The sequence below is a fragment of the Mus caroli genome, unplaced genomic scaffold, assembly GCF_978045245.1.
Source record: "Mus caroli unplaced genomic scaffold, Mus_caroli_1 scaffold_6, whole genome shotgun sequence".
NCBI classification, from domain to species: domain Eukaryota; kingdom Metazoa; phylum Chordata; class Mammalia; order Rodentia; family Muridae; genus Mus; species Mus caroli.
Window position 1 is genome coordinate 68,722,718 of NW_028227261.1, and position 144,179 is coordinate 68,866,896.

The 144,179-nt window shown below is 41.4% G+C and overlaps 1 protein-coding gene and 1 pseudogene across 6 annotated transcripts; one reads left to right on the top strand and one right to left on the bottom strand.

Annotated features, from left to right (window-relative positions):
- Positions 1-291: 291 nt before the first annotated feature.
- Dennd4c (DENN domain containing 4C) lies at positions 292-95,501 on the bottom strand. Of its 6 annotated transcripts, none has more exons than XM_029475926.2 (33): positions 95,101-95,501; positions 74,332-74,653; positions 71,188-71,440; positions 69,245-69,314; positions 67,462-67,631; positions 62,946-63,184; positions 60,585-60,651; positions 59,517-59,575; positions 58,013-58,157; positions 54,203-54,378; positions 51,537-51,637; positions 49,980-50,198; positions 46,663-46,808; positions 44,575-44,610; positions 44,355-44,485; positions 42,186-42,318; positions 38,461-38,667; positions 37,619-37,747; positions 36,510-36,654; positions 36,120-36,266; positions 29,890-30,009; positions 28,211-28,354; positions 23,711-24,876; positions 22,488-22,668; positions 21,551-21,660; positions 20,909-21,084; positions 15,550-15,732; positions 14,535-14,730; positions 12,233-12,478; positions 11,000-11,117; positions 6,129-6,279; positions 3,082-3,146; positions 293-2,197 (listed from the first exon to the last, which is right to left on the bottom strand). In XM_029475926.2, the coding sequence occupies exons 2-33, from the start codon at positions 74,634-74,636 to the stop codon at positions 2,061-2,063; spliced, it is 5,871 nt and encodes a 1,956-aa protein (XP_029331786.1). In that variant the 5' UTR covers positions 74,637-74,653; positions 95,101-95,501; the 3' UTR covers positions 293-2,060. The 6 variants fall into 6 exon arrangements, with proteins under 6 accessions (XP_085695319.1, XP_029331788.1, XP_029331789.1 ...); XM_021159971.3 differs by having other exon boundaries at positions 294-2,197; positions 95,155-95,501; XM_085839193.1 differs by lacking the exon at positions 74,332-74,653 and having other exon boundaries at positions 292-2,197; positions 95,155-95,501.
- LOC147004265 (large ribosomal subunit protein eL8 pseudogene) lies at positions 31,785-32,150 on the top strand (annotated as a pseudogene).
- Positions 95,502-144,179: the final 48,678 nt, after the last annotated feature.

A 144,179-nucleotide genomic window follows, 5' to 3' on the forward strand; every position in this document is an offset into this window, starting at 1 on the left:
AGCCTGAGTAAGCAGGCTGATCTCTGTGAGCTCAACGTCAGCCTAATCTACAGAGCAAGTTCCAGGACAGCCAGGGCCACACAGAAATCAAAGAACAAAACAAAACAAAACAAAAAATGACCACCAGGCAGAAACTGGTTCCCATGAATCTAAATGGTAGCAAAAACTAAAGTTTCTAAAAAGATAACAAAAGGTGTAACTTCCTATTTTAAGTATGTAACTATCTCCTAAGTTTGGTAAATAAAGTACTTCAACAAATAACACAGACCAGAAAGGAAAAAAAAAAAAAAAGATCCCCAAACAGAAATAAAATAGTCAACCCTAGAGACTGGAGCAGCTTTAGAAATTCAACAGACAACAAATTTGAGATTTTTCTTTTTATTCAACTTTAATTTTATATATGTAAGATAATTTCAAAATCTGTTGGGTCAATAAATGTTAAGGTATAAGCTGTAAAAATATATATATTTGAAACTGTAAAAGATCCAATTTGAATGTAAGAAAGCCTTTACAAAATTTCTGGTAAAACTTTTAACATTCAAATTCAGACTAGAATTCTGCAAAGTCAGATTAACAACCTTTAACGTTGAAATGTTGGTACATGATTTTAAAAAATGCCCACCACATTGAAGAGATTCATGCTATTACTGTGTAACACACTGAGGTAAGTTTGTCAACCGGTTTAGTCATCTGCACTATTACTGTAAGTGCACACATAGCCACTGGGTTTCTAAACCACACAGACAGCTAAGGCAAATTTGCTCTTAAATGGACATTTTTAAACAAGAAGTACAATTTATGTCAAGGTGGGTGGGGCAAGAGGTCATGATTTTTAAACCTGGCAATGAGCTCAATAAGCTTTAAAGTTTTTAGACTTAATTGATTCAACCTAAAAAAACAGTATTTACAAATACACACTTTTATTCACAAGCATATAAATCAAAATATTGTACAAGAATAAAACTTTTATGTGCAGTGCAAATTCTCCATCCCACAGGTTTTATCTATCTATCTATCTAGTTATTTATTTACTTACTTATTTTGTGGTACTAGGAACTGAACCTAGAGCCTCATGTATGCTAGGCAAGTGCTCTACACTGAACTACATTCCCAGATCTCCTTTCAAGTTACTGAAACAGGGCTCACTAAAAGCTGTTCAGGCGGGCCTCAAACTTGAGATCCTCCTGCCTCTGCCTCCCATGAAACCAGGATTATAAAAAAGTAATCAATACCAACAAGTGGCCTGCCTGAATAAAGATTTCGGGGTCAAAGACTATTTTTTCATTAGTATTTTAAAAGCATGTGCTGCATAATTTTGTTAGGTTACAAAGATTAATTTCATTTTACCTACTGGATTCCAATGAAAGCATTGCAGATTAACTTAGTATTGGAAGAAGACGGAAAGAACACCTGGATATCTAAGATATAACCTATTAAGCAAGATATTACATCATTTAAAAGGCAAAGATATAAGATTTTAAGTTAGAGGGAAGGCTGTTAAGAAAGACTTGGATGTTTTTGGAACTGCTGACTACAAACAAGTAGAGTAGTCACTGACTGGGCAATGAGGCCTACTTCAGAAAACTGCTGCCACATGCAACTTTAGCATGTTAATAAATAGACACCTATACACACACTGACTACATAGCCTCATACATACAATCATACACAGTTAGTCTTATTATTCAACTATTTCATGTCTTTTGGTTAGGCGAATTTAATCTGCCATTCCCTCGCTGGACAGCTTCAATAAAAGCAAGTTTTCTAGGAAGATGAAAACCTCCATTATTTCTTTTACTGTGTAAGATGCAAAAATAGTTGCATTGATTTTCAGCAGAGGCGGGGAAATAGGTCAGGAGTCTTCATCATCAATGAACCTCTAGGAACTGAGTGCTGTTGTACATCCTGAGATGATTCCGTATGAATTACAGTCATTTGTATTTCATCCCTAGAGTTACTTCATTTCAGCTTTCACCAAGTTAGGATTTGGGAAGAACATAGAAAGTTTTCAGACAGGATCCATTTCCCCAGTACTCAACCAAACTTTGAAAGAATCTTGTTTAAATGAGAGGCGCTCCAAAACACTTCCTGCACCACTCCACACTGACACTGGGTGGGACATCGATTTTCTGTAACCTTTCAAGAATCTCTGAAGGCAGACTTCTGTATGCGAGTCCATATTCATTGTCAAAAGCCTCTGAAAGACATTTTCAAAAATGCAATTGTAATTTGTTAGTGAAACAAAAGCTATGTACTTTAAAAAAATATACTGGGTCATGTGACACAGATTACATTGCTTATTTAAGTTGTGATTATTTAATATCTTGTTAGAAGTTTTTAGGGTAGAGTGGAATAGGCAATACAGGGCCGCAGCATTTGTGTGGAGATTAGAGGACAATCTGAGGGACTCAGTTCTCTAGTTCCATCATGTGGGTACTGGGGATGGAACTCCACTAAGCCATCTCACCTGCTGTCTTATTTTAAGACAGCCTTACTAGTGTAGAGCCCCGCCCCACACACTGCCCTCCAACTTGTGGTCCTCCAGTCTTCCCCAGGTGCTGAGAAAACAGGCTTGTGCACTGGGCCCAGCTGAAGCAGTACTTGGTTTTACTTTCCTTCTCAAAGAAAGGTTTTATTTTAGCTTACAGTTCCAGCGGGACAGTCTGCAATGGTGCGGAAGGCACGGCATGACATGACAGCAGGTGTAGAAAGCTGTCTAGTCACACTACAACCTTTTTAAAGGCAACTACTAATGCCAGCTACATTTTCTTTCCTTTTTTTTTTTTTTTTGGTTTTTCGAGACAGGGTTTCTCTGTGTAGCCCTGGCTGTCCTGGAACTCACTTTGTAGACCAGGCTGGCCTCGAACTCAGAAATCCGCCTGCCTCTGCCTCCTGAGTGTTGGGATTAAAGGCGTGCGCCACCACGCCCGGCTCTTCCCTTTTTTTTTTTTATGCTGATGAATGAACCCAGGTCCCTGTATGATGGGCCAGTGATCTAACACTCCCATCAACTCCATTTAAAAAACAAACTTTAACTTCAAAAATAAAACTAAAATTTTTATTGATTCTCCATTAACTTACCAATATCAATGTTTTCTCTTCCAAGAGACACTAATGATAAGAAAAGGATTTCTCTGTATAAACTCCTATTAAAAGAAAAAAAGAAAAGATTCTGAAGTAGTCAGCAAAACAACCAAACGCACACAGACTGAATGTTGATTGGGGGTTTCTTTGTGACAGAGGTCACTGTAGTCCAGGGTGGTCAGGACCTTACCGCGTGGATAAGACTAGCCTCAAGCTCTTGGCCATCTTCCTGTCTTGCCTAAGTGCTGAGACTACAGATATGAACCATCACAGCTGGCAGTGCACAGTGAAAACACATCCAACTCTATACTTAGCTAATAGCTATATAATTATTTCCTGCTTTCATGTTAACACCTCAGGTATGTGAGATATCTATGAGGAAACTAGTTGAATGATACACTAAACTTTATAGTATAAAAAATATCCTGTGAGCCTCTAATTCAAATCTTAAACTTTTAAAAAAAGTTAAGGGTGTTGGGCAGTGTGGCTCTATCACAGCCCTGGCTGACCATGTACAAGGCCATCTCTGGGTCTGAATACCAGTATTATGGCTCTAGGGCTGCAACACAGTGGCACTGTGTTTGTCTACCATGCACAAGGGCCAGAGTAACCCTTATCTACCAAGACAAACATTAAAAAATAACGATGAGGTGGACTTGCAAAATGAATCTACTGTCCTGGTGGCGCATGCCTGCAATCCCAGCACTTGGGTGATAAAGAGAGGAAGATAAGGAGTTCAATTCCAGCCTGTATCAAAAAATAAATTAGGAAGCAATGCAAATTGTTTAGGAGCTTCAGAAACAGTAAAGGACATTCAAGCCCTTTTTAGCATACAAACTACAGGCGCAAGTTACTCCTGAGCCTTCCAAGTCATCTCAACTTCAACATTAGATGCTAAGTACAGGATCAGTGTCAGTGTGGATTCTTGTTCTATCACTTCCGAGGTCATCAACAGGGCTGTGAGGAAGAAACTCCAAAAAGGACTCTGGGAATTGCTGTGTGGTGGCACATACCACTCATCTCAGCACTTTGGAGGCAGCTGCAGGTAGATCTCTGTGAGCACAAGGACAACCTGGTCTACATAATGAGTTCCAGACCAGTCAAAGCTACACTGTGAGAGACCTTATCTCCAAAAAAGAAAAAAGAATAGGACTCCGGGAAAATTCATAATGTTTGATATAATTATGCTCCATTTCCAAAGCTTGCACAGTAAAATTCACTTAGTCAGGATGGGAATGTGTACTGATACCAACAAAAGGATAAATAAATAAGAAAGAGACTCACATCTGAGTTCTTCATTACTTTTATCTCTTTCCTAAACCAATTCTACTTCTAATCTCATAATCTTTTTATTTAACAAGAAAAAACTGTGTCGCCATCACAGGATGGCACATACATACTTATGTATATCAAAATTTGGAAATTAACAGACCTCCAGTGAAGAGGAGAAACATTTCTAAAATATATACCATGTACCTTCATTATCTATGACTTACCTTACTACAAGATTTAACCTATACTCTTTGGCTCATTGTACATCTGTGATGAGATATGACTGTATATATTTGAGTAGCACTTATTTCTTTTATAATCGGAGGTATTACATATAACATACATGCTCATGTGGCCTGGGCGGGCAAAGCAAGCCCCAGAGAACCCCTTCCCGGTGCCTGTTGGGATAATCTCTTGTGCACTGTATATGAAGCATCACCTATCTCAGTGTTTTGCAAACATCTCCAACACCTTCTGATTGATTTAATAAAGAGTTGATGGCGTCCAGCAAGGCAGGAAAAGATATTCTAGGTAGGAGAAAGGAACTCTGGGAAAGAATAGGGTGAGAGATTCACCAGATAAACTCAAAGGAAGAAGCAAGTCGTGGTATTCACGAGCTAACCAGCTATGTAATAGAACATAGATTAGTACAAATGGGTTCAATGTAAGTATAAGAGCTAGTTGGGAACAAGCCCAAGCTAAAGCCAAGCTTTCTTTCTTTTTTTTTCTTTTTTTAAAGATTTACTTATTTATTATATGTAAGTACACCGTAGCTGTCTTCAGACACTCCAGAAGAGGACATCAGATCCCATTACAGATGGTTGTGAGCCACATGTGGTTGCTGGGAATTGAACTCAGGACCTCTGGAAGAGCAGTTGGTGCTGAGTCATCTCTCCAGCCCCAAGCTTTCATAATTAACAAAAAGTCTCTGTGTTATTACCTGGGCAGCTAGCAGGCAGACACATTCAGGTGACAGGCAATAGGCTGGCCCTGGTTGTGGAGGTTGCAGGTGAGTGGGACCCAATTGTGTGAGCAAGGGACAGCTGGCCCTGATACCTGTATGCCATAAGGTGGAGATGAGACGCCACCCCACCTTGTCCTTTGCCACCTTACAGCAGGCAGAAGAGATGGCCCTATCAGTATGGGCATGGATGAGCCAGCCCCAAGAGCATGAGAGCCAGTTCTCTGGCTCTGCCCCTTGTTGGCTGTTGCCTTGGGTGAGCTAGCCAAGGACAGTGCTTGGGAGCTTGCCCTATGGTGTGGGTGCTAGAGAGCTAGCCAGCTGATCATCTCAGCTATCACCCAGGTCCAAATCTAGGACATTGAGTTGGCCTCAATGAACTGCAGGACACATGAAGGGGCCAGTCCTGAAGATCCAAAGCTGCAGGACCTCGATGATACAGGGCAGCAACAGGATAGCTGAATGGAGTTCTGATGAGGCTTTAGCACTGATAGAGGAGTAGCAGCCAGAGGCTTGGAACCAGACCAATTATTCATTGTAATGATCATTTGCAAGTAAAGAAATGTGGATACTGTAGGATACATTGTCACACAGTACAGCTTCTACAGTGAGATATTTTTTTCCCTTCTGGCAGGGAGATTACAAGGGTGGAAGGCAAGTTAGAAGGGACAGGGAGATGAGTGGGATTGGGTGTATGATGTAAAATTCATACACACACACACACACACACACACAAAATCAATAAAATGTTAAAAAAAATCATAAAATGCTAACTCAAGTGGAATCAAGTGAAAGATAGAGAAATCGTTACCTCTGCCTTTTCGTGCCTGGCTTCATTTGCTGGGAAAGCAGGTTGATGGGCTTGAGAACATCATTCTGCTGAATACTCTGCCTGATCGTCTCCACTAAAGCGCCGGCTGCCTGCTGCTGCTCTGACAGAAGTGACGGCTTCTTCTCAGAATCTAAAGGACGATACATGGAGAGTAAGTTTTCCAAGCAGTAACAAGTTTCCAGAGCTGTGTCACCTCCCCTTGTCTACTCAGTATCATCTCCCACTTGCCAGTAAAATCATGTGACAGTGTGCTTCCTAAAACATATTCCCTGTTCTTTTTAAATAGGATAACCTTCTTCCCTTTTCTCCAATTTACAGTTTCTTCCCAGAGGCTAGGGTGTGATACTAAATTCCAGAAACTGTAGTAAGACCAAGGAAAAACTTTTACTTATCATAAAAGTGAATATACCAGAAGGAACCAGAACCCTGATGAAAAAGGAATTGCTTAGAAACTATTCAATTCATAGTTAAAAGTTTTATTAGAAAATAAAAATCATAGGTTGGGTGGTGGCTTTAATCTCAGCACTTGGGAGGCAGAGGCAGGTGGATCTCTATGTTGAGGCTAGCCTGATTTACAGAGTCAGTTCCAGGACAACTAGGGAAAGACAGAGAAATCCCGTCTCAACCTCCCTGCCTCCCAAAAAGAAAAATGGTTATGTGCTTACATACAATATAATTTCTAAAACATAACCATGAGAAAGAACTCCTTACTACCTGTTTATGCCACTGTACTTTTCATATTAATTATTAGAGCGCTTAACCTTATATTTACAGACTTCATAGGTTAAAACAGTGTGATGTAGTGCTGTTGAGTCATATGCAAACATTAAACATGCATAAATGTATAAAGTGAGGGATCTGCAACCCTATAGGGGGAACAACAATATGAACTAACCAGTACCCCGGAGCTCTTGACTCTAGCTGCACATGTATCAAAAGATGGCCTAGTCGGCCATCACTGCAAAGAGAGGCCCATTGGACTTGCAAACTTTATATGCCTCAGTACAGGGGAATGCCAGGGCCAAAAAGTGGGAGTGGGTGGGTAGGGGAGTTGGGGGGAGGGTATGGGGGACTTTTGGGATAGCATTGGAAATGTAAATGAGGAAAATACCTAATAAAAATATTTTTAAAATGTATAAAGTGTGTGCTTCGGCTGGAAGAAAAGGATGCTTTGATGCAGGTAATTTCAGGACTTTTACCCACTATTAGCAAGAGATGACAATACGATCTAATAGGTTCTCGGCTAGCCTACTCTCACGTCTAGTACTTGTTATAGAATAATGTATTTCTCAAATAACATAGCTGCCAACTAAACTAGTAAACTCCTCATTTTCAACCAATCTAACAGCACAGCTCTCTACCATCATTGGCTCTTTCCTACTGGTTAATCTCAGACAACAGTGACTTTAGAGGGAAGTACAAATATGCAACACCATGAATTTCCATTCATTCAGGCACCCCTTTTGAGATAGGATCTAGCTATGTAGTCCAAACTGACCAGAAACTAGCAATGTCTAGGCTGATCTTGAATTTGTCATTTATCTTCCTGCCTCAGCTTTCTGGATGCTTGAATTATGGGCATACACACCACCACACCTAGCTAAGGAATTTCTGTGCTAACACAAAGCTGCTGCTTGCTTGCTTGCTTGGTTTCTTCCCTTCTTTCTTTCTTTGCTAACACAAAGCTGCTCCTGCTTCTTTCTTCCTTTCTTCCTTCCTTCCTTCCTTTTTTAAAAAATTTATTTATGTATATGAGTACACTGTAGCTGTCTTCAGACACACCAGAAGAGGGCATCAGATCCCATTACATATGGTTGTGAGCTACCATGTGGTTGCTGGGAATTGAACCTAGGACCTCTGGAAGAATAGCCAGTGTGTGCTCTTAACCACTGAGCCATCTCTCCAGTCCCTACCAGTCATCTCTTAGAAGCTATGGACACAAAGATACCAGGGGAAACAGCAGATGAGAAGCAGCCTCTTTGCAATGCCATGGATGCCAAAAGTCAAAGGAGAGCCTCTACTGCCGACAGAGGAGGGCAGAACATCAGAAATCTGAGCATAGTAGACAGGATAGCCGAGAAGGAAAGACTAAAGTGGCAGGGAGGAACAGGCTGCCAGGAGGGGGGGGGGGAGGAGTCTCACCCAAAATGTTATTTATCTCCTTTCTCCTAAAAAAAACTCCTTTTCTCTTGTCTTTTCTGTCCCCTTGCTTTTCACCCTCCCTGCCTCATTCTTCTCACTCATTACCTGTACAGTTGGTAACTTCTTTTTGCTGTTTTCTTTGCGAAGGTTATCAGTGGTATAGTAGCTGGCTTCAATTCAGTTTAAGTGTATTTCTTTTTTTTTTTTTTTTTTAAGGTTGATTTATTTTATTTATAGTACACTATAGGTGTCTTCAGACACACCAGAAGAGGGCATCAGATCTCATTAACAGATGGTTGTGAGCCACCATGTGGTTGCTGAGAATTGAACTTGGGAACTCAATGCTCTTAACCCCTGAGCCATCTCTCTAGCCCCGTAAGTGTATTTCTATGTTTGATTTGGTCTGATGGCTTTGTTATTATGGTTTATTTTCCCACCAGAGTGGTACTAAAGATTGAGCCCTGAAGGGAACACTGCTCACTAAAACACATAAATAATACCTACCTACTATACTGATAGATGTGCAAATTTCAAGACATAAAAACAAGAAAGGAAAAGATGGCAAAAACAAGTTATGCCGCCACTGAGAAGTCTGACTCAGAAGGATCTAGGAAGACACAGATCAAAACTTGCAAAAAGTTGTCCCCAAATAAAGACAACAGAAACACCATACAACAAAACAAAACAAAAGGTTCCCAAAGTACTGTGAATCCTCCAAAAGACCTTAAATTCTCAATTACCAAATTCAGATATACTGAGGTGGTAAAATGCTGGATAAAGAAAATTTAAAAGCTTATCTCTGAAAAGGATCAATGTTTTCAAGGAGAATACAAACAAGCAGATGAGCCGGGTAGTGGTGGCCCTCGCCTTTAGTCCTAGCACTTAGAAGGCTGAGGCAGTCAGATCTCTATGAATACAAGGTCAGTCTGATCTACAGAGCAATTTACAGCACAGCCATGGCCATACAGAAAAGTCATGTCTCAAAAACAAAGACAAAATAAAACAAACAAACAAACAAACAAAAAGCAGAAAATAATTCTAATACATAAATTTTAAAAAGTCAGCAATATAGATGAAAATGGATTAGAAATTAAGATTAAAAAACCAAAACAAAACCAGCTGATAGAGATGAACTCGGTCAGATAACAAACGCAAAAGAAAATACCCTGTCAGCAGAGAAGGATACAATAGAAGAAAGAAGATTGAGAATATGGAATGGGGGACAAGTTGAAGAAAGGTTATATTCAGATACCGATAAAGGATGGATAGATGAGATAACAATGAAGGATGGATGGATGGGTGGATGGATGGATGGATGGATGGATGGGTGGATGGGTGGATGGGTGGATGGATAGATGGATGGGAGGGTGGGTAGGTAGGTAGGTAGGTAGGTAGGTAGGTAGGTAGAGAAAGCCATCAATATGGCTCAGCAAAACAAAGTCCTTGCTGAGTACTTCCTAAAATGTAGGGAAATAGATGTCCAAGAACAAGAGGCATTTAAAACCCAAACAGACATGGCTATCAAAATAATCCTCCATGACATTTTTTTACTTAAAATGCTAACTACAGGGAAAAAAGTAAAATACACACACACACACACACAAAGACAGACAGGCATGCAAGCAGACACGCGAAACTGAAGTGAAAACAAGAAGTCTATATACACATCTGAGAAAGAAGACTTAAAGCCAAAGGTAGCATAAAGGTCACTATTTATTTATTTACTTAGTGATTGTGTATGTGTGGGGACCATGTACGTTTGGAGGTCAGAAGTCAACTTTTGGGAGTCCATCTCTAGACTAAACTTTGATGGCCAGGCTTGATGGCAAGAGCTTTAGCTGTTGAGTCACCCTGCCAGCACGTTTTGTCTTGGTCTGTTCATTCATTCATTTGTTCCATTCACTCATTTATTTGGTTCTCTGAGATAGAGTTTCTCTGTGTAGCACTGGCTGTCCAGGAACTTGCTCTGTAGACTAGGCTGGCCTAGAACTTGCCTCTGCCTCCAGAGTGCTGGGATTAAAGGCACTGTTTTGTCTTTTTTAAAGATAGTGTCTCAGGATGGAGAGATGGCTCAGAGGTGAAGAGCACTGACTGCTCTACCAGAGGTTTTGAGTTCAATTCCCAGCAACCACATGGTGGCTCACAACCTTTATCTGTAATCTGACACTCTCTTCTGGTGTGTCTGAAGACAGCTACAGTTTATTCACATACATAAAATAAATAAATCTTTAAAATAGAAAATAAACTTCTTTTAAAGACAGCATCTTACCATGTAGTAAATCCTGGCTAGCTTAGAACTCATAAAGATCCACCTCTGGAATTCCAGGATTTAAGGAATGTCCTGCCAAGCCCAAATCTTTTTTTTTTTTTTTTGGTTTTTTCGAGACAGGGTTTCTCTGTATAGCCCTGGCTGTCCTGGAACTCACTTTGTAGACCAGGCTGGCCTCGAACTCAGAAATCCACCTGCCTCTGCCTCCCAAGTGCTGGGATTAAAGGCGTGCGCCACCACCGCCCGGCTCCAAGCCCAAATCTATTGTTTCTTTTTTTTTTTGGTTTCATTTTTCAAGACAGGCTTTCTCTGTATAGCCCTGGCTGTCCTCAAACTCAGAAATCCACCTGCCTCTGCCTCCCAAGTGCTGGGATTATGGGATTAAAGGCGTGTGCCACCACCACCCGGCCTATTGTTTCTCTAATTCTCTTTTACTTACTCAAGTTCCTCCAAGAGACATACAGAGGTTCTCCTGGTTCCTGATGAAGGTTGATATTATCCCACAGCAGTTGAATATACACCAGTTTGCTGTCCTGAGACAAAGATGATAGAGGAAGCTAAAAGAGATTAACAAAATTAATTTTCCAAATAAAATGTTATGAGCAATAAATTATAGACTCAAAATTAATTTTTATTAATGCCTGATGACAAACTTATTATTTTCTGGCGCATATGTTTTGCTTTTTTGACATGAAAAGACTGGATGGATAATCTGGTAAATGGTACAAAGGCACAATGATGTAACCATCATTACAGCCAAGTCTGTTACTTTTATGAGGTATCTTTTTTTTTTAACTCATTACTTGTTAAAATAAACAAGTCAAACAGGGGCCGGGTGTCTCCCAAAGTTCAGTATTATAAAATAGAGGCAATGCCAGCATCTCTTGGTCTGCAATCAGTGACCCTAGCATGGGCTCTGGAAGGCAGGCAGCTGGAGTGATCTTAGTGTAATCACTAATTAGAAAGTTACCTTACACAAACACTTCCCTAAGTTTTAATTATATTATCTGAAAATTATGAATAAGATCTTTCCAATAAGATAGCTGTGCATTTTTCAGGAGAAAATATAGCTAATGAGGGTTGGAGGGATGGCTCAGTGGTTAAGAGCACTGACTGCTCTTCCAGAGGTCCTGAGTTCAAATCCCAGCAACCACATGGTGGCTCACAACCATCTATAATGAGATCTGACGCCCTCTTCTGGTGTGTCTGAAGACAGCTACAGTGTACTGACATATAATAAATAAATAAATCTTTAAAAAAAAATATATATATATATATAGCTAAAAGCTTCCTTTTCTAGCCACCAGCACAGCTAGACAGAGCAACCTAAATCCAGGCTATATTGACACACACATGTGGAATCACTATGTACAATTCCAAGAGCTCTAAGAGAGAAGACACTCTCTTGCTACCAAGTTTTTCCTCACTGCTGGCTGGGATGTGACTCTGATAGCCTGAAGACAGAAGTCAGTTATCTTAGACCAGAAAACCTTAAAATGGAGAGCACACACACCTAAGAAAAAACAAAACCAAACCAGAAGACTCTCAGCACAAACACTGCCATGCCATCCAAAGTTTCTGCTCCTCTGTAAAGCTCCTGCTATCTAGTTCAGTAGCTTGAGGCTCAGCCTACTCAACTACAGCAGTGCAGTCCCAGTGCAGACGTACTCACCTGCACACCTTCATTACAATGCTCAGAGGTGAGAATAAGTCCTGGCAAGTTGCTAGGGAGGTCCAAACGTCTGAAATACCAAACCAGGTTCCAGAAAATGATTGGGTGTTGATTGATGAATGAGGATGTATGAATGACCTGATCACCTTCATTTTCTAGCAAAGATTCAAGTTCCTTCCGAAGCACTAGAGGACTCAAATAGGGCACAGACACAGGAGGAGGATTGGGTCGCTTGCCTAGATGGTCCTTTAAAAATAGACAAAAAGTGGAAATTATCTAACTCTGTATGCTTGCCAGTATAACCTCTGCCGTGAGATTCTACTTCTTTATCCTGTTAAGACTGTTATTTCAGGGCTATTATTATATGTAGTAAAACATGCTAATGAGCCAAAGCAGAGAAAGCCACTAGATTATACTTAAGCTAAATTTTATAGGAGAAAATTGATAATCTATACTTCAATAGACTCTTTCACAATGCTAAAAGGTGGAATAATTTTTTGTTTTCTTTGTTAGCTAGGAGTTGTGGCTGGCAGAGACAGACTGCTCTACGTGTGAGGCCAAAGTGACCTGTTGAATTCAAGGTCAGTTAGGACTATAAAGAAAGATGTCTCAAAAAGGCAAAAAATTAAAAAATTTAAAATTTAAATTCATGTGGGTTTTTTGTGTTGTTTTGTTTTGTTTTGTTTTTGTTTTTTCAGACAGGGTTTCTCTGTATAGCCCTGGCTGTCCTGGAACTCACTTTGTAGACCAGGCTGGCCTCGAACTCAGAAATCTGCCTGCCTCTTAAATTCATGTTTTAAACAAAAAATTGTGAAAGTGTAAAATCCAACATGAAGGCTCACAACCTCAAAGCAGCAGCTATTCCAGACGCATACAAGATAAATAGACTTTGGATCTGGCTAATTTTGGCATCTAATATTTTCTATATCCAAGTTAATTTTAGAATTAAATTTAAAATTAAAAAAGTTAAATTTAGAATAAAATTAAAACAAACAAACCCTGAAGCTAACTATGTTTCTAGATTCAATTGCCAATTTGTAAGGTTGCAATCAACCAAATCAGGACTGTGGAAACCTCTCCTACCTAACTGGGAGAAAAAATGGTACCTGCAATTTAAAGACTAAAGTGCCCCAACCAAGCAAGGCTGACTTTACTTTAACCTTGATGCCTAAGACCACGTCGTGCCCCAGAAATACTTCTGACACAACTTTCATGATTAAAACCCTGAACAAAGACTGAATATCCTAATGATTCCCTAGTTTAGGGTATAATATTGTGATTATATTTGTTAAAGTCATCATTTACAGATACCTGCTGAAATATTTATATGTGGGATAGACACTGCTTGAAATTGCTTTCAAAGTAATTTAGGTATAGAAAAGTTAATAAGGATTTTCATAAAACAATAACCAAAAATACTGGCCATAAACTAAAAATTACTAAAGGTGGCTGTTGGGTCAAGAGACTTAGTAAGCTGGGTACGTAAGTACACACTACTTGGATGGCAGAGGCAGGAGAATATCTATGAATTTGAGGCCAGCCTAGTCTATATTGTGAGACCTTGTCCATTTTTGAAAATTTCAATACTGAAGTCTAAGCTGGGTGTGGTGGCACATGCTTGGAATCCAGCACTTGGGAGATAGAGGCATGAGGATCCCCACAAGTTTGAAGTTAGTCTCATTTACATACAAAGTTCCTGAACAGTCACAGCTACAGAACAAGATCATGACTCAAAAGCCAAAACACATGCACACAGGTACATTTTCTGTTTGAAAATCTTTCAGTTTCTTTATAGATTTTTTTGGGACAGGCACACACCATCATACCTGGCAGTTTTCTATGTTCCTATGTGTTTGAGTATGTGCAGCACAGGACACTGTCTCCCTCAACATTCTCTACCTTATTTTGTGAGACAAAATCTCTCAGTGAACCTGGAGCTCAACAATTCAGCCTGGCTGACTGACTAGCAAGTCCAGTAACCTTCCTGTCTCCATGCCCACAGTGTTTGGATTATTGGCCCGGGCCATCCCATGTGGCTTCAACACTGGTGCAGGAGATCTGAGCTCCTGAGTGTTCACGCTTATGCAGCAGCATTTTAATGGCTGAGTCATCTTCCCAGCACGACAGGACCTTGCCATGTAGTTCTACCAGGCTTAAAATTCACAAAGATGAATTCAATCCTCCTGTCTCGGCCTTAAGTGCCACCAAAAAAAATTGTACTTTTCACATGATACCATGAAATTGTGGGATGTTCCAAGCTATGTATTACACAAGTGTATAGTGTGGCTGCAACAGTACATACCACATCTTCCTGCAGACTACTTGGAAGACTGACTGTTGAGACGCCATGAAATGGTCGCTGGGAGAAGTCGATATTCTGCAGAGGGCCTCCAACACTGTGACTTCGAGTCAAAGATACATTTCGCTTAGATAAACTGTTAGGCACAGATGACATTTTCACACTCTGGATATCACCATTGGTTTTCTTTATTTCATCACTGAAATAAAATGAAGCAATGCTAATCATGAAAAACAATCTAAATTCTAGAGAGGTACAGTACTTTCTACAGTGGATTTAAATGGTCTGAATCCCCCGAGAAGGACTGGCATCTGTAAAAGATTAAATGTGGGGCTAGAGAGATGGCTCAGCAGGAGCTCTTCCCGAGGTCCTGAGTTCAATTCCTAGCAACCACATGGTGGCTCACAACCATCTATAATGGGATCCAGTGCCCTCTTCTGGTGTACTTACTACACAAAGTAAGTAAAATTGTTAAAACAAAAACAAAGCACGCACTTCTGATAACACGGAACAATTTTATATCTACAAATAAAAGACTTAAATGCGAAGCTGGAGGTGTGGCTCAGTGGTGGGGCACTTGTCTCCTGAGGCCTGCTCAATCTCTACCATCTCTCTCCCCATGGAAGCCTTAAACATTCCCCAAGCATTCTCCTAATCCTGGTCAGATGGTGACGGGTATACAAGGACATGATATTAACAAAACTGTCTATTCAGCTGTTTTATTTAACCATAACTTAATCTTTATTAAACACAATCTCTAAGAAGTACTTGTCCATGTAAGTAAATACAGATTTGCTGGGAGGCTTTTAATTTATACCAGGCTACGATCTAACTAGAAACAGATAGAATACTATTTATACTGGCAAGGGGCAGGGATGGGACAGACTGGACTTGAATTTATAATCTTCCTCATTCAGTCATGTACCACCAAGCCCAAGCAGGCTGTCTTTAGATGCAGAATGTTCACAGGAATACTGCATTTCTCTTCTTACAGTGAACTCTACGAACTCTTCAATACCTTGATTCGACTGTATAACTTGCTTCTTCTGTTATGGTCTCACTGTGTTTTGAGAAATCCATAAAGCTGATCAGGTCAGGTTCTGCTGAACTGGACATGGGTTTATGTTCAGAGGGCTCATTGGCTGATGGAATGCTGCCGCTTTGTAAACTGTCACCAGATGTGCTTGGTTTCAAGAAAAAGCTAAGAAAGAAACAGAAAGGGGAAAAATGCTTAAAACAAATAAATCTTCAAGTCTAGGTTAGCTCAGTGAGTAAACATGTTTGCCATGCAAGACTGAGAACCTGACTTGGATCCCTGAAACCCACAGTGGAAGGAGAGAAACAAAAAACTCTGGAGAAGTTAGTCTGTGACCTCCACACACACTCCTGTTTCTGCATATATACAAACACACACTCATATCTACAATATATATGTTTTATTTTATTTTTTATTTTGAGACACGGTTTCTTTGTGTAGCCCTGGCTATTCTTGAACTCACTCTAGAGTATACCAGGCTGGCCTCCAATTCAGAGATCTATCTGCCTCTGCCTTAAAGATGTGAGCCGCCACCACCAGGCTTACAATATATATATTTAAAGCAGGGTCTTCTTGTGTATAGCCTTTATTGGCCTGGAATACAATATGTAGACCAGGTTGGCCTCCAATCTCTGATCTCTGTGACACCAAGTGCCTCTGCGCATGTGCGACCAATTCTCTCCGCTTAAATTCCCATGTCCTCAAATAATCATATTTAGAATCACTGCTTTATAGTAAAACATCATTGGCTGGGAATCCCCAGGGACATGTTCCCTCCTCAGATGCACACCTCTGCTCTCCTCCCACTTTCCGTCCTAAGATCTGCAAATAAGAGGGCTATGGTGCTGACTGCTGACACTATGAAAGAAAACGATGAAAAGGGAAAACAAGACATTCCCTAATTTAAAAACGTCACGGAGGCTGGAGCGACGGCTCAGCACTTAGGAGCACTTGCTGCTCTGCAGAGGACCTGAGTTTGGTTCCAAGAATCCACATGGTGCCTTACTCACCATAAAACTCCAGGCCCAGGGATATACCAGTGCTCCCTGGGCACCAGGCAGACACACAGTGCATATACATATGTGCAGACAACAAAATACTCATACATATAAAGTAACTAGAGGCTGAAGCAGGAAAACCTTGAGTTCAAATTCAACTTGTGCTGCCTGACAAGATCCCGTCTCAACCACCCCAAAGCAAACACAGGACTGGGTAGGGAGGCAGGCTTGAGGGCTGGCTCCAGCAGTGTTTTAGGTTGGCCTTCCTGGGCACTGTGTAACCTATAAACTCAGTTGTTAATTTATGTTGCTCTTTAATTGCTCATAATGACACGTTTACAGACCTCCATGTTGTGTTCTTATTATTTTTGTCTTCTCTTTGCTTCTTTCTTTGTGTAGGACTGGATGACAATAGGGCCATGAACAGGACATTGTCTGAGGTAATGATAAATGTTTTATTCTTGATAAGGGCTGGAATTCCACTAATGTATACATTTATTCTTCAAATGATATATTTTAAATTTGCCTATTTTACTGAATGTAATGCTAGCTTGTAGTTAATGACATCTCATCTTTAAATTAAAAAGTACATTAACATATTTATCTTGTATTTATTTAATTCAAACTAAAAACACTCCACCATTCATACTCAGGGGCTCATTGTGAGCCAGGCACCACTGTACTGACCTATCACCTTTCTTAGCCCAGGGAAGCAGCCAGGCTTACAGCTGTCCCAGTTCTTGCTTCATCTTGTCCTTCAGCATCTCCATATCCTAATACGGATGTATACATAGTTATGGCAAAGGACACCAGCTCTCAGCAAGCTACTACACCATGGAGGCTGAAGGAGGTCAAATGTAGATTCTAGATTGGTTTTGTTTGTTTGTTTGAACTATCTTTAGCAAACTACACATCAAATGAGAACCAAAAGGTAAAAGAACATGTGGAAACAATTGCCAAACAGTTTGCCCATCATTTGATGAATTGCAGTGTGCACAGCATTTGAGTATTTATGGGAGTCGATGGTCTTTGCATGGCCCACATAGCCATGGTAGACAGCCTCAAGATGCCCCTGCTCCTGTACTTGCCCAGCTGCTGCTCCTTGGTTTCACCCCTCCTGAGTAGCTCTTTTCCCACTGTACCTAATCTGAGTAGATAAACATGAACACAGCAGAAGTGATGGGTTATCACTTCCAAGTCAGGTTACCGTGTACCATCATCTCTCTTCTCTCCATCTCTTCTGAGATCACTTGATCCAGGTGAAAACCAGCTGCTATGTCAAAAGTAGCCCATAAAGAAGTCTAAGTGATGGGATTGGGGATATATATATATATATATATATATATATATATATATATATATATATATATATAGAGAGAGAGAGAGAGAGAAGTCTAAGTGGTGAGAAAAATGTTCAGATTCTCAAGATGCAAGAGGGGGGAGAAGAATATTCAAATCAGATCTACAAAAAGAAAAACTCATTAGAAAAAACAAGAGATGACTTAAGATGACTGCCTCAGTATAAGACAAGGGAGGGGAGAAAGGAAGATAGGCCACTTGTTAAAAGGAACTCAGTGGTGACAGAAAAAGAACTCTGGAGCTAGCCCAGTTCAGCAGCCAAGCACTCTGCTGGGAACCCAAACCAGAGGCCAAGAGAGATTCCTAACATCCAAAGTTCATCCTACTCTCTTTCCCAAACACAGCAGGCCAGAGTTCTGCAGGATCTCATCTCAACCTCTGGGGTTTCACCTACAAGTCCTATCTTCAGAAACAAACAAAATGAAACAAACAAACAAACATGAGGGAAGCAGGAGACCCCAAGGCACATGCTGTGAATACAGAAGTTTGGTAAGACGGTCTGAAGCTGAGCAGTCCTCAGCACTGTGAACCCCAACATTAGCAGGGAGGAACTAAGTGGATCACAGGTAAAAATGGGTGGGAGCACCCTCTAACTCAGGAAGAAACACTGAATGAGAATGTAATCCCTATTTCAGTTTATTGAACATAATACCTGCTTCAGTTTACTGCTCATTTGTATTTGAATATTTTAATATCCATTGTGATCTCTATTTTTATATATATTCTTTAATTTTTTTCTCCTCTTAGTATGAACACTTTTGTATTTTAGGTGTTCAACTGATACGTTATACTCGTATTCTTGTATCATTTTGGAAAAGCTTTTATGTCTGGCAAAGTTACCAAAAGGATAAGAGAATCGTTACCCTGAAAAAAAGACTAAAATATATAAAGAAAAATTCAGCAAGGAAGCATAGACACTAAAAAGAAATCAAGCACAAATATTATATATGACAGAATAAATCAAACACCACCAGACAACACTAAGCATGAAAAAATCAGGAAGAGGACAAAGTTGAGGCAATACATATATAGAGAAAGACAAAAACTAATGAACAAAACTTCCAGAAAGTTGGGTACACATAAGACACCAATCTTAAGAATTCATAAAATAGAGGGCTGGAGGGATGGCTCAGTAGTTGAGAGTCCTGAGTGTTCTTCTAGAGGTCCTGAGCTCAATTCCCAGTGGCCACATGGTGGCTCCACAACCATCTGTGGTGGGATGCCCTCTTCTGGTGTGTGAAGGGAGCAACATACATAAAATAAATAAATCTTAAAAAAAAAAAAAAAAAAAAAACCTCATAAAATAAAAAGGAGCTTGATAAAAATCTAAGGACTTAAGACCAGATATTCGATGAAATTACACCTGTGAATTTCCAAAACCCAGAAAAAAAGAATAGACATACAATCAATCATACATGTAGCCAGACACACTTTTCCACGTATATCACAGTGATGTCAAAACAAAAATCTGGGTGCTGGAGAGATAGCATGGAGTTAAAAGAGGCACCTGTTACACGCACAAAATAATCGAGTCTGGTTCCTAGCGCTCACACGGAGTCAGGAAAGCATAGAATAATTTATTACAAATCTTGGAAGTTAAATACTTGTCAAGCAAAATTTCTTTTTGCAGACCCAAACTTAACCAATTAAACAAGAACAAAACCAACAACAACATGGAGAAGTAAGACTACTGCAAGACAGATCTGGCTTAGCAGTTAAGAGCAGACAAATTTGTCTGAACAGACAAATGTGTAATCCCACTCCTAAGGCAAGGTGGAAGGTGGAAAAATAGGAAGGACCTTGCCTCAACAAGGGAGAAGGTGTAAGTTGTCCTCTGACCTCTCCATATGCATCAGTGGCACATATGTATCTGTAATCACACTCACATGTAATAATATTAATAAATAAAACATTTTAAAAACCACTTTAATTGAGGATGAAACAAACAGCATCAGCAACAATAAAAACCCCTAGGGGAGCTAAGAGTGTAGCTCACAGTACGTGCTTATATTCCATGCATCAAGTGCTGGGCTTGAGTCTCAACAATCAAAACTAAACAACAAAGCAAATAAAGTATTAGTGGCACTGATCAGGTCAGCACACTTCTCAATTACTTAGCTATTTCACCAACTTTCAGTTGATCACAGACTGATTCGTCTCCTTTCTTTTGTTTCCAGAGCTAGGACCTGATGCATGCTAGGCCAAAAAATCTACTGTGGAGCCATATCCCAGCCTCTAATTCATGGCATTTCTATTACCTAGGATTTGTTCATCTCACAGTATCTGACAGTGGCAATGAAGATTTAATTTAAGTCTCTAAGGCAGAAGTTTTGTGTGTATATATGTTCGTATAGCTGTATGCACATGTATATATATATTGAGTGTATATGTAGGATGTGGAAGTCAGAGATCAATGTCCTATGTCTACTTCAATCACTTTCCACTGTTTAATTAAGTTTTGTTTTCAAGACTCTCCTTATATAGCCCAGGCTGGCCTTGAAGTCATAGACATCTACCTGCCTCTGCCTTCTGAGTAAAGATGTCAGACCTGGCTTCCCTGTATTTTGTTGCTGTTGCTGTTGTTTGTTTTCTGACACAGTGTCTGTCACTGAACCTGGAGCTCATTGATGTAGCTAGGCTAGCTGGCCAGTGAGCTTCAGAGACCTAGCGGTCTCCATCTCCCCAGTGCTGGCATTTCAGGTGGTGCTCAGGATCCAAACGCAGGCTCAGGAAGCACTTTCAAAACCAAGCCGTCTCCCTAGCCCAGAGAGTGCTGACATAACACTAAAACATTAGTTTCCAATCAGGTATAAACAGAGTTTAATTGCAAGAATCTACTCCTGGTATTCACACATTAAGCAGAACAGAAAAGCAGTCTAGAGAGAAAGCAGAGGCCACCCTTACAGCCCGCTGTGTGCGCACCTTTCCTCAAGAGCCATGTCTTCAGGGCACTCACCTCCCAAGGGAGCTTGTACGATACTAACCTGGCAGAGCCTCGCAGGTCTTTAAATTCTACATTGAGAAGAGGCAAGAAGTTGCTTTTACAGAACGGGCAGGTTGTATTCAAATTTGAGTCATCTGCTGTCCATCCAGCCATGATCTCCTCATCATAAACCAGAGCGCCACAAGCTCTGCACTGTGAGCAACTTGACATCAAAACCTAAAGGGAAAGCAGGAAGACACAGTCTCTACGGCAGAAGTGGATCTCAGTGCTCTAGTCTACTGGGAAAAATTACAACTTTTAGTTATTTTATTGGTTTCAACTAGGGTTAACAGCTCTTTTATGAGTCTATTGCCTCAAAGATATTAAACACTCCTCTGACTATCCACATAGATTCCATCGAATCCTATTAAGTGCTATTATGAGATAAGAATATGTTTATAAGGCTGGTGAGATGGCTCAGTGGGTAAGAGCACCCGACTGCTCTTCTAAAGGTCCCGAGTTCAAGTCCCAGCAACCACATGGTGGCTCACAACAATCCATAAGGAGATCTGACTCCCTCTTCTGGAGTGTCTGAAGACAGCTACAATGTACTTACATATAATAAATAAATACACCTTAAAAAAAAAAAAAGAATATGTTTACAGCCACTTTACCACAGGTACAAGAACTATAGAATCTTTACCTCCATCGAACAATTCTGATAGATGCTAGACATACTGGTATTCTGAGAAGAACCATGGTCTGATTTTTCAAAGTCCTGCCCTTTGATATTTCTTGAAAATGGAACTTCACCTAAAGACAAGTAAGTAAGAAATAGAACATATAATGTAGGAGAGTGTTCTCAATGCTTTGGAAATATACTAAGGAGGTAAGTACCATGAAATCTTGTATTTATAGATAAATATTTACTATATAAATGTGCGTGCATATAGCTATAAACTGATAGAATTAATAAACGTTAACTAAATGTAGGTAGAGGATATATAAATGTTTATTAAATGATTTTCTCAACTTTTCTTAACAACAACTTAAGACGACTGCAGGTGTGTATCTGACTACCAGTACTTGGAAGGAGGGAAAAGGAGAATGGGGGGTGGGAATGGGGGGCAGGCAGCAAGTCTGTGCTATGTGATGAGACTTTGTCTTAAAGAATCAGAAAAAAAAGTAGATAAAAGTTTTTAATAATAGGGGTAATAATTCTCTCTGTCTTGAAATTGCAGTTGTATTCCCCAGAGGTCCTTAAAAATCTATTTCAATCACTGAAAAAACAAAAAAACAAAAAAACATACTCCCAAGGACCCATTCCACAAACTCAGTTTCAGAGGAGGAAGGGAAGAAGTGGGGATGGGGAGGGTGAGTAGAGAGGAGGGGGATTGGTTCCTTAACTGGTCTGGTTGACAATACGTGAATACTTGTTGTTGACAATAGCTGGCTACCATATAAATCAGAGTAAAACAGATATATGTGGTGATGGGTTATAGGCATAAGGAAAACCTTATGGGTTTTTTTTTTTTTTTTATGCGTAGCTAAGTGGTAGCACTGCTGCCCACATGCATAGATCCTAATTCAATCTCAGCACTACGGATAAGGAAAAATCAAGCAAAAACAGAAGAACAAACCTGCTGGACACTGCAGTTTTCCAACGTCTCCACTGCTGCTACTACTGCCGAGGCTTGTGTTGCTCTGGGTCAGTTCACTGGGAACCAACCCTGAGACACTTGTGTTAGGCGACAGAGTCTCCCCCACTATATGATGATCTTCTAGGCCAGCTGGGAAACTATAATCTTTATTAGTTTCCTCCTATAATTAAAAAGAATAAAGCCCCACATACATAAGTAATAGCTTCTGCAGTGGAAATGGTTTCACTTTATTCCTTTCACATTGAAACGTTGTGTCTTAAAGCAAATAACCCCTAAGTCTTTTCAAAACTGTCAAGTTATCTCACTGACTTATGAAATTTCAAGTCTAAGACATTCAAGATGTGACATACCTCGATGGGGTGCTCAAAAACTGACCTCTCACAAAGTCACCTGCTTCAAAAAAGGCTGGGCTGTGCCCTAGGTGAACTAATCATTCACTTACATACTATTGTATAATTAGTAACCCCTATTGCTTAATAAGCGCCCTAAATACATTGATACTTTACAAGACTCTATATGGTCACAGAGTTCATGGCCAAAAGGCCATGAAAAAAATCCTTTCTAAATGCCAGAAGACATTTCAGAAGTAAAATGGTTCATTCTGCTCTTTATTATAATGCTAAGCTACCTCCCCATCTCTACCCCCATCCACAACACACACTCATGGAGGGAAAACCCAAGGGCCTTCTATGAGAGGCTGGCACTCTACCAAGTAAATCAAATCTCAGGCCTTAGATGAACACTTTTAAAGTTAATCTGTGTTGTGTGGATTGATCTTGTAAAGCTCTTTAAACACAAAGGCTAAGTAAGAATGCGGGAGATGGTTTAAAGCTAGCCTAGCATGTCCAAAGAAAGGCCTTAGGACCACACAGATGAAAGTCGGCTTCTTGTCATAGCCCTGTACTGTTTAGTCACTTAGCACTTTTCCTAGAAGCTTCCTGCAAGAAGCCTTACTCAGCAAGTTTATCTCCCAGCCTCTTTACTTTGTCAGTTTTGTTTTGCCTGACTTGACACCTGAGAGCTTTAGCAATCTGGAATTATATTATCTTAAATTACTCATGTACTATAGAATTCTGTGAACATGAAGGAAAAGTACCCTTAGCAGAAACCTCTAGATTATAGAAACACAAACATATACATATACATTAAAGCACTACAAAGCATTCCTACACCAGACAGACTACATAGTATAATTTTCTTACCTCGTCATCTGAGTAGCTATAGGCAGATGCTACAGCCACCCACATCTTACTGGCTACCGTTGCTGCTTGTTTCATACTAGATTTTAGGACATCTATCTTGGGCCCTGAGAGTATATTGTCCAACTTTAGCCCCGATAGAGAATTTACTACAGAACCCAGAGAGCTGTTTGGTGAAGAGCGTACTAATGCTGATAAGGAAGTGGACCGGTCTTTGTAAGCGCGGTAAGGACTTTGTGGCTTGAAACGCCCAGTCAGAGTTTTAGACCTGGACACAGCAGGGGAGCTCTTCTCAGTCTCAGTGCTGTCTTGTGCTGGCGGGCCATGGTCTGAAGGCAGACTCGAGCTCCTTTCTAAAGGGTGAGCAAACATAGCAGGAGAGCCAGGCTCCTGGTTCCCCTCTCCATGCAATTCCATACTACAAGATTTACTACCTAGCGGGCTTTTTAGGTTCATGTAACTTTCAATTTCATCAGCCAGATTACGTGAAATTACTGGAGAAAATAACTTATCTTCAGAATCAGAAGATTTTTCTACACATTCAGTGGCTAAAAGAGACAAAGGATCTAGTCCAGTTTCCACATCTTCCCTCTCAATGACTTTCCTCGTAGCGTATGAACTGCTCCTCTTATTCACTGGATCTTGGGATCCTGCTTTTGTGTCTCTGGACTGGTTACTGTGACTGTTACTTTGTAGACTGTTACTTTGTAGACACTCTACCGCAGTGTCTGCCACATTGTCACCAACCACAGGTTCCAGGAGCTCCTGGCTTTCCTCCAGCATCTCCAGCACAGGAGATGATCTGCGCTCAGAATCCCAGGTGCCTTCTGACATGCGAGTCCTACTGTCAGCTAGATGACAGTTAACATTCTCAAAGCTGTGAGTTCTTGTGACATGAAGCGGAGAAGTCTTAGGACATGTCAGTGCTGCTGTGAGGATCTTGGCATCTGCTCCCATCATGATGGCCATTTCGCTTGAATTCAGGTCCAAACTGCTCTTCTTAAGCAGCATTCCCGCTCGACTTTCAGAACTAAAGCTACAGCTCCTCTCAGGGAAATGCTTCTGTTTTTTTTCTCCTCTATCAGCATTCTTCTTGAAATTAGTAACCTCACCGAAGACTGCATCCTCGACTGGAGCTTGAGTAGAAAATAGCACAGTTGACGTACTACCTAAAGGGGACAGCAATATGTTAAAGTGAAACATCATGATTTTCCAAAGTAGCAAAGTAATTATTCTGATTATGCTGAGAGCAAAACTACAGAGAATCTGGAGGGTATAGAAATAGCATCTCCCAAGGGGTTTAGCAGTTAAAATGCCTGATTTTCATCTAGAAGCTACATAAAGTGTATGCAGAAAAAGTACAGCCCAAATCTATCCAAGCCTGCCTCTTACAGGGAACATGTACCCTCCTCCTCTGGCCATATCATGTGTATGAAAACACAGCATGCAGTCCATACTGGATATGCCTGCACTGCTTACCTTTGTCAACAAACATGTAACTATGCTTCTATATGTTAAGAGTCAATTTAAGGGCTGGAGAGATGGCTCAGCAGTTAAGAGCACTGACTGCTCTTCTGAAGGTCCTGAGTTCAAATCCCAGCAACCAAATGGTAGCTCACAACTAGCCATAATGAGATCTGATGCTCCCTTTTGGTGAGTCTGAAGACAGCTACAGTTTACTTACATATAATAATCAATAAATCTTTGGGCCAGAGCATGCATGGCCGGAGCAAGTGGGGCCTGAGTGAGCAGAGGTCCTGAGTTCAATTCCCAGCAACCACATGATGGCTCACAACCATCTATCTGTACAGCTACAGTGTACTCATATACATAAATATAAATAAATAAATAAAATTTTAAAAACTTTGAAAAAGCAAACAAGAGTCAATTTAGGAAAATACTCTAAGTTAAATAACAGACTCAAAAAGAAACATTCTCTTCTAATTTAACTCTCATATATCCAGTTCTTCAAACACTTGCCAGAAAGCTGGGGATATAGCTAAGTGGTAAAGCACTTACTTGGCACAAAAAAAAAAGAAGAAAAGATTTGGGTTTAATAACTCTGCACATAGACGTGTGGGGAGGAGACTTACTCTATACAAAACAAGTTGGTAATTACAGAGAAATGGCACAGTTGTTACAGCCAACGCATTACTATACCGAAGTAAAAGAATTGCTTCAGAGTTTTAAAAATAAAAATAAAAAGAAAAAATCCTAGATGGCTGATGAAATCTTGAGTGAATTTTATATTTGATCTCTAGTTATTAACTTTATAAGGTGCTACAAAAACAATGGCAACTAAAACAGACTGAACCATTAGATCAGGTAAACAAAAGCATGGAACAGTCTGAAGACCCAACAACTGCTTTAGGAAACCAGTGGTCTTTTTTGTTTGCTTGCTTTTGTTTCTTGAGACAGGGTGGGTGTGTGTGGTCCTGGCTGTCTTAGAACTCACTCTATAGACCAGGCTGGCCTCAAACTCAAGAAATCTGTCTGCTTCTGCTTCCTGAGTGCTGGAGTTAATAAACTCACGCACCACCACAGCCCTGCTGGTTTGTCTGTTTTTCTTTTGTTTTAATTAAAAACTTTGTTAGGTTCACTTTATGAGTATGAATTAATATTCTGCCTATGACTAAGTGCAAAACATGTATGCAGTACCCATGGAGGCCAGAAGAGGGTGTCAGACCTCCTGGAATTGAAGTTCTGGATGGTTGTGGAATTACAGTCTTAAGCCACACCACATAGGTGCTAGAAATTGAAACCAGGTTCTCTCTGAAAGAATAAATAGTAAATGCTCTTAGCCACTGAGCCATATTTCCAGAATGCAAGTTTTTTTTAACTCTTTGTTACCATATAATTTTATTTCCATTCCTCTATTTAAGTGAACTGTATGTGTATGTATGTGTGTGTGTATATATAATGCATATATGTATAGATGTAAGTTTGTGTTTATATGTATGTATATGTATGCACACATATATGTATATATACATATACACACATATATATAAACAAACCTATTTTATATATATGGGTGTTTTATATGCATGATATGTAAGTCTGTACAACATGTGTGCCTGGTACCTCAGGATGTCTAAAGAGGATGCTCTGGAACTGAAGCCAGTGCTCTAAATGGCAAAGCATCTCTCCAGTTCCATGTTACTATCATTTAACATTTAGGTCTAACATGGTTGCATATCTGTAATTTCAGACTTTAAATTTAGCCACATAGGTGGCTGAAGCAGGAGGATCAGGAGTTCCAGTATATCTTCTGTGATACACAGCAAGTTTAAGGCCCTATCTCTAATAACCAGAGGGCTGTTGAGATGGCTTAAAAGGTGGAAGCACTTGCCACACAAGTCTGCCAACCTGAGTGTGATCCTCAAACCCTATACAAAGGTGAAGGAGAGCATCAACCCCACAAAGTTGTCCTCGAACCTCCACACATGCACTATGGCACATTCAACCACTCAAAAATAATGAATGAAATAAAGTTTAAAAGTTTAACATTGGGAAAACAAGGCAGGAAGATCTTGAGTTCAAGGTTAGTCTAAGCTGCTTCAGGAGTCAAAGCTCACTATACAGTGCAACTATCTCAAACCAACCAACCAAAGAAACAAGCACAAAACCCAAATCTAAAACCTGAAAAAATAAAGGCCTATGTCTAAGATCTGAATACTGGAGATAATTAGGGCATAACGGTAGCACTCTTATGAATGGATTAAGGTCTTTGCGAAGGAAAATCCAAGTTCTAGGATTACAAACATGTTCTACTACACCCAGGTCTTTACAATCCAAGGACACAAAGAGAAGTAGGCAATCTGCAATCTCAGAGGACCCTCAGTCAAACTCATCATGTGGCAACACCAGGCTTAGACATTTCTGCTGTCATATATAAGCTGCAATCTGTAGTATATCCTCTCATAGCTACTCAACTAGAATATCAGTCATTCACATCTGACTTTGTTGTTTTTATTACTACTTTATTTATTGGAGTGCATGGTGGCTCACATACGCATTTACTGTGCCAGCCACAGTGCACGTGTGGATCAGGAGACAGCTGCAAGCGCAGGCTCTCCTCCCACGACATGGATCCAGAAAGTTGGACTGGAGTTGTCGTCACGGCAGCGAGCACCTTTACCTGCATTCTCTTCAGAAAGTTTTATCAGGTGACTACCAAACACACCAATGTTCACTTCCCTTACATAAAATGGTATGGTATTTTCATATAACTTACATATTTCCTCACATCTGCTTTTAATTACTCCATATTACTTTTTTTTGGTATGTTCCAAATGCAAGGCTCTCAAACTATTCCTTTAAGTTACAAACTTTAACTTTAGCCCACTTATAGAATTCAGTCTCAATCATGGCTTCCTAGCATGTCCACTATAAGTCAAGGGAAATAATATTAAACATACTCTAACTGAGCATGAAGGAGTCAAGGTCATCTTGACTACAGATTAGTGTCCCCAAAGGAGGCAGAGGTCCCTTTCTACTCACTAGTACTTGTCCTATTGTTGGTATCAAATAACCCAGATGGAACTTTCACAATACTGCTGCCCCATGCAGGAGGCTCCGTAGGACTCTGAGGTTCAGGAGTAGGCTGCAAGTGTTTTGAGACAACGGCAGATACATCACACTCCTCTGAAAGAAAAACATTTGGATGTTATTGTTCTGACTTTTAACAATAATGAGCAGAAAGCAGAGATTTTTACAGATGGGTGTGGTCTTTCATCAGGCAGGGGATGTGTCGATGATTACTCACTGACTTAAGTAGCTGGTTTACTGTATGCCGGAAATACCAAGATTACTAAGTGGCTTTTTTCCCCTTAGATTTATTTATTATGTATACAGTTCTGTCTGCATGTATGTCTACAGGCCAGAAGAGGGCACCAGATCTCGTTGTGAACCAGGATGTGGTTGCTGGGAATTGAACTCAGGACCTTTGGAAGAGCAGCTAGTGCTCTCAACCTCTGAGCCATCTTTCCATCCCTGACTAATAGTGTTTTATTCTAACATTCAATAATCTAGACCTGAGCATTTCTTAGTGAGTCAATTAAATCCTTGGCCTCGACTTCTACTTCTTGCCATGTCAAATAGCTTATTTATAACTCTAGAGCATAAGGTTAGGTGTTATAATCAAGGAAAATATACATTTGAGTAGAGAACAGGAAAAATCTATTGCCATAAACCAGACTCCTTACAGATCAATAAAAGGATTACAACAGATCTCTCTCTACCTCAACCTGTAAAAGGCAGGAAAACCATTTTTTTTATTTATTTATTTATTTATTTATTTATTTATTTATTTATTTTGGTTTTTCGAGACAGGGTTTCTCTGTGTAGCCCTGGCTGTCCTGGCACTCACTTTGTAGACCAGGCTGGCCTCGAACTCAGAAATCCACCTGCCTCTGCCTCCCGAGTGCTGGGATTAAAGGCGTGCGCCACCACGCCCGGCTTTATATTTATTTTTAACCTACCATGCAAACTATGTACTTAGAAACACTCAAAATTGTTCTAATAAAAAACCTTTTAAAAATCAAAGGCCCCTCAGGACCTGGAGATGTGCCTTTATGACCCTGGGAATAATCCTCAGGTTCAGAGCTGGGAAATGAGAAGAACACAAAGTATCAATTTGACAGATCAAGTTTGGTCTTATGGGCTTGGTGACTGCCATATGCCCGCTGTCCCAGGACTCTAACGAGAGAGGGAGGAGGAACTGGAGTTCAAGGTCAAACTAGAACAAAGTTTAGTCCTAGTTTTGTCAAAAAATTATCCATGTAATTTTGCCAATGGATGGCATTTTTTTTTTTTCAAAATAAAGGATGATCTATAAACTTTCTAAAGTTGATAAAATTTCAACTGTAAAGACTATCACAGTTGGGCTGGAGAGATGGCTCAGCGATTAAGAGCACTGACTGTTCTTCTAGAGGTCCTGAGTTCAAATCCCAGCAACCACATGGTGGCTCACAACCATCTGTAATGAGATTTGATGCCCTCTTCTGGTGTGTCTGAAGACACCTACAGTGTACTTATATATAATATATAAATAAATCTTAAAAAAAAAGACTATCACAGTCAATCTATGAAACAGGCCTTAAATTCCTGAGAATTACCGCTGTAATCACTACATAAAATAAAATGATCTGAACATTCCTGTCCACAAACATCACATTCACCTTCAATGTGTAGCTCTGTGGTCGTCAGCTCTGGTGGCGTGTGTTCTTCAGGGGCGTGACCATCTGCAGCCTCCTTTACCAGCTCATCCTTGGACCCGTAGCCCTGGTCAGACTGACCGCCTGTTTAAAAGATGCAGGCTTGTAAATACTTTCATGTGTTTAAAAAACAGTTACAAACAGAAAACACCACACATCTATACAATCAAAACTATACAATCAAAAAGAAAAAATTAACTCTCACAAGACACATTCCAGAAATAGCAAGCAAAACCAGGAGAGCAGAACAGAACAGAGTGAAGGTGGTTCTATATTTGAAAGCCCCAAACTTAAATCTGCACACCTACAACTTAAAGGTAATTTGGGCAAAGCATTTTTGAAACTGTTTATGAAGAGGGTCTATATCTATAGCATCTTTAGCTTTTTATTTTTGGTAAGAACAAAAAGGACTGAAACACATACCTGCTACTTTTGCAAAAGAAATATAGGAAGAACAATAAGATTTTTATTGTTAGAAAATAATAAAAATAGTTTACCTACAAAGGGTGGAGAAAAAGAGATTTGTGAAAAGGAAGAAACTTCCTAAAGTATGGTTTACTGTGTTATTTTATTTTTAGTACATTTCTACATACTCAAAAAATTAAGTCAACAAAATTAGGGTGTTGGCTAAAATTGATGCAAATAGAAACAGGTATGGCCAACTAATACTATACATGAAACAACATAAGCCTTTAAAGGCAAAAGAAGGGTAAAAGGATAATCTATGTAACTTTTTAACTGAACATTTTAAAAGTTACATTTCTTTCACATACATAGGCGGAGATCAGAGGACAAGGATTGGGAAATTGATTTTTTTCTACCTGGTCCCAAAGACTGAACTCATGTCATAAGACTTAGCTGCAAGTATCTCTTCACCCAATGAGCCATCGTGCCATCCCTTATATAAACTTTGTTTCTTTTGAGACAATGTCTTATGTAGTTCAGGTTAGCCTTAAATTCGATATGTAGCTAATAGCTTTGCTTGAACTCCTGATCCTCCTGCCCCACCTCCCAAATACTGGGTCTATGTGCATGCTATCACACCCAACTCTTGAGTTTAAGCTTTAAAAACTTTACTTGGAGTCCATACTCCATGGATGGAAGTGAGTGTCAAATTTATAAAAGGTAAGTAGGTTTGGTTCCTATGGGTGGGTGGGGGTGGAGTGAATTTGAAAAATACTAGACATTTTAAAATTTATTCTTTAACAAATTCATCCTTGCAAACAATGAATCTTTATCACATCCAGTCCCCGCTCCCAGCCCTGCTTTATGCACACTGAGTAAACAACCACATATAATGTTATCAGGAGACAAGGGTTTCACTATGGGAGAACACAGGAGGTTTTATATGTATGATATTGAGAACTAAGTAAGAGCATTTGTGTGCTCTCTCCATCAGCCAAGCAAGATGCCCAAAGGGAAGAAGTCCAAGGGGAAGAAGGTGGCCCCGGCCCCTGCCGTCGTCAAGAAGCAGGAGGCCAAGAAGGTGGTCAACCCTCTGTTCAAGAAGAGGCCCAAGAACTTCGGCATTGGACAGGACATCCAGCCCAAACGAGATTTAATGCGCTTTGTCAAATGGCCCCACTACATCAGGCTGCAGTGGCAAAGAGCCATCCTTTCTCTACAAGCGGCTCAAAGTCCTTCCTGCCATTAACCAGTTCACCCAGGCGCTGGATAGGCAGACAGCTACTCAGCTGCTTAAGCTTGCCCACAAGTACAGACCAGAGACAAAGCAAGAGAAGAAGCAAAGGCTACTGGCCCGTGCTGAGAAGAAAGCTGCTGGTAAAGGCGACGTCCCAACTAAGAGACCGCCTGTCCTCTGAGCAAGAGTCAATACAGTCACCACCTTGGTGAAGAACAAGAAGGCTCAGCCGGTGTTGATTGCCCATGACGTAGACCCCATTGAGCTGGTGGTTTTCCTACCTGCCCTGTGTCGAAAGATGGGGGTGCCCTACTGTATCATCAAGGGAAAGGCCAGGCTGGGGCACCTGGTCCACAGGAAGACATGCACCACTGTTGCCTTCACACAGGTTAACTCGGAAGACAAGGGCGCTCTGGTTAAGCTGCTGGAAGCTATTAGGACCAATTACAATGACAGATATGACGAGATCCGTCGCCACTGGGGAGGCAACGTCCTGGGTCTTAAGTCTGTGGCTCACACTGCCAAGGTGGAAAAAGCAAAGGCTAAAGAACTTGCCACTAAATTGGGTTAAATGTACACTAAATTTTCTGTACCTAAATATAATTACAAAATTAAAAAAAAAAAAAAAAAGAGCATTTGTGTGTTAGGCAAGCATTCTACCATGCCCCCAATTAGAAAAAAGAAAAAAACAGTTCGAGGCCAGCCTGGTCTACAGAGTGAGTTCCAGGACAGCCAGGGCTATACAGAGAAACCCTGTCTCGAAAAACAAAAACAAAACAAAAAAACAAAAAAAAGAAAAAGAAAAAAACAAAACTGAAGAAAGGTAAAAAAAGAATCCTGTGGAGTTGATTTGAAACTAGAGGTATTTCTACAACACTACATATAATTAGTTTCTCATCCTGTTTGTTAAAAATCTAAAAGCAGGACTTTAACACCTTGATGTAACAGTGGGCGTACCAAGACCCAGACTTGGACTTCTAAAATCTAGTCTTCATTAAATGAGCCCTATAGCTGTTGGGAGGAAAAAAAAAAAAAAAACAACCAAAAACTTGTTCCTAAGCTCAGGGGAGAAATGCACAAAAGTAGAAAAGCAGTAGGGTTTGGCCCCAGAAAAGAACCATAACCACACATCTAAAAGGCACTAATTAATAACCAAGTTTAAAGGAGGATGCTCTGGGCCCACACTGAGGTAATCTGAGAATGGGTAAAGACTAATACATTATAATTTACTGACTAATACAACAACCCATAAACTCCCACTTTATCAGAGAAGAGAAGCGAAAAGAGCTTCCTGGCTATATTAGAATGTCATCACTAAATACAGCAGTGAAATCACCACTGTGTGACCACCACAGGGAAGATCCATTCAGGCAAGCTTCATCAATGGATGCTAATTCTTAAAAGTGTTATGAAAAACGGGTATCACTGCACAGTCTCATAGCTTCCCCAGCCCTAAAGATAGCTTATGATCTAGAAGAGGTAAAAGATGTACACACAGAGAAACCAGACCACATTAACACCAAGTGCTAAATTAACACTACTTACAAAGCACAGATAGGTAAATGACAATCTGAGGAGGACACATAACATATGCAGTACATAGAACCTAAGCTAACGCCAAGGAAATATTCAAACACAAGTTAAAGAACATTCTATAAAACAAGTTGAATCTCCCAACAAGGCTAAAGCCGTAACAAAGACATGCTGAGAGGCAGGGACAGAGATCTCTCTGAGTTCCAAACCAGCCAGAGCTACATAGTGCTCTCAATAAATAGATAATTGAATAAATACTAAAGAACTATGTATCAGCTTAAAGGTGACTACGGAGGACTGAGTTATTAGATTCCTTAATCACTAAGATTTAGAATCACTAACTTCAGAGCTGACAAAAGGGCTCAGCAGATAATGAATGGCATATGCTCTCAAATTTGACAACCCTGGGATTCACTTGGTAGAAGAACAGAACCAACTCACACAAATTGTCTTCTGAGCTGCACGAGTGTCATGGAACACTGTTCAACCCCACACCCACACCCCTAAACCCACCCCCACATCCTACACAGACCAAATAAAGTTTTTTGGGTTTGTTCTTTTGGTTGGTTTCCTCAGAAAGTCAGCTGTTAAAATATAGTGCCATGAATTGAACACAGACTAGGAAAGAGATAAGGTAATTCAGGAGTCCCTGAGAAGGATCTCTGTATTAGGCACCAAGTGGAAAGATTTCACAAGAGAAACAAAATGAGCACAATCAGCACCAGGCCAAAGACCCCAAGTGTCACACAGCTCCACTAGAAACTCTAAGAACGCACGATCACTGGGACTTAGTATCTACTGTTTAGCCATTAGAAATTCAGCTGAGCTGCTGAGAGTCAGCTTGGCAGGAAAGAACACTCTAGCTGTTCTTCCAGAGGACTGAGGTTTAGTTCACAGTACCCACACGACCTCTCTCAACCAACCAGTCTCAGGGGATTTGATGCCATCTGTAGGCCTCTGAGAGTACCAGGCATATATGTAATATGCAGACAAACATGCAGATAACCCCTATATACATAAAAGAAAGTTAAAACGAAGCTGAAAACCTTAAAAAGGTCTCAAAAGTGCCATCCTAACCACTGAAATTGTTACATCAATTATTAGAATAGTAAAATATTAGATTATTTTTGTAAGACAAACTTTAAAAACTTGAGGAATCAGGAAGAAAGATGAGGAGGTATAAGTTTATATCAAAATTACATACTTAACTTTTAAAAATAAAGCTAATTTAGATGACTTTAAATATATTCAAATGAAAATATAATAAGAAACATTATTTTGTCCAAATAATATACAATAAAATACCAAAACAGAAATTTAATATAAAAGTAGCAAGAAAGATCAACAGAGAAAACAAATAAAAGTCCTGAGGCAGGAGAGAGGGTGATCAGTTGGTCAAGAGCACTTCCTGCTCTTGCAGGGGACCCAGCACCCACATGGTAGCTCAGTTACTTCCAGTCCAGGGGATATGAATGCCCTCTTCTGACCTCCTCAAGATACCAGGCATGCACATGATGCACACACATAACATATAGGCAAAACAAAAAACAAAAAAAACCCATACACATAAAGATAAATAACATCTTAAAAAATGAAAGTCCCTCAAAAGTTTCTTTTTAAGTAACAAATAGTTGGTTTAAAAGGCTAATTACTACAAGATGGCAAACTACAGGCTCATGTTGTCTTGGTTTACATACACTCCTGTAATTGTAGCAAGGCAGTTCTAGACACAAAAAATAAGCAGACTTATCTTAAGGAAAGCAGAGAGTACCTCAACAACTGGATTCTTTCATACCCATGATACTATTTCATGCAATGATACTATAAACAAATCTTAAAATTATAATTGCAGAAAAACATACTTTATTTCTAAATAAAATAATAAATGTTTGTAAACTGGTCATAAATTGTCACATGAAAATCTTTGAGAGCCTATATACAATTATTATCTAAAGAATAATTCAGCCAAGAAACTGAAAATTGCTCCTTAAAATATAACACTTAAAATACAACCAAGTATATTGCCCCCACCCTTGAATGTCAGCAAATTTAACCTAGTAAATGGGAAATTACCTGAAGTGGTTAACATTCAAAGGTAGAATTAAAGCACCCGTGCATCCATAGCTTCAGTTCACACAAGTCTGTTTGCCCCACACTTGAGAGCCCAGGACAAATGCAGCACCAAGACACAGCACAGAGTAAAGAGCAGAGCAACAGAGAGCAGAGAAAAGGAGACTTCAGTCATTGAGACAAGGCGACCAGAGGAAGCACAGGAACTAGACTGTGTGTGAGCTCTTTAAAGGAAGTCTGGTACCAGCAACCAGACAACACACAGAGGACACATGTGAGCTTCATATACTGGCCAGGGCTTTCAATACAGTTGCTCTAAATTCAAGACAGAGGTTATGCCTGTGGCTACATACACATACGCAGCTTCTACAATCAGACGTCTTAAACAGAAACATCCTTTTTCACTCTAAATTCAAGACACAGGTTATGCCTGTGGCTACATACGCATACGCAGCTTTTACAATCAGACGTCTTAAACAGAAACATCCTTTTTCACTCTAAATTCAAGACACAGGTTATGCCTGTGGCTACATACACATACGCAGCTTCTACAATCAGACGTCTTAAACAGAAACATCCTTTTTCAAACTGACTTATTTTCTCTCCTTTACAGGAATTCATGATTTGAAAGTTCTAAGTTAAATTTTCAACTTAATGAAAAAAGGATTTATAAATCGTGTCAGTAACATTCAAGTTCATTAGGTCATGGCCTAACAACTGTCTCAGACACGTTCATAAATTGAAGATGAACAAATTATAAAGACATACACGCTAGCACACTGTTTCACACTACAGGAAGTAGAGAGACGTGCAGAAACATCATCCTCTCAGTGATATACACTACTCTCAGAGGACTCCCTTTAGGAAAATTCAGGAAATGTCATTTTTTGGAAAAAGAAACATCTAAGTGGTGGTAACTGAAAGGTTAGTAAAATACATATTTTAGTACCTGTGCTAGAGTGATTATCAATGGAATCAAGGCTGATTAAGTCTCTGACGAAGACTGTGTGCTCCCCATTGTTAGCATCGTTAGAACTATCCACACTACCATGGCTCACTGTGTCCCCATCACTTCCACATGCAGCATTCTGAGGAGCTAAAGATAAGGACAATGTTGTTCAGTAATCCATGTACGATATTTCTCAAACTAAACATGAATGGCCCAGAGTTAATTGATAATTACACAACAATTTGTAGATTTCTATGGAAAAAAAAGTAAGAAAATATATCTTTATTTTAAAATAAAAATATCAAACAGAATTAAGTTCTCTATTTCATATGATTAAAATCATGTTTATAAACCTTTGGTTTAAAACATCTTTCCAATCACATATATTACCTGATATTGAAAAGACCTGTGATTTTTGCTCAGTCTTTTTAAGTGGTTGCCTAAACTGGGCCAAACCATGTACAACATTCCGTACTTTCGTCCACAAGAAAATACCACTGCGAGTACTGCTGGGCCATGGGCTCTCCAAAACTACCTAAGGTTTAAAAAATAAATAAAAGTTATTTAGGGCTGGGGCTACCTCAGTGGGTAAAAAAACTCTCTGTATATGCTTGATACCCCAAAACCCTAAGCTAAAGAAAAGAACCAAAAATTGTCTTCTGACCACCACACAAATAAATTTTAAAATAAAAAATTTAAATTCAAAAAAGAAATATATGACAAATATGTGAAGAGGACTTTTCACCATTGATGGGAGTATAAATTAGTAAACTCATAGTGGCAAACAATATGAAAGGTTCTTAAAAGATAAAAAGTACTGAATAAATATCCACAGGAAGTGAAATCACTATTTCACACAGGCATCTGTACACCCAAGTTCACTACAGCATTATTCACAGTAATTGAGAAATAGGACCAACCTAAATATCCATGAATGGATACAGAGAAGGTGGCATCTATACACAATGAAATACTAGCTAAAAACAAAACAAAACAAACAAGCAAACAAACAAATAAAAAAACCCCAAAACCAAAAACCTTGCCAGAATAATCCAGGGAACCTTGAGGACATTACGGTAGGTAGAGCAGGTAGATCACATGATCTTGCCTTTCACATGGAATTCAAGAGGTGAATGAACCAGAAGTAGTCATTCACACAGACAGGGGCAGGCGGGGGAGCAGTAAAGAGCTGTTGGTCGACAGTCAGGCAGAAGAAATAAATTTAAGAGATCTACTGATTAACATGGCAACTATAGTTAATAACATATTTATTTTGAAAATTGGTAAATTTTATGTTCTCACCACAAAAATCCATAAATGAGTATGTTAATTAGCTTGATGAAGCCATTTCAAAATATATCCACATTTCAAAACATGTTGTTTATAATTTATACAATTCTGTTAATGAAGATCGGAGACCAACCTTTTAACTTAAATTTAACAAATAATAAAACATTTTTAGCAAATATGCTACCCTGCCTAGCATTAATCCAACTCACCTTATTGTAATAGCCATAAGTGATAGCATTTGGTTTTATTCTAGCAGTTTTCATCTCGAATAAGACTCTCACTGCTAAAACAGGATTAACCCAAAGTCCACAAAGCTGCATGACTACTCGATAGCACACCTGACAAGAGGAACAACAACGCATAAATCCTTAGCATATTCATTTACTTGAGACTTACAGAGATTTAAAAAGATTCTACTCAATCAGGGTGGTTAGGAGGAGGCAGAGGCAGGAGGATCAGGAATTCAAGGCCATCTATACACAGTGACTTCCAGATTAGAATAGTTACAAAATACTCTTGTCTAAGAAAACAAATAAATACAACAATAAACTCTGTTCAACCTAACAGAAATAATCAATTGTATTATTTCATGCGCATGTCTCATCTGTTTTAAGAAAATAAATCTATATAAGGAAAATCATTGTTTTCCATAACATGAAGTAGTGTTCTCCATAATGTGAAAAAGAATTCATTTCTAAAATCAAACATGGTTAAAATACCTTTCACCCCAACCAGTATACTTGGCAGACTAAGAGCCTAATTAACTAACTTTCCTACTTATTTTTGCTTTTTACTTCATTTTGTTTTATTATGTTTACGACTGGTTGTTGCTCTGTAGGGTCAGGTTATGCTAGCCTGAAACTTGGGGCAATCTCCTGCCTCAGCCTCAAAATGTGCTAGGATTATAATCATGAGTCACCAAGACCCGAACACTTAAAATTACAAAACCATATGTATCAGTTAGGGCTACGGCTACAGCTCACTTGTCAAACACAAACATCCACTGCAACAACAGCAAGAACTGAAAAATATCTCAGTGCCTTGTACTTGCCTCATCTAGTGGATCCACGTCTGTCTTCCGCATCTTAACAAGCACATCATGTGCCTGCTGGAGTGCTCGGGCCTTAGGGTGAGAAACTCTAACATAGGCTGGGAGACAAATAAACCACAGGCTGTAACAATGGCTGAATAGATACTTGGCCCATTGTGGTGGATTCGTATAACATCTCTTCGCCAACTTATGAGCTGTTTTTATCTCCTATAAAGAAAATAAATATCGCTGTATTCATTAAAATCCATTATAGTAAATGAAGAAATAAAGGGAAAATTAATGTAATCTTAGACTTTAAAAATGAAGGATTTTTAGTCTTAATTTTGTGTCACATGGTTCCAAGAACTTTGGCCCAGCTTCTGTCTTAATACAGTCACTTCTTTTATTCTTTTCTCACACATTACACCCCAACTGCAGTCCCCCCTTGCTTTACTCCTCTCAGCCCCTCCCCAACCTCCCCAACCTCCCAGATCCACTTCTCAATTTCCCTTAAAACAAACAAAACAAAACACAACAAAACAAATAAAACAGCAGTCCTCCCAGGGCTATCCACCAAACAAGATTTAACAAGTTACAATAAGACCAGGCACAAAACCTGCTATCAAGGCTGGAGGAGGCAATCCAGAAGGAGTCCTTCAAGAACCCTAAGCTATACAACCATAAGGTTTATACAGAGAACCTAAACCTAGCTCAAACCAATACAGGCTCCTGATTGTTGTTTCAGTCTCTGTGAGCCCCTATGAGTCCTGCTTAGTTGGTTCTGTGGGTCATGTTCTCCTGGTATCTTCTATTCCTTTGGCCCCCCCAATCATTCCTCCCCCTCTTCTGTGGGATTTTCCTGGCTCCACGTAGTGTTGGACGCAGGTCACTGCATCTGCTCCAAATATACAATAGCCAAAAACTACTTCAAAATCAGACAGGCAAAGATTCCAAGATATGTGAGTGCTCACTATGCTCAAACACACGCTTGCACTGGACCCCAATCACATCACAAATGCCAAGCTTAGACACTGCTGAAAATGCTTTAACTGTTATTCAATACAACCAAACATTAGGTACCCAGTGTTTTTGTTTTGTTTTGTTTTTGTTTTTTGAGACAGGGTTTCTCTGTGTAGCCCTGACTGTCCTGGAACTCACTTTGTAGACCAGGCTGTCCTCGAACTCAGAAATCCACTGGCCTCTGCCTCCCGAGTGCTGGGATTAAAGGCATGCGCTACTATGCCCGGCTGGTACCCAGTGTTTTTACAACACATACAATTCCTTGCTCTTTCAGAAACATGATGACTTACTTGTAGAAGAGAAAACACACTTAATAGTTCCCTATCCCTATTCCTCAGTGTGTAAACATCAAAAAAGAATTTTTGTGACACTTTGTTCATATTTGTATGTGTGCACAGACATGTGGAGAGCGGAGGGCAACCTTAGCTCTTCCTCGTGTGTTTATCCATTCTGGGTTTTCTGTTCTGTTCTGTTCTGTTCTGTTCTGTTCTGTTTTTGGTAGGCTCTCCCATTGGTCTGGACCTCTCTGGTTAGATAAGGCTGGTTGACCAGCATGCCCAGCGGATCCTCTTGAGTCTTTGCCTCCTTGAGCCTTTACTGAGATTACAAGTGTTCACCACCTCACCTGACTCTTGTGTGGATTCCGAGGCCAGAACTCAGGTCCACATACTTGTGGATTGAGCATATTACTGACTGAGCTATATCTAGTTTTACATTTGGACTGTATTGTATCACAATGTTTTACTTTAAAAAGTGTTGAATGGGCTGCTAACTTGAGTTTCATTTAAAAAAAAATCATTAACCAACTTTTTTGGCTCAGGATAGGACAGAATTTCCAATAACTTCTGAACTGGTCCTAAACATACTTCTGCTTTTTTGTACTATATATTTATGCAAAGTGGCATTTTCAGCACTAAAATATAAAATCCAAGAATCGATGAACTCTGAAAAACACTGAATAAGCTGTATATCGATCAACATGTGCATGGCTCATTTGCAGGGGTCAGAGAACAACTTTGTGGACTCGCTCTTTCCATTCAGATGGGCTCTGGGGACGAGCTCAGGTCACCAGGCTTGCAGAGGCACCTACCTCCCTTTCTCCAGGCTGCCTCTAATCTTAAAAAAGTATTTTCTCATTCTTCTCTCTATTAACAATTAAGATGCCCTAAGTTCTTTTTTGCCAAGATATCCACTTAATTCTCCTTTCTGAGTTTATTGTTTACATAGATTCTCTCACTGAGTAGTTCTTTAAAAATAACTGCTCCAAGGCTAGACAATGTGGTTTATAACTGCAATCCAAATACCCAGGAGGCTGAAGCAGCAGAACTGTTACAATTCCAGTTCATTCTAAGGACCTCCAAATATCAGCGTATAAAGGATGTTATTTTAATGCATCTCAGCATAGCTTGCACCCCTTTCTCCCTAAATTAGATGCTGCAGTACTGTAAGACAGCAAGGCTGTCCTGAGCTAACTCCCTTTGGTGTAGTATTTGTAATACTGTTTTGTACGTAAGACCCAAAGAAAATACAAATCAATGCTGAAGTGAAGTATCTATCACTTCATATTCATCAGATGGCAGTAATTTTAAAAAAGGAAGATAATACCTGAAAAGGATATTGTAATTATCAGGACTCTAAACTGTTAATAGAAATGTAAAATGATGTAGCCATTCTGAACAATAGCGTTATCATTTCCTCAGAAACAGAAACATAGAATTACCATATAATAAATATAACAGCTCTATCCCTAGATATCCTGGAAAGACATAAAAATATCTACTTGGCAACTGCACACAAATGTTTATACCAACATTATTTATAGCAGCCAAAAATAAGAACTGTTGCGTGCCTATGAACACATAAGCTGCTATGTGCATGCCTTTCAGTCAAAATTAAGTACTAATGCATGCTAGAGAATGGATAGATCTTGAAAAGACTATGCTAAGCTAAAAAAGATAATCACAAAATAATACTACTACAATATCCTATTTACATGCAATGCCTAGAATAATGCACCTTGGGGACAGAAAACAGAGTAGTGGCTGCAGAGAGTTATGGGAGAAAGGGTGTGAAGCAGGATATGGGTTTTGCTTCTAGAGTTATTTTCATCTCTATAATTAACTGAGGTGATGGATGCACAATCCTGAGAACACACTGAAAGTACCAGAGTGGAACACAAGCTACTGAGTTATATAGCTACTTTAAGTGGATAAATTATGTGGTATATGAATTTTCTCACAATAAGGTTTCATTCACACACATACATATACATATGACCTCGAACTCAGAGATCCACCTACCCCTGCCTCCTCTCAAGTTCAAGGATTAAAGGTATGCACCACCACTGCCCAGCTAAATTACATACTTTCTATTTTATTTCTTTTAATTTTTGAGGCAGGGTCTCACTAGATAGTGCTGACTGGCTTGGAATTCACTATATAGGCCAGAGTGGCCTCAAACACACAGAAATCCTCTCGTCTTTGCTTCCTGAATGCTGGGATTAAGTGTGCCACCACAAGTCCCGAAAAGTTAAGGTTTGTTTGAATCTCAAGACTTCCCTTAAATATAAATGGGTGCTTTAAACTTCACTTTTAATTTCAAGTTGGGTACAAGAAATACAGTTACACACATGACAACCATAACAGGCCTTCAAATGGCTGCTAAGGATTCTGTACATATATATTTTACATATTCAATGAACAGGGGTTATAGAAAGAACATCTGACCTGTTTAGTCCTTTTAGCCATGAGGGCAGGGCTGTTTGTAATGCTGCTCCCAGGAGGATGTCTACTGAAGCACAGTTTCAGCTTCTGTGGGCTGTCAAAAAGCTTAAGATCCAACCTTGGAAAGTAGGTGTAACTAAAATAGGAAGCAAAATAGAACTGCTGGGTTACAATCCATCAAATTCTTACTCAGTACTTAGGTAAAAATGTCTAAACTTTCTAAATATTTAAATACATTTTATATTAATTTTAAATTAAATAAATTTCTAAATCTTATTCTATAATATTCTTTAAAACTCCTCACAATTTGTTTCAAAGTATGAGAAAACATTGCTAGTGTTACAGCATGTCCTGTCAGGAGCTTTAGCCGCTCCCAGCTATTGTTATTTTCACCCAGTCTGCAAAAAAAGAAAAATCCCTAAAGTCTGTCTTACTCAGGAATTCATAACTCTTTCCATAAAATCTGTATGTTCAAGGATAATTATATTTAAAATACCAGTATATTTAATAATCAACTTTTTCTTTAAGACATTGCATCAGTATTTAAAAGGAAAAAAAATGCAGTCTTTTTAATTTAGAAATTATAGTTTAACAACTTCTTTACACTTCTGAATATTATTCAGTTTCTTCAGAATATCATCAATTAATTGTCTATATGTGTGTTTCTTTGTAAATACTCTTGCTTAATTTATTAAAATACTAAGGTAAAGCAGTGTTTCTCAAGAAGAACCAGACATTCTAATCAACAGCAGGTGACTTTAAGCATGGGCATACTAACACACACTGCCAGCATAGCTCAGCCTCAACAGGTAAACTGCTGCTCAACAGTTGAGTGTGCATTTTTTAAATGTTAGAAAGGCTGAGGTTTTTTCCTATTGCTGGATTTTTCTCTTTGGAAACTGACTACTGATTTGACAAATTTTCCCTATAGAAAGCCTGCATCCCCCTGATTGTGATTTATATGTCAATACCGAAAGCCCCAACCACACAAGTTAAGACAAAGTAAAAATTAATTACACAGCATGAAATCGAACTAGCATTTAAGACACTCAGTTGCAGTATAACTCCAGTCTCATTCAGCCCTGTTGAGAGTTGTCTCTTTACAAAGGTCCTTGACTTTTCCTTAGAGAATTGTTTGTGCGTATATATGTGTGTATATATCTATGTATGCAAAGATACAAAAAACTATGAACAAATCCACAAGAAAAAAGGTAAATAAATTACAGTAACTGTACACAAGGTGGTCACTAAAATTATAAGCTATGAAAATTTTCAGTGGCATCAAAGAATGTTCAGACCATTAAAAGTAAACACAGGTTACAAAGAAAATGTTTAAGATGAACTTGTCTACACACTGTACATACCTAAAGTTATTAATAAATTTAAAATTAGTACTAAAATTGTGTGTAATATTTCTTATTTCATTAAAGCTTATTAAACTATGTACCATGATGATTATAGTAAGGAAAACATATTTACTGTAATTTCTGAAAAGATTCTCATCTAATTCCTACTTGCTAGGTTCCTAGTCTTTAAACAGACTGATTCCTCTACTTTCACATTTTCTCTATCTCACTAACTGAAGAATTTCACAGGATTAAAACTCCTAAAGGTAGTTGGTAGGGAATCTCAAAACAACAACAACAACAACAACAACAAATAACCCCAAACCCAAATCTTTTTTTTTTTTTTTTTTTTTTTTTTTAAGAAACAAAATTGTGGGCTGGTGAGATGGCTCAGTGGGTAAGAGCACCCGACTGCTCTTCCGAAGGTCCGGAGTTCAAATCCCAGCAACCACATGGTGGCTCACAACCATCTGTAACAAGATCTGACTCCCTCTTCTGGAGTGTCTGAAGACAGCTACAGTGTACTTACATATAATAAATAAATAAATCTAAAAAAAAAAAAAAAAAAAGAAACAAAATTGTGCAGATTAAACTATAGTGTAGCTCCTAGGTAAATATTCCTGTCTGAGCTCCCTTCTAGTAAGGCCACTCACCCTTACACAGTAGCACCTGGTGGTAACTCCACGGAATAGTTATCTCAGGTCACTGAATTTACACTGACAATTACCTACACATACTACAGACATTTACCTCTCTTAATCATGGCAAAAACTGAAATAAACTATCTACACAATGCCCAAGTAGCTCTTTAAAAATTTCATTCTACCTGTACTGAGGTGACAAGTTATTTCCATCATCAGGAGGCGGCTCAGGTGGCATTATAAATACAGTGTGTTCACTTCTCTGTGAATCATCTAGCTCTATCAATCTGGTGTCTTCTGCTGAATCCAAGTCAACCTGAAAATAAGTATTTCTCCAATTAATGTGCATATAAGTAAAATTCTAATTCTCAAAGGCAACATTTAAACATAAGAAAAAAATCATACCTTTTCTGTTTTCTCTACACCTTTATCTGGAAACAACTAAGAAGAGAAAGAGAGAAATTCTAAGTGAAAACCTGTATCGAGTTGAATAATTTTTAAAAATTTTAAATCTTGATTTAAAAAGAAGAAACTTGAAGAAGAGGAGGAGGAGAGGAAGAGGAGGAGGAAGAGGAAGAGAAACAACTCAGGGCTGGAGAAATGGCTCAGTGACTAAGAGAACTCCATAGACAAACATACGGATCTGAGTTCCATCTCAGCACCCACATAAAAAGCAGGGCAGCTGCACATGCCTGTTTAAGCCCAGTAGAATGGGGAAGACGTAGGCAGAGACAACCAGCCCAGCACCAGGTTCAGTGACAGACTCTATCTCCAAAACATGGTGGAGAATGGTACAGCATGACACAGGGCAGCCTCCTCCTCTGTCCTCTGCACATGTCCATCACCACACATGTGTGCATGCACCTCACACACACAAAAATAAACTTTTTCTTCAATACCAGGTGTACACAATTAGGTTTTCTATGCTTACATTAAAACATATTCCTTTCCTTCCTCCCTCTCACTCTTTGAGACAGGTCTTACTATATAGCCACAGCTGGCCTAGAACTTGCTGTATAGTCTAGGCTGGCCCTAAACTTCCCATCTTTCTGCCTTTGCCTCTCAAGTAGAGGGATTACAGGCATGTTATCATACTTGGCTTTGATTAGTTGTTTTATAAATCTTATTCAAACATGGTTTCTAAGGCACATGAATCACTGAAGGTCGATAAAAATTAAAACATAATACTAAACCATTCATGGATATATAATTTCAAGCCTTATATAATATGATTTGTGAAAAGAAAAAGTGGCTCCTAGATTTAGAAAAACCATAAAACCTATAAAAAATTAAAAAGACATATGAACTTAATTCCTCACTATTCAAAGTTAAGGGCTGGGCATAGGGGTACATGGCTCTAATCACCCCAGTATTTGAGAAGCAGAGGTAGAATTTCAAGTTCCAGGCCAGACTAGTCTTAGTCTACACAGCAAATTCCAGGCCAGCCAGGGTAACATATCAAGACCCTATCAGAAGGAAAAAAAAGGTGATATGGTGTGGGGAGGTGACACATGGAAGCACTTGGAAGGTAGAACTCAGTCATCCTTAGTTAAGTAGCAAACTCAAAGCTAGCCTGGGTCACATAAGTCTCTAGCTCAAAAGAAAACTTGAACAATAACAAAAAAAGCTTTGCAGATATTTATCAAACTATTCTGAAAGACATTAAAGCAAGAAAACAGCAGACCACTACCCAAAAATCCATAGCTTTTTAAAAAAAGATTTATTTATTTATTATATGTAAGTACACTGTAGCTGTAAGTACACTCCAGAAGAGGGCATCAGATCTTGTTACGGATGGTTGTTAGCCATCATGTGGTTGCTGGGATTTGAACTCAGGACCTTTGGAAGAGCAGTCAGTGCTGCTCTTTTTTTTTTCTTTAAGATTTTTATTTGTTATTATAAATAAGTACACTGTAGCTGTCTTCAGATACACTAGAAGAGGGCGTCAGATCTCATTACTGATGGTTGTGAGCCACCATGTGGTTGCTGGGATTTGAACTCAGGACCTTAGGTCAGTGCTCTTAACCGCTGAGCCATCTCTCCAGTACCCATAGCTTTTAAATAAGAAAACTAATCATATCCTGTTCACTTAGATTAAACCAACAACAACAAACACTAAGACTTAGGCAAGGAAACTTTTTTTTTTTTTTGGTTTTTCGAGACAGGGTTTCTCTGTGTAGCCCTGGCTGTCCTGGAGCTCACTTTGTAGACCAGGCTGGACTCGAACTCAGAAATCTGCCTGCCTCTGCCCCCCAAGTGCTGGGATTAAAGGCGTGTGCCAACACGCCCAGCTAGGAAACACTTTTAACATTCAACAGGCTCATAGAGAAAAGCAAATCAAGTCAGGCTCTCTCTCTCTCTCTCTCTCTCTCTCTCTCTCTCTCTCTCTCTCTCTCTCTCTTTCCCCCTCCCTCCCTCCCAACATCCCTTCTGCTCTCTCTTAAACACACACACAGGTTTTTTTTTAAGTTGGCACATAAAACAAAATATTACCTTCTCAATGCAATCATCAAAAAATGCCAATCCAGTATCTTTATCACTTACAAAACTGCATTCTTCAATGAAACGAATAAAAATCTGTGTTTTGGATAAAAGAGTATAGAATTTTGTATAGGCACGATCCCGACTTTTCAAAAAACCTGAAGAAAACAAAATCATAATAAATTTTTAAAAAGGAACTAATGTCATATCAAACATTATCATCCCTTCATGCACACTCACATTTATGGGAATTTCTAACAATCACATAAAGTTCTTTCTGCCTGACTTAACTATGAAAAACCCTGACACCAATCTCTTCACTGAATTATGAATCCTCTAAGGAACCTCGGCCCTATGTCCCGAGCAAACAGGGACTCTTCTCTGGGAGGGCATGGTGCTGCATGCCTTGAGTCCCAGCACTCAGAAGCAGAGACAAGTGGATCTCAATTCTGAGTTCAGGTCTTGCACGGTCTACAGAACAAGCTCCTGGACAGCCAGGTCTACACAGAGAAGCCCTGTCTCAAAAAACAAAACAAGAACTTCCCTCTGAGACTCGGAGACTCTTAAGCCAATGGCTGATATAATTCAATGGGTCCGTTTTCTTCCTCTACTATCAGCCCATCATTCCTGCATGTGATGAGGATTTCTATGTGGTTCAAATTAAGCACTTGGTTAGTAATCCCGTTTCACGGAGGCCAGGGCCTCTCCTTCAGTGACCACACATCAGCCCCTCATCCCTACCATCGTCATTCTTCACTGCTGGGGTCTGGCTATGAGGCATCACATGAAGTGGCTCATGTCCACAGCTGAGGGCACTAGTGAGAGGTGACCAGATCATTCACCAATGGGTTAACCCACTTAGTTCAAATTAAAGGAGGAATTAGCAGGAAGGTCCAGAGGAAGAAGCAGGTGAGTAGGGACACTTCTGGAAAGGGAATGTCTTGCCCCAAGAGCCCTGTCTCTCCCTATGTTTCCTTAGCCACGCTTTTCCATGGAAGTTCTGCTTTATCAAAGGGTGTTTTCCTCCCGCATGTTGTCACAGTGATTAAAAGGTAACTACCATGCACAAAGCATGAAAGATTTGGGGCTTTAAAGACCATGGGATCTCAATGAGTCTTTACAGAGGCATACTCATCATTCGTTCCCTGCTAGTTTTCAATATAACTACTAATCTTTAATTCCCATATCACTCTCAGATCAGTAGCTCTGTTTGGTTTGCCTCTATAAAGCTGAATTACTACTACCAGTTCTTTTTGCTTGTTTTTCTGTTTTGGTGAAGCTAGCAGACAAAGAAGGTGAGGAAGTAGGCTTACTGAAACTACCAGTATACCAACCCTTGCCCACGTGTGTGTGTACATGCACCATGTGTGCAGGAATCTTAGGAGGCCATTAGAAGACACTGGATCCCCTGAAAACTGGAGTTAAAGGCAGTTGTGAGCTGTTCAACACTGGATTCTGGGAACCAAACTCAGGTTTTCTATAAGAGCAGTTTACTCTCTTAACTGCTAGTCATCTCTTTAGTTTTAAGGCAGAGTCTTACCATACAGCACTGGCTGGCCTATAGCTTCCTATATAGACCAGGCTGCCCTTCAAGTCAAGAGATTTGTCTCCCTCTGCCTCTTGAATGTTGGCATTAAAGGCATGTAAGTTCTTAAAGACTGAAAACTTAACTATCTCAAATAGTCCTCCACACGCTAACACCATTGCAAATATGGTTTTTAGGCTACTTTTTCTGTCTTCCTTTTTTGATGCCTTAGGGCATTTGGCATGCTGTATTACTCATTCATTCCCACCCTCTTGAACAACAGGAAAATTATTAAATAAAATAGGAGCAAATTATGAGGGAAAGTGAGGAGACCGGGAGGAGGTGAGGAGGGAAGGAGAGAAAGGGTCAGAGAGGGAAGGAAGGAATTAGAGGGAAAGGGGAAACCGTGAGAAAGAGGAAGGAGAGAGAGAGAGAGAGAGAGAGAGAGAGAGAGAGAGAGAGAGAGAGAATGGGCAGCGTTTTGCTGCCATGTGCCAAAACTACTGAACTTAAGGCTTTAGTCATCAAGCTTCCAGAGCCGTGTTATTCATCTCAGTAGCCACAGGTGCTAATCCAGCATCTTAAGTATAACTAATGGAGCTACACTGTAAGTTACACAATACATACTGCATTTATAGACAGTATAAACATAAGAAATGTAAGGCTATTTAATAACTTTTTAATAACTAAAAATTTTTGATAGGGGGATGGAGAGATGACTCAACTCACTGCTCTTCTAGAGGTTCTGAGTTCAATTCCCAGCAACCACATGGTGGCTCACAACCATCTGTAATGGGATTCAATACCTTCTTCTAGTGTGTCTGAAGGCAGTTATAGTGTACTCACATACATAAAATAAATAAATAAATCTTTAAAAAATTTGATTGTATGTTGAAATGATACTGTTTCAAACATGAGAGAGGAAATACAATTACAATTAGTTTTTCTTAGTTGTTAAACTTTTTCGTGGCTACTACAAATACCATGTATAGCTCACATGGTATTTCTACTAGGCAGAGTGGATCTTGATGCAATCAAATTTCCAATAGGAGATGAAATGTTGAACAACACAATGCTATAGCAGCTCATACACGTAAATCTATAATAACAGTTACTGAAGAAATGATGGCCTGTCTGCACTGTACTTTAAATGAAACGGAGGGGAAGGGAACGGACGAGGCAGACAAAACCACTGAAGCTAGATGACAACTGTGTGAGGACTGCGTATGTGTTTTGTTTGCATAAAAGTTAAGTCAAAGTCACTATTCAATTCCTATCCATTCTTCACTGTGTTATGTCTTCAGGAAAAACCTCTTACCAAGTTAGGCCTCTCATGGAATCAACACTGCACTTGGTTATTTACAGTACTTTGTTGTCTAATGTCTTCATTCCCTAGAACAAATGCTATACTCTTTACATAAAACTTCAGACCATGTCATAGAAACTGGTGGTTTCAGTCTGTAAAATAATTTTTGAGGCACAAATTACAAAACTGAGGAAAGAAAAACAGCCAAAAACCCTGTCAAGTCCCAGATGTGTCTTCTTGAAATAACTGATCATATGGGATTGTACACAACACATTGGACTCTTCAAACTAAACACAGTCAGTTTCACATTTTTCATAAAAAACAGTGGAGTATAAAAATAGTAAGGTATCTACCAATAGAGGTAGGTTACAGGAAATGCAAATTCCTTACATTTGAACATGAACTTGTATGGCTATAGTAAATGCATCTATGTAGCAACCCTAAATAGAACTACCTTTAACTTTAGTGAAGGCAACTGTCATCTCACTGACACTCACCCTGTCGATCAAACAATGAATCCGCAGCTGTGGCTTTATTAGAAGGAGCTTCTGTGATTGGTCTGAGATATGACCTGTACCCTTTTAAAACAGACGCCATAAATCGCAAAAATGTCTCCTGAATTTCCATCTCCAATTGTGTCATCTTTTTTTGCCAAGAGTAATCTGCTTCAATTGGAGTCATCTCAATTGCTGAACTTTCTTGAGGTTTTCGGTGAACTGACAAAGTAAGGAAAAGCAAAATAAGATATTAATATATAATATTTACTATATCATGATTGAATGATAAAGTAGTCAAGCTGAGCATGGTGGCGCACGCCTTTAATCCCAGCACTTGGGAGGCAGAAGCAGGCGGATTTCTGAGTTTGAGGCCAGCCTGGTCTACAAAGTGAGTTCCAGGACAGCCAGGGCTATATGGAGAAACCCTGTCTCAAAAAACAAAAAAAAAAAAAAAAGAAAGAAAATAGTAAAATAAAGTCCACAACCTCACCCCCTCCTCTCTCTCTCTGTCTCTCTCTCTCTCTCTGTCTGTCTCTCTCTCTCTCTCTCTGTCTCTCTGTCTCTCTGTCTCTCTCTCTCTCTCTCTCTCTCTCTCTCTCTATATATATATATATATATATATATATATATATATATATATATATATATATATTCTAACCAAGTAATCAGGCTGGCTTCTCTTTCACCATCTTGTTGTCTCGGCCTCCCTAAGTGCTGGGGTTCCTCAGCTACACAGCAAGTTGGAACTAGCCCTAGGACAAACATGAGCGTAAAATATCCTAAACAAACAAGTAAAAACTCTCAAAACCAACGAAACAAAACATTGGACTCAGGTTGTAGCTCAGATGGCGTGCGTCCCCATCCCGGGTCTAGTCCCCAGCACTATATAAGCTGGCCTCGGACTCTACACCTGCAACACTAACATTTGGGAGGTAGGGACAAAAGGATCATGAGTGTGAAGTCATCTTTAGCTCTCAAAGGGTAGCAAAGAGGAAAGGGTACAAAGAATATGTTAAAAAACAAAAAATAACTAACCACATATTGTTTAGGTCTGATATAAAATAACTCATTAAACAGAACCAAATGTTTAATTAACAATTACCTTTATTTTAATTATCTTATCTTGTTCTGACATTTAAAACACTTTCAAAGGGGAGAGGCAGAAAGAAAAGGATCACAAGTTCCAGGTCAACTTGAGCAAAGACAGTGTCTCAAAATATAAAAAGGGGCGAGAAAGACGGGTCAGTGGTTAAGAATGCATGCGTGCACACTGTTTTTGCATAAGACTAACCAACCACACCAGGCAGCTTACAGCTCCTTGGGATCTGACGCTCTCTTTTGGGCTCCACGGGTACCTTACACATGCATGCACATGTCACACACAGAGAGAAACACACAGACATACACATATACACAGACACACACACACACACACAGACACACACACAATTAGAAATAAAATACTAAAAAGAAAGGATGAGATAGACAGAGCAAGAGACAACTCCCATTTGGGTTTGTGGCAAGTGCGGCCCCACCCCCACCCTGCCTCACACTCACCTGAGCAGAGCTGCTCATACAGTCTCCTCAGGGTGCCAAGCAGACTCTTGCATGGCTTTTTGGGAAGCTGCTTCCAGTTTATGTTCTTTTTTTCATCAGCTCTATTAAATGAGAGTTAGGAAAATCTGCTATATAATTCATTTGTACTAAACAAAATTCTTCTGTCAAAGCTAAAAGGGACATTTTTCATGCACTGAGGACTAACACAGACACACGGAATGGGAGGTGCTTTAGGGTGCTTCTCCTTCCTTGTCAATAGACCTTAGACAATGTGACTGTCCCCAACAGCAAGTTGTACAATACGGACCACAAGTCTGATTTTAAAAGTTAAACACTATAACGTTTTTAAGAGTTAAATTAACTGACTTGAAACGTTAACCTATTGGCAGAACTCTAAAATACTATATGCCCAAACCAAGAACTGGATGAAATTTAACAAAGAATCAAAAAAATATAGCTCATTGGATTCCTCACAGAGGTAAGAAGAAATCAAATACAGCATTATTTAACATAATCTATGACCATAAAAGCACTTAAAAAAAAAAAACCCTAAAGACATAGATAAAATAAAAATAAAAGCTAAATAAAGGTTAAAATTTTCAAAATTTTATAATCCAGAAATATAAAACAGAGCAGAGACAATGGCTTTGAAAAATGTTCCACAAGTCAGCATGTACCAGTCTTTCTTTTAATAGTTTAGTCTCCAGTCTTCAGTGATTAGAAACCTAGAGAAACGCCAAAGCCCCATCTGACCGAAGGATTAATAAACAGGCCCCTATTTTGGTCACAACCAAGTATGGTGCTGAATGAAAGCCAAACTAAGACTCAGTAATGTTGGCTTCGCTTAGATTTCAACTGGGAAGAAGGGATTCCTTCCTTCAATTCCTACTGCCCAACCAAATTTACCAGCATGGTCCAAGGAACTCCAAGTAGAAATTAACTTCAAATACTCCCTGGCTGATAATGCCAACCACCAGCACAGAAGCAAATGTTATATCCTCCCAGGAAAGAGAACTGACTAAAGGGCTGTCATACTGCCATGTTCTAGGTACTTAAGACTCACACTAGTTGAGCATGACGGCACATATCTACGACTTAGGAAGCAAAGGCAAGAAGATCACCTCAAGTTAAAGGTCAGCCTGGTCTATAACAAGTTTCAGGCCAACCAAGAACAGAGAGTAAGATTTTTTCTTATAATTAAGTAAATAAGATGTCAATCAACTATGAAACTTTCATGTATTTAAAATTGATGGCATGTAGCATTTAACTCTGATCAAGTACTCTCACTTGATGTAATTACATAGTATCTATTTTAGGTCTACCTTTTAAATCCCCAAATGAACACTGTCATCCCTATATGAATTATCATCAGTTTGGAATCTGGCTCTAACATTTACTATCTACCTGACTTTGAGAAATAATCACTTTGAATGTCTGTTACTCAAATTTCTTCTCTACAAAATGACAATGATAATGTACCAAATGATTAGGAACTGGCATGCATTCACATGTCACAGTCTGTCTAATACAAGGGGAACCATCAACTATAAAACACTTGTTTTTACTGCCATGCCATAAAAGGAAGGATGTTGGAGGTGGGGTATGATACATACCTGTAACGCCAGCACTTGGGAGAGGCAGGAAGATCAGTTCAAGATCATCCTTGGTTACCACAGCTAAGCTCAAACTCGGGGCCAGTCTGGGATATATGAGACTCTCACAAACAAAAATTTCAGAGCTGGCTATGACGCTGAGTGGTAGAGATCAGGCTTAACTCACAGCAGATCCTGGGTTCAATTCCCAGGAGAACCAGGGGGGACTGTGCTAACTGAATTCATGAAGTGACTCATTACTTCCAAGTTATCTATAAATCTAGATATACATAATAACGAGCCATTGTAGCTATACAGTTTCAAATACAGTGCGTCCACTTCAGTATTATTTTAATTTTAAGTTTTTGTGGGGTTGTTTGAGGCAATGTCTCACTCTGTAGCTAAAGCTGACCTGGATTTCACTACGTAGCCCAGGATGACCTCTAATTCATGGTGATCTTTAGCCTTCCAAGTACTGGCTTTACTAGCAGAAGCTACCACACTAGCTTCAGTATTATTTTCTAAGCAATGTTTGCTTCCTTTCATACAACTATTCTGTCAGTTCACATCATACAGGTGTCTTCCCAAACAATTACCCTGTAGTGACCACAAGGGCCTGAAGAGAGAGGGTCTCATGTAGTATAGGCTGGCTCCAAAGTTACTATGTAGAAGGTCTATGAATTTCTGATCCTGACACCTCTGTGTCACAAGTGTATATGCCACTAAAGCATCTATTCAGTACTGGAACTGGAACCCAGGGCTTCAAGAATGCTAAGCAAGCCCCTTATCAACTGAGCTACACTCCCAGACACCCCCCCCCCACCCACACACACACACTTTCTTTTTGATGGAGTTTCTCTAAGCAATCCTGGCTGTCCTGGAACACAGAGATTAGCCTGCTTCTGCCTCCCTAGTGCCAGGATTAAAGACATGCACCATCAATACCAGTAGTACCTTCAATTTCTTTATCTATACATTTCCTGCCAACCCCACTTATTTCTAAATGCTTGTAAATAGTTTAATTATATATGGTGGAAACTACACATGGGAGATAATAGAAAATGAATCACTTACACATATAACGTGTTCGTATCCAAGTCAATGCAAACAACATCTTGTGGTGGGTCATGAAGATCAAAGTACCTTGAGTCCACTCCAACTATAAATGGTAAAGGCGCACTAAGCACTCCAGCCAATGAAAGAGGACAAAGGGGGATATATGGGCACTGCCACTGAAATGGAAAGATCATCTAGGGGAAAAGTTTTTTAAAAATTAACCAAATTTGAATTTGCAATGACAACTATACAATTAACTATTACTGAAAGGGACCACTGAAAAGCAATGAAATCTATTTTCTTCAACTTTATGTTTCATTCCAAAGTTAAATGACTACAAATACTATTGGGTTAAAAATGTCAAGAATACTGATGATCATGGCACACTAACAGCTCTTTGCAGGTTAATTCTTCTACACATATCTCATGCATACTTTATTGAGAATCAAAGCAAAAAGATGAAACTGCCCCCCAAATAATAAAACAAACCTACATTTTTATAAACTTGGACATTTTATCCACTTATGATCTCTGACCAAAATCTAAGTGCACAGAAGGCCTGTGGGCAGTGGGAGAAACAAACTGGTGTGAGCCTGTGGCTGGGTATAGTGCTTGCTTGGCATGGTTTAGGAACCTGGGGTTCTATCTCAAGCACCACACTAAAAAATAAAATATAATAATTAAAACATCACCTAAAACATTTTCTACACTTCAAATAAACATTTAAAATAATTCAACTTCAGTGAAGTTTGACCTCTTCAAAATATAGTTGATATTAAACATTCTCTGAGACTCTCAAACAAATAAACAAAAAGCCAGTCATTAGTGAGCTCTTAAAATCTCAGCAATGGGGAGGCAGATACAGGCAGATCTCTGTGGCTTGCTAGCTAGCCATTCAAATTCAACATAGCCAGTGAGAGAATCTGTCTCAAAAACAGTGAAATGCACCAGAGAAGAATGACATCAGAAGTTTGTCTCTAGCATACATACACATACAGACACACAGACACACACATATAAACATATAAACATGCACAAACATACACACACACAAAAATCTAATGGAAGTTTTAATTTACAAGTTGTCATCTTAAGTGTATGTGTACTCAGGTTTTTGTTTGTTTGGTTTTGGTTTTATTTCTATTTTTAAGAGCACTTTCTAATAGGCTGAAAAAATACACTAAGAGGCTGAAGAGATGGCTCAGTGGTTAAGAGCACTGGCTACTCTTTCAGGGGACCTGGGTTCAATTCCTAGAATTCACACTGAGTGGCTCACAATCTTCTGTAACTCCAGCTCTAGGAGATCTGATACCCTCCTCTGGCCTCCATGGGCAGTAGGCCATATATACACAGACATAAACACATAAAACAAATAAATCTAAGAGAAAAAAAGACTAAAATATTGTTTTGGTTCATATACAGTTACCTTCCCAACCTATTGTACTGCAGTGACTACAAAGCCTCATTCAAAAAACAGACTTTTATATGAGACAGAGTGTTACATAGTATAGGTGGCATCACACTCACGATGTAGACGCTGACCTGCCTCTGGACTGAATGCTCAATATCAATAGGCCACAACTGTAATCAGGGATGACCGATTGCTCTAAGTCCGGTTCAATTTTCACCCTCACTCATCATCAGCAACCCCAAAGAAATACCTATAGCACCACTTCTGCTAGCCATTACAGATCATTATTCAAGACTGGCATTTCAAGAATTATGTACTAAGAGATACACAAGCATTTACTAAGTGCTAAGCACTCTTAGACAATGAGATTACAGTACCAATAAAAACAGACCCATGCCTCCTAGCTTCAAAGTCTAGAATTTTAGTCTTTTTTCTGTAAAATGAAGAGTAATTTAGGCCTCAAAGCCTTGGTAACAACTACTTAATTTTGCTTCTGTACATGAAAACAGTAACAAGTAATAAGTCAGTAAGTAGTCTATGTTCCAATAAAACTATTAGTCGTACACTTCTGGCAGACGTGAACTGGCAGGCCAGACTTGCCTGGTCTGTTGACACCGAGTATGACAGGAAGAGGCATACAATAAACACAAGATATAAAAAGTATGTATTTTATTAGAAAGTGAATAATACTATGGAGGAAAAAGACCCATAAGCAGAGTCCAGAGCAGGATGCATTACTGCATGCAATGTGAGCCTCACTACAAAGAGACAACTACCTGAATCATGAACAAAAGTATTCTTCACCAAGGAAGCAGGGTGACTGGGCATGGCAGCTTCCACCTCTAATCCCAACACAGGCAGTTAAGGCAGGAGAACTGTGAAAGTTCACACCACCAACCTGATAAATAAGTTCCAGGTCAGCTTTAGCTGAATGTGAGCCTGTCTTTAAAAAAACAAAACAAAACCAGGGATGGGAGAGATGGCCTGGCATTTAAGAGTGAGTATTGCTCTTGAATAAGACCTGAATTTGGTTCCAGGAACCCACATCTAATGGCTCACAACCACTTGTAACTCCAGGACATCCAATGCTCTCTTCTGGCCTCCACAGGCACCTGCACTCATGTATCCAAGCAGACAAACAGGCGCGCGTGCACACGCACGCACACACACACACACACACACACACACACACACACATATTAAGTAGATAGCAAAATAAACAAAGGCTAAAGAGATCACTTAGTAGTTAGAGAACACTTGCTGCAGAATCATGAAAGCTGAGGTTCAGAACCCAGCACCCACAGAGCAAGCCCGGTATTTCATGAATGCAGAGGCATGTGCACACACAGGAGTACGTGTGTGTATGTGTGTGTGCACACGCACACATGTGCATACAGCTACACATAGCAACAAAAAGTTCATTATGATCTGATTTCTAATTTCAGTAAAAGGGCATTATAGTGTTTTAAATACAATTTGACTTCATTTGTGATTTACCCAAGAGCGCATTTTTATATTATCCTATTCACAATAAAGCCATATATATAACGAGAGACAGTAGTTAAGTTAAAGTTAGAAAATAACCATGTAATAAATTTGCATAACTTAAAATAAAATCAACTAGAATTTCATTAGTGTTTTGGTTTATTTCTTTTTTATATTTTTTTGAGGCAAGATTTTGATACACACACACATACATTTCTGCCTCAGCCTACCAAGTGCTATGATATTGTGTAGTAACTTTCTACAAATTGAAACATTCCCTTCTTGAAAAAGCAGAGACTTAGGATATTAAACTACAGGAGTCTGGGAAACTTGACTCAGATTCATAAGGCCCCTCTGCTAGGTCATAAGAACAGTAAATACTTGCACCATTTCAGTATCTGGAAAAGACTCTGACCTACTGAGATGCCTACAAGTCCCACAGATCGCTGGGGTTCCAGCATCCGTAAGTCATTTAGGCTAGAGGGAGTGTTCCCATGATGCAGCTACATCCGGGTTGTCGCTGCTCCTCTGTGTAACTGCTCATCTATACTCATCTGTGAGTAATCTCAATAAAGCAACAGTTTCCAATTTGGACTTTGGGGGATTCATTACTTTAGTGTCTCCAAGGTCCTCTATTAGGATGACAAGACCCCTGTTTGTGTCACTTGAGGAAACACTAAGACTACAGGTAGAGACTGCCAGGCTCCACTTACAAGTTTTACTGTTATGAATGAGTATTTACTCTCAGGAGAACACTAAAACATGAGAAATTAGAAACTGACATTTTTTTCCCTCAAACATTTGTTTTCTTCATACACTTAAACTACATTCATATCACACTGACTGGGCTGGGATCTGTAAAGTTGCCTTCTTTAAAGAAAAGTACAAAACCCGTTAGTAGTAATTCTGTTCTAAAAGAAAACTGTACTTACAGCAACAACAGCTTCAGCTACCCCAGTCAGTACAGCTGGCCTGAGAGAATGCAGCAGAATCTTACTCTCAAGTAAAACCAGCAGCAGCAATGTCGCACAGTTCTCAGGACCCAGATTCATCAGCAAGGAGCTAAAGTTGGCTCCACTAGAGAGCAGAGAAAGAAAGGATTAGGAACTACTTTACTAAAACATAAACAGGTTAGGAATCTAATGTTAATTTCCGTTCAAAACTTAGTAAAATGCAGCTAATTTAATGAGGTAGTATATGGTGTGGTTCAAATGAACATTATTAAGAACAATTTTCTGAAGCTCAAATTTGAGCTGAGTTCAAAGGAACAGAGGTAGGAGTGTAATGGGGCTGGGAGAGAGCATTAGGTAAGAACTCTGAAGCAGGAGACACTAAGGGCATAATCCAAGAAATCCAAAATAAGGGAGCATGTGAAAATAACAAGAGACTATGGTTAAGAGAAATAACTCAATTAAACTCATATTCATAAGAGGATGCACTGGCTGCAGGTAGATAAAACACTGAAGGCCTAAGAGTAAAAGGATCAATCAAGAGGCTACTAACAAAACAGTCCATAGAGTAGCTGGATTAGTGATGCAGATGAAAAGCAGAAAAGGGGTATATAGGAGGTGAACATCTGCTCACCATGAACAATGACTTACAAACTGAATATGGGAAGGAGAGATGAGAAAGAAGCACTTCCTGTATTAGATCTTATAATTATGGATTTTGTAGAACGTCTGTGCATGAAATATGTGGACACGCATGTGATGGTCAGAAGACAGCTTTAGGTGTTGGTTTTTGGCACATGTCATCTTTTGTTTTAGAGTCTATCCTTGACCTAGAACTTAACCAAGTGGGCTATCTGGCTCACCAGTGATTTCTAGGGCGCATTTGTCTTTGTTTCCTGTCTGCCCACTGTTGGGATTATTGGCATGTACAACCCATACATGCTTTCTACATACACGGGTTCTGTGGACCAAAATTCAGATCCTCAAACTTGCAGGACAAACACTTCACCTACTGAATCATTTCCCCAGCCTTGCAACTGTCTCAAAGTGCCTCCATATTAAATTAGCCACACCACCCACTCAGGTATCAAGGATGGCAATACTAAGTGACACCCTATCTTACCTAGTGTCATCCTGCCTCCATCCTGCCTTCTTTTTGAGATTGAACTCAGGGCTTGTGTAAGCTGAACAAGTGCTACTACATGTACCCATAGTTCTTTATTTTAAGACAGATCTCATTAAGTTACCCATGCTGGCCTTAACCTTGCAATTATTCTGTCTCAGTCTTCTAAGATTCTTGGATTACAAGCTTGTCCCACCATGCTTAGCTCAGTAAAATATTTTAGAGCATTTTGTTCCAAGCAAATAAAAATAGCATTTTTAAATATGATAAAATGGGATGAGGGTGTAGCTCCTAAGGCCCAACATATATATTGTCCTGGGATCTAGCCATAGACAAACAAACAAACAAACAAACCATCATTACCTTAACGGTAAAGGTGTGGACACTGGCTGTGATAATATAAATGCATCATGGACTGATAGCTTAAACAAACAAAAAGACAAATTAGCCAAAGCAATTTTATAGTCTCAGTATTTTGATCAAGAGCTAAACAAAAAATTGCTTAATATGCAGAAAGGTATGTAATTTTAAATACACTGAGATGTAAATGATAATTGTAAATACTCAAGAGTATTCTTAAATTGATGACTGAATTCTGACCCAATTAGGAGGTTAAATGCAGTTATTTAAAATTTTGGAATAATTTTTATAAGAGCCTCAAATTTATTCATTCAAAAAACTTAGTTAAGCATTTAGTAACTGTGTAATACAAATTAATACTTGCTGAACTGAAATACATTCAAAACCAACAGTGTCTGACTTAGCCCTGCTATAAAGTATAGACAATCTCGTAGAAGAAGGATTAAATAGATTGTCTCATTAGACTGTAACGCTACTCAGTGTCAGTTGTAATCTGCTATGATTCAGGAAGAGACAGTAAATAAACAAAAGCTAAATATTTCACAACTTTCATAACAACCCGATCTCACTCCTGTAGCCAAGCAATAAGTCTTTGAAATCTTGTCTGTCCTGATTCTAGATAGTAAATGTCACAAGTTGTGCACCCACCTAGGCCTCTCACTACCTAGGGCCTAAGAAAGAAGCAGGTTCTTTAGTACAGTCTGAAAGCACTGTTAAAGCTGTATTAATTTCCCTCCTTCCAAATAAATTTTAAATACTCAGAATTTAAATATTGAAATACTAAATACTATCAGTTACTCAGAAACTAAGGACATAACCATAACGTAATGTTATGTTATGGGTTTAATTATTAAATTTAGCTATGGAAAGGGCACACATGAACCAATGAAAACAATACCATGAATCATAAGTAGTATTTACTCCAGTTCTATTCACCTGAGGTCTAAAAACCGACTAGGAAAAGATGTTCAATAAAGAACAGTCAGAACTTCAAACACCCATACTGCTTCATCTCACACTCAGAGAACTCAGCACAAACTGGCATGCATAGATAGACTCCTTTGTCATTACCTGGATGAGGATTCTTGGTCTTTGTGGTGAAGGAAAAGGGATATTTTGCATAAAATGTGAAATGTGCCTAGAAAAGATTGTAAAATGAATACCATAGTTACTTTTCTTAAATGTATCTCAGATCTTAGCAAGCCTTTCATTCCACTATATATCATCTCAATTAAAAAAAAAAAAACATCTATTTAAAACTGGGCTAGAGAATAAACCTTTGCAAAGAATACTGGTAGATTCTTGTAATTCTGGTTCTTAAAAGGTTGAGGCAGGAGGATTACTCAAGTTGAAATCTAGCCTGGGCATCCTAGTGAGTTCTAGGCCAGCCTGCACTATAGAGTGAGACCTTGTCTAATAAAACAAACAAAACCCATTATTTTCATCAGGAAAACAATGATATAAAAGTCGCTCTATAGAATACAGAGCAGCTAAGACTGACTACACTGTTGCAGTGAGCTTGAGTTAAGTTCACATGGCTCACAATCACCTGCAACTCTAGCTCCAGGGGCTCCACGCCCCTCTTCTGGCCTCCATGGGTAATCATATACTTGTGGTAGACATACGTACGCACATGAACACACACAAATAAAAATAATCTTTTTTAAAAAGCTATTTTTGCCAGGCAGTAGAGATATATGCCTTTAATCCCAGCACTCAGAAACCCAAGGTAGGCAGATCTCTGAATTCAAGGCCAGCCAGGGCTACACAGAGAAACCCTGTCTTGAAAAATAAAAACAAACAAGAGTTATTTTTATAGCCCTGCTTATCAATGCCAATATAAGGAATATAAATAAGAAATTTAATCCTAGGGCTGGCGAGATGGCTCAGTAGGTAAGAGTGCTGACTGTTCTTCCAAAGGTCCTGAGTTCAAATCCCAGCAACCACATGGTGGCTCACAACCACCCATAATGAAATCTGATGCTCTCTTCTAGTGTGTCTGAAGCCAGCTACAGTGTACTTATGTATAATAATAAATAAATCTTTGGGCCAGAGCAAGCAGGGACTGAGCAAACAGAGTTGACTGGAGCAAGCGGAGCCAACTGGATCCTAAAAATTCAATTCCCAACAACCACATGAAGGCTCACAACCATCTGTATGGCTATAGTGTACTCACAAAGAATAAATAAATAAATCTTTTTTAAAAAAAAGGAATTTAATTCTAGATTTACTACTTGAACTTTGAACGCCTAAATGCCATTTCTCTACTTACAAACAATGTTTTTCAAGTTTCTCCAGAGGTGTATGCTCTTGGGAGAGACAGAATGTATTGTTTACCTTAAGAGAAGAACAATGATCATATCATTGATCTCTGAGTCTACTATAGAAACCATAGAATCTCAATTGCCCATAAGCGTGCTTACTTATCACCAAAGTTAAATTTCACCTCAATGCAATTAATCTGACAACCAAAAATTAAATGTAAAACCATAAAAGCCACTACCTTGCATTTTGGGAAAAAAGTAGAAATCCTATTTTTACACTAAATTTTGATTTTGTGATGAGTTTACACAAAGTTCTTAACCTTTCTTGGTTTGTTACTAAAGTCTTTATTAGATACAAAAATAAACAAAAAACATGAGCCAGAGAGATGGCTCAGTGGGTAGAAGTGTCTGCTACCAAGCCTGACAACCTGAGTTTAATTCTCCCAGAGCCCACATGGTAGAGAGAACTGACTCTCAGTTATCTTCTGACCTCTATTTGTGTGCCTGAGTGGTATATACACATGTGTATAATATAAAAGCACGTATGCAGTTAAGTTTTAATTTATTCATTTATTTCATTCACTAATTCTAGGTGTCTGAATGTTTTATTTACATGTATGTCTCATGTATGACATGTGGAGGTCAGAAGAGTGTATTAGATATTCCACAACTAGAGTTGAGTAACCTGTGAGCTGACATGAGGGTGCTGGAAATCCAACCCAAGTGTTCTGCAAGAACAAGTACTCTTACCTGAACCATCCCTCTAAATGACCCATGCATACCTATAAAGCCTCTGAACTCAGAAACCAAGAGGCCTACGAGTTTGCAGCTACTCTGGGCTACAAAGAGAAGGTAATTTCCCCATTAGTTTAGAGATCTATACCTAGATCTTGTATTGGCCACTTACACAAAGCACATGTGTATATTCGTTGTCTTGATTTCTAAAGAATGAACAGGAAAAACCCACACATCTATGCAAGTTAACTCCTCACCAGAATGTTTAAGACAAGTTCCTAATTTCAACGATTCAGGTGGAGAAGGGAATAAGCTAAAATAAGGTGACTTTGACTCTCCTATCCTTTCAACTCGGCTGCTAAGTTAAACAAACAATGAAATGAGCATTACACATTTGATTTCCATAGACATGACTCCTCCTCATTATACATACTTTTCAATGGGAAGAGGATGTGGTCCAGACACAGAAACTTTGTAGATAAACATAAGAAAATTCTTAAAAGCTTCAAAAAAAGGCCAGTGTGAAAGCAAACAAATGCACTTGTTTGAATTGATGGGTTTGGAGAGCACTCTTTTCTCCACGAGGGTCAATAGGCCCAGCTGTGTAAGTTGTTTCTCTGTTAGAAGTTCTTGAGAGTAAGGTTCATAAAACTGGATGGCAGCTCCATATACCTACAGTCAAAGAACTGTTGTAAGATTTGAAATTGTTTTTGAAAATTCATCTTTTTCTCTACATTTTTCGCTTTTTATATTTCATTCTGGATATTAAACCCCTAACCCCAAGCATCTTAGACAACCACTCTATCAGAAGATATTCATACCCAGTGCTCTTTTTTAAACAAGTATTTTCTGGGACTACATACCAAATAGATAAATAAAATGAAATTTCTCAACCAGAAATTTCAACCCAAACTCAACCAGATTTTGATGCAAATCCATCTAGATCATCCCACACAGCGTGATTAAATATTTTAAGCATACATTATCTACAATAAGAAAGAAAGAGAAGGGAAGACCAGAAAAGAGCAGAACAGAATAGGAAAGAATAGAATAGAAAAAGAGAAAAGGGCAACCTTTAATGCAGGTGGGGTAGCTTAGCAGGTACATTTAACCTTGTAAGTCTGACACTGAGTCCAAACTGCCGACTTCCATAATAGGAGAGAACTGACTCCTAAAAGTTGTCCTTCGTCCTCTTCAGGCAGACGCAACACATGTATTCCTACACTCACACATGCATTTTTTTTTAAAAGCAACCTTCTTTTGACTTGTTCTCCCTTTTAACCACTCCGTGTATTTTTACCCAACATTAGAGTATGCTAAGGACCTCACTCAACTTGTACTTGCTTGTATGCTGTTTTCCAGAACACTGACTATACAGAAATATACAGTTGGTCACATGTGTCATTTTTTTCAATGTACCAACATGTGAAGGTACATGTGCCATGGCACTTTGCACCGTGACACAGGGTCTCTACTGTTTGCCATTATATATGCCCAGCTAAGTAGCCTAGCAAGCTTCTGGGACTCTCCTCTTCCTGCGTCCCATCTTACCACTGGAGTTACCACTGAGGTTACTATATGTACTACTATATCTGACTTTATGTGGGTCTATGGAATCAAACGTGGGTCCTCAGACCTGCATGACAAGAAATTAAGCACTGAGCCACCTCTTCTGCCAACATTAATTTTATTTTTCTCTTGAGGTATATAAGCCTGAGCCAGGCATGGTGGCGCACGCCATTAATCCCAGCACTCGGGAGGCAGAGGTAGGCAGATTTCTGAGTTCGAGGCCAGCCTGGTCTACAAAGGGAGTTCCAGGATAGCCAGGGCTACACAGAGAAACCCTGTCTCGAAAAAACAAAAAACAAACAACAACAAAAAGATACATAACCCTGGCTTGTCTGAAACTCACAAGAGATTCACCTGTTTCTGCCACTTAGTATTGGGGTTAAAGGCAGGTGTCGCTCACCTCTGGACATATTAGCCACTGTTATGAATACAACTCAGTGGCATTAATCTTCACAATAGTGTGTAACCATCACTGTTATCCACTTTCAAAATCTTTTTTTTTAATCACTAAGGAGAAGCTCTATACCCCTTAAACAATAATTTCTCAATTCTCCCACTCCTAATTAAAATTAATAGTAGTTTCTTCTATTCTTTGTCTCAATAAAAGTCTATTCTAATGGTACCTACTATAGTTACAAGCAGTGTTTATTCTTTTTGTGTCTTGCTTACTTTTCTTAGCATGTTTTCAAAGTTCATTCATGTTAAAGCATGTAGTTGAATTTTATCTTTTTAAGGCTGAGTAATATTCTATAGAATACATAAACAAAATTCCACTTTGCTTTCACCCTTCAGTGGACACTTGCACTGTGATAATACTGTAAGAATACTGGCATCCAGGTTCTTTCTGAGTCCCTAGGTTCAGTAAATCCCAGGTTCTCTGGGAACAGTCTTCAGAAGAGACCAACTTCATCAAGTAATTAATTCTGTTTTCCTTTTGAAAGAGCTGCCAATCTGTGCACCACTCATATATTCTTTGACAGATCAAACTTTTTCATTTTGGTGAATTTTAACTTAGCCATTTCTTTTCTGTTTTGACTTTTTGGTCACATTAGCAAATTCAATGGCATGCATGAAGATTTTTCCCAATGGTTTCTTATAAAATATTTCTTTAAAATTTTATCATTAGAGAGAAGGAATATGAATGCGTGTGTGTACAGGCATGTTTTCAGTGTGGAGATCAGAGAGCCAATCTGTGGAATCAGTTCTCTCTTTTTACCTCTATGTGGGCCCCAGCGACCAAAGTCTGATGACCAGGCTTGTGGGGCACGTGCCTGTGCCTTTACCTTTCTGGCCAGTCCTCCAAGAGAATTCTACTTTTCAGTCTTTAAGATGAAGTCTGAGTTAGAATCTGAGTTTAGCATGTGATTTGGTTGCTTGTCTGGTGATGGTAATACAACTCAAGGCTATACACAGCAAGCTCTAGATCACTGAGTTACAGCTGATTTTCACATGGTCTAATCCCTACCTGGTTGCCGGTCACATCTAAACTCTTTCTTCTCCCCTTTTCTCTAGTTATCTGAAGTTATAGGTCCCTCTAAGGCCTGAACTATCTGCTGTTCCTCAGCCGCCCAGTAAAGCCCCGCGGCAGGCTGACAGCCGTGCTCTATGCTAGGTAACTATTCTCACATCCACCCACGACGACGATTCTCACCAGGCTCACCAACAGTGACCTAGCAAACACACTTTCAGTGCTTCACCTCCTCCTCTCTAAAACAAAACTAAAACTCACAGTCCCAGCTTCAAAATCCTTATTTCTCTGCTATGAGAGTAAACACGTCTATTCTGCTAACTTCTTTCTTTCCCACAGTAGATCCAATTCTGCTCATCATTTAAATATTGCCATTTTCTGGCTAATTCTAATGGTTTGAACTACAACCATCTCACTAACAGAAAACCAATCTTTACTTTTGTCTGACCTCATCCCAGAAATCAATTCCTATGTCCAGATGACTAGGTAACATCTCTATCTAGACAGACAGCATAAGCCACTATTTTTAAATGTGAACAGACACTGGGAGGAGGGCTGAGTGAATGAAGCGCTTGCCACAGAAGCACGAGAAACTGACCTCAGATCCCCAGTACCCAAGAAAGTGCTAGGCACTACAAATGTAGTCTTTGCTAGTCTACTCTTTTGGAATTCATTTATTGAACCTTTTAACTCTATGTGTTATATTTTTATATCTGCTTTTTTGTTTGTTTGTTTAAGACAGGGTCCCACTGTCCCCTGCTAGAACAGAATTTCTATGTAGACCTAACTGGCCTCAAACTCAGAGATCCACCTGCTTCCCAAGTGCTGGAATTAAAGGTATGTACCACCATGCCAGTCATATCTGCTATATTTTTGAATTTCATGTTCTACCCTTTTCAGTGCTACATTTTAGAAAGTCTACCTTCCTCCTCATTAATTCTCCCTTTGGGTATTGATATGTATGTTGTTGAAACCATGTGCTGAAAGCTAGGCATGGTAGAACATGCCTATAATTCAACACAAGAGGCTAAGGAGATTCATATAGGGCTGGAGAGATGGCTCAGCGGTTAAGAACACTGACTGCTCTTCTGAAAGTCCTGAGTTCAAATCCCAGCAACCACATGATGGCTCACAACCATCAGTACAGCTACAGTGTACTCATATACATAAGCTATACTGTGAGACACTATCTCAGAAAACAAAATCAAAGTCAGTGAATTTTAATTGAATTTATTTTTTAATGTTAAAGATCATATTCCTAATTTCCTTTTTTTTTTTTTTTTTTTTTCGAGACAGGGTTTCTCTGTGTAACAGCCCAGCCTGTCCTGGAACTCACTTTGTAAACCAGGCTAGCCTCGAACTCAGAAATCCACCTGCCTCTGCCTCCCAAGTGCTGGGATTAAAGGCGTGCGCCACCACCGCCCGGCCCTAATTTCTAGTCTTCTGTTTTCTTCTATTAATTTTGTTTGTTTGTTTGTTTTGAGACAGGATCTCTCTATGTGCCTCTGGTTATCCTGAAACTCACTATGTAGATCAGGCTGGCCTTGAACTCACAGATCTCTCTGAACCTGCCTCCCAATCACAGTTTTCATGTCACTTTTCAAAAATTGTATAAACTTTATTATTTTAAAAAAGCTTGCAAATAAATTTTAAAAGTCATATACTAAAATCAACCGGACCCAAAGTCTGCTAATTCTATCTGTGTAGAAGTTCACTGTGTTGTACATACTTTGGGGCTGGTTATTTTTTACTTTTACAATGGGGATTATAGTAATATCTTTTATCTAAATAATCCTAACATTCAAATAAAACAAATACGAACCACTTTACAACATTAAAATATGGACAAAACAGGTTTAATCAATAAGACACAAAATATACCTTTTCTCCCACCCCACCCCCCCAAATATACCTTTTCAGCTGAAGACCCTGTCAGGACAAATGTTGAGAAAACAGGAAGTGGGTATTTGGTTTGAGGATCCCAGCATTCAATAGTGGCTCCCATAGGAAGGCAGAAGAGAGGCACAGATGGTGAGAGTGGAAAAGACTCATAGTCTTCTTCCGGATATCGAAAAATCAAACCTTTCAAAGAAAGGATAACATTTCTTTTTAAACAATCACTTTTATATAAATTATTCAGACACATACTTAATAACACACTGTAATATCAAATTTCTTAGAAATATTTGTATGCAATTTTAAATTAATTTTTCTATAATAGAAATTAAGATAAGCCAATCTATCCTTTATATGTTATCCTTGAACTTATAATGACAACATAAAATGTAAAATATTCCAGGATAACCAGGGTTCCATTAGATGGAGAAACCCTATCTCAAAAAACCAAAAAAAAAAAAAAAAAAGATAGTAATAAAGAATTCAGCGAATCTGATAAACAATCAACATACTTTTTTTAACCGAAATATGTCAATACCTTGTAAAGAATGATAAGAAATATAAAGGCAAATTTACTAATTACTTCAGTTAATCTTTAGGAAAATTCAAAGAAGACATAAATGTTATTTCTTAAATGTAAGACAGTGCTGAAAGCTACAGTGTAAAAGGCATTCACATAAGTATGCGACTCCCAGGAAGGAGGGCAGGTAGCAAGCAGCACTGAGAGCCCTCGCAGAGCCCCTTCAGACAAAGGAGCGGCACACCATTCATTGGCCTCTAATGTCACCAACATACAGCTAAAAACTTGGAAGTTCAGTCTCTGAAACTCTGTATTCTATGTGTAAAATTCAGATCCTAAATACTTTTGCACCCTTTCTATAAGTATTTTAGGTTTGAGCATTGTCTATTGGTACCATCTCCCTTTCAAAGGAAAGACTTCAAGGTAATCGTGTATTATAGACATAATAATATCATATTCTAAAATGATCCTGAATTTCCTATTAATTATTGCTTTTGTTTTATATAAGGTAAGTGGTTTAATTCCTTAGTATAAATGATGTTCTGAGGACAAGAGTTTTCAGATATGAATTTGCCTAATGTTACTAAAATAAAATTTCATCTCAAAAACTGCACAAGCAAAAGTAATTGACATTGCTTCTTTTCACAAAGAAGCATTCCAGTATGTGCTATTTACAACTGGAGCATACCTGTATTTTCAGATTTTATCCCACCATACCAGTGGGATGAAGAAGTCACACTTAAATCTTTACAGCCCTTGACACTTTAGTGTTCAGTTAGAGTGTGGCGATAGATTTCCCAAAAACTTCATGGCAGAAAAGTTTCTCAGGCCCTCCTCTCCTCCATATAGCTGATTCTTTGCAACAAGAGAGAAAGGAAGCAAGTCCACCTTTCATGGCAAGTAACATGTGCTTTCAAATCAGACACACAAAGATAAGAGAAGGAAATGTAAGAGTAAAGACGCAGTTTGACACCTTTATGATTGCCAAATACAAAGACAAAGAGTAAGCAATTTCCACTGAATTATTAAATCTATTAGTGTAGACCAAAAGCTTGGAGGTTTATGCCTCAAATGCTTGCCTGGACAGAAGCCTAAATTTAACAACATATAGAGGGTGGTATTAGTAAATCTAACATCATATAACATGAAAACTTAAGCATTTACACGCTAAAATTGTAACTAATAAATAAATCAATTCTACAGAGTATATAACGGAACATATTTTGTCTCTTCTAGCCAGCCCGTTTGTTCCACTGGGACAGATCTTCAGTTCACTTACCAGCCTTATATGCTATTGCATTTGAAGCAGGCACAGACTTCTTGTAACACAGAAACACATTGGAACCCCACTGTAAAAAGATAAATAAGTTTTCAAAAACCTAACCAAAAGTGAAAGGGCGGAACTGATGATCTTAAATGTCACTTAGAGATTTTGATATTTATCCACACAAATCATTTACAACTTAGTGAGTCAGGTGGGCTAATACCTGCCTGTAATCCTAGTATTCAGGATGAGAAAGCAGAGGGTATTGAATTTGAGGCCACCCTGGGTTACAAAATATAAAGATCCTGTCTTTAAAAACAAACAAAAAGAGCAATGGTGGTGCACACCTTTAATCCCAGCACTCTAGAGACAGAGGCAAGAGGATGCCTATAAGTTTTGAAGCCAGTCTGGTCTACAGAGCAAGGCCCAGGTTAGCCAGGGCCACACAGAGAAACCCTGTGTAAGTGTTGGGATGTGGGGTGGGGGTGGGGGTGGCAGGGAAGAGCTAGGTGTCTTCTTTATTTATAAATGCCTGCCTAGTATGTGTGAGATCCTGAGTTTGATCCCTCAGTGCCACATAAACTTGGGCTTGGTGGTCCATACATGTTATCTCGGCACTGGGAAGGTGGGGACTATGGAGACCGGGAGGTCAAGGTCTTTACCTGCATAGCCATTTCCAGACCAGCCTGGGATGGCATGCATGAGACTCTGACTCAACAACAACCATAACAATAATAAATATTCTTAAACTAAAACCTACATTTATAAGGGTAGAATTCAATTCCAGCACCCCTAAATAAATAAATACACTATTTACCAAACATTCTATATAGAATAACATAAAAAGGGGGTTGACAACACTAACTGGAAAGAACAAGTTGGGTTTTTGGTTTTGTTGTTTTTTTTTAAAAGACAGTTTCAAAAAGTTTAGAAGTTGATGAGGCCAGTGGGTGATGGCTCAGTGGACAAAGGTGCCCACTGAAGCCTGACAACCTGAGTTCAATCTCCTGGGAGCCACATGCTAGAAATAGAGACTCAACTCCCAAAAGTGATCTCCTGTCCTCCATGTGTGCACATATGCAAAGCTACATGCACACACATGGGGGTAGGGTGGGTTAACTTTTTAAAAAGCTTATAGTTTTGTAATCATTCAGAGTCTACTAGTGCTTGAAAGAAAGCCACACAACGAGGTACAGATACTAAAGTCCAAAATAGGAAAGCCTGAATTCCCTAGGAGATTATGAGGCTATCTCCTCCACTAACAGTTATGGATGTATGCATCACCATCTATCTTCACAGTAAATCTAACCCAACATAAGCGTTAGTTTTATAAAACTATAACTCAAATGAATATGCCCAATTTCTTCCTTCACAACTCTGTGTGCTTATTTGAAGCAGGTCTGACTTTTGTAGCCCAGATTGGCTAAGGAATGCTCTATTTCCTTAGGTTGGCTTTGAACTCCTGACTCTTCTGCCCACACCTCCGTGCTGGGATTATAGTCATGTCTGAATTTCAGTAGCTCTGCCACAAAGTAAAAGCACAATGTGAGGGAGAGTTCTTACTCTCCAGTCAATCTATCTGAACTCTTCTTAAAGCTACTACTGAAAACCAAAAGTTAATAAAGCTCGATATTGATACAACACAAAATATTAAAATACACACATACATAAAATCTCAAGCTAAAATTATACTTTTTCTGTGTCATCAGAATATTAAAAATCATGATTTATGCATATTAGAAAGACACAGATAACACTCCATAATAAGGAAGTAGTCTAGTATACCCAAGGCCCTGGTTTAATGCCCAGCTCCACAAGTTCTTTTAAATGTAAAAAATGGAGACATAAAAATATAAACAAGAATCGTAAAAATATGAAAATATACTATGGACCCAGTATTAAACTTTTTTGGCTTATTTCCAAACAAAACCTTGAAAAGGAAACAACTTTGTTCTTACCATGCCACAGTTTAAATTTTTATCAACTTTGCAGAAAGTATGCGGAGGGGCTTCTCCTTTACTGGTTATAATAACACAGATATCAGTGACAGCCAAGGAATTCTGGGACCGCACTGGAGGGGCCCTTCGATAGGTGATAAAGATTCTTTGAGAAGTAGTTGAACTATTGTTGACATTGGCACAGCGGCCGTATGGCGTGGCTTGGATCACTTCACATCCTGGCATAAGCCTTTCTTTTCCTTCATATAGCACTCTGTATGACAGGGAGGGAGGGAGAGAAAGGTTTTAAGTTAATGCTGTTTTCTTCTTGAAATGAGCAAACAAAAGTTTAGCCATCTCTGTTGCTCTCCAAACTTCAACCATAACTAAAATTGTTATTTTAGAAATTATACTTCTCTGGATTACTTTTTAAAGGCTTATACATGATTTAAGAAGTAAAAATTGGATTGAGCCATTCAACTTTTCATGACAAGACACATAAGGAAGGAACGGGAATACTACAGACATCTTCAGGTCAGGCTCTTCAAATTCTACAGAGTATTCAGGTGGTTTTAGAAAAACATGCCTCCTAATTCTTGTCACACTTTTATCTTCAAAAATCCTTAGACAGAACGAACTCCACTTACTAGGAAGGCAGAGGCACGAGGATCACCATTACTTCAAGGCCCGCCTGGTTTATCCAAATTCCAGGCCAGACAGGGAAAGAAAGCAAACAACAACAAAACCCAATCAAATAAGTAAAATGTGCCAAGCATCCCAATTGAGGTACAAGACTAACAAAGTCCAAGGCCTGCCTTGGATACACGGGGAACTCCAGTTCAGCCTGGTCTACAAAGTGAAATCCTGTATCAAAACAATCAAACAAACAAACAAAATCGCCCAACCCTCTCTGGCTCAGTAGGTAAGGGCACTTACTGCCAAGCCAACCTTAGCTCTGATTGATCACTGAGACCCACATGGTGAAAACAGAGAAATAACTCCTGTACGATGAACTCCACATATACCCCCCCACACACACACATTTGTACATGAACAAAGTAATTTTAAAAAGAATAAGTAAAAAAAAAAAGTATACAAAGAGTGAAAAAATCTGCAAGTAACATAAAATAAGACAATTTTTAAATGTACACACAACAGGTCATGTTAGCACACCATGTATAATTAGACTGCCTCAGGAAAATAAAGAGGGCCAGGTGTGGTGGTATGTACCTTTCCTCCCAGAACTCAGGGGGAAGAGGCCAATAGATCTCTACATAATTTACGTATGAGTTCGAGGTCAGTCAGAACTACGTAGTGAGACCCTGTCTCAAAAACATTAAGTCAAGTTGGGCTGGAGAGATAGCTCAGTAGTTAAGAGCCTACCTGCTCTACTAGGAGATTCCCAGCACCCATGTGGCACACAGACATACATAACACAAAACACCCTCACACATAAAGTAAATAATAAATAATTTTAAAAAAAGTAAAATTTTTAAAAATATATAAACTAATAAGAAGGCACAAAGCTTGATGAAGGACATATGAGAACTCTGTTGCCCTTGTAGTTTCTGTGTCAAGCTAAAAATATTTTCAACTAAACTGGTTTTTGCCAGGACTCAGGTCAGCTAAGCAGGACTGAAAGCTCTAGACTGGGCTGTGCAGTTAGACCATGTCTCTAGAAACCAAGTTAAGTACTATTTTTTAAAAATGCTTAAAATGAAATGTCCCTGTTTTTTAAAGTAGGTGAAGAATGTACACAGACATTCAAAAAAGACATGCAAATGGTCAAAACCACAATTCTCGTGTGTGTGTGTGTGTGTGTGTGTGTGTGTGTTGAGGGTGGGTTTAGCTCTAAGACAGGCTTTCAAGTAATCTATCAAACTAGATACATCGTCAAACAGCCTTGAATACTGATCCTGCCAAGATCACAGGCGAGTACCTCTATGACCACCGGGTTCTACAATCAGTTTTTATAGAAGTAGTTATAATAAACATGGCACTTCAATATAATATCCACACACAGTAAATCATCAGGGGATTAGAAAAGTAATATCATTTTCAGAGAAAAATATCAACACAAATTTTTGAAATTAAGTCTTTGCAGCAGTTACAAAAAAAGAAATCTTAATGGACAATTAACAAACTATAACTACTAATCTTTTTTCTAATGATTTATTTTTATGTCTATATGAGGGTGTCATATCCTGTGGATTTACAGGCAGTTGTGAGCTGCAATATGAGTTATGGGAATTGAACCCAGGTCTTCCAAAAAAGCAGCCAGTCTTCTTAACTACCGAGCCATCTCTCAGCCTCCCACAATAGTTTTATTGGCTGGTTGGTTTGGTTTTTTTTTTCAACACAGCCTTGGCTGTCCTGGAGCTCACTGTGTAGACCACGCTGGCCTGGAACTCAGAGATCCACCTGCCTCTGCCTTCTGAGTGCTGAGTGCACCGTTACTGTCCAGCTATTGTTTTTATAAGCAGTGCTGGGAACTGAACCCAGAAGCTTGTATGTTAAACAAAGCAGGCCCATCTCCAGGGAGGGAGAAGAAAAGACTTCCCCCCAACCCCAATATTTGAGATAGGATCTCATGTAGCCTAGGTTGGTCTTGAACCTGGTATACAGACAAGGATGACCTCAATGTTTTAACCTTCCTGCTTCCACCTCCCAAGTGTTTGGATACAGTTATGAGTCACCACTTAGCTTCCACATACATATTTTAAAGAGGAATGCCCTTCCCTAAAGATGTTCATGTTTATAGTCATTCATCATTCAACATATGTCCTCTCTTAAACACACAATGCCTATTATCATAACGCCTCATGTTTTTATATCTAAATAAGATGTATAGGGCTGGTGAGATATCTCAGCAGTTAAGAGCACTGACTCCTCTTCCAGAGGTCATGAGTTCAAATCCAGAAACCACAGGGTAGCTCACAACCATCTGTAATGAGGAAAAGAAAAAAGAAAAAACCTATGGGCTAGACAGAGCAAGAGGGAGGAAATGGTTGGGGGAAGGGAGGAAGACTTTTAAATCTTTAAACTTAATCTTAAAATAAAAAATAATAAAACTATCAGAAACTTCACATTTCTATTGTGTACCATTTTTACCTTTAAATAAATGTAATTCCCTTTACCATACATAGCTAGAGAAAGTGACCATACCCAATATCTGTAAGGGGTGGTTTATCTCTCCCTCTCCTGTAACACAGGAAAAGCTCTGGGCTCTTCAGACTTCCATAATTCAAGTTTGCTTGGAGTGCGGATGGAGTGGCTTCAACACAGGTGTAACCTTCAGGTACAGTCTCCCCAGCTGATTTGATAATAACAGCAATGTCTGTGATTGGAGCTTTAGGGCCAATCGAGTTAGTATCTGTACGATTTATTTCTTGATCCAAAAGAGTGGATGTATCAGTGAGACCTGCCACAACGAAGTAGTCTGTCACTCTAGGTCCTTTGTCTTCTATCATGATGGCTGTTCTATTTCCTAGAAGAAGAGAGAATGTACCATTGGCTGGAAATACTTTACACTGATCAAAATTAAGACATTCCTGAGTTAGGAGTAATCAGCTATTATTCCTAAATCACATTTGTAACCAAACTTCATTTTGTACAAGCATTCTATCATCTTGTCAGCGTTTACCTACAACAAAATCTAGTACATTTGCAACACAACTATATTCATTTCATGTATCTATAGCTCTTCCTTTAAGATCATCAGCTGAGTATAGTGGCTTAACCTGCAGTCCAGCACTTGGAAAGATAAAACAGGAGGATTTTGAGTTTGAGGCCAGCACTACACAGTGAGATCCTGTTTCAAAACTTGAAAAAGGGGACTATTGAGGTGGCACAAGGAATAAAATATCTTCCTCAAAAGCCTAATGACCTCAGCTTGATACCTGAAACCCACAAAGGGAGAGAGCCAGTGCCCCTGCAATCTGTCCTCTGATCTTCACACTCACAATGTGGCACATACACACTACTATTCAGGCATACAAACTATTATTCAGTAAAGATTTATGCAATATTAATACTAGTTAGTACTATGGATGAATTTAAAAAAAGATGTGAAATTATTGTGAGTAGAAGCAACCAACCCCCCCCTGCCAAGAATGCACACATGATTCCATTTGTATTTTTGTTGCTCTTATTAGTGTGTGTATATATGTGTATGTATGTATGTATGTATGTATGTATGTATGTGTGTGTGTGTGTGTGTATATATGTGTATATATATATTTGAGACAAGGTTTACTGTGTAGCCCCTGGCACAGAACTGACCCTTTAGACCAAGCCTGTGTATCTGCCTCACCACTGCCTGGATTAAAGCATACACCACCATGCCTATATACATTTTAAATACTGATTGCAGAGATAGTTTAGTGGCTACTCTTCCAGAAAAGATAGGTTCAATTCCTAGTGCCTATATGTCAGTTCACACCTGTCTGTAACTCCAATTTTGGGGAATCTAATGCCTTCTCCTTGCCTCCTGAGTACCATGTATACATGGGACATAAACATACATACATGCATATATACATATGTACACAAAACATTCATACACATGTAATAAAAGTAAAATCATTCTGGGCTGGAGAGATGGCTTAGCAGTTAAGAGCATTAGCTGCTCTTCCAAAGGACCCAGGTTCCATTCCCAGAACCCACAGGGAGGCTCAAAACCATCTGTAACTCCACTCCCAGGGGATCTGACACCTTCTTCTGGCCTCCAAAGGCACTGCATAAATGTAGTGCAAAGGCATACAAGTAGGCAAAACACTCACATACATAAAGGGGGGTAGGGGGGACTTGTGAGATAGCTCTGCGGTTAAGAATGCAAGATGTTGCTGAAAGGACCCTGATATAGCTGTCTCTGGTGAGGCTATGACAGTGCCTGGCAAACACAGAAGTGGATGCTCATAGTCATCTATTGGATGGAACACAAGGCCCCCAATGGAGGAGCTAGAGAATGTACCCAAAGAGCTGAAGGGGTCTGCAACCCTATAGGTGGAACAATATGAAATAACCAGTACCCCGAGAACTTATGTCTCCAGCTGCATAGGTAGCTGAAGATGGCCTAGTCAGCCATCGTTGGAAAAAGAGGCCCCTTGGTCTTGCAAACTATATGTCCCAGTACAGGGGAACGCCAGGGCCAAGAAGTGGGAGTGGGTAGGTAGGAGAGCAGGGCAGGGGGAGGGTATAGGGGACTTTTGGGATAGCATTTGAAATGTAAATGAAGAAAATAATAAAAAATTGAAAAACAAAAAACAAAAAACCCACTGGCTGCTATTCCAGAGGTCCTGAGTTCAATTCCCAGCAACCACTGGATGGCTCATGACCATCTATAAAGAGATTTGATGCCCTATTCTGGTATACAGGTGTAGAGCCAGGCAGATCTTGGAGTTCAAGGCCAGCTGGGACTACCCGGAGAAACCCTGCCGAATGAATGAATGAATGAACGAATGATAGAAACTATATTGGTAGAAGACACTATGAGGAGATAATAATGAGGTAGAAGGAAATTTAGAATATTGATGGATATTTTCACTATCTTGATTTGACAATGTTTTCCCAAGTGTATAGACTTATATCTTTTAATATAATACTTGAGTTAGTTAATTATGGATATCATTATGGTAGTTTGAATAGGCTTGGCCCCCACAGATATATGTATTTGAATGCTTGACCCATACGGAATGGCACTATTCGGAGGCATGTCATTGTTGGAGGAAGTGTGTCACTGTGGGGGCAATCTCCTATGCTCAAACTACACCCAGTGTGGTACACAATCCCCTTCTGATGCCTGCAAATGAAGATGTAGAACTCTCAGCTCTTTTTCCAGTCCCTCTGCCTGCACACTGCCATGCTTCCCACCATGAATGATAATAAACTAGACTTCTGAAACTGTACACAAACCCCAGTTAAACATAAGAGTTGCCTTGTTCTTGGTGTCTTTTCACAGCAATAAAACCCTAAGACAATCATGCAATATATTTTGATTATATTTACCCCCCCCATGTTGTTCTGACTCCTCCCAGCTCTACCCAGACCATCCTTTCCACCTCACAACTGGTCTTTTGTTTTGAAGAAATAAAAACACTAAATCTAATTTGTGGTACCCACATACTAAGGGAGGTGAGGCCATCCACTACAGAGTGTTGACCCCCTGTGTTAACCTACCAGGAGCCACAACCCTTAAAGAAAATTGAGTCTCTCTCCACCAGAAGCCATCAACTGTCAATAGCCCTTCAGTTACAAGTGAGGGGTTTCGAAACCTCTAGCCCCTCTAAGATTCGTACATTTTAAGTGTGAGTTGTACACTTTATCCATTCTATTGTCTTCTCAAGTTTTTTATTAGCACATATTATACACAAAATGAGTTTCATTATGGCACTTTCATAAATGTATATAGTATGTTTTGATTTTATTTAAAATGCATTGCTGAGGAAAAGAGTACAGAACTTTATATATATATATATATATATATATATATATATATATATATACATGAAAAAAAGTAATTTATTTAGATACATTTATGGTTCACTATATATCCTTTCTCCTTAAATTGTCAGGTCTGTTGTTCTAGACTGTCTACTGTACATATGATTTGAATATTATCTTCTACACCAGTGATTCAAAGAACCCTGGTGTGAATACTGCACGTTGGTATCCTTCAGTTTTTAGTTGAGCACACTCTGTCTTTGTTTATTTGTTTGATTTCTAGGAAGAAATAGCAAATGAGAGTTGGCCATTTTAAGGTTCAGAGGATATAAAGTTATGAGCATATTAGCTCCTCAGCTCATATATGAGCTTTCCCTATGGGCACCAGTAAGTTTTCCTCAGCCAGTCTATGCAGAACAAAAAATAAATGTGATCACTTGTTGTAAATATCAAAGTGATATACTCTAAATTGCTGGAGGAGCCCATGGGCATGAGTGCACATCTGATCCTATTCAAGTCCAGGATTTTGATGGACAGTGTTCAATGGCAAGCCTCAAGGATTTAAAGCACCATCAACTTGGCAGTGTGACCTTGACTTTAAGCAATGTGACCACACCTCCCTGAGACTCAGTTTCCTAAGTATTAAATTGGTTCATGATACAATGTATTTCTTCAAGTAACTGTGAGGATAGATATATAAAGTACTTAAGATACTGGAGTACAGAACTTTTTAATAAGAGTAACTTAATAATAAATACTCCATTTTTCTACTGGTTTAGGTACATTTTAAAATCTATTATGTTTTATTTTCATTTTTGGACTATTTCAAATGTCTTCTAAATTGCTTTTTGAACCCCTCACTGACTGACACACACTTTGGTTTTTGTTGTTTGTTTATTTGTTTGTTTGTTTTCTAAGACAGGGCTTCTCTGTGTAGCCCTGGCTGTCCTGAAACTCATTCTGTAGACCAGGCTAACCACTACCTCTGAGGACTGGGATTAAAGTCATGCACTACCACCTCCCAGCCCACATTTTGTTTAAAAATGCATTAGTTAATTTCTAACCATGTGGGTCTTTTCTATATGTCATTCAATTTTTTTTTATTTTCAACTACTTGTAAGACAAATATTTTGCATAATTGAATTTCTTCAAATTACTGCATATTTCTTATTATCTCCTCAAATCACATATATTTTGCATTCAATACCTATCATATAACAACATATTAAGTAATAAATTCCACTTCTAATTATCTAGGCAGAGTAAAGTTACTATCTTGCAGCCCTGTGTTCTAGTTAGCATCATGACAACAGCAATATGGTGTGGAAACAGTTGGAGTAATGGCTCAATAGTTAAGAGCACCTGCTGTTTTTTTAAAAGACCCAGGTTTGGTTTCCAGCACCTACGTGGTGGCTCACAACTATGTAACTATTCCAGTTCCAGGGGACCTGATACCCTCTTCTGACCTCTGTAGGCACCAGGCACGTGCATATACGTACATGCACTCATACACATTTATTATTAAATTTATTAATTTATAAATTATTTAAATATCTATTAATAGGTCTTTAAAAAATAAAATAAAAGGGGTACTAATTTGGAAGAAGGAACACAGTCTGAAAATGGAGTAATGTGAGAATTCTGAGTGCTTGTGAGACAACTCCAAGAAAACAAGACAAAAAGTCTTGTAACCTCAGACCTTCAAAAGAGAATTATTCTTGGAATGTGTTTTTGTGTTCCTACCAGGCAGGTAGCAGATAGGAATGAGTTTGCTTCAGCTGTTGTTATTCATATGCCTCTATGGAAAACTATGTTTTTGCCATGTGTGGCTTGTCCTTGTGATCTAAACCTCAGAGTATAAATTGCCTCCCAGGCTCATGGGCCAACTAGAGCAGTAAACAAAGGGGATGCTCCAGGAGAGGATAATAAGAGGTTAAAAGGGTTTTGTTGCTGTTGTTTTTTGAAACAGAGTCTCATTATGTATCCCTGGCCAGCACAGAACTTGCTAGCAGACCAAACTAACCTTGAACTCTTGGAGATCTACTTACCTCTGCCTCTCTTATTTTTTAAGATTTATTTTTGGGGCTGGTGAGATGGCTCAGAGGTTAAGAGCACTGGCTACTCTTCTTAAAGGTCGTGAGTTCAATTCCCAGCAACCATGTGGTGGTTCACAACCATCTGCAATGTGATCTGATACCCTCTTCTGATGTGTCTGAAGACAGCTACAGTGTACTCATATACATAAATAAATAAATAATTTTTAAAAAGATTATGTTTTTATTTGTAAATTATGTGTCTTGGGGACTGGGGTGATGCTCAGAGATTAAGACGGCTGGCTGCTCTTACAGAGGACCTGGGTTCAATTCCCAGCTCACAAGTGTCTAATTTCCCAGATTCTCTTCTAGCCTCTAAAGGCACTGAATGCATGTAAAGCACAAATATACATTCAGACATATCATCCATAACATAAAATTAAAAATCATTTTAAAATATATGTATTGCCGGGCGTGGTGGCGCACGCCTTTAATCCCAGCACTTGGGAGGCAAAGGTAGGTGGATTTCTGAGCTCGAGGCCAGCCTGGTCTACAAAGTGAGTTCCAGGACAGCCAGGGCTATACAGAGAAACCCAGCCTCAAAAAAACAAAAAACAAACAAACAAACAAAAAAAAAACCAAAGAAAAACAAAAAATAAAAAATAAAATATATGTATCTGTGTAAGACTATATGCGCATGAGCTTAAAAGATCCTGAAAAGGCTAGAGCGTTTGAATTCTGAAGCTGGAGCTACAAGCTGTTTTGAGATGCCTGATGTGCTGGGAACTGAACCCAGGTCCTCTGAAAGAAAAGTCAGTGTTCTTAACTGCTGAGCTATCTTTCCAGTCCTGCACTTATTTATGTTTGATTTTTTTTCCCAGTGGGGGTGATGGAGGAGTGGGGATCAGTCACAGCAATCCTTTTATCCTTTGGCCTCATCCTCTGAAATGCCCAAATACTAGACATTTAACTCTTCACCATGAGCACTTCATACTGCATCTACCTTACGGCTGAACACTATTTCTCTGTGTATGTGTACCTCACATCTTTTATTCATTCATCTGCTTAGTGACACTAAGTTATCTCTATACCCTGCTGAAATGAGCCTGGGGTTAGGTATCACCTCAAGACAGAAACTTTACTCTGGCTATAGACGTTTGATTGCCAGACCATATAGTGGTTCTATTTTTAATATAATTTTGAGTAATCTTCCTAATTAATTTTCATGTTTGTACCAATTTACATTCCCACAGTGTCCCATGACTCTTTGCTCTAAACCTTGAGCAACTCTATGTAGCAAAAGCTTTTCTTCCTGTCTGTGTTTTAAAGACAGGGTCTCACTCTGAAACCCACACTAGCTAGAACTCACTCTGTAGCTCAGGATAGTCTCACACTCTCATTTGTCCTCCATCTGAAGGGATTACAGGGATACGTCATCATGCTCAGGTTTAACAAAGCTTTTTCTAAAGCCTACCTCCTCTTCCTTTTCCTCCTCTTCCTTCTTCCCCCACCCCTCCCCCTCCCTCTCCCTCTCCCTCTCCCTCTTTTTTCCAGGCTGGCCTCTCTTTCTGTCCTCTGCCTCCCACCCCCAACAGCTCTGATGAATTCTATCTGCTCTACCCCTTCTCCAGGTCCTCACTCCCCTCCTTTCCCCCAAATAAACTTCCCTTATACCAGGTCTGTCACATGGCCTAATTTCTCAGAAAGACACCTTGGCCCATGCCAAGTCAGGTACTCCACCTACCACCGCATTATATTTTATAACAGCTTCTCCCTCCTAAGTGCTGAAATTAAAGGCATGTGGTACAATGCCTAGTGCCCAGGGAATTCATTCATTAATGTAGACAAAACATTATTCAACTTACACAACAAAATATCATCCCCACAATTCCTCTGTTATCAAAATTTCAAAATTTGCCGGGTGTGGTGGTGCATGCCTTTAATCCTAGCACTTGGGAGGCAGAGGCAGGCAGATTTCTGAGTTCGAGGCCAGCCTGGTCTACAAAGTGAGTTCCAGGACAGCCAGGGCCACACAGAGAAACCCTGTCTCGGAAAAAAAAATTTTTTTTCAAAATTTATCTGCATGTTCCCATACCATGCAATTTTATCAAAGAAAGTACCATTTTATCAGTTATTGGCTACATTTAAACAATGCAAAAGAGAGGATTAATGGTTTCCTTTAGACAGCTCTATCAATACCACTTAAGTCAAAGAACTATAAAACTGAAGTCATTTTGAATAAAATCAGTTGACAGAACAATGACATTCTCCACTGTTGTGTCTGTGGCTCAAAGTTTTACACAAGAGCGATGTAAAAAGAGGCTGCAAACACAAATGCCTAAAAGTGCTTAGGCTAGCCTACAGAAAGTTAAAATGGACGGATTAAAGCAAGTTCCAGGCCTAGGCTGGACAGTGAGTTTCATTCACATCAGCAAAGGCTACTGACTGACTGAGGTCCTGTCTCAAGACAGCCAGAGCCAGAGGAGTAGAGGAGGGAAGGACTGAGGGGAGGGAGGGAGGAAAGGTGAGTGTGTGGGGATGAAGGAAGGAAAGAGGAAGAGGAAAAAAGAAAGAAAAGAGAAAGCCAGGCAGGATAAACAAGCCCTGGAAAGTAGAGGATGCAGGCAACCACTGCAAATAGGGTAAATCCATTTGTTAACTGACTGATCTACTTGGGAAAACTAGCTTCCGTTTTTGAATGTTATGCAAAGTTGAGCTGGCCAGGTGTAGTGGCAAACAGGGAAGATTCGCTGGAGATTGGGGCTGGCCACATCCAACAAGTAACATACAATGTTATCAGGAGAATAATACAAAAATCCATACCACCGTTTCAACTTTTCTTTAAATCTAAAACTATTCAAAAATTATAATTTTAAGGTTGAGGACATGCCTCAGTTACTTTCCTAGTTTGGGAGAAGTTCTGAGTTCAATCTACAGCATCACTAGAAAAAATTAAAATAATTTGATTTTCTTTAACTTTTTATTAAGGAGCAGGAAGTGCCCTTGAGTATGTGAACACAAGCCTGTGGAGGCCAGAGGTAGATCCTGGGTGTCTTCCTCAAGGGTTTTTCTGCCTTTTTTTTTTTTTTTTTTGAGTCAAGGTTTGTCATTGAACCTAGAGCTCACCAATTCAGTAGACTGGCCAGCAAGATGCTAGGGATCCCCACCTCCTTACCCTCTCAGTGTTGGGATTATGGGAGCACCTGGCTTTTTAATGTGGATGCTGGGAATCAAGTACTCTTGCTTGCACAGCAAACACTTTAGCACATGAGTCAATATCCCTGCTCCAATAATTTAAATATACATATATGTACATGTATGTTTTATTGACTTATTACATATGTATGTGGACAGTATTTACAACAGCAATAACAGCAGTCTACATGTCCATCAACTGGTACCAATATCCATCGGTACCACATGTCCAAAATGTAGTATGAGATATTTATTTACACAATTGAGTGGAGTAAGCCAGCCACAGACAAACATATGCAATATGGTTCTATTTCATTAAAATGCTTAGAACAGCAAATCTATAGAAGCAGAAGTGAATGAATAGCAGACTCAGGCAGGCAGGGATTCAAGAGAAATGCAGAAGGACTGCTAATGGACAGAAGGCTCCTGTTCAAAATGATGATATTCCACAAGAGCCAGGGATGGGAGCACAGGCCTATGACCCAGCCCTACAGAGAAAAAGAGAGGAGAATTGGAGATGTAAAAGCCAACTGGGGAAAATGAGATCCTGTCTCAAAACAATTAATAGGTACCAGAACAGTTTTCAACCTAGGGGTCATATATCAGATATTTATATTATGATTCATAATAGTAGCAAAATTCCAGTTATGAAAGGGCAACAAATATAACTTTATGATTGGGGTCACCATAACGTGAGAACTGTAGTAAAGGGTTGCAGTAGTAGGAAGACTGAGAACCACTGTGCTGGAGATGGCTCAGCAGGTTAAGAGTGCTTGATGCTTTCCAAAGAACTGAGTCCAATTCCCAGAAACCATGTGAGGAGGTTCACAACTACCTCTAACTCTAGCTCCAGGAGATCCAACATCCTTTCATGGCCTCTGTGGGTACCTGCACTCATATGTACACAGTCAAATGCAGATACACATAAGAAGAAATTTTTTGAAACCTTTAGGTTCTTGTTGTCTGAGTGGTATTTTTTGTTGTTTTTGCTTTAGATTTATTTACCTTGCATACAGCATTCTGCCTGCATGTATGCATGCAGACCAGAAGAGGGCACCAAGTTTCCTTATAGATGGTTGTGAGCCACCATGTGGTTGCTGGGAATTGAACTCCAGACTTCTAGAAGAACAGCCAGTGCTCTTAACCTCTGAGCCATCTCTCTAGCCCAAGAAGAGATTTTTTAAAAAAACTGTGTGTATGTGTGTCCTTCCTGCTGGTATTCTGTCTGGACTCCACCGCCACAGTTACCTGGCAGCAGCCAAGTATGCTTCTCCCCACAGTTACCTGGCAATAGCCAGGTAGGCCTGGCCTACTATAAAAGGGGCAACTGGGCCCCTCCTCCCTCTCTTGCTCTCTTGCCCCCTTCCTCCCCCTCTCTCCCCATTCCCTTCCCCCCTCTCTCCACATGGTCATGGCCAGCCTCTACTTCTCTACTCTCTCCTTCTCTCTGCCTTTCTCTGCCTCTGCTACCCTCTTAACTCCCCTACCCATGCCCTAAATAAACTCTATTCCATGCTATATCGTCATGTGGCTGGTCTCTCAGGGGGAAAGGATGCCTTGGCATGGGCCCACTGAGGCACCCACTTCCCCTACACCCCCACAAAACATATATTAATATTTCGTTGTCTTTTTATGATCACAACATTGGTGTACTGTGACTGAGATCCAGAAACTCTGCAGGTTTGCATTCCATCTCAGCCACAAGCCCAGGTCTGGTAAGCCCTCATCCTCGACTGGTCAGAGTGACCATCTGCATGGTCCCAGAGACAGTTTCTTTTTTGAGGCTGAGAATTCCAGGCTAGGCCTGGAAAACTGCTCTTTAGCTTAGCGGCTCCAGCTCTGAGCATTACAGTTTCTTTCTTGCAACTGAGAATTCCAGGCTGCCCTCCTCCCCCTCCTGCTAGCTCCCTCAGCCCACTCACACTTGGTGCTGCCAAGCACCCCTGCCTCAGCAGCAACTGGCCCCTGGGGCCACAGGTACGCTGGCCAGGCACTGTGCAGCTACAGCCACCACCTGTAACTCGGTGCCTACCTATCCAGGTTCCTACACCCCTGGCTGTTCTCATGGCCAGCATGCTCAGCTTGGTCACAGACTTAAATCTGCCTGGACAAACTCATTTTCTGTCACCACGATCTTTTTTTTTTTTTTTTTTTTTTTTGGTTTTTCGAGACAGGGTTTCTTTGTGTAGCCCTGGCTGTCCTGGAACTCACTCTATAGACCAGGCTGTCCTCGAACTCCCAAGTGCTGGGATTAAAGGCGTGTGCCACCACTGCCCGGCTCAAATGTACATCTTAAGAAAAATGTGACTTTCTCCCAAATGTACTTAATCTTATTATCTACTTGTAATAATGTGTTCCAACATCTTGACAAGTCCGGGCACTTGCTACATCCAGGACAGCTCCAGAGAAGCAACCTTCAGATGCTCCAATCTCCTCTCAGACACAAACGCTTCTTACTGGACCTGTTCCTTCCGACCTATGCTCAGATGGCCCCACAGACCCTGGACAGCAAGGAAGCAGCCAACTCTGGACAAACATCCCCCATACCCATCCCTCTAGGTTCCCCAGAGACACGCTGCTCCAATGTCAGCATGAAGCAGCTAGGTATCAACACTATTCCTGCTTCACCATCACCTCTTCCTAATTTTTTCTTTTTTAACTAAACCAAAACGGGGGAATATTGGCATTCTGTCTGGACTCCACCCCTACAGTTATCTGGCAGTAGCCAGGTATGCTCCTCCCCAGTTACCTGGCAACAGCCAGGTAGGCCTGGCCCACTATAAAAGAGGCTGCTAGGCCCCTCCTCCCTCTCTTGCTCTCTTGCCTCTTGCCCGCCCCCCCCCCAATTCCCTTACCCCCTTCCTCCACATGGTCATGACCAGCCTCTACTTCTCTACTCTTTCCTTCTCTCTGCCTTTCTCTGCCTCTGCTATCCTCTTAACTCCCCTCCCCATGCCCTAAATAAACTCTGTTCTATACTATACCTTCGTGTGCTAGGTCCCTCAGGGGGAAGGGATGCCTTGGCATGGGCCCACCAAGACATCCCCTTCCCCTACACCTTACCTTCCCACACCCAGCCAGAACATATTCTAATATTTCTTTCTCTTTTTATGATCACAACACTTCCTAGTTCTGATTGCTTAAAAACATACCCAGAGCCAAACGGTGGTGTCTTACTCCTTTAATTCCAGGACTAGGGAGGCAGAGGGACATAGATCTCTGGGTCTTAGGCAGCCTGGTCTACAGAGTTCCAGGACAGCCAGTAGTCACAGGTCCTAGGTTAATGAGTCTCCCATAATTCAAACTGTGGATGATCTCTGAATCAAAATGTGTGGCAGAAACTGGGGGCATGATTCAGGTGTAAACTGCATACAAAAAGACAAAGAATGGTAGCAATAGATTACAATTATAATACATTAAATGCAAGCCCATTCTGATCCTACAAAATGAAGGTCAGAAGACTTTTTACAATACAATGTCAAATGGTGGGCTGGAGAGATGGCTCAGCAGGTAAGAACATTGACTGCTCTTCCAGAGGTCCTGAGTTCAATTCCCAGCAACCACATGGTGGTTCACAAGCACCCATAATGAGATCTGATGGCCTCTTCTGGTGCATCTGAAGACAGCTACAGTGTACTTATGTATAATAATAAATCAATCTTTGGGCCGGAGCAAGCAGGGACTGAGCGAGTAGGGCTGACAGAAGTGAGCAGGGCTGATCAGAGCGAGCAGAGGTCCTAAAAATTCAATTCCCAACAACCACATGAAGGCTCACAACCATCTGTACAGATACAGATACAGTGTACTCACATACATAAAATAAATAAATAAATCTTTTTTTAAAAAAGAATGTCAAATGGTGTGGGTGGGGAAAAGGAATAATAGAAAATAACCATTTTGTAATCACATATTCAGATTCAAGCAAGAGTTAAGGATTACTAAGTGTCAGGTTTCACACCTGGGACAAAGGGCTGAGGTGCCTATCTAACATATCAAAGTGGACCTGGTTACCAGGTTCTCTCTGCATCCCTTAGTCTCTACCTAACACGGGATCTTCCTGGCTAGCATACCCTGGCCCCCAACCCCACTGAACTCCAGTCCAGTGTCTGAACTGGGCCTATGGTCCTCCAGCAGCCCTTTCCTAGATAATCAGCCATTCTAGTTACCCCTTCACTTTTGAGCTCCCAGTTGCTGCACCTGTTTCTCCTCTCTCTTCTTCCTCCTTCCCAGGACTTCCCCCTTTCCCTTCCCCTTCTCCTCACATGACTCAGAGTCATGTCCACTCTGCACTCTCCCAGATGTCCCTGTCTCTGGCTACATGCTCCTTTTTATCTATAACTTTCTCCTCCATCACACCTAGGAGAGACACGCCCTTTCCTTTTTTATTTATGTTGGCATTCCTTCTAGCCTTCACCCAACAGTTACCTGGCAACAGTCAGATATGCCTGGCTTGCTATAAAAGGAGCTGTTAGACCCCTCCTCACTCTCTGACCCTTCCTTCTCTGAGTCTCTTCTCTCTCTGACCCCTTTTCCTTCTCTCCTCTTCCCTTCTTCTCCATTTGTTCCTGGCTGCCCTAGCTCCTCTGTCTTTCTCTGTCTCTACTCCCTTCTGAACTCCCCTTCCCATGCCTTAAATAAACTCTATTCCACACTATACCCTGGTACAATGGCTGGTACCTCAGGGGGAAGGGATACTTCAGCATGGGCCCACTGAGGCACCCCTCTCACCTCACCATACCATGCTCTATAAAACATATCCTGGTCTTTTTTTTTTTTTTTTTTCGAGACAGGGTTTCTCTGTATAGCCCTGGCTGTCCTGGAACTCACTTTGTAGACCAGGCTGGCCTTGAACTCAGAAATCCGCCTGCCTCTGCCTCCGGAGTGCTGGGATTAAAGGCATGCGCCACCACGCCCGGCTTCCTGGTCTTTTTAAAATAAAACACAACAATTTCTTTTTCATTCAAAGAAAACTGAACAAAAGTCCACTAGAAACTGTACAGACTAACATGTTAATGTTAGTCTGGTGACAGAAGATATGCCTGCAACTCCAGGTATATCAAATGCCAAGTACAACATAAGAATCTTGAGTATAAGGATGGCCTGGACCAATAAATATGGAGCTCCAGGCTAGCTCCATATTTAGAAAAGATCATGTCTCAAAAATCCAAACAGACAGATGGGTCAGTGAGACAGCTCAGTAGATTAAGGCACTTACCACTATACCTGACAGTCTGGGTCTACAGGCCTCAAATGGTAGAAGGAGAAACCAATTCCTGCGAGTTGTCCTCTGACCACCACACAGGTACCATAGCAACCATATATACATACATACACACAAATGTTTATTAAAAAAAAGTCAGAGATGGCCCAGTGATTACAGTTCTTGCCCCACAAGCAAGAGTTCAATCCCCAGAACCTATGTAAATAAATTCTGAATAGGCTTGGTGGCCTTCCTATAATTCCACCTCTGAAGGCAGAGATGGGAATCCCAGAATAATTGGGCTTCTGAGACTAGCTGTATGTGAGCTTTTGGTTTGATCCTGCCTGGTAAGAAAACGGTGGAAGAAAAATTAAGGAAGATTCCCTGATATCAACCCCCATCCTCTATATGCACACTCACATGCCTGTATGCACACCTCTACTCATAGAGGTGCTTCACACATGTAAACACATATAAACACACATATGCAAACACAAGCACATGAAAAAGTTTTAAAATAGTGACATGGAAAACACACACACACACACACACACACACACACACACACACACGCCAGATTTATCTTTAATCTCAGTATTCCAGAGAAGAGGCTATTGGATCTCTCTAAGTTCAAGGCCACGCTAGCCAGAGCTACACAGTGAAAGACCCTGTCTGTGTGGTTGGAAAGGAACTCTCCAAATAATTGAAAGTCACACTTCAAGCCAGGTGTAAAGGCTAAGGCAGAAACAATTTTGCAAGTTTAAGGCCAGCCTACCCTATAGAGTGAGACCCTGTCTCAAAAAGAAAAACAAAACATACAGGATGGAGAGAGGGCTCTGTGTTATAAGAGTTTAAGAGCACCAACTGCTCTTACAGAGGACCTGGTTTGATTCCCAGCACCCACATGGCAGCTCACAACCATCTGTAACTCCAGTCCAGGGGATATACATTAAGGCAAAAGACCCATACACATAAAATTTAAAAATTAAGCCAAGCGTGGTGGCATATGCCTTTAATCCCAGCACTTGGGAGGCAGAGGCAGGTGGATTTCTGAGTTTGAGGCCAGCCTGGTCTACAGAGTGAGTTCCAGGACAGCCAGGGCTGTACATAGAAACCCTGTCTCAAAAAAAAAAAAAAACCAAGAAAAGAAAAAACAAAAAACAAAAAAATTTAAAAATTAAAGAAAATGTTGAGATTACAGGTAAGAATAGTCTTCCAGGAAAAAAACAATTGACCTGTTATGTAATAAAAGAATTATTTTATAAGAGAAGAAAGCTTAAGACCAGTTAATTAAGTCTTCTACCTGCAAAGTAAAGAGCCACACAGGCCTCCAACACACCTTATGTTACCATGTGTTACAGTCCACAGAGCGACCATGGTGTCCCACTGATCATGGAAAAACTAAATTACTGAATAATCCCTTTTTAAAGCACATGCATAACATCTGTCTGTTTTGTGTGGGAGGGAAGCACAGGCATCCCAGCACAAGGAGGAAGTCAGATGACAACTTTGCCGGAACCAGTTTCTCTCTCCACCATGCAGGAGCTGGGGATCAAATTCAGGTTGGCAGCTTGGCACAAGTAACCTTACCCACTGAGCCATCTCACTAGCCATCTGAATAATTCACCTTTCTATATATTAAAATCTCCTATGTAGGGGCTGGGAATCTAGCTAAATTCTGATGTACATGATCACCATGTAAAAGAAGGCTCCAAATGTAATGTACAGGACCCTTTAAAAAAATCCACCTTCTGTTTTGTTCCATTAGCCAATTCCCAAGCAACCTCCAGTTAACTGTGATAGGTCTGTGTTTTGATCTTGTAAACCCCCTCTCTACACTCTTTCCAAAACAAAATAAAGCTTTTCAGGTTTATTCATTCAGGAGGAAAGTGGGGCTTGTTTAGTGGCACATACTTCTAATCATGGCATGCTAAAGAAAGAATTGCCATGAGTGCGAGGCCCATCCATGCATACTGTGAACTGCAGGCCAGCTTGGGACATACAGCAAGGAAAATCTCATTCAATAAACAAATAAGAACAAAATGTTTGAGAGGGAGCCAAATGGAGATTTTTGTTCACAAGTACTTTTTTTTTTAATTTTTTAAAGGATTTATTTATTTATTATATGTAAGTACACTTACAATGTAGCTGTCTTCAGACACTCCAGAAGAGGGAGTCAGATCTCGTTACGTATGGTTGTGAGCCACCATGTGGTTGCTGGGATTTGAACTCCAGACCTTCGAAAGAGCAGTCGGGTGTTCTTAACCACTGAGCCATCTCACCAGCCCCACAACTACTTTTTTTTTTTTTTTGGTTTTTCGAGACAGGGTTTCTCTGTGTAGCCCTGGCTGTCCTGGAACTCACTCTGTAGACCAGGCTGTCCTCGAACTCAGAAATCCTCCTGCCTCTGCCTCCCAAGTGCTGGGATTAAAGGCGTGCGCCACCACCACCCGGCTCCACAACTACTTTTTTAAAAAGATGTATTTCTGTGTCTGAATGTCTTACCCCCGTCAGGGTCAGAAGAGCCGGAAGACCTGACAAGCTCCTGGAACTGGAGGTTACATGTGGGCGTTGGGAACCAAACCCAGGTCCTTTGCAAGAACAAGTGTTCTTATCTGCAGAGCCATTTCTCCAGCCCCAGAACTACTTTCAAGCACAGTACAGGGGAATCGGGAGATAGCTAGTTCTGTGAGTAAAGAAGCTTATTGGTGAGCTTTGTCCAGAAGTAAAACAACAAATATACTCAACACAGATGGGCAGATATCACTTGGGAAGCAAAATAGAAGGACAGCTACTAGTACATGAATTTGAGGACTGATGGTGGACACTCCTCTGGCATCTGCAGGCAGTTACACTCACATATACATACCTACACTCAGACACATACATGTACATGATCAAAAATAATAAAAATAAAACTTTAAAGACAAAAAGAAAGGCAAACGTAACCATAAGGAAGCAGGAAGGGCAAGTGGCAGGAAGGCTGGAGAGATGGCCGGACAGTTAATACTTGCCACTTTCCAAAGGACCCAAGCTGAGTTCCCAGCACCACAGACCTCAGATCTAATCTATTCCTTCAGCCTCCTCAGGTATCACTGAATGTACATTTTAGCAATTTTAACAGAGAGAAATCTAGAGCAACAAAAAAATCAAGAGCCATCATGGTGGCACACACCTATGATCCTATCACTCGGGAATCAGTGGCAAGCAGGAGGGTCTGGAATCCACGGCCTGACTGTGATTGATTGGCCCAGCTATCTATACTACAGTTCCCATATAATCTCACCAGTGCATAGCCACCTCCACTACACAGCTACCCTCTTCAGAGTGTTAGCTGTGTTAATAACTGGAGAATGTGCAATGTCCACACACTGTCATCATCTAGAGTCTCTAGTGCACAGGGTCCCTCTTGGTGGTATTAATCCTATGGCTTTGAACAGATGAATAGTACACACATCTACTATTATAGTTTCACAAATATTTTCTGTGCTTTGCCTTTTTCCCCCACTTCTTTTACCTACTCCCCTTTGTTGTTGTATTTCTTTTCCTTACTGCTTTTTTGAGACAGGGTCTCATAGCCCAGATTGGCTTTGAACTCATAACTCTCTCACTTCAGTCTCCCAAGTACTAGGATAACAGGCATGCACCCAAACCACACCATGTTGTTCCTGGGGCTTTGTTTTTGTTGTTGTTTTGTTTTTTCCTTTGTTTTCATTTGTCTAATTTTTTATTGTTTATTTATTTGTGTATGTAGGTGAAGCACATGGTATAGCGCATGAATGTAGATCGAAAGACAACTTGCAGGAGTCGCTTTGCTCCCACCATGTGGGGCCTAGGGATCAAATTCAGGTCATTAGGGTTGGTAACAAGTGCCTTACATGCCCAGCTGTCTCACTGGCCCTTACTTTGTTTTCTGAGGCAGGATCTTGACTAGCCAGGCTGGCCTCAACCTTACCCTAAGCTCCAGCTAGTCTTGATCCTCCTGTTGCCATCTTCTAACTACTGGGGTTACAGGCATGTGCGTTCATGCCCAGCTATATGATCCCAGTTACCGTTCTCCCTCTTAGTGCAGGGCCACTAAATGTCTAAACTACATATGTGAGCTGGAGGTGTGACTTAGCGGTCGAGACAATGTCCACCATGTATGAGGCTCTGGGTTTAACTAAAAACATCATAGTACAGCGCACAAGTTATGAATGAGAACTGCACTGCCTTCCCTCCACAGCAGTAATGCAAGCAGCAGCAGCCAAACAGGGACAGAAAAACGCCATCCAACTCGAAAGGAGAAAGTATCTCCAGCTTTCTTAGCAAATACTACGAATGTACTTGGTAAAAAAAGAAAAAAGAGATATAAGAGCAATTGGAGGGAAAATGAAAGTCTGAGCAGACCACAGTGAGGACGACCTGCAAGCCCTGCACTTGGGAATAGGAGGCAGAAGAGTTTAAGGTCATCCTCAGCTGTGTGGTAAGTTCAAGGTTACCTAGGCATTTACCTCTTCCAGCATTTACGACAACAGCAAGCATAGGCTTGCCTAAACTATATACCAGGACTTTATACATCCCCTCAATGCCCTCTCCCCCCAAAAAGTAGGCATGCCTTTAGTCCCACACTAAGGCAAAAGCAGGAGGATTATAGAAAATTCAAGGCCTTCTTCCCACAAACACTATTATAAATCTTAAATAATAATAATAATAAAGTATCTAAATTTGGAATTCCTTATACCATGATGCTAAAAGACCTCTTTTCCTAGGCTATCATACAAGGCATTCCTCCCTGATTTTCAACTGTCTTTTTTGGTGCTCTGTTGTTTCTTCTAAACACAGTGTCACCACTTAACCCAAGCTGTCATGGAATGCTGGGTAGAAAGGCTGGCCTCACTTCTACACAGTCATCCGGCCTCCACCTTCCAAGTGCTGGGGGGATTTCAAGAATGCAGCACCACACCTGGCTTCCCAAAGTTTAACTGCTAAAGAAACTTCCCATTCCACCAAGGCATCCCACTGATACAAATCTATAACACAGACCATCTGAAAGAAGCCATGGCTTGTGCAGCACAGTCCTTAAAAAGGTAACATTTTAATTCATGTGTTATGAAAACTTGTGACCTAATTTTCTGCAAGCATTTTCTACTAGAAGTTCAAGTTATAACAGACACTCTGTTTTCAGATCAGAGCAGTCGGATGAGAGAGACAACTGCCACTGACGCAGCTGCTTTCTTTTTCCCTTTACAACCTGTACCTAAGGTTCAAGAACAAGGCAAAATGTAACTTTCAAAGTGAGCAGCGAAGCCAATGTGGTATTTGTCTTAGCAGGGAACACCAATGAAAATATGAGATGCTTCAGTCTAAACTGGCAGGTATACAAAAAAGCAAAAGTGCCTTGTCATTACTTACCATGCAAAAGTTACAAACTGCAGGTTCCTATGATGCAGTATGTGTTTCCTTAGACAGAGCTCCTGCCCAAATAACCATCCAAACCTGCCATCCTCAACTGTCACAGCCTACACAACGTGGGCGGCAGTTCCTTGCACTTTAAAACATTTGATTTTAAGAATAGTCTCCACCCACTTTTCCACAAATTTCTTCAGCTACAAGCTCAAGTCTCAACGCTGTATTTATTCCCACCAGAACGCACTCATTTACAAATTACACAGGAGTAAATTATTAAAATACAAATCATCAACATTTCTGACACATCTTTTCTATTATTCAAATACACAAACAATTATACTCCAAGCAAGGCACTACTGGCCAAAAATCAAATGACATGGAATCATTTCACTAAGAGCGGTAATAAAGACGATTAGACCCCTTAATCTCAACCCAGTACTTTATAAATAGTAAATAGTCAAAGGAGTGGACTGAATAGCAGGAAACCTTTTGCCACTAACTAAAAGAGCAATCCAGTAAGAGGTAGGTCATATTCATGAGCACAAGTCTAAGATTATGTCTGAGATTTCTGAGTTCCCAGTCTTACATCAAGAAGGCAGTTTGCTAACTTTTTAACATTAATATTGAGAACAAAGCAGAAAATATAGCGGGTTTTATGGTTATAATGACTATGATAAAAAGTTTTCCTTTTGCAATTCTTTTTTAACAAAAAAGTCACATAATGAGTTCTAGATTCGAGGTAGTTTAGTATATTTACATGGTTATCAAGTCAAATCAAATGTTTACTGAAAACCTGGCCAACAAGACACTGCACCTAAGGATCTTTTCTAGCTTGCTTCTTGGAAGCATGGTGAGAGACGGGAAGACCTATTTCTAGGGACTCGAGTTTGCACATAATTAAGTAGCCTAAGTACGTCAACTGCTCAGACTACGTGCATGACCTCTCTAGACACAATCGCACAGCAAGTTGTACTTTCAGTAAGGGGGAATGACACCTTCTCTCACATTTGCTCAAGTAACTACAGTAACTGCCTTAAATTTTCCCGTGTGAAACCAACGAAATTTGAAGGGAAGCGGGGGTTGGGGGGGGCATTTTAAAAACTGGGTCATTCCTTATTTGTTCTCTCCAAGCACATTCTTCGGAAGGGAAACGGCCTAGGAATCACAAAAAGGAGAGGGGGAAGACGTGACAGCATCTCCAAAGCTTTAAAGTTACGGCTCTTACAAGAGTCTGCACTTAGGGGCTCATTAGTTGGCTTTATTTGAGTTTAGTCACTCCAGAGCTGAATGGAGCCTTCCTATAAGTTATCCCCAACAAAGCAACCCTAAACACCAGCCACGGTCCGGCAGAGGAGGAAATGCCCTGGATTCACCTGCGGCACCTGCCTGCACCCCGGTACCTCCACCTCCGCAGCGTCCACGGATCCTTACGCTCCACCCCAGCCTCCACCGCTCAGCACCCCGCCGGCCGGGCCAGAGCCTGAGAGCCTGGTTCCCGCCTCACCCCGGCGGCAGAGGCCAGGCCCGGTCCCTGCACCGAGCCGATCCTCTCGAGGCCCTCCGGCCGCAGCCTCTCCGAACGGCAGCCCGCGGGCTCCGGGGACCTCCCGCCCACTCACTCAGCGACTAGGCCAGCCTGCCGCTCCCCTCCTCCCGCGCAGTCCCGCACGCTACCTGAGCAGCCTGGTGGCGCGGGAGGAATCGGGCAGGGCGGCGGTGCGGACTCACCTGCGCCGGCCCAGTCGGCGACTGTCCGACACCGGAGCTTCCTGGGGTGAGAAAGCGCCGGCTACGCGGCCTGGGCACCCTCCGCTGGCAGGGCCGGGACTCCGGGGCCCCTCTGCGCCTGCGCCTCCGCGCGGCCGGGTCTCCAGGGGACAGCCTGCAGCGAGGGCAACTGCCGACCGAAGGACTCGCGAGCCGCCGGCGCTGCGGGAGGACCAACGTCTAGGCACTGCCCGGGGCGAGACTGTCCGGACCACGGACCGCCATGTTTCTGTTCCCTACTCTTTTTTGCCTTCCCTTCCTTCCGCTCTTTTCCACAGAACACCACTTTCCCTCCCTCTGTCCCTCTCCCTTTCCTTCTGCGGGGGCGGTAGAAAGGACGCCGGGGGTGGGGTCCGAGGTCGGACCCGCCCCGCTAGAGCCACGCCCCTGTGGTTGGGCTCCGCCCAGAGGTTGACCCACGCCCCCAGACTCCTACCAAGCCTCAGGCTCAGGCCACGCCTCTGCGCTTGTGCCCCGCCCCGTGAGCGCCCTCCTCCTGGCAGAATTCTGGCCGACCTCGGGGCGCTCCTTAGAATCCCGACGCCGAAGAGAGAGTCCTCCAGCTCTCCCGGCGCTAGTTGTAACCTTTCTGTTTGTTCTGCGGTTTTTTGTTTTGTTTTGTTTTATTTTGTTTTGTTTTGTTGCGGTTGCCTGTGGCAGGTGACTACCGCCTCTCCAGGCTCCGGTTTTCAGAGAATGAGAAAGTGACATAGAATAGCTCAAGGTCAATGAAAGAAAAAAAAAAAAAAAAAAGCCAAGAGAGGCTTGCAGTTTCTCTTTAGTAGAGGCTGGAAGTTCCACCCATAACTGTGTGACCCCAAAGTCTGAGTGACACTGGAGGGCTGCCCTTCTCTAAGCCATCCAAAGACATCTGAGAGACCTTAGCTGCATTGTCTTTCTCTACTTCTGCCCAGATTTTGATAACGCCAAACGTGTAACTCTTTAGTTTAGATAATCGTAATTTGCTGCCTCTCAAAGGTAACCTAGATCTCGAGGTAAACATTCTGAAGCTGATGGTTGTGAGCCTCAGGACAGAGTGCTGAGGATTTAACTGTGGTCCTAAAGAGAGCAGCAAGAACTCTGAAATAATAATCTCTTTAGCACCCAGTTTTCAGTTCTGCAGGTACTGAAGGACGGAATTGGAGAGTCTTCGCTGTAATGAAATTTTGACAAAATATTTTAATTTGTTTTGTTTGTTTGGCAGAGGGTAAGGTGGTGCATAGGGTCTCGCTATTTAGCCCTGGCATTTCCTGCAAGTCTTATTTGTAAATCAGGCTGGCCTTAAACACTCACCCTCCATTGCTGGAATTAAAGACTTGTGCTACCACTTGGTGACAATTTTTTTAGGGTATCAATTTTTCAAGGAACAAATAGCTTAAAATAAGTTACAACTTTTTTCCTCTTGGCAAAGGACAGATTAGGCGGCAGGGGTGGTGTAGGGGGGTGGTGTGTAGAACAAAAGTGACTGATGTTTTTGAGTATGTCTTAGTGAAACCCTTTTCTTTGTATGCTGTTAAAAATTTCATTAAGCCGAGCAGTGGTGACGCATTCCTTTAATCTCAGCACTTGGGAGGCAGAGGCAGGCAGATTTCTGAGTTCGAGACCAGCCTGGTCTACAAAGTGAGTTCCAAGACAGCCAGGGCTATCTATACAGAAAAAAACCTTGTCTCGAAAAACAAAAAGTTGATTAAATTATTTTAAAGATGTGTGTGTAGCGGGTGAACTCCCATGTTCATAGTGGTCACTTTGTTGAGAATTTCTCTTTCATTTGCTCACGGTTCTTGCTAACAAGTGTAATAGTGTTAAGTCTGGTTGATATGTGCCTGGTTGTCTATTTCTGAAGTTAACTGCAGGTTTGTAAAGTTTTGGCGTTTGACTTCTATAGCAGACACCATTTTCCTAACCACATTCGCAATTCGAGAAGAAACAGTGATATAAATATGGTTCCATTAACAATAGTTTTTTTTTTTTTTTTTTTTTTTTTTTCGAGACAGGGTTTCTCTGTGTAGCCCTGGCTGTCCTGGCACTCACTTTGTAGACCAGGCTGGCCTCGAACTCAGAAATCCGCCTGCCTCTGCCTCCCGAGTGCTGGGACTAAAGGCGTGCGCCACCACGCCCGGCCCATTAACAATAGTTAGGAGTTGGTCTAGGGCCCTGGAAGCATCCTAACAGTCCAGCCAGCAGAAACGTTAAGGGACACATTCATATTTGAAAACCTAGCTTGTGGACTTCTTTTTTGTTTGGTTGGTTGGTTTGGTTTTTTTTTTTTTTTTTTTTTTTTTTTTTTTTTTTTTTTAATTTATTTATTATATGTAAGTACACTGTAGCTGTCTTCAGATGCACCAGAAGAGGGCGTCAGATCTCAGTACGGATGGTTGTGAGCCACCATGTGGTTGCTGGGATTTGAACTCTGGACCTTCGGAAGAGCAGTCGGGTGCTCTTACCCACTGAGCCATCTCGCCAGCCCTTTTTTTTTTTTTTTGAGACAGGGTTTCTCTGTATAGCCCTGGCTGTCTTGGAACTCACTCTGTAGACTAGGCTGGCCTCGAACACAGAAACCCACCTGCCTCTGCCTCCCAAGTGCTGGGATTAAAGGTGTACGCCACCACTGTCCAACCAACTTGTGGACTTTTTGTACTTCCTCACCAATGCTTCCAAAATGTTTAATCAGAGCTATGGGTTTAACTTAATTGGAGAGAGCTTATTCGGCTAGAGTGAGACCCTAGGTTGGATCTGTCCATCTGATGGCTGCATATCACTAGCCCTCAGGCACTGAAAGGGCCTCCCTTTCTCCCCACCCCCCATTCTCTGGGACTTGTAAATCAGAAGGTCAGATGCTAGAGAGATGGCTTACCTGTGGCACTTTGAAAATGCTTGCCCCAGGGAGTGGCACTATTTGGAGGGTGGGCCTTGTTGGAGGAAGTGTGGATGTGGCTTTAAGACCCTCCTCCTAACCACATGGGAGCCAGTCTTCTCTTATCAGCCTTCAGATGAAGATGTAGAACTCTCAGCTCCTCCTGTACCATACCTGCCTGGATGCTGCCATGCTCCTGCCTTGATGATAATGGACTGACCCTCTGAACCTGTAAGCCAGCCCCAATTAAATGTTGTCCTTGTGAGAGTTGCCTTGGTCACCGTGTCTGCTAACAGCAGTAAAACCCGGACTAACACACAGCCTTTTCAGGCCTCCAGTGTTACCCATACATACATGTACATATTCACCCACAGGCACACCACCATACATATAAATAAAAATTAAAACTATGAGACCCTTTAAAAGCAGTAAAGTCAGTGTGCTGGCTTTTCTCAACTGAGGCTTCCTCTTCTCCAATGACTCTAGCTTGTGTCAAGTTGACATAAAACTAGCCAGGACACAGGTTGAGCAAACCCTGGGGAGCAAGCCATTCCTTAAGGCTTCTACATCAGCTCCTGCCTCCAGGTTCTAGACCTTCTTGAGTTCCTATTCTGACTTCTTCCAACAATGTACAGTGATGTGGAAGTGTAAGCCAAATAAACCCTCTCCTTCCCGAATTGCTTTTGGCCACTACAGTAACCCTAACTAAGACAGAAATGCCAAAACCTTTTCCTACTTATAAGAGAAAGAAGAAAGAAAGAAGGAAAGAAAGAAAGAGAGAGAGAGAGAGAGAGAGAGAGAGAGAGAGAGAGAGAGAAAGGAAATTCAAAGAAGTTATTTTTTTCCACATGATGGATTACAAGATTTGAGAAAATCTGTAATTTTTAAATTTTTTCTTACTGTTTTCATCATCCTAAAGTTTTACCATAATTTTTTCATCTCTGTTTCCTTCCCAATATCTCCTTGCAAGTCTAACTTTTCATCTGAGCTTTTCATCATTCTTTACTTTGCATGTCCTTGATCACTCTTGCATATCCAGGATAAATAAATTCACTTTGACGTTTAATACAGAATGGTTTGGCTATCCTTACTGAGGAACTATTTGCAGTTAATAGTTGCTCGGGGAAAAAGAGTCCTTTTTTGGGGACCTAGCCACTTGCCAGAGTCCCATGTTCCAGTGGATTGTCCCTCACCCATGGCCATGTGGGCAGCACTAGCTGGACCTAATAGAATAAATATATGTTTGGGTGGGAATATGTAGGATCATTTCTCATTGTGTACATGAATGAAACTCTAAAGAATAAAGACAAAATTTAATGTTCAATTAAAAAAATAAATAGGTGATGAACACACGGGCCCAAGATTAAGAGTACTTATTCTTACAGAGAACCTGAGACTCCAGTTCTGGGAGACACAATGCCCTTTTCTGGCCTCTGCAATCATCTGCACAAACACGGTGTACATACAAATGATCAGAAACACACATATATAATATAAAATGAATAAATCCTTACAAAAAAAAACGTTATTTTTCTAAAAAGCTGGAAGAGAACTGGAGAGCCCAATCAACATATAACTGTTATAATCATTAGAGCATTAGAGTTTTATTTAATTTATAGATACGAGCATACATACAGGCCAGGCATGGTGGCACATGCATTTAATCCCAGCATTCAGGAGGCAGAGGCAGGTAAAGCCCTGTGAGTTCCAAGCCTCCCAGGCTACATAGTGAAACCCTGTCACTAAATAAATAAAAACATACATAAGGGATGAGGGCGTAGTTCCGTTGCAGCCCTCTTGCCTAGCATGTACGAGGTCCCAGGCTGACCTGGCTTCACAAAAAGAGGAGGGTACACAGGAGTATTCTGGCCAACCCTCTGAAAAAGGAAGTGGCATTCTAGCTCCTCGCCTGCTGAGTGAGTGCTTAAGATCACTGTAGAGTCCTGTGGATTTGCAAGACTAAAGAACTAAATAGGCAGGAGGAGGAGGTGGCCATCTTCACTGCTACATCTTACAGGTGTCATTTTCCTCATTCTCCCTATTCCCTTCAAAATCTCCTAAACACTGCCCTGTGGGGACAAGGTCACCCGTGAGCTCATAGGACCTTTTCTTTTCTAGGTGCACAGAACCTAACATAGAAAAACATGAAGAGTAGTCTCAAAAATTAATGAAGGTGGATGGAAGATGAGGGTGTGGTTCAGAGGTAAAGAGGAATTGTTTAGCACTGGGTCCACTTCTCAGTGCCACAAATAAAACAAAAACCAAGAAGTAAGGATAGAGGGTGAAGAGGAAAAAAGAAACAAAAAACAATGAATGGTTTACACAGATAGGCCTGTGCTTGAGTCGCTTTCTTTCTCTCCGTCTGGGGGCTGCTCACTTAACTTTTCCTCTTCCATGGAGTAGAAGGATTTTTCCCAATGAAAATACTTTACTAATTCGCAATGTTGTCTTAGGGCTTCTCTGGCTGTGATGAAACACCATGACCCAAAAGCAAGTTGGGGAGGAAAAGGTTTACACTTCTACATTGAACTCATCACTGGAGGAAGCCAGAACAGGAATTCAAACAGCGTAGGAACCTGGAGGCAGGAGCTGATGCAGAGACTATGGACCTGTTGGGTAAACAGTATGGAGGTGATAAGCAGGCTTTCCTTCCTACAAGAGGGCCTGCCTCCTAGGTAGTTCCTTCCCTCCGGGTATAGGGTAGAAATGTTGACTGGCTTCATTTTTCTTTTAAAAAGGCACACTCAGGATGGGGGTACCTATACCTCCAGAGGTAAAAGCAGAAGGATCAAAAATTCAAGGTCAACCTTGGCTGCAGATCTAGCTCTAGACCAGCCTCTGATTCATGTGACCCTGTCTCAGAAAAGAGGATGAAGAGGTGTATCTGTATTTTTTTTCAAATCTTATTTTTAATGATGATTCATAAGCAATTTAACCTCCCTTCTAACCCACCACCCACCAGAGGTAAAGGGAAAGATAGGATACAGGGGAAGTGAACCTGTTTAGAAAGGTTCTTTGGAGCAACTCCCATCTGTGTTGTCTGGAAATCAGCAGTTCAGGTCACAGCTCAGCAGGCAATGGCAGCTGGATCCACTCGAAAACACCTCATGGATACACCAGTAGTCCAGTTCGGTAGAGTTGGGTTAGCGAGAGTGGTGACATGACCTAGCAGAGACAACCAGGCCTCAGCCTTGGCTCCAGTCAGCCAAGGAACCAGTGGGAACACCAGAAGTTCTCAGCTGTGCCTGTCTCAGGGAAACGAAGATCAGTGAAGACAAGAGACCCAAGCGTTGCACAGCTAGCTGTACCAGCAAGCCAAGCTCTGTCCCTGTCACTCCATGGAGTCCTATTTATACCCTCCAAACTTCATGTGTCCTCTATATGCCTTGCCTCTGCACACGTCTTGCCTCAGCATGTACAGCCAATCAGCCCGAGTCCAAGGAATCCCAATAAATGCAGCTCCACTATGCAATGTAAGGCAAACTAATACATGTGTGTCGTTAGCAAAGAATCCTTCATCACATGTCCTTTCACATGCTTGCTTTAGCAGAACATCCTCTCTCCTGTGTCTGCCTCAGCTAAACGTTTCTTCACGAGTCTGCCTTAGTCTTTCACCTGTGTCCACTTCAGCTAAATGTTTCTTCACATATTTGCCCCAGCAAAACACCATCCAACACATCGAATTTCCAAAGGACCCTTAAGTTTCCACTTCAAGGAGAGGAGAGGAAGTGAGGGAAAGGACGGAGACTGAGAGGAGAGGAGAGGAGAGGAGAGGAGAGGAGAGGAGAGGAGAGGAGAGGAGAGGAGAGGAGAGGAGAGCCTAACGCTGTGAACTGGTGCAGTATCCCCTGTGGCTATGCTTGGAGTCTTGGAAGCTTGATTAGTTTGACAACCCCACAAGGGGAACTTGAGAGCCTGTTTGCAAGTTTGAGCAGGGGAGCAAAATTACTCTGTACAGCTTTGATAGGAGAACAGAGCTCAACAATCCAGCAAGGTCAAGGGTGTGGCTTCAGGAGGCATACTTACGAGTCTGTAAGAGAAGAGCAAAATCTGTTCCTCACCAACCAAATCAGTACCAGGGATCAATGGGACTTCTTGTGCCGCAGCCATACCTCTGTTGGTAGGTGGGTTTGTTTGTTAGTTTTCTTTTTTGTTGTTTGGATTTGGGGGGTTTTGTTGTCATTTTTAACATTTGTCTATTTATGTTGGGGGAGTCAGGGTTAGAGGTCAGAGAACAGCCTTCCATAGTTGGTTATCTCTTTTTACTTTGTAGATTCCAGGGATTGAACACAAATGTGATGGCAAATACTGTTACCCACGGAGTCATCCTGCCATCTAGATTAGGTTTCTTTGGGGGTTTTCTTGAAACAGCCTGGGCTACACAAAACCAACTTGCTCTGTAGTTAAGGATAGCCTTGCCTTGAACTGATCTTTCTGCCTCTGCTTCCCAAGTACTAAGACTGAGCCGCCATGCCCCAACTCCTCCTTTTTTTAAAACAAAAAAAATCCTTGACAGAGTCTTGTGTAGTCTTGGCTAGCCTGGAACTGATTGTATAGCTCAGGCTGAGCCCACGTTGCAGCACTCCTGCTGTCTCTACCTCTGAGCCCTGGATCACCACATCTGGCTTTGACAGGTTAGGTAGTGTGTATGTGTAACTGTAGCACTCCAGAAGCAGAGGCAGGAGGCTTAAGGCAAATTTGAGGGCAGCCTGGTCTGCATGGCAAGTTTGGAACAAGCTTTGTGGGGTCCTGTTTCAGGAAGGACGAGATCGAGAAGACTTAAGGCTGTGAAGTCATGAAAAAGGCTTGCTCTTTGGGTGTGTCTCTCTGTGTTATGGCTTAAATAGCAGAGGTCGGTGTTGAGAACTTGCCCCCTGGCTAGAGGTAATATTTGCAGCTATCCTGAAAATCTGACTAAGGGCGTAGCTCAGTGGAGGAACACTTGCTTAGCATAGACAAGGCCCTGGGTTCAATCACCAGTCGCGTTAATTAATTCACTAATTAATTAATTAATTAATTGACTTAAGCCTGGTATGGTGGAACATGCTTATAACCCCAAGCAGACAGCAAGCAGAGGGAAGAGGATTGCCAAAAGGTTTGAGGGCAGCCAAAGAAAGAAAGAAAGAAAGAAAGAAAGAAAGAAAGAAAGAAAGAAAGAAAGAAAGAAAGGAAGAAAGGAAGAAAGGAAGAAAGAAAGAAAGAAAGAAAGAAAGAAAGAAAGAAAGAAAGAAAGAAAGAAAGAAAGAAAGAAAGAAAGATGAAATGAAAAAAAATAAAAAGAAGAAAGCAAGCTCAGACAGCACAGAAAGCTCAGACAGCACACTCAACTCCTGGAATTGTTGCTTGCCCTTGAGAAGAAAACCACCTGCCACATGAACACATCCCCCTGCATCTTCTCCATAGCTCCTGAGCATGAACCCCAACCCACTCCTTTATTCCAGAAGGTTTTAGTCACAGAAACTATAAGATAACAAATATTTCTTTTTTTTTTTTCCTAGCCACAAAATTTGGGAGCAATCTGTCTTGCAGCAACACCTGACTAAGCCACTTCAGTAAGCATAGAAGGAAGAAGAGCTCACTAATGGTAGCACTTCTTACGTTGACTATTGTCCTGGCTTCTGCAGGCACCGACACACATGTGCACACATATACACATTTTAAAAAAGTGTTGAAGACAAAGGCAGATAGATCTCTGTGACTTCAAGGCCAGCTGATTTACACAGAGTTCCAGGACAGCCAGGGTTCCTATGTCAAAAAACAAACAGACAGACAGACAAAAAACAAAGGGAAAACGTGTTGAAGTGGTTTGACTGGCACTTGGGAATTCCCTATAGAACTCTTTTTAAAGAAGCAATCCATTATGGAAAAGGCATGTTTTCATCATTTCATGAAGCCTTAAGTTGGATGCCCAAGATGCCAATGTTTAGAGAGTACTTCTCCTAACTGATTTGGAATTGGAGGAAGTCGGATTCCTAAGGTGGGGGTCTCACTCTCTTTCCTTTGTCTGTTTAAAACAGGGTCTCATATTGTGATGCCTATTCCTGGTTGTCAACTTGACTATACCTGGAGTGACCTACAATCCACAAATGGAGGGAACACCTGTGACCCAGATCTTGAGGCTGAAAAACACAAGCTTTTGATCTAGACTTTTCGGTGGAGCAACACACACTTTTGATCTGGGTCTTTACACACATTTAGTCCAGATCTTGAAGCACCCTTTAATCTAGGCCATGCCTTCTGCTGGAGGCCTATATAAGCACAGTGGAAGAAGGAAGGATTTCTTTACCTGCTTGTACGTGCTTGCCAGCACATCTATCGGAGCCTACTTCTTCAGGATCCCAGCTTATACAACAGACCAGCTGAAACCCCAGACTCCATGGGGCTGAGCAGCTACCAGACTGCTTGGACTTCCCATTCACAGCTGCTCATTGTTGGGTTAGCTGGACTGCAGCCTGTAAGTCATTCCAATAAATTCATATATGTATGTATGTATGTATGTATGTATGTTCCATAAGTTCTTTGACTCTGGAGAATCCTGACTAATAGACATATATTACAGCTGGCTATTGACCTGCTATGGAGCCAAGAATGACCTTGAACTCCTCCTGCCTCTTTCTCCCATTTCTAGGAGTATAGACATACCGCCAAACCAGATACTGTGTGTGTGTGTGTGTGTGTGTGTGTGTGTGTTGAGGGGAAAGGGAGAACTAGGTATGCCAGGCACATACATGTTCCAGTGAGCTGTACCTCCAACAATTTCTTTACTCTTATGGTACCTAAATGACCCAGACTGCTGGCAAGCTCCACGTCTCTGTCTCATACCTTATCTGCATATACTCTGTCCCTGCACTATCAGGATGGGCTCATGTGAGAATCTGGCGGCTTCTCAGCAGTCTCTATTCAGCCTCTGGCCTTGAGGCCTCTCAGGCAAGTGTGATGAGATACTGGAGGAAAGGAAGCGACCCTCAGCACAGTGTGCAAAGAGTAAAGGGAGGGGCGGGAGAGGTGGCTCAGTGGTTAAGAGTGCTGGCTGCCCCCCCCCCCCACTGAGTTCAATTTCTAGAAACCACATTGAGTGGCTCACAGACTTCTGTAACTCCAGATCCCAGGGATCTGATGTCCTCTACTGATCTCCCTGGTCACCTGCCCCCATGCAGCACACACTACAGAGACACAAAGACATACATAAAAATAAAATCTAGAAAGAGGAAGGGGAAAGTCATATGTGGTGTAAATCCCTGCACTTGGGAGGCAGAGGATCAAAAATTTGTGACCAGTCTAGACTGGACTACAATTGTGCAAATAGTACAGTAGAATTTTCCAGAGCTAGAAGTGACGAGCACTTGTGTAGCACATACAGCACCAGACATAAATAAAACAGCTTCTGGATCCTTTGCCCAGCTTTATCAGTTAACGAATGCTAATCTTATTTCCCGGGTGCCTCTACTCACTTTTTGCCCTTTCCCGGGTATTTTGAAGCAAATAACCTATCATTTTCTGTATAGCCATCTCATTGTCTCTCTAAAGAAGGGTTTTGCTGTGATTGGTGGTGCACACCTTTGCACTCAAGATTAATATCCAGATGTATAATGAACTAAAAAATTGAACACCAAGCCAGACACGATGGTTTGTACCTATTATCCAAACACATGGAAGGTGGAGGCAAGATCAGAAATTCAAGGTTAGAGTGTTGCAGGATATTCGGTCACACTACAAAACCTCAAGATTGAGTTATTTATTGAAGAAAAGAATAAAAAAAAGCTATTTCTAGTTGTAGTGTGGTTCATCCTTTAGCACACACACCTTAAGCCTTCTGACTCGAATACAGATGCACCCTTAGCACACACCTTTATTCCCAAACAATGAAGGTAAAGTTAGTTTGTAGAAGGATGCACCCATGTTTGAAAGTGATGTCTAATTGAATGGTAGACAAAGTGACGGATAAGAAAGATTTGACAGAATGCAGCATTCCCAACTCTCACGAGAAGTGAGAGAAGGGAGAAGCTTCTTAAGGGGCGGGGCAGAGAGAAAAGTGGAGAGAAGCGGTTGTACTAGAGCAGTCTTACAGGGACAAACGGAAGAGAGAAAAAGCTCGGCACCGGGAAAGACAGAATGAACAGGAGGCTGAGGAGCCAGAAGAGCAGAAGAGATTGCTAGAGTTAGTTTGAAGCCAAGCAGACCAATGCAGTCAGAAGTAAAAGAGGCCAGTATGAATCAGTTAACATGGAGAGGAGTTTTGAGGTGGACCAGCTGAGTTGAATCAGCCAGCCAGAGATGGAAAGAACTAGAAAGGGGGGAGCTTATTCAGCAAGTCTCACAGGCTGAAAACATTCTAGGCCCAGATTAGATTGTACAAAAGCTTCAAGGACTAGACCTAGGTTTGCAGACAGAGTCAGTGTGGCTGGAGACAACAATTACATCAGGTGGATAAAAGCTTTATACCAGAGTGAGTTTGAGGTAATTCAATAGATAACAGCACCTGCTACTAACTAACCCTGGGGATCTAAGGGTTTTTTGTTTTTTCATTAATTAATTTATTTACTTTATATCCCAAATGCAGCCCCTCTGCCTCTTCTTGGTCCCCCCCCCACACACACACAGGTTCTCTCCACATACTCACCACCCCTTCTCCTCTGAGAATGGGGAGCCCCCCACCCTCTGGGTACCAACCACCCTGGCACATCAAATCACTGCAGAACTAGGCACATCCTTTTCCACTGAGGCCAAATAAGGAAAGTTCTGTTAGGGGAACAGGATCCATAGGCAGACAGCATATTCAGAGACAGCTCCCTCTCCAGTTCTTGGAGGACCCACGCGGAGACCAAGCTGCACACCTGCTCCATATGTGTGGGGGATGGGGACCCAGGTCCAGCCCATGCTTGGTCTTTTTTTTTTTTTTTTTTTTTGGTTTTTCGAGACAGGGTTTCTCTGTATAGCCCTGGCTGTCCTGGAACTCACTCTGTAGACCAGGCTGGCCTCGAACTCAGAAATCCGTTTGCCTCTGCCTCCCAAGTGCTAGGATTAAAGGCGTGCGCCACCACGTCCGGCTCCATGCTTGCTCTTTAGTTGGAGGTTCAGTCTCTGGAACCTACAAAACCTACAAGGGTCCAGGTTAGTTGACTCTGTTGGTCTTCCTCTGGAGACCTTCCTTTTCGAGACAGGGTTTCTCTGTGTCTCTGGAGACCTTCCATGTCCCCTTTGAGTTTCTCCGTCCTCCCAACTCTTCCATAAGACTCCCTGAGCTACATCTAATATTTGGTTGTGGGTCTCTGCATCTGTTTCGACTGATAGCTGCTAGATGGAGCCTCTTAGAGGCTCCTGTCTGCAAGCATAACAGAGTATCACTAACAGTCCCAAGGACTGCTTCTTGTACATGGGATGGATCTTAAGTAGGGCCAGTTGGTCATTCCCTCAGTCTACACAGAGAGTTCTGGGACTACATAGAGAAAAGTCAGGAATATGTAGAGAGACCCTGTCTCAGAAAGAAAAAAAGAAAGAAAGAAAGAAAGAAAGAAAGAAAGAAAGAAAGAAAGAAAGAGAGAAAGAGAGAAAGAAAGAAAGAGAAAGAGAGAAAGAAATAAAGAGAGAAAGAAACAACAACCAGGGGCCGGAGAGGACTCGGGTTCAATTCCCAGCACCTACATGGTAGTTTACAATCATCTGTAACTCCAGTCCCAGGGGATTCAACACCCTCTCCTGGCCTCCAAGGGCATTGTGTTCCTGTGATGGACAGATAAACACTCAGGCAAAACACTCATAGATGCAAAATAAGGATTAAATATTTTTTAAAGGAAGGATGACACATAACTGATATAATGTAAAGACATTTAGAGCATGAGAAAGAGAGAGAGAGAGAGAGAGAGAGAGAAAGAAAGAGAGAGAGAGAGAGTGTTCAGTGAGTAAAGGCCCCTACATAAATGTGGAAGGAGAAGACATCAAAGTATTGTCCTCTGATTTTACACACGGAGGGGAAGGAAGAGAAGAAAGAAGAGAAAAAGTAAATTTCTTATCATTTTATTTTATTTTTGATTTTCAAAACAGGGTTTCTCTGTGTAGCTCTGGCTGTCCTGGAACTCACTCTGTAGACCAGGCTGGCCTCGAACTCAGAAATCCGCCTGCCTCTGCCTCCCAAGTGCTGGGATTAAAGGTGTGCACCACTACCCCTCAGCAATTTTTTTATATTTTTAAAAAGAACTACATATTGATCTAGCAATGCCTTTTCCAGATATTTACTCAAAGGAACTTAAGTCATTATAGAAATCTCTGTACACCCATGGTTTTTGGAAGCAGAACTATTCACAATGGCCAAGCTATGGAATCCTCTTAAGTGTGGCTAGTGAATGAATGAATGAATGAATGAATGAATGAAAGAGTTATACTTATATGATCAATGGAGTATTATTTGGCTACAAGGAAGAATGAGCTAGGTGCGATGGTTCATACCTGTAATCCTAGGAAGTTAAGAAGGAAAAGTTCTCTGTGTTCAAAGGCAGACTGGGAGACATGGTGGGTTCCAGGCCAGTCTGGACTGCTGAGTGCGTGAATCTCCACCAGCAAAATACAAGAGCAATGAATCAGCCTGGTATGGTGGCCTGTAATCCTAGCACTTCCAAGGCTGAATAATGCTGCCACAACTTCAAGGCCATCTTGAGCGACACAGTGAGTTCCTGGCCAACCTGAACTACAGTGAAGACCCTGTCTCAAAACTAAGTCAATAAAAGTTGAGTGTCCCCCTCCTGGAGCCCACATCCACGTTGTCAGGGGTCTTTGGAATTGTTTTTGTCATTTTTTCAAAATGCTTTTCTTCACCCTCATACTTAAAATGTCCTTCAATATGTTCCAACCCTGCTTTAAAAAAAAAGGCTTATAAAAAATAGATTGAAGAAAAGAAAAGCAGACAGAGATGGCCCGGTGTTTGTTGACAAGGAAGGTTTGCCTTTTTTTTTTTTAAGAAATGTCTAGATCTTGTATGTGGGGTTTACTCTGTCAACATAGATGCATTTTTATGACTATCATCTCTTTAGTCTTATGCCGAATTGGGAAGAGAACAAAACCGGCAGAAGAAACTGATAAGGGGACCTAGCTGACTGGGGAGTCAACTGAAAAACAATTAAAACTAAATTAATTCTTGACATTATTGTATATAACAAGAAAAGAATCTAACCTTATTAAAATGAAGAAAAACTTCATTGCATTCCTGTTACCAAACGGATTTTTTTTTATGTGTAGAATTTTTTGTTTTGTTTTGTTTTGTCTGCATATATGTCTGTGCACTGCATGCATGCCTGGTGGCCAGAAGAAGGCTTTGAATTCCTTCTGTGACTTCCCTGGATGATGAACTGAAAACTATGAGATGAAATAAACTCTTTCCTTCCCATGCTGTTTTTGGTCATGATATTTTATCACAGCAATAAAAACCCTAACTAAGACATACTGCCTCATATAGACACTATGTGTGGTGGTTTGAATAAAAGTGGCCCCATGTTTGGTTTGAACGAAAATGGCCCCCATAGGCTCATAGGTAGTGGCACCATTAGGAAGTGTGGCCTTGTTGGTGGAAGTGTGTCAATGGAGTTGGACTTTGAAGTCTCAAATGCTCAAGCCAGGCCTAGTGTGACATTCTCTTCCTGCTGCCTGCAAACCCAGATTTAGAACTCTCAGCTACTTCTCCAGCACTTTGTCTTTGGCATGCCTCTGTGCTTCCTGCCATGATAATAATGGACTAAATCTCCAAACTATAAGCCAGCCCCAATGAAATCTTTTCCTTTGTAAGAGTTGCCATGGTCTTGGTGTTTCTTCACAGCAGTAGAAACCCTAAGACAAGAGTTGGTACCAATGAAGTAGGAAATTGTTGTGACAGACCAGACTATGGTTTTGGATGGATTATGGAAGGAATTTGGAACTCTGGGCTAGAGAAGCCATTGAGTTTTGAGAGCTCAATGGGATATTCTGTGGGAGCCTGAAAAATTATGTTGAGAGCAGTAAAGAAGATGGAGGCCAGGCTTGTGAAATTTCAAAGGGAAATCTAAAGAATCTATCGGGGCTGTGGTGGTTTGAATATGCTTGGCTCAGGGAGTGGCACTATTAGAAGGTGTGGCCTTGCTGGAGTAGGTGTAGCCTCGTTGGAGGAAGTGTGTCACTGTGGGTGTTGGCTTTAAGACCCTCTTCCTAACCGCCTGGAAGCCAGTCTTCTCTTGTTTGTCTTTGGATAAAGATGTAGAACTCTCAGCTCCTCCAAGCTATGACTGTTGGATGCTGCCATGCTCCCACCTTAATGATAATGGACTGACCCTCAAAACCTGTAAGCCAGCCCCAATTAAATGTTGTCCTTATAAGAGTTGCCTTGGTTGTGGTGTCTGTTCACAGCAGTAAAGCCCTAACTAAGACAAGGGACATTTGCTATTCTGAATTGAGATTCTGGTCAGCTGGAGCTGAAGAGTCAGTCACAGTTAATAAGAGATCACAAGCACCATTAAGGGAAACCTTTATGTTAGTGGGACAATTGATGCTGGTTAGCTGAAGCTAAGAAATCAGCAGTAATAAAGAAGAGACTAGCATCACTGAGGTGAAATCTTCCAGGAAGTGTTTCCCGAGAGCACAGAGAAGCTGTGTTCCAGAGATGGCCATGTATGTACCTTGTATTGGTAGCTGGACTTGGAAATGTGTAAGAGTCAGCCAGGTGATACTGGTTTTGAAGGCATGAGAGGGGTCATATAGAGCAACTGAGGCTTGACACTGTGAGAGAGCAGGAGAGGACTGGGGTGAAGGTGCATTTCAGTAGCAGTTGAAAGCCCAGGACGGAAGGGGTCAAGCAAAGAAGTTGAGGTTTGACACCAGGAAGAAAGCCTATGAGAGGCTATTGGTGAAAGTACAACCTCGTCACAGCAAAGAACCTCAGTACTTTTGGAAAAGCCAGTATGATGGGATGCCAGTATCAAGAACAGCAGCAGCAGTGAAGTGGAGCCAGCCAGAGGCTAGAAGCCAGACTTTGTGTGCTGCAGAGGGCAGAGCTGGAGAAGAGACCCTAGCCCTTTGGAGGAAAGAGTCTGAAGATCATGAGTAAATCCCAGATAAATGAACATTGAATTGTTCATATTATTGGAATTTGGATTTGGTTGGTTCAGATTGTGACTGTGCTCTGGTTCATCCCTCTGAAGAGGGTATTTAAGTTAATTTTGATTTTACAGCAACTGAAAGACTTTGCAGTTTAAAAAGCATGTTGGATTTTTAGAAAGACTAGATATTTTAAAGAGATGGAAAATTTAATGTGTTTGAATTTGTGAAAACAGTGGGATTTCTCAAGTTATGTGTGCTATTGATGTGAGATGAATAAGGCAGGAAAGGCATGGCTTAATGGTGTGTTTGTGTGTCAAGCTGACATGGGGTCAGTTGTGCTGGCCAGGATTACGTCAACGTGATACACAAGCTAGAGTTATCTGGAAGCAGGGAACCTCCACTGAGAAGATGCCTCCATAGTGTTAGACTGCAACACCTGCTCACCCCCTGCACATCCGCTGCTCAAGCTAGGAAACTCGGCTGCCCTCCTCCCCTCAACCCCACCCACACAGAGAAAATCCTCTACCATCTTGGAGAAAACTGGGCTAACATGTCATCCATCACTTCTCATCTCCAAGTTACCAGCGACCCACCCAGGAGCACCTGCCCAGGGGCTTCGTTTTTGACCACGTAAGGACACCATCCCAGCACCTAGCTGGCACGTCATCACTCCTCACCTAAGCTCTATAAAATCCCCTTGCATTAGCCTGGCTTCATGACTTCACTGACCGCCACCTGTGGGATCAGCAAACTCACCACAGAGCTGCCTCCTAATAAACCTGCCTTTATCTACTTTTTATCTGGTCTAATCTGGCCTATACCTGTGTCAGCAGGGGAGAGGAAAAGCTTACCATATAGGATGCAGCTATAAAGCATTTTCATAATTAGTGATTGATGGGAGAGGACCAAACTCATTGTGTGTGCTCCCATTCCTGAGTTGGTGACTCTGGGTTCTTTCTATAAGAAAGCAGGTTGAGCAAGCCAGTGGAAGCAAGCCAGTAAGCAGCCACACAGCATCCTTCCATAGCCTTTGCACCAGCTCCTGCCTCCAGGTTCCTGCCCTGTTTGAATTCCCTTCCTGACTTCCTTCAATGATGAAGAGCAATATAGAAGTATAAACCCTTTTCTCCCCGACTTACCTTTTGGTCATGGCGTTATATCACCGCAAGAGAAACTCTAAGACAGGCCCCTGTAGGCTCATATAGTTGAATGCTCAGTCATCAGGGAGTGGCATTACTTAAAAAGATTAGGAGCTGTGGTCTTTTTAGACAAAAAGTATCACTGAGGGTTGGCTTTGAGGCTTCAAAAACCAAAGCCAGGCCAAATGTCTCTCACCCTATTTTCTCCTAATCAGGATGTAGAACTCCCAGCTCCTTCTCCAGCACCATGTCTGCCTCTGTGCTGCCATGCTTCCCACCATGATGATAATGGACTGAACCTCTGAAACTGTAAGCCTGCCCCAACCAAACTCTTTATAAGAGTTGCCTTGTTCATGGTGTCTGTTCACAGTAATAGAACCTTGACTAAGACACCCTATAAACATGGTATACAATCGCACTTTATTTTCAAAAGAGAAAGAAGAATGTACAAATGTCTTAATCTTTTTCTTGATCAACACTTAGTCCTGAAGTCCAGCTGTCTGAGCCAGGTAGCCCTGCTAACAGTAAACACGATTTACAAACTCAAAGGCATACAGAATCATCAGAACTCTGAACTTTCGAAATCTAAAACTCTGACCAAGTCAAATCAGTATAACTGCCAAGCACAGAAGAAAATGGCCAGGTGGCTCTTGTAAAGTTGAATGGTTAACATTAGATATTTTACCCACTGTTTTTAAGTTTATTCTTATTGGGTGGGTGTTGGTGGGGGGGGGTGCCCTTGTGGACCACAAAGCTATGTGGAGGTCAGAGGACGACAGTGTTGGGAAGTTGGTTCTCTCCTCCCACCATGGGTTCATGGGATCAAACTCAGGATGTCATGTCTGCTCAGTGAGTGCTTCTCCCCACTGAACTAATGTGACCAGCCCTATTGTTAGGTTTTTCACAAAACAACGTTTTCTAACTACAAACCTCACAATGGAAATTTAATTCTCAGAAATTCTTCTTGGATGAAACTGTGTACACAGTCATAAGATGCACTAATTTACTTACTTAATATTGTTGGCTAAATACGCACAAGGGTTGATTGAACCTGTAACTCACTGTATCAGGTATCAGACGAGTGAGGAATCAAGTATCCTCATCTGGGGTTCAGCCTGTCACATGACACACACACACACGCACACACACACACACAGTGGCTGTTTATATTTCTCAGTTCTCTTAGCATTCGGAAGCTTCACAATTTGACATTTGTCTTCCCATATTCCCTGTGTATTCTGAACCTGGTTTTTATTTATTTTTTCCTGCCGTCTTGCTGATTTGTGAGCCTAAGTTTTATCTATTAGTTTCCTCATATTTTAGGATCTACTTGTGGCATGTTTCTCTACGTTTGTTCCATCCAGGGCTGGTATATAATGCAAAACCCTGAATTTGACAGCCCCAGCCCCAACACCATCACCCCTTACTTTTTAAGCTCAGATCTGGAACCTAAAACCATAGAAGACGTATCAGCTCAGCTAGAAAAGCCTCATTTTTAGAATCTGTGGACCCTCCAGATCCAGATGGCTAAGCAGGGAGGTGATGGAATTTGCCAGCAAGCGTAATGATCTGAGTGTGAATCCTGGGTCCCACATAATGGAAGAAGAGAAGCAACTCCCACACAACCTGTCCCGTGACTTCTACAAGCTCACCGCGTGCTGCTGAAACAATAAGCACGCAGACAAATAAAACAAAATATGTAGGTGAGATGTCCTCACATAGAGTGCTAAGTCTGGAGCAGATGCGGTGCTGTTCTCTTGGAATCACAGCTGCTCGTGACGGTCAGGTGAAAGAATTGAGAGTTCAGTGCTAACATGAACAGCTTAATAAAACCCTACTCTCAAAACCTGAAGTTCAGGGATGGAGAGATGGCTCAGCAGTTAGCTCACTTGCTGCCTTTCCATAGGACCCAGGTTTAGTTCCCAGCACCACAGAGTCTCTTATAACCTGTAACTGCAATTTCAGAGGGTCAGATGCTCTCTTCTGGCTTATACAGGCAAAAGGCACACTGGAGGTGCGTGCGCACGTGCAAGCACATGCACAAGCACACGCATACACATGTATTTGATATATATTTTATATATGTATATATGTATGAAAGTGCAGCACTCATACATATAAAATAAAAATAAGACAAATATTTGTCTTTAATTATCCCCATCATTAGCAAATCCCAAATTTATTTAACCTAAAAGCTACTGTGAGGTTGGCAAGATACTGCCTCTTAAAGGTACTTGCCACATAAACCTGACAGCCTGGTTCAATCCCCATAGCCTACACTTGGAGATAACCTAGTCCTGAAAGTTAACTTCTAACCTCCAGGCAAATGCTAACCTGAACAACTTAACAAAACCCTACTCTCAAAACCTAAAGTTCAGGGCTGGAGAGATGGCTCAGTAGTTAGGTGTTAGGGCACAGGTGTGTCCCCAACACACACACACACACACACACACACACAGAGAGAGAGAGAGAGAGAGAGAGAGAGAGAGAGAGAGAGAGAAATAATAAAAGCTTTTTAAATTAAAAAAAAAATCATTGTGTCAGAGTTATCTATATGGGCTTTCCAAGAACCTGCTAGACTCGTTATCGCTGCTGAGCTGAGAGAAGATTCGTGGGATTCCCCAGCTGAGGCCTGTCTTTTCTTTACCACTCACCCCTGAATTTGCTCATCAGACAGGCTCACTTGCCTCAATGGTTCTGTCTGGATCAGGAATAGTTTAGTGGGAGGAGCCAAGGTTTCTCAATGTTGTCTCTACCTGTCAGTCCAGGCACAGGCTTTCCCCTGGGTGTGGGAACGTTAGAGCAGCGGGAATCAGCTTGCTTAGGATGATTCTGCTTAACAGTTACTGTAGAGTTTGTTATCAATTTGTTCCTGTTAGAGTGCTACATTACGAATATTCATCATGGGCGTGAGGTGTTTGAGCCTCTTAGTTTCCGAGAATCTAGCATCATCAATTTAATGCCTTATGTTGGGAAACGAAATACTGCAAATAGAGACAGCCATAAACTCTAAATAAAGCATTAACCGGTCTCCATGTCTGAAATTCTGGCTATTTTGGGTTCACACCTTTCCTTTAATTTTTAAGATTAGTTTAAGTTTGTTTATTTTGTATGATTTCCATATATATACCTCATGCCTGGTACCCACAGAGGGTAGAAGAGGGTGTCAGATATCCTGGAACTGGAGTTAAAGGGGTTTGTATGCTACCACGTGGGTGCTGTAAATCAAACCTGGGTCCTCTGCAGGAGTAGTAAGTGCTTTTGTCTCCCCAGCCCTGTTGCTCTTATTTATAACAGGCTTTCTCTCTGTAGCTCTGGCTGGCCTAGCACTCATTATATAAACCAGGCTGGCCTCAAGCTCACAAAGATATGCCTGCTTCTGCCTCCTGAGTGCTGGGATTAAAGATGTATGGTATACTGGGCTAGAGTTGAAAGCACTGGCTACTCTTCCAGAGGACTTGGATTCAAGTCTCAGCACCTACATGGCAACTCATAACTGTTTCAGGGGGTCCAACACCCTTACATGAGCATAGATGCAGAAAAAAATGCTAATGCACTTGAAATAAAAAACTTTAAAAAAAGGATATATGGTTAAACCACCACACCCAGCTGTTTTTATGATTTAAAATTATGTGGGTATGTGTGCTTATGCACCATACGTTCAGGTACCTGAGGAGACCAGAGGTGTTGGACCCCTCTGGAGCTGGAGTTACAGACAATAGAGAGCTGCTGAGGACTGAGGTACTGAGGTCGCTGAGATGTGTGCCACCACGTCCAGGTATGTCCCATTCAATGTTAGGTAAATTTATCCTCTAACCATGAGAAGATAGGACTAAAGTTCGGCAGGCACTACTAAGTCTACCCAGGTCTATCCATTTTCAGTTTGTTCAAAGAAAAGTCTTTCAAGCGGTTATTACAAACCCATTTATTTTTATTACATATTCCTCCAGCTAATATGCTAAATGTCTACTAAATTTGTGATGGGGACTGTAGGGATTGCGTGAAGTCTTGAGTGAATTGTGTGCTGTGGACCTGTCAAGTACCCCCTCAGAGCCTCAGTCCCATGGGAGTGGCATAGCCCTCCCAGAATGAGGCTCACAAGGAAGAAGGCAAAGCCTGCTTTACGTAAGGACCGTACAGACCGTGTGCAGGAAGTATCCATCATAGCTTTCTCTCCTTCATCCCCAGTTGGTTACAACCTGAAGACTGAAGACTGTTTCCCTACAAACACCATTCCTAATGAGATTAGATAAACCGGCAGGCATTCTTTTTTTTTTTTGAGTTTTTTGAGACAGGGTTTCTCTGTGTACCCTTGGCTCACTTTGTAGACCAGGTTGGCCTCAAACTCAGAAATCCACCTGCCTCTGCCTCCTGAGTGCTGGGATTAAAGGTGTTCGCCACCACTCCCGGCCTCTGGCAGGCATTCTTGATTCACATGCACACAATAGCCTCCCTTCCTGTTCAAACACATATACTAAACACACTGAGCTTCCGGGAGACTTCAGTTCTCCACCAGATGCCCGAGTCTAGCCAACCCCAGCTTTTCTTTGTCCACATTTTTTTTTTCTTCTTTCCCTTCTGATCAGGTCAGCCCCCCCGCCCCCCCCCCCCAGGCAGGATTCGGCAGGTGTGATGGTTTGAATAAGAATGGCCCCCATAGCTCATAGATTTGAATGCTTGGTTACCAGGGAGGGGCACTATTTGAAAAGTGTGTCACTGTGGGTGGGCTTTGAGGTTTCTCTCTTCCTGCTGCCTACTGATCTGGATATAGAACTCTCAGCCACCTCTCCAGCATCATGACCTCCTGTGTGCCCCATGCTTCCCATCATGGTAATAAAGGATCAAACCTCTGAAACTTCCAGGAAGCCCCAATTAAGTGCTTTATTTTGTAAGAATTGATATGGCCATGGCGTCTCTTCACAGCAATAGAACACTGACTCAGACATGGAATATTTTGAAAAACAAACCTGCGGTAGTCTTTGCTCAGAATTTGCTCCCAGTCTTGTGTGTTACCCTTACCAATTGTATCTGCTTTGCTATCTTTATCTACCAAAGGCAGGCAATGAGCGGTTGAGATTTCTTAGTGTATAAAGGCACTTGCTGCCAAGCTTGAAGAGGCTCCATCCCCTGGACCCAACTCTAGAAAGGTGTCTTTTGACAAAGGAGCATGTTCCCACCCCTCCCCACGCATCAAATAAGTAAATAAATGTAGAAATGAAAGAGACAATTTATTAAGAAAAGTAATCTTTACCTAGTGTGGCGGCACACACCTTTAATCCCAGCACTCAGGAGGCAGAGCCAGGAGGATCTCTGTGAGTTCAATGCATAGTGGAGCACAGTGAGCTCCAGGATAGCCAGAGACGACTACACGAAGGCCTCTGTTTCAAAACAAACAAACAAACAAATGGTGTCATTCACATACTAGTTGGACTTCATGATATTTGCCTGTAATCCCAGCACTCAAGAGATGGAGACAGGAAGATCAGGAGTTCAAGGCCAGGCCTTGCAATATTACAAGTTGGAGGCTACCTTGAGCTACATTAGATATGGAAGAAAGAAAGAAAGAAAGAAAGAAAGAAAGAAAGAAAGAAAGAAAGAAAGAAAGAAAGACAGAAAGAAAGAAAGAAAGAGAGGAAGGAAGAAAGAAAGAGAGGAAGGAAGGAAGAAAGAAACAGAGGAAGGAAGGAAGAAAGAAAGGAAGGAAGAAAGAAAGAGAGGAAGGAAGGAAGAAAGAAAGAGAGGAAGGAAGGAAGGAAGAAAACAATCTGCCATTTGTGCCAATATTCATTCAATTTATTATATTTCATTTATTTATTTTTGTGTGTTGAAAATGAAACTCAGGGTCTTGAACATATTGAGTCAGTATTCTCTGGCCCCGAGCATTTATCATGTATTGATTATATGTAATATACTGTATTACATAAATGAAATAGAGATAGAGCCAATTTTCATAAGTGGTACATATGAGATTCATCACACAGCAAGACTTTAGCTTCTTGTATTGGGGTGGGGGGTTGGTGGAGAACCTGTTTAGCATGTGCCTGAGCGTATGAAAGGCTGTGGCTTCGATCCTTAGTATGGAAGGTGGAGTGAAGATTTTAGCTTTTTTCAACATTGGGGGTTTAAACCTGCTTATTTATCTCCACTTGAAACATACTATGATTGACTAGAATCAACCTATATTTATATGGACTTTTTCTGGGATTGAATCTGGGTTATCTTTTTTGTTTGTTTTCTAAGTAAAATGATGTGTAAGAGTTGATCTCTTGCTGGGTATGATGGCATAATTTTAATCCCAGCATTCAGGAGGCAGAACAGGCAAATCTCTGTGAGTTTGAGACCAGCCTGGTCTACAGAATGAGTTCCAGGACAGCCAAGGCTACACAATGAAACCTGTCTTTGGTCTCTTTTTTAAGACTTTGGGATGGACCTTATATGTGTAATGGCTTGCCTGCTCAGAGTTTTCCCATTACTGGTCCAGCCCACATGATTAATGCCATCTGAACGTGTGAAACTAGCATTCCAGCCAGACCCAAGCTTTACTGCAGAGAATTGCAAGGATCCTGTAAAGATGCAGCTTTCCCACGTTGTCCCTGTACGCATATTTCTATTCAGTAGATGTAGATTAAACCTGAGATTCTGCATTTCTGGTGACTCAGAAAATCCCAGCCCTCTTTTATACCGAGTGGTCAGACTGTGTCTTTGGAACTGTCCCTGCTAAAATAAAATGCCTTTAGCTGAGAAGGTGCCTCACCCTCGAACACCCTCAGATGTTCCTCTGTGAAGGCTTCATGTCTCATGCCTCATTCGGGGTAGGGCCCCCCCACCTTCCCCGACAACACACCTTGGTTCCCAGCTGCCCAGCTAGTTTCTCCTCAGCACAGAGTGCCAGAGACAAGCCTCTCTGCAGCTCTCAGAGAGCTGCTTCCCTTTCTGGGTTCTAACTAGGCACTCTGTATTTACGGCCCATTTGCGGCTGTTTATCTATGAGATAAGAAGGCTAAGTGAGTCAGCTGGCCTTTGTGCAGCTCATTTCACTTTGATGTACACCTTGGCCTACTCTGCATTTTCTCCCAGAGTTTGCTGTTTGTTTTGTAGGCAGGGGAAAGTAGTTAGAGCCCAGGGCTTGTTTGATCTTTGTTCCAATTTCTTCAACTCTGGGCTGGCTGATAAACAGTTTAGAAGCCATTGGCTGTGTAGCCTTATTCAGCTTCTCTCAAGACCCCTAGATTTGTAGATTTTTCACAGCTCTCAGGGGCTTTCAAGGAGTTTTTGTTCAACCTGTTTATTTGACACATTAGAAACTGATCCAGATTTCTGGATCTTGCCGAAGACTACAAGAGGCCATTCTGGAAGAAAAATACTGAGGTCTCAGTGTGTAGCCAAGGCTAGCCTCTCCCAGTTCTCTTGCTTCCACTGCGAGTGCTGGGTTAGGAATGTACTCCCCCAGCAGTTAGGTGCTAAGGCTGTGCTTTATGTTAAGCCCCAGACTCCTACACGGAAGATTATCCTTGAACTTGGTGTTTCTAATCCTCCTGCCTCCACCCCTGAGGACAACAGCTATACACCTCGGTAGTAGACTATCTATAGTTTACCTGAGAGAACCACCAAACTCTTCCAGAGCTGGTACCATGTTACACCGAAATGGCAGGGGAAATTAACCTCAATTTGGGGGCCAGAGAGAGTCTCACACTGTAGCCCAGGCTACCCTCAAAGTGCTCAACACTACCCCAAATTTATTCAGTTCTGGGGACCAAGCCAGGGGCATCTAGGCAAGCATGCATCCACATGCTCATTTTTTTCATTTTTCTTTCTTTTCTTTCCTTTCTTTTTTTTTTCCTTAAGCAGAGGCTTTTTATGTAGCCTTGGCTAGTCTGGAACTTGCTATGTAGAAACTTCAATGATCCCCTGCTTCTGTTTCCTCAGTGCTAAGATTATAGACAGGCATTAGCCGCCATACCAAGCTATGATTACACTTTTTAAAAGTTTTATTTATTTGTATTTTATGTGCATTGGTGTTTGCCTGTGTGTACGTCTGTGTAAGGGTGGCAGATACTCTGGAGCCAGAGTTACAGACAGCTGTGAGCTGTCATGTGGGTGCTGGGACCTGAACCCAGGTCCTCTGAGCCATCTCTCCATCTCCTTATTTATTTATTTATTTATTTATAATTTTTTTAAAGACAGGGTATTGAACTTGATATGGAGCCAAGAGTAATTTTGAACTCCTGATGTGGCTTTTGGCTTTTGGTTCAGTTGTTTATGATGGAGCCATCACAACACTTAGAAACCGCTCTGTACTGTTAAATGTTAGTGTCTTGCATCAACTCACAAAGTTCTCAAGAACAGGAACTGGGTCTCTGAGCGTATGCTCCACAGCAACCACACCGTGGCACTGGCTTTAGGTATACAATAAGAATCAAGTAGTTACATGCGTGTAGTAGTTCACACCTGAATCCCAGCGTTGGGGATGCAGAGGCAGGTTTATCACCAAGAGTTCAAGACCATTCAGAGCAACATAATCTATGAATTCCAGATCAGCATGAGCTCCACAGTGAGATTTTTTTTTTTTTTTTTGTTATCTCACAAGAAACAAAACCAAAATCAAAACAAACAGCTGGGAGGCTGAGGCCAGCAGATCTGGGAGTTTTGAGGCCAGCCTGGTCTCCAGAGTGTGGTCTAGGGATAGCCAGCGTTATGCATAGAAACCCTGTTTTTAAAAACCAAAAACCAAACCAAACAGCCAAGATTAAGTAGATTTCCAGTTGTGCTGTAATCCTAGCAACTGAGAGTCTGAAGCAGGAGGACTGCCATGAATTTGAGGCCAGCTTGGGCTACATATGGAGTACCACACCATCCAAGGACTACAGAGCAAAGACCCAAATTTTTTTAAAGACCAACAAACAAAAAACAAAAGAGAGAGATAATGAATGTGTCACTTGATTATAGTCTTAGTTAGCGTGTGAGTTAGGCAGGAATTCGGGAGAGGACAGGAAAGATAAGGAGTTGTTCTGGGGATGAAGCAAATGGGTGCCATGGTGCCAAGATGCGTACAGTGTAACGGAGAGCTATAGTGAATGATATGGAGAACCGCTGGAGAAAAGCCGACATCCACACAAAAGAATGAAACCAGACACTCGTCTCACCCTGTGGGGCTGGGGATTTAGCTTGTCTAGCAAACATAAGGTGCCAGGTTTGGTCTATTGCATACAACCAGACATGATGGCACACATGTGCAATTCTAGCATGGAGGAATTGCAGCACCGAGGCAGGAGGATTAGGAGTTCTATATCATATTCTGCGTATGTAGTTCAAGGCCAGCCTGGGCTACATGAGACTGTGTCTCAAATATACACATACGATGTTAAAGAACTTGCGTAAGTATTCCTCCTTGGAACCTTGGGAATTTTCATAATTTCTCCTTAATAAATCTTCATTCACTTTACCATAAAAGAAAAAGAAATCCATAATATTAGAGCATAAGTTAGGTGTGAATGGGGAACGGATAGCCTGGGACGTGGGAGAAGTCAGTGGACATCAGAACTGCAAGGCTGGTTTATTTGTTTTGCAATGCTTGGGGTTGAACCCAGGTCTTTGTGCATGCTCAGCACGTCCTTGGCTGCTCAGCTACACCCTGGTCCTTTAATGTGAGAGGATTTTGTTTGTCATTGTTTATAAGACAAGATCTCAAGTAACTCAGGCTGGCCTCCAACTCCAAATAACAGAGGATGACCTGGAAATCCTGATCCCTCTACCTCTACCTATTTAATGCTGCGATCATGAGCAAAGGTCGCCACACCCCACACCACTGTGGTTTCATTTTCTCAGTGAAAAATGTCTTTTAAGTTGGCATGTATACAGAGAGGTGAGAAACCAAGCCTCATGTTCAGGAAATCAACAGAGCCAGAGAACTATTCTGACATTCAAGTGTTACTTGAAACAATAAAATAAGGAAGATTAAAGAGCTGTGGTACTTTGATGTTAGGCATGATCATCTCTATGTTTAATACTTACTGGGGTTAAAGGTCAAGAACTGATTATCTTTATAGAGACATTGCTTGAATTTAAAACTTTTATTACATTGTGTGTGTGTGTGTGTGTGTGTGTGTGTACATGCAGGTGCTACATGCCCAAACCTCATATGTCATAGCATGTGTGGAGGTCAGATGACAACTTTTGAGAGTCACCTTTCTTCTTTACACTGTAAATAAAGGGATCAACCTTAGGTGGCCAACCTTGGCAGTAAACATTTCCTTCAGACTCCTGGACAAGCTTCACCACCTACTACCCACCCTCACGCCCTCCCCCTCCCCCAGGTATATATTTTGTGAACCAAGGCAGATCTATCCTCCAGATTTTCCCAGCATCCCTCAGTTCCTACCTGGCACCCCCTACTCCCAACCCTGAGCTTTACATCCCAGGGTCTGGGCTGCCCTTCCCCCAGATAAACTAAACATTGAGTCCCTGGATTATATAGGGACTGGATTAATAATCCAATCCCCATATAATCCAGACATTTTAGTCTCCTCACTCACTCTCTCTCCTTCTCTCTCTCTCTTTTCCTTCTCTTCCCTCTGCTTGCATGCCCTTTCTCTCTCTCTCTCTTTCCCCCTCTCCCTGGCCTCTGTCATTGGGGCCATTGAACTCACTCAAGAATAGTTTCCCAATAAACCTGCCTTGTTTTGCCTTTAATCTAGCTTGAACTGGCTTATTTCAGGGGCGGAGAAATAACTTATCACATGGTGCCAAAACCCAGGAGGAGCTGAGTTCCCAGTTGGTGGCCAGGTCTTTCCTGGCCACGTGGTGACTGGTTAAGAAGACTGGCTGCTTTACTAAAGGACCTGGGTTCAATTCCCAGCACCCACATGGCATCTCACAACTGTCTGTAACTCCAGCTCCAGGACCCAACATTCTCCAACAGACATATATGCAGGCAAAACACCAATTCAAACACAGAAAAATAAATAAATTGAAAATGTGTTGCCCATTTACTTAAGAACTTTGAGCCAGGTGTGATAACATATATCATTTATCCAACACTCAGGAGGTGGTAGATCTCTGTTAGTTGGAGGCCAGCCTGCTCTATATAGAGAGTTCTAGGTTAGCTAGTCCTGTGTTTTAAAAAAGGAAAAGAGGAAGAGTAGGAGGAGGAAGAAGAAGGAAAGAAGGAAGAAGGCTGTCATGGTGTCACAATAGGGACTTGCTGTTAGCACTACCTACATGCCTCATTTTTTACTTTGTTCATTTTAATTTCTTGTTTTTGAGTCAGGACATTGTGTAGTACAGGCCTTGAACTTCTTATATAGCCAAGACTGGTCTTGAACTGATCGTTGGTCACCTTGTCCCCATGCACCCAATGCTGGCTTTATCAGTGTGTTCTGACATGCCTGTCCTTCAGTTCCATCTCCTTTGGTGAGGCTCATTTCCTCCTCCGCCTCCTCTTCCTCTTCTTCCTCCTTCTCTTCCTCCTCCTTCTCTTCCTCTTCTTCTTCTTTCTCCTCCTCCTAAATGATCTATCCCAGCATCTACTTCATTGCTCTCTGATCACAAAGACCCACACCAATACTTTGAGGTTCCATCAAAATGTAGTGGAAAAGAGAAAACAAAATAAAACCAAGCTCCTTTCTTTCTGCCCTCCTAAGTTCCCTATCTGGGCCTGAAAAACAGACAAAAGATTTGAGTTGCTAAGAGTCTAGAGTGATTAAGAGTTAATCTCCTTTTCCAGGATGAGAGAGGGAAACACTTTTACAAATGGAAAAAAATATTTTTGAGACAGGGTTTCTGTTATATAGTTCTATTTGTCCTGAAACTCTGTGCTGGCCTTGAACTCACAGAGATTGCCTGCCTCTGCCTTCCAAGTGCTAAGAATAAAGACATGAGCACCACCATGTCCAGTTTATAAATGAAAACTTAAATCCCAATTTAAGTCAGATATACAAAGGGCAGTTTCTCACAATGCAACCTGCACAAAGCAACCATTTTCCAGAATAGCAAACTTAGAATGGCAAATTCCCATCCCCTGTGATGTAGCTTACTCTATCAACAAACACTGGGGCATTGGTAGTACTTGCTCTCAAGTGGGTTTGTTTGTTTGTTTGTTTGTTTGTTTGTTTATTGGAGACATGAGACAGGGTCTCACTTTGTAGCCCTGGCTGGCCTGGAACTCACTAAGTAGACCAGATTCCCATGGGACTAAGTAGACCATGAAGTCCCAAAGATCTGCCTCTGAGTACTGGGATTAAAAGTGTGCACTACCATGCCTACTGTCAAGTGGGCTATTAACCTTGCTTGATTGGTGAATTGAAGATTACATTTTCAAATGTCCCTTTGCATGTCTCATGTAATGAACCATTGTAGAGGAATGTGCCTGACTCTAAAGAAATGGTCATGGTGGAAGAACCAGTCTTACAACGTGAGATTATGGCCAGAAAATGTTATAGATCCACATTAGCATGTGCCTCAAAAAATGACCTCATCCAGTTACTGATGAAGCAAAAGAAGAACAAAACGGCAATGTTGTGATTGTGCAATCTTGAGCAATTTGCTTATCTTCTCGCTTTTTTAATCTCCTGAGTTGATCTCACTATCACCTATACCTCAGAGGAGTCTTGTCAGGAATAAATGAGACGATGCAAGAGAAACAGAGAGTTTCTGTTTCTGTTTGGCCACATAAATCATCAAGCAAATAGACTGTAGCTTTAAATGTGATAAAAGGGTTCTGATTAACCATTAGCTTTCTTTTTTGCTGTTGTCTTTATTTTATTATCATTAGTTTACATATATGGGTTTTTGCCTGTGTGTATGTCAGTGCATCACATGTGTGGTTAGTCCCCATGGAGCCAGAAGAGTTGGTGTTGGGTGCCCTAGGCATAGAGTTACAATGGTTGTAAGCTGCCATGTAGATGCTGGGACTCAATCCTGGGTACTCTGGAAGAGCAACCTGTATTCTTTTTTTTTTTTTTTTTTTTTTTTGGTTTTTCGAGACAGGGTTTCTCCGTATAGCCCTGGCTGTCCTGGAACTCATTTTGTAGACCAGGCTGGCCTCGAACTCAGAAATCCACCTGCCTCTGCCTCCTGAGTGCTGGGATTAAAGGCATGCGCCACCATGCCCCACCTGCAACCTGTATTCTTAACTGCTGAGCCATCTCTGAGGATCTCTCTTGTGATGCATTCAATCAAATACAGGCCCCTATGCATGCTGCGCAAACACTCTATCACAGAACTACAGGTCTAACTAGGTGGCCCCTCTCCTTCTCCCTCCCCTTCCCCCTCTCCCTCTCCCTCCCCCCTCCTCTTTCCTCCCTCCCCAGGCCTACTAGATTGGAACTCAAGATCCTTCTGCCTGAGTAGCTTGGATTGCAGATCTCTGACTCAGCTCCACCAAGTCTCAGTTTGGCTACTCTGTGAACTGAGAAGGTCAGAACAGGTAAGTGAAATACCGGGGAGCCTTAGCATTCCTCAGAGAACTCCAGCAAAGGGAAGAGAACACTATACAAGCCAAATACCTGCCCTTCTTTATGGGAATTTGCACAGCTCTCATTTTTTCTTCCTTCCTTCCTTCCTTCCTTCCTTCCTTCCTTCCTTCCTTCCTTCCTTCCTTCCTTCCTTCCTTCTTTTCTTTCTTCCTTCCTTCTTTTCTTTCTTCCTTCCTTCCTTCCTTCTTTTCTTTCTTCCTTCCTTCTTTTCTTTCTTCCTTCCTTCCTTCTTTTCTTTCTTCCTTCCTTCCTTCTTTTCTTTCTTCCTTCCTTCTTTTCTTTCTTCCTTCCTTCCTTCCTTTTTTCTTTCTTTCTTTCTTTCTTTCTTTCTTTCTTTCTTTCTTTCTTTCTTTCTTTCTTTCTTAATTTATTCATTTTGCCTGATGATACATGCCTTTAATCCCAGCAGCTGGGTGGCAAAGACAGGTGGGTCTCTGAGTTTGAGGCAAGCCTAGTCTACAGAGTAAATTCCAGGACAGCCAGGGCTACACAGAGGAATCCTGTCTCAAACAAAATTTATTTGTTTGTTTGTTTGTTTGTTTGTTATTAGATGCATGTGTGTGCTGGCATGTGTTTTTGCACACCACATGGGGCCAAAGGGCATCAGATGCCCTAGATCAGAAGCCCTGGTTGTGAGATGCCTGATGTGAGTACTCGGAATGCAGCCCAAGTCTTCTGAAAGAGCACTAAGTACCCTCAACACTCTAGCCTTCTCTCTAGTCCCTGGCTTTCCTTTTTCTTATATTTTGTGTTTCTGTTATAGCTCTGCCAAACAGGGCTGAAGAGGTAGCTCAGTGGTCAAGAGCACTCTTTGCTCTTCCAGAAGATCAGGTTAGGTCTAATAGCCATATTAGGTGGCTTACCACTGTCTGCCACTGCATTTTCAGGGGATCCAAGGCCCTCTGGCCGCCACCGACATTTGCATAGTGTTGCACATAAACTCGTGCATGCATGCACGCATACACACAAATAAGGATAAATAAATACCAAAAAAAAAAGAAGAAAAAAGACTTGTGCCAAATAAATAACAAAACTAGTTACAAAATTATCTTCAAGGTTCTTTCCGCTCAGGAGTCTGAGGTTTTGCAAAGTTCACGCTGTCTCTGTTGTTATGGTTTCAAAACAAAGTCAAGGCTTTTAATGTTTTCAGGATAAAACCAACTTATGCCTGTAGGCAGGGAGCCAGGGCATAACTCTAGGTCTCCTGACACTAAGGAAGAGATAGGATAATCTTTCTGGGCTCCTGGAACTGGACCAAATAATTCATATTTGGTAATAGCTGTGGCTATTCCTGTGCTCTGCTTATGGGGAAACAAATTCTCTATTTTTGCTTCTTAATTTTTATTTTCTCCTTAGTGCTGGGGACCAAACAGAACCCAGGACTTTAGAGAAAGGATCTCTACCACTGATTTAATCCACAAACTGCCTTTGAGTATAAGGAGTGAGTCTCTTTGGCTTGCTGGTGAGTACCCTATCTGTGATTATCATATTTATTACCCAATACTTTCCTAGGTAACTGTAGCTTCATGTTTGCCGAGTTCCACCTTACTGATAAAGAAGACATGGAGGAGAGATTTCACCATTGCTTCTACTCAGATTGTTTTACCCAACTTATTTATTGAATACTTTACTTTTTAATTTTACTTTGTGTATTATGCATGTGTATGTACGTTGTGTGTATGTATTTATGTACGTGTGTATGGGGGAGGTTGGGGCGCCCATGCCTGAGCATATAGAGGCTAGATTCAAAGTCGGTATCTTTCTCAATCTTTCACCACCTTATTCTTTCAGACAGGCTCGCTGGCTAGACTAGTCATTCAGCTAGACTGGCTGACCAGCGAGCCCTTAGGTTCTTCTTGCCTCTCAGTCCTCAGGAAGCAGGTTCGAAGTGTGTCCAATCACACTAAAAATTTAATATGGCTTCTGTGGATTCAAACTTGGGTTCCCGTGTTTGCTTTTCTGGCCGATCCTCTTCCCAGCTTGCTCTTTGTTATTATTTATTTTATATATGTGGGTATTTTGCCTGCATGTGAGTATATGCATTACATTTTGTGTCCAAGTTGACCTGATGAGAACATTGGATTCCCTGGAACTGGAGTTACAGATGGCTGTGAGTCACCACATGGATGCTTGGAATCTAACCCAGGGCCTCTGCAACAGCAGCAAGTTCTCTTAAAAACGGAGATACCGCTTCAGTCTTTATTCTTGCTTTTAAAAGTAGATTACAAAGCCATAGGTTCCCATCTGGGAATTACTTCATTTTGGTTGAGCCTTCTCGCCTCATTCCTTCCTCTCTCTGCCCCGGTTCTTTATCTGCTCTACTCTTTGGCCCTTCTGCTCTTCCTTTGGCTTTATTCTCCTGTGTTTGCCATCCTTTCCCTTAAAGTCTCTGTGTGCTAGACCAATGGCCCCTTTCAAAATTCCTGGCCTTTACCCACACTTATTGCTTAGATACACATATTTTTCTAAAAAAATATTTTTGAGATTTACTTTTTTAAAATTTTATTTGAATGGTTGTTTTGCCTGCACGTATGTCACGTATATTCCATGTGTGTGCAGTACCTATGTAGGCCAGAAGAGAACACTGAATTCCCCTGGAACTAAAGTTGCAAACTATTGTGAGCCATTATGGGGGTACTAGGAATTAAACCTGGGACCTCTGGAAGAACAGCCAGTGCTCTCAACCACTGAGCCACCACTCCAGCCCTCAATACACATATCTGATAGCTAGAAGTTAGGTTCTGCATATGGGCAAGGGTACACCTTATTTTCCTTTCTGAATCAGAATTGTTTTCTATAGTATAATGGTTTCCCATTTCCACCTGTTTTACTGAAGTTTTTTTCTTTATGAGTAGATAAACTTCCACCACGTACATGTTCCACATTTCATTATTCATTCATTCATTTATTGATGGAGGTCAAGGCTGATTCCGTTTCCTTACTATTGTGAATAAAGTAGCAATAAACATGAATAAGCATGTGTCTGTACCTGGATTGGGAGTCCTTTGGGTGTGTGCCCAGTAGTGACATAGCTGGTTCATGTGGTAATTGTATTATTAGTTGGTGAGTTTGTTTTGTGTAGCCTCCAGACTGATTTCCAAAGTGGCTGTACCAGTTTACACTCCCACCATGGGTAAGGTAAGTCTCCCCATTTCTCTACACCCTCACCAGCATTTGTTACTTCTCCTTTCTTTTGGTTGCCATTGTTGTGCTTTGTTTGTTGTCTTTCTTGAGACAGATGTTCAAGAAAAAAACCTTAAGATGATACAGCACATTAAGACAGCAAATAGAGTGCTGGAGAGATGGCTCAGAGGTTAGGAGCACTGGCTGCTCTTCCAGAGGTCCTGAGTTCAATTCCCAGCAACCACATGGTGGCTCACAACCATCTGTAATGGGATCCACTGCCCTCTTATGGTGTGTCTGAAGACAGTGACAGTGCACTCATATACATAAAATAAATAAATTTTTAAAAAGACAACAAATAGCTTCCTATGATTAGGTAAGATTATTTTCAAGTGGATGAATGGATGAAAATTATATACTAGGGTCTGTATAGATGCCTCAGTGGTTAAGAACACTTAGCTGATTGTGGTAGTTTGAATAAAAATGGCCTCCTTAGGCCCATAGGCAGTGGTATTAGAAGGTGAAGCCTTGTTGGAGTAGGTGTGGCCTTGTTGGAGGAAGTGTGTCACTGAGGGTGGGCTTTGAGGTCTCCTGTGCTCAAGCTATGCCAACTGTGTCACCTAATGTCCTTCTACTGTCTGCTGATCAGCATATAGAACTTTCAGCTACCTCTCCATCACCATGTCTGCCTGCATGCTGCCTTGCTTCCCACCATGATGATAATGGACTAAACTTCTGAACTGTAAACCAGCCCAGATTAAATGCTTTCTTTATAAGAGTTGCTATGGTCATGGTGCCTCTTCACAGCAATAGAAACCCTAACTAAGACACTGGTCTTTCAGAAGACCCGGCTTTGGTTCCCAACAGCCACATGGTGGTTCACAACTGGCCATAACTCCAGTTCCAGAATATCTAATATCCTCTTCTGATATCCCTGGGCACTGGGCATGAATGTGGTGCACATATATACATACATACATACAAGCAAATACACCACACAAAGTAAAAATAAATAAAATCGGGCTGGAGAGATGGCTCAGTGGTTAAGAGGACTGACTGTTCTTTCACAGGTACTGAGTTCAATTCCCAGCAACCACATGGTGGCTTACAACCATCTGTAATGTCACCTTCTAGGGTGTCTGAAGACAGCGACAGTGTATCCTCATACATGAAATAAATAAATAAATTACTTTTAAAAAATAAAATAAAATCTTTTTAAAAAGAGAATAAAATTATATCTAATTATTTCTACCCATCGAAACTTGTGAATATACTCAGGTATGTTAATAAATACTATTCAACTTTACTTCTAGAAAATATTACCTAAAGTAGCAGAATGAAATAAAAAAGACTCTCTTTGGGGGAAAAAAAAGCAAACAGTAACAACAAAAACTATAATAAAGAAAAGAAAGAAAGAAAAGCTAGCTGGTTGGGGTGGCACAGACCTATAATTCCTGCATTTGGCAGCTGAACAGGAAGATTTCCTGGAGTTTGAGACCAGCCCTGCCGCATAGCAGGTATCTAGCCATTCAAGGGTCTTCTAAAGGAAGAGTCTCAAACAAACAAACAAAACCGAAACAAACAAAAATCCCAAGACCAACCAAGCAAACCAGTAAGCTTCCACTTCCTGCCCATTGTTTCATACACACCTAAAAAGTAGGCTGAAGAGCGGCAGTTCCTCCCCACAGCCCTTAGTCATTGTAACTGTGGCTGGGGCTGGCAAGATGATCACACCAATCAGTTACCTGAGTTTTATTATTGTTTTTGAGAAAGGATCTCACCGTGTGGTCCACCCTGGCCTTGGGTTATACTATGCTTTTCCTGCCTCTGTCTCCTCAGGCCCTGACAAGTGCTACTGTGACCTTACAGTGTGAACCACTAATATTCTGTCAGTTAAAAATTTTCATTAAGCACATCACTGCAAGCAGGCACTGGGCTCAAGGGTAGAGCCCAGACTCAAGTTCCAACACATTATATCTCAGCACTGTCTTCTGCTAATTGGAATAAACTGATGAATATGTTAGTTTAAGAGTTTAAGTTTTCAGAGTTTTAAGGTTTCTAGAGGCCTTCTTGCAATTGAAGCCTATTTTATCGAGAAAGCTTTTTTTTTTTTTTTTTTTTTTTTTTGTTATTTACAAAAGTATATACCCAGCAACGTTCTCCAACAGCTGAAGAGAGAAGAGAGTAAAATAAACATGGCTTTTCAAAGTGTCTAAATATAGGATTTGCTTGTTAAGCATGCTAGGTTCACATTTTGAAGATTTATTTCTTAAGAAAGGGACGTTATAAGGAAGTATTGCTTTTGGTTTAATGTTTTATCCTGTTAGTGCGGCTCCACCCTTAGCTGATGTTGGTGACTAATACAGCTGGCACCGGTCACACTTCCCAGATGGGAATCCCACGTACCAGCTTGGCTTTCATATCTGTTGTGAATTTGCAGCCGTGATCAAAAACAGAGCAAAGATTTTCTTTAAATCAATCGAGAGCCAGCAGCGCTGCTGGGTTGTTCTTTCATTTCTAACCGGCCTGCTGCGAAGGCCTCACCTAGGAGTCAGATGGTGGTTAGGCAGCCTGATGTTTGAGGGTGCTGCTCCCCAAAGCCACAGTGACTCAGAAGTCAGCTGCCCAGAGCAGGAAAGCCTGAGGCACATGTGACAGGAATCAGCCTTCATCAGAGCAAACGGTGGCGAGGGACATGTTGTCCTCCGTGGTGCATCTCGTGGATTTTTTTCTCCCTCAGACTGCTTTAGATTTTCTCTTTGACCTAATTTCATCTGTGTAGAAATGTCCAGAATGGGCTGCAGAAATTCTGCCTGGGTTTGGCTCACTGAAGAAACATTAAAAAAAAAAAAAGAAAAAGTTGGGGTTGGTAGTGGGGTGGGGGACAAAATGAAGCAACTCCTTCTAACTGGTGGGTGGGGATGAAAGGGGTGGGAGGTTGGTGGGTTATTTTCATAGTGCAGACAACGTTGTCTACTGTTCTCTAAGACTTCAAAGTAGACTACACACAGCCCTAGTTTCTCTTTACCAAATTTAGGTCACTTTGTTTCCAAAACATGTGAGGGTTACCTACATTTAAAAAACGTAAAGAGGCCGGGCAATAGTGGTGCACGCCTTTAGTCCCAGCACTTGGGAGGCAGAGGCCAGCCTGGTCTACAGAGTAAGTTCCAGGATAGCCAGGGCTATGCGGAGAAACCCTGTCTCAGAAAAGAAAAAAAAAAATGTAAGTAGGATAGCATTGTCTCTCTCGGGAAAGACAAAAGACTTAGTAAACTGTGAGGGGTTTTGTTTTATTTCAGGATTTAAAAAATATATACATATTTTCTTTAGTGAGGAGAGTCTTACTCTGGAACCCAGAATGATTTTAAGTTTGTAATCCTCCTGCCTCAACTCTGAGGTGCTTGGATTACAGGTATGCACCGCCATACCTGAGGTAATTTTGTTTTTCTTGTTTGTCTGAGATAGGGTCTCTCTATTTAGTCCTAACTGTCCTGAGGCGTTCCTGGTTGCTGTGTAGACTATGTAGACCAGGCTGGCCTCCTGCTTGCTGGGTGCTCCCTGGGTGCTGGGATTAAAGGCAGGCATCATCATACCTGTCTGCACATGCTCGACTTACTGTTCTGCAGAAACTAAACTCAGCTAAGCCATCGTTCACAGTCATAAGTAACCAGATCCAAAAGGGAGAGACCTGAGGTATTCCAGTGTTTGGGAGACTGAGCCAGAAGGATTGCCATTGAGGGTAACCTGTGCTACAGAATGAAACCCTGTCAAAAAACAAAAACAAAAACAAAAACCCACACACAATGAAATACACGTGTACACACATGTGAGCATGCTAAGCAACATTGCTCCCAAGCAAGCAAGCAAACAAACAAACAAATTAAGAATGTGCTATGTGCTAGAGACAGAGGACCACAGTATTTATATCTCCTGTCTCCACCTGTGTGGCAGCAATATTCTCTTTGTTGCTTTGACTAAAAAACAGAGTAACATAGGTTTTTAAAAATTGCATTTGTTTATTATATATGCACTTTAACAAAATATTTCATTTTTATTATGCGTGTGTGTGTGTAATCACATTTATGTAGATATACGTGACTTTATTGGGCCAGCATATGCTAAAATAGTAACCACAGCTAAATAATACCAAGCACCAGCCTCAGCTTGGAGAGGGGTTCTGAGGAAGGGGTGTCTGGCAGTGCTGAAGCAAATGACTCGAGTTCAAATCGTGGGTCCAAGCTGATGCCTTCCGTTCTGCTCGAGACAGCTTTCCGGATTGCTTTCTTTACGTTTGGCTCTTCCTGGAGATCTCCAGCCAGTTCTTTCTCTATTTCCTGCTAGAGACAGTTCTCCAAGCAGTTCTCTCTTGCTAGTCTAAAAAGTTTTCTGGATAGCTCATTTCTTGCAGATCATAAGCCCAGTCCTTTATTTTACATTCCAGTCCAGTCATTTCCTCCAGGTTCCCTTTTGATTATCCTATGAGTCAGCATCCCATCACAACAGCCTCTCAATTCTTCGGAGACAGCAAGCATACAATTGGTTTTAACATTGCAAAATAATTCAGAGATTTGCCTACCTCTGTTAAGTACAGACTGTAAACTAGCTGGGTGGAACCCTGTCTAGAAATTACCATTTTTCTACAACACCTAACCTTACTTTGTCCTACTGGAACCTCGAACTCACAGATCTGCCTTTGTATAAGCATCAACAAAAAACTTAGCTGGGTGGGATCTCCTTTGATCACTACTCCTTAAATCTCTTGCTCTCCTTCCTTATTATCTTTCTAACAAGTTGGCGCACCGAGACTGCTTTTTTCCTTTTAGATTTATGAAGCCCCTCATATAATTCATATCGCATCCTTATTTTTTGAGAAATTATTATACTTTTGAAACCATGTTTTTAGAGTTCTTTTCCACAGCTTTACAAGGCTGTCCTGAAGGTTCCAGCATTTGCCGTTTTTGCTGAGACATCAGCCACACATTTGCGTCCCAGACGTATGCTGTATCTTATTATCATGAAGTCATTAACAGAGGACATTCCTTGGAGGAGGAATGTGAAATATGTACATTATTATTCTAACAAACCTTACACCCACAGCAGCCATCTGTGCTCAGGAAGGGCCATGCCTGCTGGCTCTGTATCAGGAGCAGGAGCCATGCCATTTTGTCCCTTCCAAGACCATGCTGGACATGGCAAAATAACCCTGACAGACTGAGAAACAAGTACTGTCTCAGTCCACATGCTGGAAACCTCAGCAGTGCCAACCTGAGCCAAAATCCTGGAAGGTTCCTGCACAGCTACTGGCTCTAGGGCACGCTGGAACCTGGGAGCCTTAGTTCTCACAGCGAGGGATCAGCAGCAGCCACAGGGAGGGAGAGACAGCTGGGTGTAAGTGCAGCAATCCTCCTTCTTCCATGCCTCTCTGACCTTCAGCGTGGCTTTCCATGTCAATCCAGGCAATCTGGATGGTTCTGCCGGCATGACTCCCTACTCAGGCAACTCTAATTTGTGCCAGACTGCCAGGAAAACGACCCACAATGCAGCACAGATAACCTAGAATTACTTCACAGTATAAAGAAGTGTCGGTTCTATAATTAGCTGACATTTTGTTTTAGCTTAGTCTGTGCTTGTCCTAAGAGAGTTTTTATTCAAAAGCAATTGTAGCTTAGCTTTTGTGGTACTACATAGGGATAGTCCCCACATTTAAGAGAGCCTGAGACAAGAATATCACCGGGTTTGGCTACACAGTAAATTCCAGGCTAGTCAAGAAGCAAAGTAGAGAATTACCATGAATTGGAGACTAGCCTAGGCTATATAATGAGTTCTAGGGCAGCCTGGGCTACAATGTGTGATCTTATATTAAAAAAAAAAAAAAAAAAAAACCAAAAAAGCAAAAAAAGAGATCCAATGATTTTGGCCAAAATGTTCATGAGTCCTTCATTAATTATTCTATATACTGATAAATTATGGTAGTGGACTGTGTAATTAATATTATCGTGTTGGAGATTCTACACTATTCCCCACTACTTACATTTTATTTATATGTGTTTATATTTATTCCACGAGCATAGATGTTCTGCTTGCTTGAACACATGCACCACCATGCTCTCTGGTCCCAACACTGACTTTCTACTGGCTTCCATGCATCTGACCTGGAAACTGCATGGAGTTGAGACATATGAGAGTGGGCTGAAATCAACCATATAGGAAAAAAAAAAAAAAAAAAAAAAAGAACTACACAGAGAATCAACAAAACCAGAAGCTGGTTCTTTGAGAAAATCAACAAGATAGATAAACCCTTAGCCAGATTAACCAGAGGGCACAGAGACAGTATCCAAATTGATAAAATCAGAAATGAAAAGGGAGACATAACATTGAAATATATCTTAAAATAATTACTATGTTTGTTGATTATTAATATAAAATATTAAAATCATGTTCTACAAACATCATGGAAATATTATTGATAATTTTTCTCACTGTGTTTGAAATTAGAATTTTCTTAATGTTTAACTTCAAAAAGTTTTTGCTATTTTGAAATTTTTAAAATATACTAACTGGCTGGGCAGTGGTTGTGCACGCCTTTAATCCCAGCACTCAGGAGGCAGAGGCAGGCAGATTTCTGAGTTTGAGGCCAGCCTGGTCTACAAAGTGAGTTCCAGGACAGCCAGGGCTAAACAGAGAAACCCTGTCTCAAAAAACCAAACCAACCAACCAACCAAACAAAAAAGGTTATCAGTGTTTCTAGGAGAGAAATTATTTTATCAGTAAATATACATATACATATACATACACACAAATTTGGTTTTTGTTTTGTTTTGTTTTTCAAGATAGGATTTCTCTGTGTAGCCCTGGCTGTCCTGGAACTCACTCTGTAGACCAGGCTGGCCTTGAACTCAGAAATCTGCCTGCTTCTGCCTTCCAAGTGCTGGGATTAAAGGCGTGCGCCATCACTGATAATCTTTTTTAAGTAAACTTATAATTAGACAATATACACAGATATATGATGTGTTTTAAATACTCGTTCACTATGTCAGGTGGTATCATATAAGGGCTTTTGAATATATTTCTTAATGTTTCATTTTTAATATTTTATTCTTTTTTACTATGCTTGATTCTCAAAGAATATTTTGTATGTTTTGAAACAATTTACTATTCAACATTAGATATAGGATCCTCAGTTATGGATAGTAGTAAATGTTCACTAATAATATTTCTAGTGTATGAGAGAATAGAATATAAAAGTTGAACAAGTTTTTATGTATTATTTGATTCTAAGAATACTCAATATTATTAATATGTTTGATGAATAAAATGCATTTAAATAATAAAAATTTTTGAGAAATAGAAAAAAGAAAACAAGAACATTTCTCATAATAGAGGTCATGTTCAAAAAAAAAATCTCTTGACTATTAGACAGCACCCCCACTCCACTTCAAAGCGGATGATGATCATGACCTCCTTATGGAGTCTGCCTCAAATGTGGCAAACTAGCCACTGGGCAACATAAATGGAGATGCTTCACCTACAGACAAATCTGTCCCGGAAGGACAGACAGACGCAGGGGTCCAGAGAGATCATGGAAATGAAGGAGGAAAATTACAGGCCACCTGAACTCTTCACCCCAGAGTCCTACCCCTCCCATCTGGAGATTGTTCCCGGAACACTCCTGAACTCTTCACCCCAGAGAACATTCCTGAACTCTTCAACTCAGAGTCCGACCCCCTCCCAATTGAGGACTGTTCCAAGAACATTTTTTAGATAAAGGTTTCCTGGAACAACCCCAAGAACATTTTTGAGATAAAAGAACAACCTCAGAATGTTCCAATAGATCGGGTACATTGCCAAAAATAGGACACGACCCCTTGGTTACGGAAAGCCCCTTGGAAAAACCCTTGGCAAAACCCCTTAGTTACGCAAACTTGTACTTTCCCTGCCCCACTTCCCCCCTTGGTATTTTCCTATATAAGCCTGTGAAAAATTTGGGTCGTGGTCGATTCTCCTCTACACCATGCCTGGTGTATGAGTTTCGACCCCAGAGCTCTGGTTCATGTGCTTTCTCGTTGTGCTTTTATTAAATCTTCCTTCCTATATTCTGAGTTCGGTCTCAGTGTCTTCTTGGGTTCGCAGCTGTCCTGAGACTTGAGTGAGGGTCTCCCTCCGGGGGTCTTTCATTTGGGGGCTCGTCCGGGATTTGCGCGACCACCCAGAAGTCCTAGACCCACTTGAAGGTAAGATTTTCTGTTCTGTTTTGGTCTGGTGTCTGTGTTCTGTTTCCGTATCTGGTGCGATCGCAGTTTCGGTTTTGCGGACGCTCTGTGAGGCCTTGGAGAGGCCATCTGCTTCTGTCTCGGTGAGACCGCGCTCCGAGAGGGAACGTGGGGTGGATAAGGATAGACGTGTCCAGGTGTCCACCGTCCGCTCACCCTGGGAGACGTCCCAGGCGGAACAGGGGAGGACCAGGGACGCCTGGTGGACCCCTCTGAAGGCCAAGAGACCATCACTTTGGTGGAAGGTCTAAATCGGCCGGCCTTGGAGAGGCCATCTGATTCTGTAAGTTGCCTGTGGTCGACGTGAAGTCGCCGCTGTTTTTGGTTTCTTTTTTGTCTCAGTCTTGTGTCCGCTCTTGTTGTGTCTGCTATTATTCTAGAAATGGGACAATCTGCCTCCTCTCCCCTGTCTCTAACTCTGGAGCACTGGGGAGAGGTGAAGGTCAGAGCTCACAACCAGTCGGTGGAGGTTAGAAAAGGTCCTTGGCGGACCTTCTGCACCTCCGAGTGGCCGACATTTGGAGTGGGCTGGCCACCGGAAGGTGCTTTTGACTTGTCACTAATCGCCGCCGTCAGGCAAATTGTTTTTCAGGAAGAAGGAGGTCACCCTGATCAGATCCCCTACATTGTGACTTGGCAGAATCTTGTTCAGTTCCCACCTCCGTGGGTCAAGCCTTGGATTCCAAATCCTTCGAAACTGACGGTCGCGATTGTTCAGTCCGATGCAGCCGGAAAATCCGGTCCCTCAGCACCCCCCAAGATTTATCCAGAGGTTGACAACCTCCTCTGGATGGACTCCCAACCTCCTCCTTACCCCCTGCCCCAGCAGCCGCCTGTGGCCGCCCCGCCACAGGGACCAATAGCGAGAGGGGCTCAGGGACCGGCAGGGGGGACTAGGAGCCGCCGAGGCCGAAGCCCTGGGGAGGAAGGGGGGCCAGATTCAACAGTCGCCTTGCCACTTAGAGCACATGTGGGAGGGCCAGCGCCAGGACCTAATGATCTCATTCCTTTGCAGTACTGGCCTTTTTCCTCTTCTGATTTATATAATTGGAAAACTAACCACCCTCCTTTCTCAGAAAACCCCTCTGGGCTTATTGGGCTCCTTGAATCACTTATGTTCTCCCATCAACCCACTTGGGATGATTGCCAGCAACTTTTGCAGGTCCTCTTCACCACGGAGGAGAGAGAAAGGATCCTGCTGGAAGCCAGGAAGAATGTCCTAGGACAAGATGGGACCCCCACTAATCTCCCCAATCTTATAAATGAATCCTTCCCCTTGACCCGTCCTAATTGGGACTACAACACTGCGGAAGGTAGGGAGCATCTCACGGTCTACCGCCGGACTCTAGTGGCGGGGCTCAAAGGGGCCGCACGGCGACCTACTAATTTGGCCAAGGTAAGAGAGGTCCTTCAGGGTCTAGTGGAGCCGCCCTCTGTTTTCTTAGAACGACTAATGGAGGCTTACAGGAGGTATACACCGTTTGATCCCTCTTCAGAGGGTCAAAAAGCGGCCGTGGCTATGGCTTTCATTGGTCAGTCCGCCTCTGATATCAAGAAAAGGTTACAGAGACTAGAGGGGCTCCAAGATTATACTTTACAGGACTTAGTGAAAGAAGCTGAGAAAGTGTATCACAAGAGGGAGACAGAGGAAGAGAAGCAAGAGAGAGAAAAGAGAGAGATCGAAGAGAGAGAGAATCGGCGTGATCGCCGCCAGGAGAGGAACTTAACTAGAATTTTGGCCATAGTAGTAGGTGAAAAAAGGTCAGAAAAAGGACAGTCAGGGTACCTGGGCAACAGGGCAAGGGCAAGAAGACCTCCAGGAGAACAGAAACTTCCACTTGAAAAAGACCAGTGTGCATACTGTAAAGAGAAAGGACATTGGGCCAGAAATTGCCCCAAAAGGAAGTCAAGAGAACCCAAGGTGTTGGCTATGAAAGAAGACTAGAGGAGTCGGGGCTCGGGCCCCCTCCCCGAGCCTAGGGTAACACTTTCAGTGGAGGGGACTCCTGTTAATTTTTTAATAGACACAGGAGCAGAGCATTCAGTCTTGACTAAACCGTTAGGACGATTAGGAAACAAGAAGACTATGGTGATGGGAGCCACTGGCAGTAAATTTTACCCCTGGACCACTGAGCGAGTTTTAGAAATAGGAAAAAGTCAAGTAACCCACTCTTTTCTTGTGATTTCTGAGTGCCCTGCGCCCCTTCTGGGACGAGACTTGTTGACCAAACTTAAAGCTCAAGTTCAGTTCACCTCAAAGGGACCAGAAGTTACCTGGGGAGAGACCCCTATAGCGTGTTTGGTTTTAAACTTAGAAGAAGAGTATCGCCTCCATGAGCAGGGTCCCAAACAATTGCCAGACCCTGAATGGCTATCCGCTTTTTCTGGAGTCTGGGCTGAGCAGGCAGGGATGGGATTAGCTAAACAAGTACCACCGGTCGTGGTAGAGTTAAAAGCCGATGCCTCCCCTGTCTCGGTTAGACAATACCCTATGAGTAAGGAAGCTAAAGAAGGCATCCAGCCACATATTCAGAGACTGATAGAGCAAGGAATTCTAGTGCCTTGCCAATCCCCTTGGAACACACCTCTCCTGCCAGTACGGAAGCCTGGGACTAATGATTATCCACCAGTGCAAGATTTAAGAGAAGTTAACAAGAGGGTGCAGGACATTCACCCTACCATTCCAAATCCTTACAACCTACTAAGTTCCCTCCCGCCAGAGCGGATTTGGTACACTGTCCTAGACTTAAAAGATGCCTTTTTCTGCCTTCGATTACACCCTAATAGCCAGCCACTATTCGCTTTTGAGTGGAGGGACCCAGAAGGAGGATATACGGGCCAGCTAACCTGGACGAGGTTGCCCCAAGGATTCAAGAACTCCCCTACTCTTTTTGATGAAGCGCTCTACCGTGACCTTGCGCCTTTTAGAGCGCAAAACCCTCAGATTTCTCTCTTACAGTATGTAGATGACTTACTGGTTGTGGCCTCAACTCAGGAACCAAGAAACTCCTGAATGAACTGGGTGAGTTGGGGTACCGGGTATCGGCCAAGAAAGCTCAGCTATGTCGCACCGAGGTGACCTACCTAGGATACACCCTCCGAGAAGGAAAGCGGTGGCTCACCGAGGCCAGAAAAAAGACTGTGATGCTGATCCCAACCCCTACCACCCCGCGCCAAGTACGTGAGTTTCTGGGGACGGCAGGTTTTTGCAGACTCTGGATACCAGGGTTCGCAACACTGGTGGCCCCTCTATATCCACTTACTAAGGAAAAAGTCCCATTCACCTGGACTGAGGAACACCAAAAAGCCTTTGACAGCATAAAGGCAGCCCTGCTTGCAGCCCCCGCTCTGGCCTTGCCAGATTTGACTAAGCCTTTTACCCTATATGTTGATGAGCGGGCTGGAGTAGCCCGCGGGGTCTTGACTCAGACTCTGGGGCCCTGGAAGCGGCCAGTGGCCTACCTATCTAAAAAGCTCGACCCAGTCGCCAGCGGTTGGCCCTCCTGCCTGAAAGCCATTGCTGCAGTAGCCCTGCTTGTTATGACCCACTACCAGAGTTTGTTGCTAAATGATCGAGTAACTTTTGCTCCACCTGCCATCCTCAATCCTGCCACCCTCCTCCCCTTGGCGGACGACTCCACTCCTGTACATCAATGTGCTGATGTCCTGGCTGAAGAAACTGGAACGAGGAGGGATCTGACTGATCAGCCTTGGCCAGGTGTGCCTGCCTGGTACACAGATGGTAGCAGCTTTGTGGTAGAGGGAAGAAGAAGAGCAGGAGCGGCAGTGGTAGATGGAAAACAGGTAATTTGGGCGAGTGGTCTTCCAGAAGGAACTTCGGCTCAGAAGGCTGAACTCCTGGCGCTAACCCAAGCCCTGCGGTTGGCTGAAGGTAAGGCGATCAACATTTACACTGATAGCCGCTATGCTTTCGCTACAGCCCATATCCATGGGGCCATCTACCAACAGAGGGGGCTACTTACCTCGGCAGGTAAAGACATTAAAAACAAAGAAGAAATTCTGGCCCTCCTAGAGGCTATACATATGCCAAAGAAAGTGGCTATTATCCATTGTCCGGGCCACCAAAAAGGACAGGATCCTGTGGCCCGAGGAAACCAGATGGCTGATGTAGCAGCAAAGCAGGAAGCTCAGGGGGTAACAATCATGGTAGAAAGAGGCAGGCCCCTGCCAGAGCCCTCACCGGCAACCAGTCCTAATTATACTTACTCTGATGAAGATTTTAAACTATTAGATTCCATGGTTTGTCGCAAACAGGCGCAGGAATTCAATTTTAGGGGGCTAGCACGGACTGTAGATGAGCGTATTATTTTACCTACAAAAGAAGGAAGAGACTATGTCCAAAAATTACATCAACTGACTCATCTGGGATCTGATAAACTCCTACAGCTGATCAAGAGTTCCGATTATTATATTTTAAAACTCAACTCAGTGGTACAACAGGTAATTGACTCCTGCCAGGCTTGTTCTCTCACCAATGCTGCCCGACCTTACAAAGAACAAGGAAAGAGACAACGAGGAGATCGCCCCGGAGTTTACTGGGAAGTGGACTTCACTGAAATTAAACCAGGGATGTATGGCAACAAGTACCTGCTGGTATTTATAGACACCTTTTCCGGATGGGTAGAGGCTTTTCCCACTAAGTCTGAAACTGCTCAGGTGGTAACCAAGAAGATCTTTGAAGAAATCCTACCCCGGTTTGGGATCCCCAAGGTAATTGGCTCAGACAACGGGCCCGCATTTGTTGCCCAGGTAAGTCAGGGATTGGCCTCACAATTGGGGACTGATTGGAAGTTACATTGTGCTTATAGACCCCAGAGCTCAGGGCAGGTAGAAAGAATGAACAGGACTCTAAAAGAGACCCTAACTAAATTAGCTATTGAGACCGGCGGTAAAGACTGGGTGACCCTCCTTCCCTTTGCGCTTCTTAGAGTCCGAAACACACCTGGACGTTTCGGTCTTACCCCTTATGAAATTCTACATGGGGGACCGCCCCCCTTGACCGAGTCTGGCGGGATATTGGATCCCTGTGTTGACTCTTCCTCACCCTCTGCTCTGTTTACCCATTTAAAGGCCTTAGAAGTTGTCAGAACACAGATCTGGGACCAGATCAAAGAAGCTTATGCACCGGGGACTACAGCAGTGCCCCACGGGTTCCAGGTTGGAGATTCGGTCCTTGTCAGACGACATCGCACTGGCACTCTTGAGTCTCGGTGGAAAGGACCATATCTGGTGCTGTTAACAACTCCCACGGCAGTAAAGGTAGACGGAATCGCCGCCTGGATCCACGCCTCCCACGTCAAGAAGGCTCCTAGCCAGGGTAGAGGCAACCATGAAGACAACTGGACGGTGGCAGCTACTGACAATCCTCTTAAAATTCGCTTGTGTCGCGGGTGCCACCCTAAGCCTAGGGAACCACAACCCTCATGCTCCAATTCAACAGTCTTGGGAAGTACTTAATGAAGAGGGAAACATTGTATGGGCAGTCACTGCAGTCCATCCCCCTTGGACTTGGTGGCCTGATCTCACACCTGACATCTGTAAGTTAGCAGCAGGATCTCCCAATTGGGACCTCCCCGATCATACTGATCTTAGTAACCCACCCCCCGAACAGCGGTGTGTTCCGAGTGGGATAGGGAACACGTATGGATGTTCAGGGCAGTTCTACCGAGCTAATCTTAGAGCTGCATATTTTTATGTTTGCCCTGGTCAGGGTCGGAGCGGAAGGCTTCAACAAGAATGTGGAGGGGCATCAGATTATTTTTGTGGTAAATGGACATGTGAAACGACAGGGGAAGCCTACTGGAAGCCTTCCTCTGACTGGGACCTAATCACGGTAAAACGAGGTAGTGGTTATGACAGGCCAAACCAAGGAGAAAGAAACCCCCATAAATATCCAGAGAGTGGGTGCGCTCTTAAAAACAGCCCCCCAGGACCATGCAAGGGCAAATACTGCAACCCCCTACTTATAAAATTCACCGAAAAAGGAAAACAAAATCGTTTGAGTTGGCTTAAAGGAAATAGGTGGGGTTGGCGCGTATACGTTCCACCAAGAGACCCTGGGTTCATTTTTACGATCAGACTGACAGTGAGAGACCTGGCGGTAACACCCATAGGGCTCAACAAAGTCCTTATGGAACAGGGCTCCCCAGTCGCACCGGCTCCCCCAAAAGTCCCGGCCGTACCAGCTCCACCAACTCCACAGCCCAACACAGTGGGACCCTCTCTAGGGACTAATACTCCCCTCATAAAGCCAACCTTAGCTTCCCCACCGCCCCTAGATACAGAGAGCCGTCTGGTCAGTCTAGTCCAAGGAGCTTTTTTAGTTTTAAATAGGACTAATCCTAATATGACTCAATCCTGTTGGTTATGCTATGCCTCTAGGCCCCCTTATTATGAAGGAATTGCTCAGATCAGGACTTATAATACTACTTCAGATCATTCTCAATGCCTTTGGGGAGAAAACAGAAAGTTGACTCTGGCAGCGGTTTCAGGAAGTGGGCTTTGTTTAGGCCAGGTACCTCAGGATAAAGGGCACCTCTGTAATCAGACCCAGAACATCCAGCCTAACAAAAGTGGTCAGTATCTAGTGCCCCCCATAGACACAGTATGGGCTTGCAATACCGGTCTCACTCCTTGTGTATCTATGTCTGTTTTTAATAGTTCCAAAGATTTCTGCATTTTAGTTCAACTTATTCCTAGACTCCTGTATCATGATGATAGCTCCTTTTTAGACAAATTTGATCACCGGGTCCGCTGGAAAAGAGAACCCGTTACCTTAACTTTGGCAGTACTTTTAGGATTGGGAGTAGCAGCAGGAGTAGGTACAGGAACCGCTGCCTTAATTAAGACCCCCCAATACTATGAAGAATTATGTACAGCTATGGATGTTGATCTTAGAACTATAGAACAGTCTATAACCAAATTAGAAGAATCTTTGACTTCCCTGTCCGAAGTAGTGTTACAAAACAGGAGGGGATTAGACTTATTATTCCTTAAAGAAGGAGGACTCTGTGCTGCCCTAAAAGAAGAATGTTGTTTTTATGTTGACCAT

Coding starts and splice junctions, on each gene's coding strand:
- Dennd4c (XM_029475926.2), bottom strand. CDS start 74,636: ATGATAGAAGACAAAGGACCTAGAGTGACAGACTACTTCGTTGTGGCA. Junction 46,809..49,979: donor TTCATTGTTTGATCGACAGG/GTGAGTGTCAGT, acceptor TGTTTTCTTCAG/GTTTTTTGAAAAGTCGGGAT. Junction 44,611..46,662: donor TTGATGATTGCATTGAGAAG/GTAATATTTTGT, acceptor TTCTCTTCTTAG/TTGTTTCCAGATAAAGGTGT.